Below are 142,328 nucleotides of genomic sequence, written 5' to 3'. Positions count from 1 at the left end.
CCCCAACTCTTTCAGTCTGTGCTCACAGCAGAGCTGCTGCAGCCCTCTGATCAACCCAGTGGCCCAGGAGATGAACCAAAGTCTCCCTGGCTCCCATTTGGTCCAGGGCTGATACTGCCCACATGGCAAAGTGGCAACCATTGAAGAGACTTTGCCATGGCAGTGGTTTGCTTCATTTAGCAGTGCAGTGTGGGACACATTGAGGATATTTTCCTACTGGCAGATGTTGTCTCAGATGGACTTTGGCACCTTCCCTCAGGTGGCCACCACTGTTCAAGCAGCTATATGCTGTGATTCCTCAGGGACCACTTTTTCCACTCTCCCCAGCTCTCAGAGCCCTGTGCTGTGCAGAAGCACCCTTGGCACAGCTCAGCTCCTGCTTTGCTCATGGTTCTGCCCCGCACTCATTGGGAGCTTCCCTTGTGTCTGGGGCTGCAGGTTAGGATTGATTCTCCTCTCCTTTCTGGAATATGCTGAAAGAACCTGCTGAAACTGTGGTCAGGCAGGCACCCCTTATGAAGAGAGCATCTTCCTTCTCTGGATCCTAGACTGGCAGCTTTTAGTAGTGCCAGGGAGCTGAGGTTTTTGTGCTTCATCATCTGTCAACCTTTGGTGCTCCATGAAAATCCAGAGCTTGACCTTAGGACATCCCAGTCAATAGTGATATATGCTTGGGTTGCATGACACAGACAGCAGCCAGAATAGCACAAAGCTCTGAAGCATATTTACCTAGCAGGAACTGGGGGGCACCAAGCAGCTCTTCTCATGGTTTGTTTTCTGCTCCTAGACAGGGAACAACTGGAGAGAGTCCAGTGGAGGCTAGGAAGATGCTGAGGGGCCTGGAGCATCTCTGTGAGGAAGAAAGGTTGAGAGCCCTGGGGCAGCTTAGCCTGGAGAAGAGCAGCCTGAGAGGGGATCTGCTCAATGCTGAGCGATAGCTATAGGGCAGGGAGCAAGGAGATGGGACCAGACTCCCTTCAGTGGTGCCCAGTGACAGGACAAGGAGAAATGGACACAAAGTAGAACCTAGAAGGTTCCATCTGAATGTGGGGGAAAATGTCATTGCTGTGAGGATGCTAAGGCCTGGACCAGGCTGCCCAGAGAGGTTGTGGAGTCTCCTTCTCTGGAGAGAGTCCAAACCCACCTGGACATTGTGATTCTGGGTGAGCTGCTGTTTGTGACCCTCTCTCCTTGAGCAAGGAGGTTGGACTGTGACCAGTTCTGGGCTCCTCAGTTCAGGAGAGGTGCTGAGGTAATGGAAGGTGTCCAGAGAAGGGCAACAAAGCTGGGGAGGGGCCTGGAGCACAGCCCTGTGAGGAGAGGCTGAGGGAGCTGGGGGTGTGCAGCCTGCAGCAGAGGAGGCTCAGGGCAGAGCTCATTGCTGGCTGCAGCTGCCTGCAGGGAGGCTGTAGCCAGCTGGGGTTGGGCTCTGCTGCCAGGCAAGCAGCAACAGAACAAGGGGACACAGCCTCAAGCTGTGCCAGGGCAGGTCTAGGCAGGATGTTGTTAGGAAGTTGTTTTCAGAGAGAGTGATTGGCATTGGAATGGGCTGCCCAGGGAGGTGGTGGAGTGGCTGTGCCTGGAGGTGTTGAAGCCAAGCCTGGCTGGGGCACTTAGTGCCATGGTCTGGTTGCTTGGGCAGGGCTGGGTGCTAGGTTGGGCTGGCTGAGCTTGGAGCTCTCTTCCAACCTGCTTGATTCTATGACTCTCCAACTAGATGATCCTTTCCAACCTCTGCCATCCTGGGGTGCTGGGATTCTGTGTCGATCCCAAACGAACTCTATCTGTGCGAATCCAGCAACCCCATTTGTGTTGCCTGACCTTTAGCAAGTCAACTCATTAAGTGCTATAAATAACTACTCTTAACATGCAGGCAGTGTACAAGCAGCTCATGTCACAATTAAGGGACAATCACAGCCTAATTTCCCACTGATAATTCCTCAGATATTTGAATTAACAGAAGCCTGCCTTTGCATATCCCCTCCAGAGGGAAGCAACCTCCCTGGAAAGAAGTACTCTGGTTTGCAAAGTGCATTAGTCAGTGGCTGGGCACAGTCACCCTCGCAGGAAATTATGCTAAGAGGTGTGGGAGATTTCATTTTCCTCAAGAGAAATGTGAGTGCAGCAGACACAGAACAGTCCAAACGAGTTGCACTGCCCTGAATAAGTGACTGAAGGATCCCTTCAAATAAATCATGCTGTGTTGGGGTGGGGGGGGTTGGAAGGGGAAATGAGGCAAGTTAAAATCAGATCTAGCTGCATCTTAGCCTTCCATAAATAAACTGCACTCAGTGTTTAGCTGGAATCTGTATGCATTGTGCTGCACCCAGGGTGCACAAGGGCTTGCTGCCACTGCCACAAGGAGCACCTCAAGTAGCTGGGGTGTAGCTCAACATCTCATTTAGGACAGCAGAGTGGCAGAGAAGCAGCATGGCTGAGGAGCCCAGGCACAAGCTGTGGCATCAGCCACGGGGTGGAGAAGGTGCCCACCCATCACACTGTGAGGCCAACCACAACATGTGGGATCATGGAATCATCAAGGTTGGAATAGGCCTCCAAGATCATGGATTCATAGATTCATAGATTCACCCAGGTTGGAAGAGAGCTCCAAGCTCAGCCAGCCCAACCTAGCACCCAGCCCTGGCCAATCAACCAGACCATGGCACTAAGTGCCCCAGCCAGGCTTGGCTTCAACACCTCCAGGCACAGCAACTCCACCACCTCCCTGGGCAGCCCATTCCAATGCCAATCACTCTCTCTCACAACAACTTCCTAACAACATCCAGCCTAGACCTGCCCTGGCACAGCTTGAGACTGTGTCCCCTTGTTCTGTTGCTGCTTGCCTGGCAGCAGAGCCCAACCCCACCTGGCTACAACCTCCCTTCAGGGAGCTGCAGACAGCAATGAGCTCTGCCCTGAGCCTCCTCTTCTGCAGGCTGCACACCCCCAGCTCCCTCAGCCTCTCCTCACAGGGCTGTGCTCCAGGACCCTCCCCAGCCTTGATGCCCTTCTCTCAACACCTTCCAGCACCTCAACATCTCTCTTGAATTGAGGAGCCCTGAACTGGACACAGCACTCAAGGTGTGGCTTGGCCAGTGTGGAGCACAGGGGCAGAATAAGGGAGTTGTGCTCCATGACCTCTGCAGGTCACTTCCAGCCACTGGCATTCTGTGATTGTGAGCTCAAGGGAGTTGTGCTCCATGATCTCTGCAGGTCATTTCCAGTCCCTGGCATTCTGGGACTCTGTGAGCTCAACTGTGGAGTATTTCAGTCCTGGTTATGTGATGCCCTTGCCAAAATGCCTGGTTCTTTGGAGGTTTGGGTGACACCTGACACCACCAAGATGTGCTTTAAGCCATGGTTGTACTGGGAGGGGCATAGGAATGTTCTCCTGCCCATGAAGCATGCCATTAGCTGAAAAAGCCATGAGGAAGCCTCTCTTGAATGAAGCCTGTGCCCTGGCTGGTAAATCTTTAATATGCATTTCTGCAGCTCCTCACAACACTCAGCAAGCTCAGATCCTCTTTGACAGAGCAGACATTGCCATGAAGTATTTATAGCAGCTGAGCAGCATCACCACGTTCCTGGGGGTTCTGGTGCACAAATGCTGTCTTCAAAGCAGTGGCTTTGTCCCAGGGGCCTGCAGGAGTCTGCTCCAAGTCCTCAGGCTCCCACCCTTACACTAGAAGCAGTAAAGGGATGAAAGGATAAGCTGGCAGTGCAATTCAGCTGGCTTTTGCAGTGGAGGACACCTGTGCCTGTGAGAGTCACTGTGTCAATCCTGACTGTTCTGTACCACGGCACTAGTGACGAGCCAGGAGGAGAACTGAGTGCTGGGGAGGGAGGGAGGGAGGAGAAAAGAGCAAACCTGATAACCCTCTCCTGTCTTTGAGTCACTGCCAGTCCTCTGGGCACGTTCCCAATGCATGTTCCAATGGGGTGTGAGCACAGTTGGTCTTCCAGGGACAGGGATCCTGCAGGAAGGCTGCAGAGAGGCTTCTCAGAAGGGTGTCTGGAGACAGCACCAAGAGGGAGTGGTTTGAAGCTGAGGGAGAGCAGGGTCAGACTGGAGCTGAGGAAGAAGTTCTTCAGTAGGAGGGTGGTGGAACAGGCTGCCCAGGGAGGCTGTGGCTGCCTCCCCCCTGGAGGTGTTGCAGGCCAGGCTGGATGAGTCTAGAGCAGCTGAGTCTAGTTGAGAGGAGTCCCTGCCCAGGGCAGGGAGGTTGGAGGAGATGATGTCTGAGACCACTTCCAACCTGAGCCATTCTGTGATTCTATGGCCACTTGTCAAAAGCCACTGCACACCACCAGGGACAGCCTTCTACTGCATGGCTGTTTCCTCCACAGCTGCCTTCTTCTCCCTGGGCCAGCCCTGTCTCAGTGAGAGGAGAGTTAGCCTGTGCAATCATGGAACTCTTGCACGGTTTGGGGGGAAGGGACCTTTCAAGGGCATCCAGTCCAACCCCCCTGCAGCCAGCAGGGACATTTGCAATTCCAGCAGGTTGCTCAGAGCCCCACACAACCTGACCTACAATGGTTCCAGGGATGGAGCATCTACCACCTCTTGGAACAGTCTCTCACCACCCTCAGCTGAAAAAAATTCTTCCTTCTGTCCAGTCTAAAGCTCCTTTCATTTAATTCAAGTCCATCACTCCTTGTGCTGTCACAACAAGCCCTGCTGAAAGGTCTGTCCCCATCCTTCTTGTAAGCCTCTAAGTTCTGAGAGGCCACAAGAAGGTCTCCCTAGAGCCTTCTCTTCTCCAGGCTGAACAACTCCAACTCTCTCAGCCTGTCCTCACAGCAGAGGGGACTGCTTTTTGTGTCCTCCTCTGGCCCTGCTCTAACAGGTCCATGTCTCCCCAGTGCTGAGGACTCCAGAGCTGGCCCCAGCACTGCAGGTGGGTTCTCACCAGAGGCAAGTGATGTTTTCAAACCTCATCTCCATTTGTTCAGGACACCTTTCACACTTGCAAACACAGGTTTCAGAGTGGAAATGCGACCAAAAATACTGCCCCAACTCCTGTTTTCATGGCTGGTTTGTTCTTCAAAGTGTTTTATCTAAGATTTTCAATGACCTTGGGTGAAGCCTCACAACCCTCCAAAGCTGCTGGGAGGGTTTTACCTGGGATTCACTGAATCACAGGAGGTTAAAAGGACCACAATAATCAATAGCAGGACTGGTTCCTCTATTGATTCCTTCTCTGAGGGCATCAAACAGCCTTGAGGGAACAACCACAAGCTGGGACCAGACATTCAAGCTGGATTGGTTTTCATTGGGATGACTCATGAGCCACTCAGCCTTGAAGCTGCCTGCTTTGGTTCACTCTCTGGGCACCCCAATATTTGGGATAATTAACTTTCTCATTAGCAGGCTTAGAAAGGCAGGAGAGAGACAAGATTTGCCAGTGGAATGGGCTGCCCAGGGAGGTGGTGGAGTTGCTGTGCCTGGAGGTGTTGAAGCCAAGCCTGGCTGGGGCACTTAGTGCCATGGTCTGGTTGGTTGGCCAGGGCTGGGTGCTAGGTTGGGCTGGATGAGCTTGGAGGTCTCTTCCAACCTGGCTGATTCTATGATTCTATGATCTTAAGGTTGATTTGATTGCCTTTCACCTGGTGGGAAAAGTCCTACTGGTTGGAGGATGGGACCTTTAGAGAGATTTGTGGAGGAGTAGACCTGCTCCTTTATGCCAGAGGCTTGGTGGTAACCAAGTCCTGTTTTGGACCCTTCTAATGCCGTAAGTACTTCAAGTGTCTGAGCTATCAGCTCTGTTTGCTGTAAGCTTAGGAGCTGCAGGGGTACAATCAGGTAGTCTGAAACTATCTAAGAGGACATTGTGGAGAGGCTGCTGCTGGCCTCTTCTCACAGGTAGTTGAACACAGGACAAGGGGGAATGGCCTCAAGCTGAGGCTGGGGAGGTTTAGATTGGACATTAGGAAAAAGGTTTTTCACAGAGAGAGTGGTCAGGGACTGGAAAGAGCTGCCCAGGGGGGTGGTGGAGTCACCCACCCTGGGTGTGTTTAGGGATGGTTTGGATGTGGTGCTTAGGACTATGGTTTAAGATGAATCTTGTAGAGCAGGGTTCAAGGTTGGACTTGGTGATCCTGAGGGGCTTTGGCAGCCTGCATGTTGCTGTGATTCTGTTTTCACCTGAATTCAGTTGCAAAGGGACCCTAAACAGATCAAGCAATGTGTCCTGTAAGCTGCTGCAGGTGCCTCCCTTCTGGGGCCGCCCCAGAGAGGCTCAGAGTGACAACTGCAGCTCTGTTAGACCTCTGCATTGCTCTTGTTCATGCACACCACTAACGATTTCTATAGGATCTTGCTACAGCTTTCCTTCTGCTCAAAGATACTTTAATAGAGCTTAATAGAGAAATGCATTCTGAATGCTCACTGACTCATGGAGTGCAGCTGTGCTAGCTCTGAAGGCGAGAATGTCAAACGTGGAAGGAGTCCCAGCCATCACTTAACACATGACAGAAGGAGAGGCAGTAAAGCATCTGGGGCTTCCTCTAGCAGGAGAAAGTTTTTCATGGAGAGGCTGCTCAGGCACTGGAATGAGCTGCCCAGGGAGGTGGTGGAGTCAGCCACCCTGGCTGTGTTTAAGGGTGGTTTGGATATGGGGCTTAGGGCTATGAATCTTGTAAAGCAGGGTTCTAGGTTGGACTTGGGGCTTTGCCACCCTGCCTGTTGCTGTGATTCTGTGCTTTGCTGCCATTTAAGTTGTTGCTTTACCTGTGGCAGGAAGATGAAAAGCTATCCACTGGGAAAGCCTCTGCCTGAGCACCTGTGTTTTGTACATCACTTGATACCTTTCATCTTAAATGACTCCAGTAAATGTGGCCTGCTGCTCAGTCCAGCACCAGAAATGCTCCTGAGGAGCTCTCAGTGCAAGACAAATCAGCAGGTTTCAGGGATATGACTCTTAATGCTTGCCAGAGATGATTAAAACCTCACAAGTGATCATTGCAGCTCACTAATCACCAATTCAGTCGTGTTCCCATTGCCTGCTTGAGAAGCTTCCCCCTTCAGACCCTTAAAGAACACAGAGGGAACTTGGAGGAGACATTTGCTGTGATGGATGGGATGCAGCCACCTATAAAAGCAAAGGATATGGGAAAACAGGAGCAATATCTCTGAGTTTCTCTGAGGTTTATGGGCAGCAGAAGACTCAGCTGCTGTCGTTGGTGAAATACACTGCCTGGAGGAAAAGATTTCCATTACCAGTTACATGGGCAGGGAAGGAGATAAAGAATTGGTCCTTTGCACAATGTGCAGCAGAGGTAATTAATTGGGGATCGATTCAGGACTAATCTAATTCCTTTTAAATTTGCAGTGATAACACCATGATGGATGGGATGGAGAAGGAGGAATTCCAGCCTGGCTGGGCAGGAAATCAGCTCTGTGTGAGGAAGCAGCCAGGTTGCCCTGAGACTTCACCAGGTGTTTCCAAACATGAGTAACACAGAATCATAGAATCAGGCAGGTTGGAAGAGAGCTTCAAGCCCAGCCAGCCCAACCTAGCACCCAGCCCTGGCCAACCAACCAGACCATGGCACTAAGTGCCCCAGCCAGGCTTGGCTTCAACACCTCCAGCCACAGCGACTGCACCACCTCCCTGGGCAGCCCATTCCAGTGCCAATCACTCTGCCAACAACTTCCTCCTAACATCCAGCCTAGACCTCCCCTGGTACAGCTTGAGACTGTGTCCCCTTGTTCTGTTGCTGCTTGCCTGGCAGCAGAGCCCAACCCCACCTGGCTACAGCCTCCCTGCAGGGAGCTGCAGACAGCAATGAGCTCTGCCCTGAGCCTCCTCTTCTGCAGGCTGCACACCCCCAGCTCCTTCAGCCTCTCCTCACAGGGCTCTGCTCCAGGCCCCTCCCCAGCCTTGCTGCCCTTCTCTGGACACCTTCCAGCACCTCAACACCTCTCTTGAATTGAGGAGCCCAGAACTGGACACAGCACTCCAGGGGTGGCCTGAGCAGTGCTGAGCACAGGGGCAGAAGAACCTCCCTTGTCCTGCTGCCCACACTGCTCCTGAGCCAGCCCAGGATGCCATTGGCTCTGCTGCCCACCTGGGCACTGCTGCCTCAGCTTCAGCTACTCTCTACCAGCACCCCCAGCTCCCTCTCTGCCTGGCTGCTCTCAGCCACTCTGTCCCCAGCCTGTAGTGCTGCTTGGGGTTGTTGTGGGCAAAGTGCAGAACCCTGCACTTGGCCTTGTTCAGTCTCATCCCCTTGGCCTCTGCCCACCCATGCAGCCTGGCCAGGTCCCTCTGCAGGGCTCTCCTACCCTCCAACAGCTCCACAGCTGCTCCTAGCTTGGTGTCATCTGCAAACTCACCAATGCTGTAGCTGATCTGCACAGGCAGCATGGAGCAGGTCTCCATTGCAGATCCTTTTAAGGGCTTTTCTCTAACAGACAGGAAATAAATCTTGCTTTCAGAGTTGGAATATTGCTGTTGGACTTCCCTGGCAGGGATGAAGTTGGATCTCCATGCCTACTCCTGCAAAAATAACTCATGCAAAACCTACCAGAAATAATGTGGGATGAATCACAGAATCACAGGATGATTTGGCTTGGAAGAGACCTTTAAAGGTCATTGAGTTTCCCTCATTCTTGTTGCAGCATCCCCAGTCGAAATGTTTCCAGGCTTGCTATTTCAACATCACAGAATCGTAGGCTAGGTTGGGTGGGAAGGGACCTTTAAAGCACATCCAGTTCAGCCCCCCTGCAGTCAGCAGGGACATCTGCAACTACAGCAGGCTGCTCAGAGCCCCAGACACTTGACTGGACAGGGACAGGGCACCTACCACCTGCCTGGGCAACCTTGCCAGGGTCTCACCATACTCAGTGTCAAAAATGCCTTCCTTCTACCTAGGCTGCAACTGCCTCTTTCAGTTTAAGCCCACCAGCCCTTGTCTTGTCACAACAGGTCCTGACAAAGATCTGTCCCCAGCTTTCTTACAGGCCCCTTTAGAAATCATAGAATCATAGAATCAAGCAGGTTGGAAGAGAGCTCCAAGCTCAGCCAGGCCAACCTAGCACCCAGCCCTGGCCAAGCAACCAGACCATGGCACTAAGTGCCCCAGCCAGGCTTGGCTTCAACACCTCCAGGCACAGAGACTCCACCACCTCCCTGGGCAGCCCATTCCAATGCCAATCACTCTCTCTGCCAACAACTTCCTCCTAAGGAAGTCATACTGAGGGTGATGTTTTGTGCACCTGTAAGCAGAGGCCCTTCCCTCTCCATCTGGGCTCTGGAGCCCCTGGCAGTATGGATGCTCTGGGGCCCTGGCAGTATGGATGCTCTGGGGGCCCTGGCAGTATGGATGCTCTGGGGGCCCTGGCAGTATGGATGCTCTGGGGCCCTGGCAGTATGGATGCTCTGGGGGCCCTGGCAGTATGGATGCTCTGGGGGCCCTGGCAGTATGGATGCTCTGGGGGCCCTGGCAGTATGGATGCTCTGGGGGCCCTGGCAGTATGGATGCTCTGGGGCCCTGGCAGTATGGATGCTCTGGGGGCCCTGGCAGTATGGATGCTCTGGGGGCCCTGGCAGTATGGATGCTCTGGGGCCCTGGCAGTATGGATGCTCTGGAGCCCCTGGCAGTATGGATGCTCTGGGGCCCTGGCAGTATGGATGCTCTGGGGGCCCTGGCAGTATGGATGCTCTGGCAGCAGCACTGCAGTGAGCAGCCACGGAGGGCTGGGGCTGCAGCCTCCTGCTGGGTCCTCCTGCAGCACAACTATTTAAAGCATGGCAACAGCAATTATTCAGAATCCACCTCTACAGACCACGTTTTTTCTTTCCCTCCCTCCATCTCTGCATTTTTCCCTGTCAATCCAGCTGATGTTGTTATGTCACCAGACCATCCTCTCCCTTCTCATAATCCTCATGAAAAAGTCACTGCCAGCTACTACTGCTCTTTCAGCACAGCATTCCTGACTGCTGTCAGGGTAAGAATGACTTCAGGGGATTACTGCTGTGTGCCTGCACTTTCAATCTCTCTTTCCTTCTTGGCATGCACTTTGTTAACCCTGAGCTCCTCCAACTGGGAATTCCCCAGTTAACTGTGCTCCTCGCTTTTCCCAAGCCACCCACAGCCACAGCTTCACCAGCCTGCAGCCTCTCCTTTCATAGAATCACAGAATCAAGCAGGGTGGAAGAGAGCTCCAAGCTCAGCCAGCCCAACCTAGCACCCAGCCCTGGCCAACCAACCAGACTATGGCACTAAGTGCCCCAGACAGGCTTTGCTGGAGCAGGGATGGGAACTCCACCACCTCCCTGGGCAGCCCATTCCAATGCCAATCACTCTCTCTGACAACAACTTCCTCCTAACACCCAGCCTAGACCTCCCCCACCACCACTTCAGACTGTGTCCCCTTCTTCTGTTGCTGCTTGCCTGGCAGAAGAGCTCAACCCCACCTGGCTACAGCCTCCCTTCAGGTAGTTGTAGGCAGCAATGAGCTCTGCCCTGAGCCTCCTCTTCTCCAGGCTGCACACCCCCAGCTAAACCCACGCTAATACCCACGCCAGAGCCCACTGTGTCCCCAGAAACTCAAGTGGCAGAGGAGCTCCCCTGCCAATGGTGCAAACAGCAGCCAGCAGCAGTGTGTTGGCAGGCCAGGGGCTCATGGCTCATCTCCAGGACCAGGCTGGATGTGTGGATCTGCACAAGTGCTTGAACCCTGGGGGTGGAAAGCAGCTTAAACCCAGGAAATAGCCTCCCACTGCAGAACTGACAGCTTTTGAGGTGCTGTTATGAAAGAAAAAGCCTTTCTAAGACTGGAACAGGCTTCCCAGAGAGGTTGTGGAGTCTCCTCTGGAGACATTCCAAACCCACTTGGGTGTCATTCTGGGCAGCCTGCTGGGGGTGCCCCAGCTTCAGCAGGGGGGTTGGAGTGCATGATCTCCAAAGGCCCCTTCCAACCTCACCATGCTGGGATTCTGGGAAGCATTTCAGTGAAACCCCTTCTGGATACCTATGATGATGGTGGCAAAAGGAATTCTGACTCATGTTGTGCCTGGCTGTTATTTCCTCTTTGCATCCAGCTGTTTGTTACAGCTCTGTGCATCAGCCTGCAGACGCTGATGGCTGTGAGCATGGAGCTGAGGTTTTACCAGGGCTCAGGGCTGTGATGTATGGTTAAAGGGGGAAAAAACCTTTAAAAAATTAATTTATTGCCAAGTCTTCAGACAAACACATTAAGATAAGAGATCAGCTCCTGCCTGCCTGGCACAGTGGTGCTGGCAGTGGAGTCTGCTGCTGTGCTATGTAAGCAAAAAGGCTCTTCCAGTCCTGGAGAGTGTTTCTGCATTTGGATGTGAAAATCATAGAATCATACAATCAAGTAGGGTGGAAGAGAGCTCCAAGCTCAGCCAGCCCAACCTAGCACCCAGCCCTGGCCAATCAACCAGACCATGGCACTAAGTGCCCCAGCCAGGCTTGGCTTCAACACCTCCAGTCACAGAGACTCCACCACCTCCCTGGGCAGCCCATTCCAATGCCAATCACTCTCTCTGCCAGTAACTCCCTCCTAACATCCAGCCTAGACCTCTCCTGGCACAGCTTCACACTGTGTCCCCTTGTTCTGTTGCTGCTTGCCTGGCAGCAGAGCCCAACCCCCACCCCAATAATTTCCACACTGCACCCACCTAAACTGTGCCCAATATTTTTTGGTGAGTACAGAAGTGGTTTGCAGCTATAGGTAATAAAAATGCTTCAGGCAGATCTAAGTGCCTCTCTCCAGAGCTAACTGCCTCTCTCCAGAGACAACCAAGTCATTACAAGCCTCTAACTTGATAGATTCTAATTTTCATTAGTTTTTTATTTAAAGGGAGGGGAGAAGAAAAGCCAAGCACAGACTGCGGCACGCAGCACAGAGGCACAGCAGCGGCGCAGGAGGAAAGGACCCAGGAAAGCCTGGCTGAAAGAAGAGATCAGTGTCATGTTGCAGCACAGCTTCCCTCCTGAGTCTTCCCAAATCTCTGCTCGGAATTCTGAGTGTCAGGGAGACACTGCAGCTGTGAGCAGTGCTGGGCAGAAGGGGCTGGTGTGAGCAGACATCGCACAGGTGGGTAGGTTACTCGTCTCACCTGAGCCCACGACCCTTTACCCTCTCCCTGGTGAAGTGATTGGAAGCATTGATGATGTCTGTGCTTCATCTTGAGAGGCTTTGAGCCCTTTGCACAGGGTCACAGGATCCCACTATGGTGGGGGTTGGGAGGGACCTCTGTAGATCATCTTCCAGTACAACACATCCCTGCTCTGACAGGGACACCCACATCTGCTTGCCCAGGACCACAGTGTCCAGGCACCTTTGGAATCTCCAAAGGAGGAGACTCCACAGCCTCTCTGGACCCCCTGCAACAGGGCTCTGCCACCCTCACAGGAAAGATTTCCCTTATATTCAGATGGAATTTCCTGGGATCCAAACTGTCTGATATCCCTTGTCTTGTTGCTAGGTGCTACTGAAAAGAGTCTGGTCCCATCTTCTTGCCCTTTAGCTATTGATCAGCCCTGAGCAGATCCCCTCTCAGGCTGCTCCTCTCCAGGCTAAACAGCCTCAGGGCTCCCAGCCTTTCCTTCTCACAGAGCTTTTCCAGGCCCCACAGCATCTTTGTAGCCTCCCCTGGACTTTCTGGTACTTCCCTGTCTCTCTTAGAATCATAGAATCAACCAGGTTGGAAGAGACCTCCAAGCTCAGACAGCCCAACCTAGCACCCAGCCTTGGCCAACCTACCAGACCATGGCACTAAGTGCCCCAGCCAGGCTTGGCTTCAACACCTCCAGGGGCAGTGACTCCACCACCTCCCTGGGCAGCCCATTCCAATGCCAATCACTCTCTCTGACAACAACTTCCTCCTAACATCCAGCCTAGACCTGCCCTGGCACAGCTTGAGGCTGTGTCCCCTTCTTCTGTTGCTGCTTGCCTGGCAGAAGAGACCAACCCCAGCTGGCTACAGCCTCCCTTCAGGGAGTTGTAGCCCAGAGCTGGGCACTCCTGGTGGTGTGGAAGGCATGGCACTGATTTGCTTCAGCCTCCTGTGCCATTTGAGCTCTCCTGAACATGGCACAGTCCGTGATGGTCTTCCCTGGGTGCTCTACAGCCCTGCACCCTTCCTGGCAGCCTCTGCTGCTGCCTGCCTCACCTAACAGCTCTTCTCCTTCCCTGCTAGCATTCATTTGTGTTTTCTCAGTGAGGTCCTGGGCAGTGCAGCAAGATGAGCTTTGCCTGGGCAAGTATGAAGAGGGTGTAAGGGACTCCCCGGCTGTTTGCCCAATACAAGTGACTCTGGGACCTGGGTTTCTTGGTGAGGGATGAATGAAATGATTCTCTAGTAAAATGAAGACTCTTAGTAGCAAGAGGATTCTTTTGCACACCTTGACTTGGCCTCTAACCTCATTTGAGGGACTGCAGTGGGCTCCTTTGATGGGAAGTATCACAGAAGGGCTCAGGTTGGAAGGGTCATCAGAGGAAAGTTCAAGAGAGACAAGGAGCTACTGGGAAGCTACAGAGGTGATAAGAGGACTGCAACACCACTCTGAGGAAGAAAGGTGGTCAGATGTGACCTCACCAGGGCAGAGCAGAGGGCCAGAGGAACCTCTCTCAACCTGTTGGCCACAGGCACCTCAGGAGGCTTTTTTGGCCACTAGAGCACATTGCTGGCTCGTGGTGAACTTATCCAGGAGCACTCCCAGGTCTCTCTCTGCAGAGCCACTTCCCAGCAGGTCAATCCCTCACCTGTACTGGATGTCCACATAACAGCTCTGAATGCATCTTCCTGGCTGAGCTCTGCAGTGGTGGTGGTAGTGGAAATGCTACCAGTCCTTTAGCCACAGAGTTGCCAATTGGCCTCTTTGGCAATTGGTGCCCCAAAATGAGGAGGTCACTGCACACTGTGATTCCCCAGGGCTACCTGCAGCAGGGTCACAGGCTCACAGGGTGTCAGGGGTTGGAAGGGACCCAAAGAAATCATTGAGTCCAACCCCCCTGCCAGAGTAGGACCAGACAATGCTGTGGGTGACCCTGCTCTAGCAGGGGGATGGGAGTAGGTGTCCAGAAGATGCTTCCATCCTGAGCCACGCTGGGATCCTGTGCAAGATGCATACAAAGAAAGCAAAAGCAGCTACATTTCAGCTATCAAAACATGCTGAGAGATGCCAATCTGTGGATCCTTCAGTCTAACATCATCTGAGTGAGGCTGGCACAGGCACTGTCTGCTCAGTGTGGCAGGTCTGCAGGGTGATGCTGCAGGCTGTACTCCAGAGCCAGGACTTCAGCCTCATCAGAACATGCAGCATTCCTGCAAGCTATCCACTCCATCCCCAGCTCCTTCCTCTTCTCTGGCACATTTTGGCCTCCAAAATGCATCCTCAGACCTGCTCCCATTTCACAGGCTCACAGGATGTCAGGGGTTGGAAGGGACACAAAGGGATCCTCCAGTCCAACCCCCCTGCCAGAGCAGGACCACACAATCTAGCTCAGGGCACACAGCAACACATCCAGACAGGTCTGGAAAGGCTCCAGAGAAGGAGACTCCACAGCCTCTCTGGGCAGCCTGTGCCAGGGCTCTGGGACCCTTCCAGTCAAGAAGTTCCCCCTTGTGTTGAGCTGGAGCCTCCTGTGCTGCAGCTTCCACCCATGGCAGCAAAACCAAGCTGAACTTTCAGCTCTGCCAAACGTTTGCTTGGGTTGGTGTTTGGGTTCCTCCCCCTCTCCCCTCAAGCTTCTATTTTGACCCAATGTCTGGAATGTTTTACAATCAGTGTGAAGCTTTCCAATGGTGAATATTTCAACATCTATGAATCTTTAATGCCCCACTGCTCAGCTCAGGCTGGGGAAATGTGGATATTGTCATGGAGCAACCACACAGCTCTCATGAAAGCAATGTTATGTGATGTACCAGCACAGTAATGAGCTTAAATTTGTCTCAGGACTGGCTGCATGCTTCCAATCAATTTAGTTTTGTATAAATGCAAAAATGTTCCCCTTGGGAATGTGCCTGATAGCAAATTTACTTTTTCTTCCCCCTCCCAGCGCCTATGGAGCACTCTAAAGGGATCAGAAGTGATCCAGAGCAGCATGCATATGGATGTTTTTGCTGCACAGCCTATTAAAATGTTCCCAGTCTCAAGTATTCTTGGCTAAACAAGTGAAAAGGTTTTAATACCCTCAGCACAAAGTGATGGGAGGGGGGGGGAGGAATGGGGCTCATCCTGGTTTGGAGCAGTGACCTGGGTTGAGCTCAGGCACAATCAGGCATCAGTGCTCAGACACAAGCATCTCAGACGCCTGCTGCATGCTAATGAGCATCATTAATTAATAATAAGCAGCAACATTTAATTAGTGCAACCATTACTATTCATAAAAACACTTAATTACACTGAAGTTTGGTGGAAATGAGCTGCTTTGGGGTGAAGTTGAGTGGGAAGCTCAGCTCCTGCCTGTGTGCTGGCTCGTGGCCATCAGCAAAGCCAGAGGTGGGCTTTTGCCTTGGGTGCCTCCACTCCTGGGGGGCATGAGGCACTGGCATCTCTTTGAGTTGGGTTTTGGGCACTCTGCTTCCTCTTCATTGTGTCCACAGGAGGTTATCAAACAATCCCAGAACCCCAGCACCATCAGGGTTGGAAGGGACCTGGAATGAGCTGGTTTGGGGTGAAGTCAAGTGGGAAGCTCAGCTCATGGCTGTGCACTGGTTCGTGGCCATCAGCAAAGCCAGAGATGGGCTTTTGCCTTGGGTGCCTCCACTCCTGGGGGTCATAAGGCACTGGCATCTCTTTGAGTTGGGTTTTGGGCACTCTGCTTCCTCTTGCCCACAGGAGGCTAGAAAAGAATCCCAGAATCCCAGCACTGTCAGGGTTGGAAGGGACTTTGGTGGATCATCTGGTCCAGCCCCATTGCTCAAGCAGGATGTGATGGTTTGGGAGTTACCCACCCCCCACTCTTATGAACTCACCCAGACCAGGCTCAGCTGGCTGGAGGCTAAGGAATGAAGCTTTATATTCACAGCCTAGCATGATAGACAAGCAGAGAGTTACAGTATACAGCTACACACAGCAATGGACAAGCTAAAGGTAATGCAGAAACACAGCAGCCCTCCCAGCAGTCAGAGTCTCCAGGAGGGGCACCCAACCACCCTTCCACCTTCTTTCCACCCCTCTACCTTATCCCAGAGCCTGCCTCACATGCATGGTGAGTTTGAAGGTTTAGCAGGGGGACTTAAAGCAGAATTAGGTGTGTAACACAGCCAAAGCCCAGGGAGAAAAGCACAGACACTGAATCTGACAGATAGAGACTCTGACACTGCAAGCCTGGTGGAGGTGTGGCTTAAGCCTTCATCTCCTCCAGCATCCCTTGCCCACACAGTCACTCCCCATCCCTCAACTCAGGAGGTGTCTAAGTGAAGGATTTGCATCTTTCTGGAGAGCTCCATCTGCTGTGGCTGCTGCAGGAGGAGCATGTGTGAACCCACACGTAAATAATACCTTGTGTCGCCACCGGTGCAGACATTAGTCCTTGGTACCCACGCAGCAGATGGGCTGGAGGAGTCTCATCAGCATCCTTGGTGCTGCCAAGCAGCTAAGTGGCTGCATGTGTTGTCACTACTCAGGAGAGTAATGTTGGGACACGGCATGTTGCTGGCTGGAGGAGTGATGAAGTGCTTGAATGGCAGTGAAATCACAGCTCGTGCTTTATCCCCGCTTGCATCAGTTGATGCAGGATGGGAGTCCAGGATGGATCCCACCAGGAACCAGTGCTTGAGTTTTCCTTCACCACCTGCCTCTGAACTGCCTCCTCCAAACTCAGACAGGACAGACCACAAGAGTGAAGACTATCTTACAGCTTTGCCAGTGTTAGATGTGCTCAGGAAGCTTCCACAACATTAGTTTTTTACCAGCCAGTCAAACCTTTGAGGCTTCAGCTGTTGGCTACAACTACCTGAAGGGAGGTGGGGTTGGGCTCTGCTGCCAGGCAAGCAGCAACACAACAAGGGGACACAGTCTCAAGCTGTGCCAGGGGAAGTCTAGGCTGGATGTGAGGAGGAAGTTGTTGGCAGAGAGAGTGATTGGCATTGGAATGGGCTGCCCAGGGAGGTGGTGGAGTGGCTGTGGCTGGAGGTGTTGAAGCCAAGCCTGGCTGGGGCACTTAGTGCCATGGTCTGGTTGACTGGCCAGGGCTGGGTGCTAGGTTGGGCTGTCTGAGCTTGGAGGTCTCTTCCAACCTGGGTGATTCTGTGATTTGAGGGAACAGCCTTAAGTTGTGTCAGCAGAGGTTTGGGTTGGATATCACTGACAGAGTGGCTAAGCCCCAGCACTGCTGCCCAGGGCCAGGGTGGCATCACCATCCCTGGAAGCTCCTGTGTGGCACCTGGGGGCACGATTCAGTGGGGGACTGACCAGTGTTAGGTTAACAGCCAGACTTGATGATCTTGGAAGTCTTTTCCAACCTTGTTGATTCTATGATTCCATAAAGCCTCCTCCACTCTCAAGGCTGCATCCAGCTGCCCAAATGAACTCCCCTGGAAGCAGACCTGTCCTTTCCTCACTGCCTCTGCTGCCTCGTAAGCCTCCCAGCCATGAAAACGGATCCCAAATGTCTGGGTTTGTAACCAGCTCCTATTCTGCAAGTTGGAAACCTTTAGTGGCACCTCTTTTCTTCCTGCAACTTTGTGCTTCTGCTTTGGCTCATCAGGAACGTTTGAGGCTTCATTTAGCACGATTCTGTGGCTGCTGTATGGGCGAGCAGCACGCTGCTCTCCCCTGCTCGCATCTGCCACCGCAACAAAAAGCTGATGGCTCTGCACCTGGCACTGCTTCCCAACCAGCTGAAATGGAGCTCGGCTCCACAGCCTCTGAACAAAGTGCAGGCAATGAGTCAGTATGGAAATGAGCTCGGTTGTTGTTAACTCCATTATGGGACAGCAGAAGGGAGCGGGCAGGCTGCTCCGAGCCTCCTGCCACCGCTTCCTCAGCAGCTCCGAGACAAAAGGAGGAAATGCTGCCTTTCTCTGCTGCCCCTGGCACTGCTGCACATCTGCCCTGGGCGCCAGTCACAGCTTTGGAACTTGAACTGGGCACGGTCTGATCGCAGGGTAAAGAGAACAAAAAGAGAGGAGGCGTCTCCAGCCCTTCCAAGGGCCCTTCCCACCCAAACCATTCCATGCTTCCACGGCTCTGTGCTGTTCCACTCATCTATTCAGAAGTGGAAGCCTGATGAGAAGGGCACCTTCCAGATGCACAGAGTAAGTTTCTGCCTAAGCACGTGGACAGGCTGAGGGAGCTGAGGTTGTTCAGCCTGGAGAAGAGAAGGCTCCAGGCAGACCCAACAGCAGCCTGCCAGTACCTGAAGGGGCTACAAGAAGGTTGCAGAGGGGCTGGTTGCAAAGGCCTGCAAGGACAGGACAAGAGGCAAAGGTTTGAAATGAGAGAAGAGCAGATTTAGATTGGATGATAGGAGCAAGGTCTGCACCATGAGGGTAGTGGAACACTGGAACAGGTTGCCCAGGGAGATAGTTGAGACCCCATCCCTGGAGCTATTCAAGGTCAGGCTGGACAAGGCTCTGAGCAACCTGCTCTAGTGGAGGATGTCCCTGCTGAGTGTAGGGGGGTTGGACTGGGTGACCTTGAAAGGTCTCTTCCCACCCATTCTAGTCTAAGATTCTGTGATACTGAAACAGAACATCTGGAAGCATTTCAGCTGAGGATGCAGGGACAAGAACCAGGGACACTTTAAAAGCCTACAGACACTGCAGCAGCAAACTCCACAGCCTCCCTGGACATGTTCAAGGTCAGGTTGGAGGAGACCTTGAGCGACCTGTTTTAGTGAAGAACTTCCTCCTAACATCCAGCCTAGACCTCCTCTGGCACAGCTTGAGACTGTGTCCCCTTGTTCTGTTGCTGCTTGCCTGGCAGCAGAGCCCAACCCCACCTGGCTACAGCCTCCCTGCAGGTAGCTGCAGACAGCAATGAGCTCTGCCCTGAGCCTCCTCTGCTGCAGGCTGCACACCCCCAGCTCCCTCAGCCTCTCCTCACAGTGCTCTGCTCCAGGCCCCTCCCCAGCCTTGCTGCCCTTCTCCAAACACCTTCCAGCATCTCAACATCTCTCTTGAATTGAGGAGCCCAGAACTGGACACAGCACTCAAGGGGTGGCCTGAGCAGTGCTGAGTGCAGGATCACCCAGTTCCACCCCACCTGCCATGGGCAGGGACACTTCACTCTAGATCAAGTTGGACAGAGGCACCTCCAGCCTGGCCTTAAACACTGCCAGGGATGGAGCATGCACCACCTCCCTGGGCAACCTGCTCACCACCCTCATGCTGCAGAACTTCTTCCTAGCATCCAGTCTGAATCTACCTATTCCTAGCTTTGCTCCACTTGCTCCAAATTCACTCTGAAGTGTATCTGTTACAATCAAGTTCAGCTCGACCCCTTAGCTTTTTTGGCAGGGGTTGTGTACAGTCATAGAATGGTTTAGGTTGGAAGGGACCTGAAGGATCATCCAGTCCCAGCCTCCCACCACAGGCAGGGACACCTCCCACTAGAACAGGTCGCCCAAGGCTCCATCCAGCCTGGTTCTGAACACCTCCAGGGAGGTTGTGGATGCACATATCCCTGGCCCTCCCCTCACAGGGAGCAAGCCAGCAACAAAAGGCAGGTTTCTTTTGTGTTTTGGCACAGGTGCTGAGGTGCAGACCCAGCAGAGCTACCACTGCAGCCTGGGAGCAGCGCAGGTTGAGGGTGTGCCCACAGCTGGGGGGGCACAGCCATAGGCTGCTTCAGAATGCCTGCGTGGAGCTGCAGCCCACGCACAGGCTGCAGTCAGTGTGGGGCACTCAGGGTCTGCTGCGTGGGTGAGGCAGCAGGGCCTGTACCCACTGGAGAGGGACAGGCTGCCCCATCACCCGCCGCAGCACCCTCCTCTTCCTCCCCGCGGGCAGGGCACGCAGGTATGAGTCAGGATGAATCAATTCCTGCTGGCAGCCAGGGACAGCTTGCTCTGATCCTAAGCAGGCTGGCAGCTGGCTGGGGAGGACAGACGGGCTGAGGAGCAGCTCTCCCACATCACAGCTCTCTGCCACATCACAGCTCTCTCTCTGCCACGTGGGCAGCACCATGAGGACAGGCAGCAGCCACGGGCAGCCCTCGCTGCGTGTTTGCTCTCTGAAAGAATCACAGGACCAAGCAGGTGGGAACAGACCTCCAAGCTCATAGAATCATAGATGCATAGATTCAGGCAGGTGGGAAGAGAGCTCCAAGCTCAGCCAGGCCAACTTAGCACCCAGCCCTGGCCAATCAACCAGACCATGGCACTAAGTGCCCCAGACAGGCTTGGCTTTAACACCTCCAGGGACAGTGACTCCACCACCTCCCTGGGCAGCCCATTCCAATGCCAATCACTCTCTCTGACAACAACTTCCTCCTCACATCCAGCCTAGACCTGCCCTGGCACAGCTTGAGACTGTGTCCCCTTGTTCTGCTGCTGCTTGCCTGGCAGCAGAGCCCAACCCCAGCTGGCTACAGGCTACAATGTCAGATAGACATTTAATCAATGTCTGCAAATCTCTGAGGGCTGGGGGTCAGGAGGGGGGGACAGGCTCTGCTCACTGCTCCCTGGGATAGGACAAGCAGCAATGGATGGAAGCTGCAGCACAGGAGGTTCCAGCTCAGCACAAGGGGGAACTTCTTGACTGGAAGGGTCCCAGAACACTGGCACAGGCTGCTCAGAGAGGCTGTGGAGTCTCCTTCTCTGGAGCCTTTCCAGACCTGTCTGGATGTGTTGCTGTGTGCCCTGAGCTAGATTGTGTGGTCCTGCTCTGGCAGGGGGGTTGGACTGGAGGATCCCTTTGGGTCCCTTTCAACCCCTGACATCCTGTGCTCCTGTGATTGCCACCATGCCTATGTTACACCACAGCCACTGTCCCATCCCTGCCTGTGACTCACTCCTCTCAGCACATCAGTGATGCAGATTGCTGGTGACAATATCAAACTGTCCTCTGGATGTGCCTTGAAGCCTCAGAGATAGCAGTTAAGGACCAAATCATCCCTGGAGATGTTATTATCTACTTGCCTCATCATCAGAGGCTAATGTGAGATCCTGGCAGACTGGGAGGTGCATCAGTCCCTTCCTTTCAGGAGTGGCTTGATGGCAGAGTTGTGAGCACAATGAATTGTCACAAACCCCTTTCCTCTCTCTCTCCTATCATGAGCACTTTGTCCTCTTGGCTGAGAACAGACCATAAATCAGCCTCAGTGAAGAACTTCTTCAGGTCTCTGCTTGGGAAAACAAAAAGCTTTGTGCAAACAAGGCTTCAGGCTCTGGTAAACAGGAATTTCCAGTCTGAGCTGCCTGGCCTGGTGCTGCCTGATGGTCTGACCCAGCCTGAGCCAAGTAGGGCAGCCCAGCACTGTGATGGTGCAAGCAGCTGGTCCTGCTTGGCTTCTGCACGTCCCTGCCACTGCACTGACCTGTGCAAATCTCACCTGGGATTTACTCCCATGGTTTTGCAAAGAAGCAGAAGGACTGAAACAGGTTGTTAGCAGCCTTGTGGTGCTGCCTGTGGGAGCAGCCTCCTTGCTAGCAGCAGCAACAGCCTACAAGACCCAAATATGGACTTTTACACATACATGTTATAGAGTCATAGAGTCACCCAGGTTGGAAGAGAACTCCAAGCTCAGCCAGCCCAACCTAGCACCCAGCCCTGGCCAGTCAACCAGACCATGGCACTAAGTGCCCCAGCCAGGCTTGGCTTCAACACCTCCAGCCACAGCCACTCCACCACCTCCCTGGGCAGCCCATTCCAATGCCAATCACTCTCTCTGACAACAACTTCCTCCTAACATCCAGCCTAGACCTGCCCTGGCACAGCTTGAGACTGTGTCCCCTTGTTCTGTTGCTGCTTGCCTGGCAGCAGAGCCCAACCCCACCTGGCTACAGCCTCCCTGTAGGGAGCTGCAGCCAGCAATGAGCTCTGCCCTGAGCCTCCTCTGCTGCAGGCTGCACACCCCCAGCTCCCTCAGCCTCTCCTCACAGGGCTCTGCTCCAGGACCCTCCCCAGCCTTGATGCCCTTCTCTGGACACCTTCCAGCACCTCAACATCTCTCTTGAATGGAGGAGCTCAGAACTGGACACAGCACTCAAGGTGTGGCCTGAGCAGTGCTGAGCACAGGGGCAGAAGAACCTCCCTTGTCCTGCTGCCCACACTGCTCCTGAGCCAGCCCAGGATGCCATTGGCTCTGCTGCCCACCTGGGCATGTTCCTATGTGAGATGTGGACTGAGGAACTTCCAAAGGAGTCACAGAATCACAGACCTCTGGAGATCATCCAATCCAACCCCCCCTGCTACAGCAGGGGCACCCACAGCAGCTTGCCCAGGATCACAATGTCCAGGCCGGTTTGGATTCTCTCCAGAGAGAGATTCCTCTGCCCTCTCTGGGCAGCCTGTTCCAGAGCTCTGGCACCCTCACAGGAAAGAAGTTTTTCCTCATCTCCAGATGGAACCTTATGCTTGTGCCTGTTGTCCCTTGTCCTGTTGCTGGGCACCACTGAAAAGAGTCTGCCCCCATCCTCTCCCTCCTACCCTTTAGATGCTGGTTAACATTGAGAAAGTCCTCTCTCAGGCTGCTCTTCTCCAGGCTAAACAGCCCCAGGGCCCTCAGCCTCTCACAGAACCACAGAATTAAGCAGCTTGGAAAAGACCTCCAAGATCATCAAGTCCAACCTATCACCTAACACCTTCTAATTAACTAAATCCACTTTTCTCCTCAGAAAGAAGCTCCAGGCCCCTCAGCATCTTTGTAGCCTTCCCTGGCCTCTCTCCAGCAGTTCTCTGACTCTCTCAAACTGGGGAGCCCAGAACTGGACACAATAGTCCAGAGGTGGCAGCCTCAGTTAGGGCAGAATAGAGGGGGGGAGGAGGAGAACCTCCCTTGAACTGCTGACTTAACGCCCCCCAGGAGACCCTTTGCCTTCTTGGCCACAAGAGCACGTTGCTGGCTCGTGGTTACTGCCCTCAGCATGAGAGAGAAACCTCTGGGCAGCCCACTCCCCGTTGGCACAAGACTTGAGAGCTTCACCCTAAACCGACACTAAGCCTCGCTCTAAGTCGAGGACTTGCTTCTACTGCTTGCAATTAGCTGGTGCCAAAGCCCCTCCGAGACAGGGCAGGGGACGAAGCAGATGTGCTGTGCTCCTGAGTGATCTGTTTGAAAGAGTCCAGCTCCACGCTGCCGGCAGAGGAGCTGCGGAGGGCACTGCTCTGCGCTCGCCATTCCCCTATGCCTGGGGGAAATGCTGCTCAGCGCAGCGCTGCCAGGGCTGCAGCAACGCACCCGTGGAGACTCCCACGAGGAGGCAGTGTTGGAGAGAGGATAGGATGGAACAGCATACAGTAGAACAGAATGGAATCAGCCAGGTTGGAAGAGACCTCCAGGCTCAGCCAGACCTCCAACCTAGCACCCAGCCCTGGCCAACCTACCAGACCATGGCACTAAGTGCCCCAGCCAGGCTTGGCTTCAACACCTCCAGGCACAGTGACTCCATCACCTCCCTGGGCAGCCCATTCCAATGCCAATCACTCTCTCTGACAACAACTTCCTCCTAACATCCAGCCTAGACCTGCCCTGGCCCCACTTGAGACTGTGTCCCCTTCTTCTATTGCTGCTTGCCTGGCAGAAGAGCCCAACCCCACCTGGCTACAGCCTCCCTGCAGGGAGTTGCAGACAGCAATGAGCTCTGCCCTGAGCCTCCTCTGCTGCAGGCTGCACACCCCCAGCTCCCTCAGCCTCTCCTCACAGGGCTGTGCTCCAGGCCCTCACCAGCTTCATTGCCCTTCTCTGGACACTTTCCAGCACCTCAACATCTCTCTTGAATTGTCTTTGAAAGTCTCCAGAGCAGGAAATTCCACAACCCCTCTGGGCAGCCTGCTCCAGGGCTCTGTCACCCTCACAGTAAAGAAGTTTCTCTTCGTGTTGAGGTGGAGCCTCCTGTGGTCCAACTTACATCCATTATCTCTTGTCCTATTACCAGGTGCCACTGAAAAGAGCCTGGCACCTTCCTCTCCACACCCACCCCTCAGATATTCATAGACATTAATCAGACTCCCTCCCAGCCTTCTCTTCTCCAGACTAAACACCCTCAGCTCTCTTCACAGGAGAGATGTTCAAGTCCCTTAATCACCCTCACAGCTCCTACTCCCTTAACTTCCCACTCATCCTCACCACACAAACCAGGGCTGTGTTCCTGTTAGTTCTGTATGCAAGGCAGGGCTGCTGCTGCTGCCAGGGCAGGAGCCACTGCTCAGGGACCTTTGCCTCCACGCCAGGCTGCTGTGCTCCCTGCAGACCGCTGTCAGCACGCCCTGGCCCCAAGCACAGAGGGCACCGCGGGGCTTTCTCTCCTGTGCTTTGTGGATAATCATTGACCGAGCAGCTCAACCAGTTCTGCAGGGCTGCTGGCGCTGGCCGCTGCCCGGCGACCCAAGCCAGGGCTCCAGCTCTGCTCTTCATTTGCTACCTGCTGCAAAGAGAAAACTCCAGAGGTTCTGCAGGAATTGTTTTATTGACACTCAAGACTGAGACAAAAATAAACCTAAGGGTGGCCAAAGCAGCTGGGGCCCAACCCCAGACACTGCCCAAACACAGAAAGGGACTTTCCACGAAGAGCTCCTGAGAAACCTAACCAGCCCCTAACGGCAGAGGTTTGGGGACGTCCAGGCAGGATTGTGGGGACCAGAGAAAAGGGATACAGCAAGATTGCAGCAGGAGTGTGGCATTGGCTGGGTTAGCAGGGTGAAGAAAGAGCCCATCTCCTGCAGCCTCCCAAAAAACTGCCTCAGTTCCCTGATGGGAGAGCCACTCAGGACACTCAGCCACCCAGCCCCCGCCTGACAGCCTGCGTGCAAACCAGCAGCGATGAAAGTGCCACAGTCATGCACCTGGGAAACACCTAGGAAGAAGACAGTGGAGAAAGTAGAGAGAATACAGGTTCAGACATTGTGAAGGAGCCTTCGAGCTGCTCCAGGGTGGCACTGAGACATCAGCTGCCCTTGCACACAACAATAAACATGCCAAAAGCTTCAGTGGGTTTTTTTTCTCCTCTCCTTAGTGTTAGAAGTGCTCTTCCTCGCAGGGTACTGGAGTGCTCTGGGTGCTGGAGTGCTCTGGGTTCTTGTCTTGCAATGCAAATGTGGTCCCCAAGCTGCCACACAAGGTATGCATGGTCCTTGTGCCACCACACAAGGCGTCTGTGGTCCCCACACTGCCATGCGAGGTGTGTACAGTACCTGCATCACTGCACAAGGTGAGCACGGTCCTTGAGCCCTTGTGCAAGGTTTGTGCAGCCCCCGTGCTGCCGTGTGAGGTCTGCACAGTCCTTCAGCCATGGTGCAAGGTGTGCACAGTCCTTGCACCATCATACAATGTTTGCATGGTCCTTGAGCCCTCGTTCAAGTTATGTGCAGCCCCCATGCTGCCGTGTGAGGTCTGCACAGTCCTTCAGCCGTGGAGCAAGGTGTGCATAGTCCCTGCACCATCATATTGTGTGCATGGTCCTTGAGCCATCATACAAGGGATGTGCAGCCCCCATGCTGCCGTGTGAGGTCTGCACGGTCCTTCAGCCATGGTGCAAGGTGTGCGTGGGCCCTGCACCACCACACAAGAAGGCAGCAGCAGCCTCTTATGACACCATCCCGCAACGGCAGCCGCCTCTTGTCGCACCACTACAAGACAGCAGCCGCCTCTCATGGCACCGTCACACGACAGCAGCCGCCTCTCGTGGCACCATTTCTGCGTGGCCGTGGGGCAATCCGCCCGGAAGGCTCCTGGCAGCGCCCGGGCTCAGCGGAGGGTCTCGCCGAGGCAGGGCAGGCAGGCGCAGCAGGCGCAGAGGCTGAGCAGAGCGGTCAGCAGGGCGGAGAGCCGCGACGGGCGCTGGTACTTGATGGCTTTCTTCACCTCGCCGCCGCTCTGGGCGATGTAGTCGAGGGTGCGCAGGACGTGGTGCTCCACGCTGTCGGCGGCGCCGTGCTGCTCAGCCTGCAGCCCCTCCAGCTGCAGGAACAGCCCATGCAGCTCCACCATCTGCATTTCCAGCTCCAGCAGCTGCCGCTGGCGCATCTCGGCCAAGGCCAGGTGCCGCTTGGCCTTGAGATCCTCCAGGTCTCGGCCCACGATGCGGGGTGCCTCGGGGCTGTCAGCCAGTCGGTCCACGTCCTTGGTGCCCAGGTTGACGCCCGCCAGCTCCGCCTGCCTCTCGATCTGCTCCTTCAGCCTCTGCCGGTAGCGGTTCTCCCGGGCGTAGTGGCGGGCGAGGATGGCGTGGTACCGGCGCAGCAGCAGCCACAGCTGGGTCTGGCGGATACGGGGGCTCGCCTGCCCCGGTGCCCGCTCCGGTGCCAGCGGCAGGGCCCCCAGCTGGGGCTGCAGAGCCATGGCCTCCCGCGCGAAGGTGGCTCTGGCAGCACCGAGCCCCATCTTCTCCCGGGAGATGCTGTCCTCGGAGGTGCAGCACAGAACTTTCTGCTGCCTCCTGTCAATGCCCTCAGAGAGCTGCTCCAGGCGGTCCAGCGCCTGCCAGAGCTTGGCCGCCTCCTGCAGCGCCTGGCTGACGGGGTTGGCATCGTCGCCAGCCAAGGCTGGGTTGTCGAAGCACATGGGATCCTCATGCAAGCCCCCTTCGGCTGCGGCTCGCTGCCGCAGCTCTGCCAGCCGGTCCCTCATGCTCGGCACCAGCCGCCGGCACCCTCCGCGGGACGGGTGACACATGAGGGAGGGGAGGCACGAAGCTGCAGCGCCCTGCGTCAGCGGGAAGCTCTTAAAACCTCCTGTCCCGGTGCCCGAGCAAATATTGATGGAGGAGGGCAGGTTGTCCTGCGTCAGCTGCCGGGCTGGACCCCGCCGCCCCGAGCCACCGGCGGGGAGGAGAAAGGGGTTCTGGAGAGGCAGAACGGGACGAAGGCAGCCTGGGCGGGAGGGCTGCCAGCACCGCCGGCGTCACGGGAGAGGCTCCTCAGGCTCCAGCTCTGGCCCTCCCCCTCCTGGAACAAAGGGCTTTTATTCACCGAGAAACAAGAAGCCCACAGGTCTGGGCTGCCAGGGGTGTGCCCGCTCCGCACTCCCGCAGCCCCCCCGCCCCACGGTGCTACTGCCATCCTGCGCCCCAAAAGCGCCTTCAGGCAGCCCCGAAGGAAGACGAAGTGTGCAAGCATACACTGCAGTCTACCCCAGACCTCAGAATGTGCCTCAGAAAGCAGGTGCTGATAAGGATCGAACAACCGAAGGGCAAATCACCCTGTACCTGCTTTGAACTGAAATGGTGAGAGGCGAAGCTTGGCTTCCCCAACCCTGGCAAGGCTCCGAGAGCCGGACAGTGCCCCAGAGCTGCTAACAGCACCTGCAATGCCCTGCGGATGTGAACCATCACATGAGAAGCTGACCAGAGGATGGAAGAGAGTGCTTTGGGGTGTTCCAGGCTGGAAATGAACGTTGAGATGCCAGAGCTGACCTGCACATGAGGGCAAAGGAACATTTGAGCCCACACACTGCTGAAAGGCAGCAAACCCACAGCTTCAGCCCAAAACATCTGCAAAACTTAAGCAGAGTTGTGCAAAATGCATTTCACAGAGTCACAGACTGCAAGGGGTTAGAAGGTACCCTCCAAGGTCATCTTGTCCAACCCCACTGCAGTCAGCAGGGACACCTCCAGCTAGATCAGGTAGCTCAGGGCTCCATCAAGTCTGACCTTGAATGACTCCAGGGATGGGGCCTCCAGCACATGCCAGGGCAACCTGCTGCAGTATTTCGCCACCCTGGCTGTGCAGAACGTGTTCTCTACCACACCAGTGTGTCACATCATGTAGTTTAGAACACGTTTTGCCACCTGTGACCTCAGTGCAGGAGGCTTCTGCACCTGGTATCACCTACCAAGTGGGGAACAGACACCAATCACCTGCTGTCGGTGGGAGTGAGGGCAAAGGGTGGCTTGGCAGAGGGAAGCAGCTCTGAAGAGTGCCATTCCTTCTAATTCCACCCACTGGATGTACTTAGCAGGGGGAGCTCCAGCACTCGTGCAGCACAGGTTTCATTTTGTTCTCCAGCAGCAGCAAGGCCAAGAGAAGAAAAAGAAAAGCTTTTCTTTTCCTGGGGCCTGGAATCCGAAAGGAATTTCCACGTGATTCCGTTTGAATCGGTGCAATGAAATGAAAGATCAAGGGATTAAAGAGGGGCAAAGCCAAGGTACTCCGTTGTGAGAGCAAGACAGGGTGGGACAGGCTTGAGGGAGGGCTGAATGGCTCCGGAGCCCAAGGAGGAGACAGCTGGCTCTGAAGTATTAAACTGCCTGCACCTGGTGGGACACAAAGGCTTTGGAGACTTCGTGTGGCATAGTCCCCAACCCCTCCCTGCCTGCATCTGGAGCATCACAGGGTCAGCCTCATCGAGCTCTGCCATTTGCCTGTGGCCAGCATCATAGAATCATAGAATCAAGCAGGTTGGAAGAGACCTCCAAGCTCAGCCAGTCCAACCTAGCACCCAGCCCTGGCCAAGCAACCAGACCATGGCACTAAGTGCCTCATCCAGGCTTTGTTGAGCACCTCCAGGCACAGCGACTACATCACCTCCCAGCCCATTCCAATGCCAATCACTCTCTCTGACAACAACTTCCTCCTAACAACCAGCCTGAACCTGCTCTGACACAACTTGAGGCTGTGTCCCCTTGTTCTGTTGCTGCTTGCCTGGCAGCCTGCAGCCTCCCTTCAGGGAGTTGTAGGCAGCAATGAGCTCTGCCCTGAGCCTCCTCTGCTGCAGGCTGCACACCCCCAGCTCCCTCAGCCTCTCCTCACAGGGCTGTGCTCCAGGCCCCTCCCCAGCCTTGATGCCCTTCTCTGGACACCTTCCAGCACCTCAACATCTCTCTCGAATAGAGGAGCCCAGAACTGGACACAGCACTCAAGGTGTGGCCTGAGCAGTGTTGAGTACAGGGACAGAAGAACCTCCCTTGTCCTGCTGCCCACGCTGCTCCTGATATTGGCCCCTGGCCAAACTCAAGACCTTGAGCCCCAAGGGGCCCAGGCTGGCCACCAGGCCAAGGAGCTTGCAGCCAAGCCTGGCACCAGCCATGCCCGGCTGCAGGTGCTGCTTACGCAGGAAAAGCCCTGTTTAAACAACATTATCACTGCCGTTTGACTACAGGGCAAGAACAGGCAGGACAGAAAGGAGCAGTTTTGTGTTTCACATTAAATATCCCTTAAAAATAGGGAGGACTTACCTCCTTGAGCCAAGTCTCATCACCTGAACTGACCTGTGTCCCTTGGTGGGACAGGAATCTTCTCCTTCTCCTGCTCCTCACCCACTCCGGTACTGCTTGAGGAGGCTCTGCACAGATCTATCCTCCCAGAAAGCAATTCCATGTAGTTTCCCCAGAAATCACAGAATGGCTCAGGTTGGAAGTGACCTCAGAGATCATCTCCTCCAATCTCCCCCTGCCATGGGTAGGGAAACCTCAACTTAACAGCTCAAAGCCTGGTTTGGAACAGCCCCAGGGAGGAGGCATCCAGTCTCTCTGGGCAGCCTGTTCCAGAGTCTCATCAAGCTTGTACCGAAGAATTCTGCCTAAGATGCAGTCTAACCCTGCTCTCCCTCAGCTTCAAACCATTCCTCCTGGAAACAGCTCCAGATACCCTCATGAAAGTCCCTCTGTAGCCTTTCTGTAGGATACCTTCAGGTACTGGAAGGCAGCTCTAAGGTCCCCCTGGAGTCTTCTCTTCCTGGGCTGAATGAAAATCGTATTTTGGAGCCAGGCTGTGTGCTCATCTGGGTTCCAGATCTTAGTGATTCCTTGCCCTTGAGGACCTCCATTACTGTCCTGAGATCTGCAGAGTTTATCCTAAAGTTTCCACGTCTACTTTAGGAAAGTTTTCCTTCCTAGGAATCACAGAATCATAGAATCAGGCAGGGTTGGAAGGGACCACAAGGAGCAGCCAGTTCCAACCTCCCCTGCCATGCTCAGGGACACCCTACCCTAGAGCAGGCTGCACACAGCCTCAGCCAGCCTGGCCTTAAACACCTCCAGCCATGGGGCCTCAACCACCTCCCTGGGCAACCCATTCCAGCCTCTCACCACTCTCATGCTCAACAACTTCCTCCTCACCTCCAGCCTCACTCTCCCCACCTCCAGCTTCACTCCATTCCCCCCAATCCTGGCACTCCCTGACAGCATAAAGTCCCTCCCCAGCTTTTTTGTAGCCCTCTTCAGACATTGGAAGGCCACAAGAAGGTCACCTGGGAGCCTCCTCTTCTGCAGCCTGCACAGCCCCAACTCTTTCAGTCTGTGCTCACAGCAGAGCTGCTGCAGCCCTCTGAGCATCCTCCTGGCCCTGCTCTGGACACTCTCCAGCATCTCCACATCCCTCCTGTAACAGAGGCTCCAGAACTGGATGCAGTGCTCCAGGTGGGGTCTACTTCTTCTAAATACAGATTTAACTTGTGTTGAATCCCAAAAAAGTTATTTCCTTCTTACACTGCAAACTCCATTTGACATCTTTTTTGCCCTCTGAACCTCTACACCATGTAGTAAGCAATGCAAAAGCAAAGGAAGAGTTTTAGTTTTCTTTTTTTTTTCCTTTTTTGATTATTTTTTTTTTATTATTAAGACAATCCCACAGCTGAAAAATGAAACATCCTAGATTACAGAAGTGACTTCCAAAAAAAAATAACAACCCCAACAACAACAACAACAACAACAACTAAAACCAACCAAAAAAAAAAAAAACAAACCAACCCCAAACCCTCTAGGAAAAAAAAACAACAAAACAACAAACAATAAAACAAAACAGAACTTTACAAATTTACATTTGTACAATACAAAAAACCAAAAACCAAACAAACCCTTAACAGCTCATTGCATATAAATATTACATTTGGTCTGCCCACGAGTGGCATCAAAAATCCCTGAAGCATTTTCATTTAAAGGGACCTGAGATTAGCAGATGTGAAGATATGGGCATAAATATCACCTGGGAAAAGAAAGAAGCCCAAACCAAGATTAGAATTAAAACTTGATATAGAAAAGTCCACAGAAAGCCTAATAGCTTTGTGCATTTGCTTTTTGTTGGGGGGGTTGTGTGTGGAGGGTGTGGGGAGGAGTAGCTTGAAATCAGCCAGGAAGCGAACCGTAAGTGAGCCCAAACGGCCTGAATGTCATCGCTGCGACGGAGGGCTGCTGTAAGTGGCTGCTGGAGGAATGAAGAGCCTCTGGTAGGACTTCTACAGGCCAGGGGAAAAAAAAAAGCATCATCAGGTGTTGATTTCTGAAGATGTCCCAGCAGGCAGCACTCTCTGAGGAGGCATTTTAGGAAGAGAAACGGCGGCTTTTGGGTTGGTCTGCCCAAGAGGGGTGCAGCTGCGGGGCAGAGGTTGCGGCACCAACCTCCTCCTGCTAACGCTCTGGCCCGTGGCTCCCCCACAACAGCTCCTCACGGACCCCAAGCTCAGGAAGAGCCATGGCCTTGCCAGTTCAAAAGCCAAACCCCAAGAAGCTGCTCTGAATTGTCCATGGGTTTCAAGATTCTCCAAGCACTGCCACATTTGCCCACTCTGAAATGTGGCTGTGAAGTTGCCCAGCGGCAGCATCAACCCAACACAGCGCTGAGCTGCTCAGCTTTCCTCTGAACTCTCACAAACACATACCAGGTACCCACATCCATGCACATCAACTCATTTAAGCACCATTTTGACAACACTTGAGAGAGTCAATTAAGGCTGTGACAGCAGTTCCACTGGAAATCAAATTTGTCAGTGACAGCAATTCCACTGGAAATCGAATTTGTCAGGGATTCGTAGCACAGTTAAGAGTTTGCTGTGGGGCTGAACATGACATAGTAAAAATGTACAAGCTTCCAACAGGTCTTTGAGTTTCTAATACTAAGAGGAAAAAAAAAGAGAGAGAGAAAAAGACCATTCTGAGTTGAATTCTGCAGGCTGTTATTTACTGTACAGGAAGGAGTTTGCTTTTTGCTGCGTGTAAGCCTCGGGCACGCTAACGTTCGGAAGTGATCTAGCACACATGCGTGGTGAGCTTCTAGAATGCAGACTGCAAAGAGGACAAGGGCAGCTCCCTACCACACCAAGCACAGATTCGTCCTGGGCTTTGCTAAACTGCTCCTCTGCAGGCTAGCAGGGCAAGAATTGGGGTTCTAGGAAACTCTGCCTGATGGCTTGGAAGGATCACAATCAAGAAACGTAAATGCACACTGAAAACAACCCCACTGAACTCAGGACACAGAGCAAGGGTAGCAGGAGAGTCCATGGCAGGGCAGGCAAGACATCCTTAGGCATACAGCTGTTCACTTCTCCCTGCCACTCACTGCTCAGATGACACTCATCAAGCTCTTGGAAGAAATCAGTGATTTCAACTTGTTTTCTTGCATTAACACCGCTTGTCAGAAAGACTCCAGACACCCAGGAGCTGCCTTTCCAAAGGCTCAACAAGGTTCATCTCACTTCTGGCAGTCAAGAGAGCCTCCAAAGAGTGTCAAAACCAACCTGCAGCAGTTGCTGCTTCCACAGGTTTTAGAGTGCTCAAAAGACTCTCTTAATGATGCCACTGGTGGCAGCTCTTTGCAGCGCTCTCTGTCTCCACAGCCTTTCTGCTGCGGTGCAGAAGCAGCCAAGGTGTTTGCTTAAGAAAACATCCACGGAAAATGAAAACACACAAAAGGACACAACACTGTCAGCAGCCAAAAACCCCTCCACAAATCGTCTCATGATTCTGTTTAAATGCAGGGTGGGGTTGGCTGGGATGGGAGGGGAGAGTGGTGGCTTCAGCTGAGAGAAAGAACTGATGAGAAAGCTGATGGAGAAAGAAGTGGGAAGAAGAGAGAGAGAAAGCAGTGATCAAACTGCTCAGACCCATCAAGCACCAACAGAAAGGGTTTTTTGGGTTATTTAGAAGAGAAAGATGAGGCTGGAAGTGCAGGACTCCTGCAGGGGTTACATCAACTGTGAGCCACACAGCAAGGGGGAAAATAGGAATCATTCAGCAGAGATGTGTTAAGAGGACAGGGGGTTGAACCAAGTGAGGTTTTAGGTAGCACAGTCCTGCTGCTGGCTTCCCCATGGGATCCAGAAGCATTTTCATGTGGGCTACGGGTGGCCACTGAAGTTCAGAGCAGCCAAGAAGCCAGCCCTCAAACTGCCTTCATTGCCATTAAATCTGGGAATGGTCCTAGTCAAGAAAAGAAGGCAGATCTACAAAAAAAAGGACAGCCTTGGGGGGGGGGGAAATGGCATAGAAACAATGAAATCTTAATCTAGCCAAACCAGAATTCACCCAGGTGTCTTCAGCTCCCCAAAGAGCAGCCTAAAGAACTCCAGGGGCAATAAAGAGAGCACAGCAAAGAGAAAACCAAAAGGTGAGAGAGAAAATAAAGAGCATGCAAAGACTGGGCTGAACCGAAACAGCAGCAGAATAAGCTTTGTCATTCAGGCCCTGCCTGGGAAGAACTGGGAGCAGAGGCAGCAGATTTGTAGGCAGCAGAAGTCAGAGAACAAAGCTGCACACCAGACCCTCAGCCCTATCTCTGCAGAGGATGACGAGTGAGGGGCTGGCTAAACAACCAGGACACTGGCTCTTGTTTTAGCAGGTGTCTCTGGATGCCCTCAAGTTGCCCTGGCAAGTGATGAGGGCTCACACAAGACTGTACAACTAGAGACAGCATCAATACCACAGAGCAGCCCCGAGCCTGCCTGCAGCCTTGCTAGCCTTCAGGAGTCTGACTCAGACCTTCAAACTCTTGTTTTAAGCAGAGTTTTGGAGCTAACTGAAAGCAGAAGGAGAGGGGCTGTGGTCCTGACTGCCACACATCAGGCAGTACAGCCAGCCAGAAGCTTGAGACGCTGGCTGAGCAGCCAGGGTTTGGCTTAGGGAGTAACATGGTGCAAGGGTTACATCATTTCACTGCTTCTGCTGCACCTCATGGGTCAATACTGAGCTTTCTGCAACCAGAAGTGGCTCCTGCAGGGATCTGGATTTTGACAAGTGTCCAAGTTACTGGGAAATCATGATTCCATGGAAGGAGGCTATGAGAAATCAGCTCCCTGACTTGAGAGAAAGAACCCAGCTACAAAACCGAGTCGAAATAACATCTTTAAACCCAGGTTATTTCTTTCATGCTTAGAAAAGGTTCTCATGCACAAAAAAAAAGGGTTGGCTTTTTTTTTTAATCTTCATTTTTTGTGTGTTTTGTTTGTTTTTGTGTCTTTTTTTTTACACTAAGCAACAGTCCTGTTGTTCTAGCACACCCTGCTGTTAACCAGGTATCACATCTGACTAATACTTACGCCGCAGCAAAGTGATGCTTCGCTGTTATCTTCACAGTACTTCATTACATAGAAAAGATACATTGAAAGAACATATTTAATATCACTCTAGTTGCTGCTAAAAATACACAAACTTGGGTGGGGGGGGAGAAAAAAAAACCACCAGGAGAAAACAAAACCAGAAGGGATTTCTCTGGAATCCAAATCCACGCCCTTCCTCTCTTCCCAACCCCCTTAGACAAAATAAATAGGTGGATTTTCAGCCAGTCCAAAATCTAGGAGAAGCCTTTTTCTTTCTGCTTGCATTTCAAGGTTTGCAGGCTTTAGAAGAGAAATAGTATTACATCAGCTGAAGGGGACTGATCTAAAGAGGATGATTCTGGCTATGAACTGAGGTGTACATGCTATTCCTGCTTACCATATGTAGAAGGATCAGTGAAAGAAAGAATACATTGCTCATAAATATATAGGGGTGTGTGTGTGTATATATATATATATACAGATACACGAGAGAGATGACAGGACAGCTGTTTCTATTTTAAAACCCGACACAGAACTAGGAGAACCTCTGAATTCTATCCCCCCCCCAACACAAATACAGCTGAATCAGACCTAGAAGAGCCTCTGCTCTTCTTTTCTCTCCCATCCAAACACAACTGAATCAGGAGAGCCTCTGCACTTCTTCCCCCGCCCCCAACACAAACACAACTGAATCAGAACTAGGAGAGCCTCTGCACTTCTTCTCCCCCAACACAAACACAACTGAATCAGAACTAGGAGAGCCTCTGCACTTCTTCCCCCCACAACACAAACAGAACCGAATCAGAACCAGGAGAGCCTCTGCACTTCTTTCCCCTCCAACGCAAACAGAACCGAATCAGAACCAGGAGAGCCTCTGCACTTCTTTCCCCTCCAACGCAAACAGAACTGAATCAGATCTGGAAGAGCCTCTGCTCTTCCTTTCTCTCACCCCCATCCACACACAACTGAATCAGAACTAAGCCTCTGCACTTCTTCCCTCCCCCAAAACAAACACAAACGAATCAGAACTAGGAGAGCATCTGCACTTCTTCCACACACACAAACAGAACTGAATCAAAACTAGGAAAGCTTCTGCTCTTCTTTTGCCCCCATCCAAACACAACTGAATCAGAACTAGGAGAGGCTTTGCACTTCTTGCTCCCCCCCAACATAAACAGAACTGAATCAGAACCAGGAGAGCCTCTGCGCTTCTTGCTCCCCCCCAACATAAACAGAACTGAATCAGAACTAGGAGAGCCTCTGTGCTTCTTTTCTCTCGCCCCCATCCAAACACAACTGAATCAGAACTAGGAGAGCCCCTGCTCTTCTTTCCCCTCCCCCCAACGCAAACAGAGCCGAATCAGCTCTAGGAGAGCCTCTGCACTCCTCTCCCCTGCATCCAAACACAACTGAATCAGAACTAGGAGAGCCTCTGCACTCCTCTCCCCTGCATCCAAACACAACTGAATCAGAACTAGGAGAGCCTCTGCACTCCTCTCCCCTGCATCCAAACACAACTGAATCAGAACTAGGAGAGCCTCTGCACTCCTCTCCCCTGCATCCAAACACAACTGAATCAAGTCCAGAAACAAATCACACCTGATTCAAAACGTCCCTTCAAAACATGAAAAGGCTGATGTTTTATTTTTTGTACTGTACCATAAAGTCACATTAATGCTCTGAGCAATTTGGGATAAACTCTCCTCCAGCACAAAACTAAACCTCTGTGTTTTATTCAAGTCATTTTGCATCTAACTAGGATTTTTTTTTTCATTTTATTGTATATATATATATATATATATATTTTAAGAAAGAGAGATAAAATAGCTACTGCTTCATATAGAAAGTCCAAAAAATTAAATTCCTTCTGCATCTGAGAATATCCACGGGTCACTCTCTGCTGCCTGAGGGTTTCCAGAGTTATTGACCAAGCTGTGCACAGAACAACTGCAAGGATATTGAGTGAAAGGTTAATAAAACCCAAAAGAAAAACTCCACCAGAGCTTTCAAGTCTCTTTTAGTTTGTTCTCTCCCTAAGAACTCAACTCTCTTAACCAAGCCAGAACTGTCAGATTGCTTCAGACAACGGAAGAGGATTAAGTCCCAGCTACATTCCAGCCTGACCCTAGGCAGTAAGAGGCTGCTCACCTCCAGCTCAAACATCTGCTGCTGGTCACCAAGGGGCAACACCGCAAAGGTGCTGATACACTCTACCATCACTACCAACATCACTCCTGCTTTCAAGTCAGAGTTTTGAGGGAGAGCAAGAGTACAGTGCAACATGAATTCTCTTCTGGAAGCTTAAAACGCCAGAGTCTGTCTGGAGGATGAGCACAGGAGCTTATCTGTGCTGCCAGCCCCCAGAGGTACCCAAACTTCATCCCGCTCCCTCAGTGCCCTCCAGGAGCAAATCAAACCGATCACAGATCTGCACTGAGCAAGAAAGGTGTGGGAGGCAGCAGAGTGCCTACCTGCTGACAACCTTCTGCTTCTGAAAACTCTGAGAATTACTGAGACTTGTTCTCATTGGGGCAACACAATGAAGATATTTCACTCTACAACTCCACAAGCAATTCCAGCCCTCTACGCCCCTTTCTTGCCTCTTCATCACCAGGTGCTGAACAACAGCATCTATTTTCTTTTCCATTTCCAGTAGTTGTAAATAGAGGTAGCTGAGCTACAATTTAAACAGCAACAACAACAAAATAAAATCACCTTATGCTTTGAAGAGGAGGAGGAACCTTTCAAATGCTGAAGTCACCCCTTAGCTGCACAATCTCTATTAACACTATAAAAATAGGAGAGGACCAAAAAGAAAACAAACAAACCAAAAAGGAAGGAAAAAAAAAAGAAAATAGATGCAAGTTAACTTTTGCATTTGGCACCTTTTTTTGTCTAGATATCCGTTAACTTCTCAAGTATTCTCTTTTAATAAAGTTAATGCACACATAGGACACACCACATCGAAGGTTTGCTACATATTTACAAGGCACCAACCCTTTGTCACTCTGTACATGAAGAAAGAACCCATAGAAAGCACGCCAGGACCCCTCCCTCCCCCCCCCCCCCCCCCCACCCCCCCCCACCCCCCACTGAACTGTCAGTATAGACATCAGCTCAGCACAACTCATCAACGTTTGGCCTGGGAAGATTAAAATAATCCAGATCCTTCTTACAAGATAGAAACTGTAAACATTTTTTAGCTGCCTTTAGGATTGGTGTATTGTGCAAAAAGTTATTCATTATTACTGTGTATAAGGATTTTTATGGCAGAAACCACATAAAAACTCTGTAAGAAGGTGCTAGTTCTATACAATACAAACCCAAAACACAAAAGAAAGGAGGGAGAGAAGTCAGAATGGGTGGCTGGAAAGCATCATGTTCTCAGCTAGAAGCTGGAAGCCTCTCGGATGGGATGAACTGGTAGTGTGTGTGTGTGGGGGGGGGGTGGGTTGGGGAGAGAAAGGGGAGGAGGGAAGAATTTCTGTAATTTAAGGCCTAATGACTAAGGCTTGTTCTGACCAATGAAGTGTGGCAATCCAAAGCTCCAAAACAAATGCAAAACTGACATCATGGAAAAGCACCACTGTGAAAGGTGAGTGGAGTCCCCGCAGCAACGACTTGCTTGGTAGATTGTTTGGGTTTCTGTTTTTGTTTCTTTTTTTTTTTGTCTTTTTACTTTTTTTTTTTTTTTCTGGTAAAATCCCTGCAGTAAAAGGCCATTTGAAGTTCTAAAAAGTCTTCCAAAAGTTTGGTTGGTTTTGTGTTTTGCTTTTTTTTTTCCCCCCACCTGTCAATAATTCCATCCCATCAGATGGCTGACCCTGGCTTTCTCTGTCATTTTCCTCACCCTGCCTGACCTGGAAGTACCAAGGTTCAAAGGATCCTCGGTGTGCACGAAGTTGTCGTTGTCGGAGTCGTCGTTGTACAGGACGGTTCTCCTGCCCTCGTTCCTGGTTTTGATCCGGGGGGGCCTGCTGAACCTCCCCCCGAACATGTTCTCCCCAAACTGCCCTCCAAACAGGGTCTCGAACTCGTCGTCCGCAATCCGGGCGCGCTTCGCTCTGGTGGCTCCTCGGGAAGCTCCTCTGCCTCCTCGGCCTCTTCTTCCTCCCCTGCCGCCACCTCGTCCCCTGCCGCAGCCTCTTCCGCCTCTACCGCCTCTTCCTCCTCGACTCCACCTCCCCCACCGCCCCCATCTCCCTCTCCTCCCTGTTCCTCTGCCCTGCCAGTTCCGCTTCCCGCCGGCGATTTTCCTCTTGATCTTCCTCTTGGGCTTTTTGGACTGCACAACCTTGCTGTAGTCGTGGTCGCCGTCGATGTAATCCTGATCCGTCCGCGACGTCGACTCCGAGTCCGAGTCGGAGCCGCTCCTGCTCTCAGAACTGGAACTGGACCCCGACTCCCCGCTTTCCGACGAAGACAAACCAGATTTCTCCTTCAATTCTCTCTTCTTCTTCTCCTCCTCCTCTTCCTCCACCTCCTCCAGACGCTCATCCTCCTCTGATGCGCTCAGCAGCTTCCTCTTGACTCCCGCCCGCGGTTCTCTGCCATCACCGTTTGTGAGCGGTCCCTCGGGAGAGTGATCTAAGCGAACACAAAACAAACCCTATCGGTTATCAGCGCTCATGCCCCAGCCAAGGAGGATACAAGAAGTGGGATTTGCCTCATCTGCCTTTGAGCTGTGCTCTGGAAATGGTCCAGCTCTGCGCTGCTCGCCACAGATGACCTTTATGTGCTGTGGAGACAAAGAGGTGCTCGAAAGGAAAGTTTATCAGACAAAGCAAACACAGAGCACCTAGTCTGGAAGCAGGCACCGCAGACTCTGCTGACTCTCTGTTCAGTGAAGCTCCAGGCTGACTGGGTGAGACACAAACAGCTAACCTTTAGCTAAAATGAGTCCTGCCCGGGGTGCAGATAGGCAAAAGACTCCTTCTACACACAAAAAGAGCACTTTGCAAGCAGTATTTGTTCCCCATCAGATGTATGTTCTCAGAAGGCTCACTGCAGGGAACACAATTCCAAGGCAATAGCCTATGAAGATTGCTGAGCACCTTAACTGAAATGCAGAAAGGATCCCACTGGCCTGGGACCCAAAATACTCAGAGTGATGAATCTGACAAGGAAGATTAAACATCTTCTTTAACACGGGAGATGAAAAGCTCAGCTGCAACACTGATGCAGGACAGAAAGGCTTCGGGGCTTCAGCCAAGGCTCACTCATCACCCACCTCAGTGCAAAGTCTGGTTCCCAGTACATCCCTGTCCCAGAGACAGTTTCAAACAGTATTTCCCCTCTAATCACAACCAATCAGTCACGATTATGGCTAAAACATTTACAACTTTAACCCTTGGTTTCAACTTGAGGATTTGTTGGGTTTGTAACTCCTAAAGGAAGTGTAATTCTCAAGATGTTTAAGAGTAATCAAACTTTTCTAGCTGGAGGAATCTTAAAGGACCTCAGGTGCACACCACACCTCAGAGAGGAGACCAGAGAACTGGAAGAAGAAAGGGAAATTCAGCTCTTTAACGTGGTTTGGAAACATGGCATAACTCTAGACTCAGCTAACACCACCATAAGCATCAGAACAGAAGCAGCATCTTCCCTGCCTAGTGAACCCAGCCACACAAAGCCCAGGATACTGATTACTTCTCACCTTGTTTCACTGGTGTGGATTTGCTCCGGACTGGCCTGCTTTTCCCTGGATCCATAGGATTTCCACTTCTGCTCTGTGCATTTGAGCCTGAGGAAGATGGCTGACCTTCCAGCTCTTCACCAGCTGCTGAGCCTACAGCTTCTTCTGCTGTGTCTGAAACTATAGACAGGACACCACTAATGTGACAGAAATGTGTATCCTCTGTTTATAGGGTTGCAATGCAAAGCTGTTTGGGGAGGTTTTCTATCATCTGAGTTAGCCCAGGTCAGGAGGTTGATCTCCCTGAGCTGCCTCTGCAGTCATGAAGATACAGATTGCTCCATGGTGTCATGCTAAGGAAGCTTAATGCCTTTGCAAGGGCTGTATCAGAGAAGCCCACGGCCAGGGAACTCAGGCTCCTCTCACTAGGCTAATTCTCACCTAGGACAGACCTAGGTTCCCTATTCTCTGACCCTCCCCGAGGGCCAAGTTCAGTATAACCCAACCCACAGACAATTATTTCCATGACCTTGCTGCTTGCCCTCTCAGCAGGAGGCTTTTGCATGTGTCTCATGAACATAAAAGTCAATCTGCCCACACCAGTTGCTGCAGGAGAAAGGATGCACTTAGAAAAATATTCCTCACCATGAGATGAAACTGAAGAACTAGTCCTAGTCAAAGGCAGTGAGGTATTCTGGTTGGGTTTGGGTTGAATCTTCATTTGCTTCTGTTTCCCTTTTGGGCTGAAGACACAAAATATCCCAAAGAGATAAAACTGTTAGTACCAAAAGACTCAAATCCAATTTGCTTTGCAACAGGCCTCGTTTCTTGCAGCCAATGCACACCACGAGTGAGCTCCTTCTCCCACTGCTGGCACGTGGAAATGGTTACAGTAGTGTTCTGTTTGCTAAGTGGATAGGAGCTTGCAAGAACAAGATTTTCTCTCACCTTTCAAAACAAACACTATCATTAGAGGAGAATCAGAGGAGGATTGTGGAATCTTTTCAGAGACCATTAAAGCTCATCTAGTACACCCCCCCCTGCACTCAACAGAGAGATCTTCAACTAGAGCAAGTTGCTCAGAGCCCTAAACAAACTGGGATGGTTAGAGGGATGAGGTATCTACCACCTCTGTGGGCAACCTGGGCCAGGGGCTCAACATTCTCAGTGGAGAAAATGTCTTGCTTCTACCTAGTCTAAATGTCCCTCTTTTAGTTTCAAACCATCAGCCCTTGTCCTGTCACAGCAGGCCTTGCTAAAAAAATCTATCCCCAGATCTTTCTTACAGGCCTCTTTTTAAGTACTGAAAGGCCACAAGAAGGTCTCCATGAAGCCTTCTCTTCTCCAGGCTGAACAAGTCTCTCAGCCTAGCCTCAGAGTAGAAGGGATCCAGGATCTGGATCACTGATGTGGCCTCCTCTGGACCTGCTGTTCTGAGGACTCCAGAGCTGGACCCAGCACTGCAGCTGGGGTCTCAGCAGAGCAGAACAGAGCAGAGCAGAGCAGGAAAATCCCCTCCCTTAACTAAGATAACACCTGATGCAGAAGTCAGAAAGCCATCACACAGCACTTCTTTTCAACAATTACTAAACTAAGGCAAACATACTAAACTAAGGCCTTCCATTTTATAGAGTCACAGAATGGTTTAGGTTGGAAGGGACCTCCAAGCCCATCCAGTTCCAACCTCCAGCCATAGGCAGAGACACGTCCCACTAGAACAGGTTGCTCAAGGCCTCATCCAACCTGGCTTAGAGCACCTCCATGGAGGGAGCATCCACAACCTCCCTGGATAGCCCACTTCCTCCAGAGGGACAACTTCTCACCATGTGGTCTTTCACTGTCAGAACTGTGCACAAACTCCAAACTGTGCACGGAATTGAAGCTCCTGATTTTATCACCCCGAAGAGCAATGGCATCAGGAAATGAATCACAGAATCACAGAATCAACCAGGCTGGAAGAGACCTCCAAGCTCATCCAGTCCAACCTAGCACCCAGCCCTGGCCAAGCAACCAGACCATGGCACTAAGTGCCCCAGCCAGGCTTGGCTTCAACACCTCCAAGCATGGCGACTCCACCACCTCCCTGGGCAGCCCATTCCAATGCCAATCACTCTCTCTGACAACAACTTCCTCCTCACATCCAGCCTAGACCTGCCCTGCCACAACTTCACACTGTGTCCCCTTGTTCTGTTGCTGCTTGCCTGGCAGAAGAGCCCAACCCCACCTGGCTACAGCCTCCCTTCAGGGAGTTGTAGCCAGCAACGAACTCTGCCCTGAGCCTCCTCTGCTGCAGGCTGCACACCCCCAGCTCCCTCAGCCTCTCCTCACAGGGCTGTGCTCCAGGCCCCTCCCCAGCCTTGCTGCCCTTCTCTCAACACCTTCCAGTACCGCAACATCTCTCCTGAATTGAGGGACCCAGAACTGTACATGGTACTCTGACTGCTTCTTCACCAAGAGCTGCCTACCCCTGTGAGCTGCAGTGGCAGCAGCAGCAGCTGTCACTCCGTTACCTGGATGCTCTGCTAGTTGAGGGTGAGCTGCTACTGCTTCGTAGTCGCTTTCGGTACCGTGGCCTCCTCCTCTTGGGACACTGCATGGCTGACTTGTACTCAGAGATGATATCTTTCATGTGGTTTTCAAATAAGGCAGACAGTCGAAGGGTCATGCTGTAAATCTGGAGTGAGAAAGCAGGGGGGCACTCGTTAGGAGCTGAACAAGCAGGAGATCACTGACGCCAAATGTAAATCAATCACAGAGATGCCCCAGATTTTTGTAGCACAAAGGGATTGTTCCTGGTGACATTCAACTAGGAGATTCTTGCCTTCCGTGGTACCTTTCTGCTCCTGCAAGAGGAAGTGCTCTCAGAAAAGGGTTTCATTCCTTGTAGTACAAAGTATTGACAGAGTTAAAGGAGAATGGATACAGAGATTACTGGAATACTGCCTGCTTTTTTAACCTCCACAAAGCACAGAGCCACACCGTAAGACAACCCCAAGTCCCAAAGGAAAAACAACTGAACTTTGCTGCTCACTCACCTTTTGTTTTTCCTTTAATACCTTTCTGACAACTCCTCACACCAACCCCACAAAGCTGCACGCAGAAGCCAACTAAAATATCCTCATTCCTATGTCAAATGCCAGATGTCAAAACCCTTAAACCATTTTGCTGACCCCTTTCTGGGCCTTGCCTCTGTGCAGCCTCACCCACAAATTCACTCACAGCTCTTTCTCTCTATTGCAGACTGTTTACTTCTGTTCCTGATCTCACCTTGGACATGTTTGAGTTACAAGAAATAATAGTTCAAACTCAGCACAAATACAGTGAAGTTTTCAATTCCTTCCTCATACCCACATCATCCTGCTGCTGAAAATCACATAACCACAGAGAAGAGAAGAGAAGAGAAGAGAAGAGAAGAGAAGAGAAGAGAAGAGAAGAGAAGAGAAGAGAAGAGAAGAGAAGAGAAGAGAAGAAGAAAAAGAAGAGAAGGAGAAGAGGAAGAAGAAGAGAAGGAGAAGAGAAGGAGAGAAGAAGAGGAGAGAAGAAAAGCAGGAGAGAAGGAGAAGGAGAGAAGAAGAGGAGAGAAGGAGAAAAGCAGGAGAGAAGGAGAAGGAGAGAAGGAGAAGAGAAGGTAAGAAGAAGGAGAGAAGGAGAAGGGAAGGAGAAAAGAAGGAGAGGAGGAGAAGGTTCCAGGCAGACCTAACAGCAGCCTGCCAGTACCTGAAGGGAGCTACAAGAAAGTTGCAGAGGGACTGTTTGCAAAGGCCTGCAGGGACAGGGCAAGAGGCAAAGGTTTGAAATGAGAGAAGAGCAGATTTAAGTTGGATGTTAGGAACAAGTTCTGCACCATGAGGGTAGTGGAACACTGCAACAGATTGCCCAAGGATGTAGCTGAGACCCCATCCCTGGAGCTATTCAAGGTCAGGCTGGACAAGGCTCTGAGCAACTGGCTCTAGAGGAGGATGTCCTTGCTGAGTGCATGAGGGTTAGACTGGATGACCTTTGGAGGTCCCTTCCAACCCAAACCATTCTGATTGTAAAGTGGTGTTACCATCATCTTATACTCTGACTTCCTCACATTTCTTTCATTTTGGAGATAAAATCTCTTTGATACAGTAACTTAATTTTAACCCAGACCCTTTTATTTCAGTACTGTCCCTTTCTTTAGCTTTGGTATGTAGAGCCCTACCCTTCTTGCCTCCATTCAGGATGTTACAAGCAAAGATGGTAAAGGGGCTGGAAAACCTCAGGATGTTGGCATTTGGCAGCAGATGAAGGTGCCATGGCAGAAGGCCCAGCTGTGTGCCCCAGCCCTCCAGCAGGGATCACCTCACTGAGGCACTTCAGAGTCTTTAAGCAAATGGATATTGATGGGCCACTCTATTAAAGTAATTTGGGAGCTGACTCACAAGCTGCTCAGTTATTAATGCACAGGGAAGTTCCCAGGGGTGGCAGCAGTAAATAACTCACTAAGATTCCTGTTTTCCTTGCAATCCTCCACTTATTTCCTTCATACAATGGTTTAGATGGGAAAAGACCTTTAGGATTATTGAGTCCAGCCATTAACCCAGCACTGCCAAGCACACCACTAACCCATGTCCCTCACTACCACATCTATGCAGCCTTTTAAACCCTCCCAGAGATAGAGACCCCATCATTGCCCTGGGCAGCCTATTACAGGGCTTGACAACCTTCTTGGATAAGAAATTATTCCAAATATCCAATCTAAACCTCTCCTGGAACAACTTGAGGCCATTTCTTCTTGTCCTATCACTTGTTATTTGGGGGAAGAGACCAACTGCTGCCTGGGTCTCCATTCAGGGAGTTGTAGAGAGCAAGAAGGTTTCCCCTGAGCCTTCTTCTCTGCAGACTGAACAGCCCCAGGTCCCTCAGCCTTTCCTCAGAAGACTTAAGCTCTAGACTCTTAGCCAGCTTTGTTGCCCTTCTCTGGACATGCTCCAGCACTTCAATATCCTTCTCGTAGTGAGAACTGAACCCAGCACTCGAGGTCATAGAATCATATCATCAAAGAATCAAGCAGGTTGGAAGAGGCCTCCAAGCTCATCCAGTCCAACCTAGCACCCAGCCCTGGCCAATCAACATAGAATCAAGCAGGTTGGAAGAGACCTCCAAGCTCAGCCAGTCCAACCTAGCACCCAGCCCTGGCCAATCAACATAGAATCAAGCAGGTTGGAAGAGACCTCCAAGCTCAGCCAGCCCAACCTAGCACCCAGCCCTGCCCAACCAACCAGACCATGGCACTAAGTGCCCCAGCCAGGCTTGGCTTCAACACCTCCAGGCACAGCCACTCCACCACCTCCCTGGGCAGCCCATTCCAATGCCAATCACTCTCTCTGACAACAACTTCCTCCTAACATCCAGCCTAGACCTCCCCTGGCACAGCTTCAGACTGTGTCCCCTTGTTCTGCTGCTGCTTGCCTGGCAGAAGAGACCAACCCCACCTAGCTACAGACTCCCTCAGGTAGTTGCAGACAGCAATGAGCTCTGCCCTGAGCCTCCTCTTCTCTGGGCTGTTGCTGGCTGCCTGGCAGAAGAGACTGACCCCCACTCAGCTACAACTTCCCTGCAGACAGCAGCGTGTGGCCTCACCAGCACTCAGTACAAGCAGACAATCACTCCTCTAGCCCTGCTGGCTGAAATCACGTCCAGGTTTCCATGGCCAGTCATACATTTAGCAGCTGTTTTACCCAGCTCACAGGAAATTACCTCCATTCTAACATTTTGGTCTCCCCTTTCCACCTTGCCATATCCCATTTAGGGCTCTATTTTTTTTTCTAAGCAGATTTCTCTTCCAGCAGGCAGCAAAAAGCAAGCTTAGCACCTGAGAACAAAGGCAACACTCTGTGAAAGGTTTCCCAGGGATACTAAGTCAACTAGAAAAAAATTAACTATCCTAATGCTCTTCTCCTCCAGTAATAGAAATATTGCACAACACTTGCATTAGCAGGAGATTTACTAAAGATCCTTATCTGCAGATATGCAGCTATCAGGCTGATAATTTATTCCTGGAAACGAGGCTATTGAAAGTAGGAAAGCAACTGGCAAACAGTTTTCTGCTGCAAATACTCAACATCTAACCACACCACTTCTCAGAAGTTCACAAAGCTCAGGTGACAACAAAACCCAGAAGTGATCTGTGTCAGCAGAACTCAGCAAATTTTTTAACCACTGTCCCAGAATGGACATCTATTACTTGTTTTTATTGCTGCTTCTTTTCCTTTCCACAATGTAGAGCTTTGCTCTTCAGCTGCAGACCTTATTTCAGACACTGTGGTCAGGCAGGGCCAGAGGTTTTGGAAAGAATCATAGAATCAACCAGGTTGGAAGAGACCTCCAAGCTCAGCCAGCCCAACCTAGCACCCAGCCCTAGCCAATCAACCAGACCATGGCACTAAGTGCCCCAGCCAGGCTTGGCTTCAACACCTCCAGGCACAGCCACTCCACCACCTCCCTGGGCAGCCCATTCCAATGCCAATCACTCTCTCTGCCAGGAACTTCCTCCTCACATCCAGCCTATACTTCCCCTGGCACAACTTAAGACTGTGTCCCCTTGTTCTGTTGCTGGTTTTCTGGGAGAAGAGACCAACCCCAGCTGGCTACAGCCTCCCTTCAGGTAGTTGTAGCCAGCAATGAGGTCACCCCTGAGCCTCCTCTTCTCCAGGCTAAACAACCCCAGCTCCCTCAGCCCCTCCTCATAGGCTCTGTGTCCCAGGCCCTTCACCAGCTTCATCGCCCTTCTCTGGACACCTTCCAGCACCTCAACATCTCTCTTGAATTGAGGGGCTCAGAAAGCATTAAAATTGTGCTACTCACTCGAGACTTTTTATTAGGAGTGTAAGCTTTAGAGTTGCAGAATATTAAACGGATATCTTTGTAGAATTCCAAGGGACTGGTGTAGTTTCCTGCTTCCAAGGTTTCTTTCACAGTGCTGAAGTCCATAGGAGTGTCTACAATGTCTCGGTAATCCTGTAGCAACACACAAGAAAACAAAGGCTGCCAAAGCCTACAGCAATAAACCCACCAAAGTCTGCAGCCATCTCCAGCCCTGACTCAGAGCAGAGCTGATTCTCTTCAGGGATTTCACTTCCCAGCTCAGTCTCTTCTCAGTGCTGGCACTTTCTGCAGCTCAGGGCATGTTTTCACAGTGGCTGCTCCTAGCAGTGATGCTGCTGATGGTTGGAGTCAGTACCAAAGGCTGGGGTGCAGACCAAGGTCACTGCTAAATCCTCTGTGCCAAATTGGAGTGCAGTAAGTAAAAAGTGGCACTCTGCAGGGTGGAGCTGACAGTTCAGGTGACCCTAAAGTGACCAACGAGGGATTCCATCCCATGTATGGCATAGTCAGATAAAGCTGAGGGATCACCAGGGTCAAACCTCTTCTTCAGTGGCCTATGCTTGCGGAGGACTCTGCCTGTTCTGCCCTAGATTCTGATCCATGAGGTCCTGAATCCAGTACCAGAACTTAGTTTCTGAATCTGGTTGCCTTCTGCTGCCAAATCCACTCTGGGACTTCCCTGGTGCTTGCCACAGCATCAGTGGTGACAGTGATGTCACTGCCATCAGGGGTTGGGTCTGGTATTGGTTTGTGTCTATTTCATGACATCAAAGGTGGTTTGGTTTCCCAGCCCATCAGTCTCTCTCTCCATTCCCCTTGTCCTCCCTTTGGGAAGGCAGAGGGGTTCACACAGTCTGTCACTTCTCTACTGGCCAGCCCAGCCCTAATCCTTGACAGTCTACACTAGTGGCCCCCAAGTAATCATTTCTACTTGAGATAGCTAAGGTGTGAGCACATCAGTGCCCAGAACGTGCTGCTTTCCAGCTCTCAAAGGCAGACCTTTGAAACACACCAGGTGTGGACGTTTTGCCAAGAGATGGCTTCTCAAACATTGAATCTAGAAGCTGTACTTACAGGATAGGAGAAGAGATCAACTGGCTGTCTAAAAGGCTCAGAGTCCTCTCTTTCATAAATCAGGTTTAACAGCTGCTTGCATTGCTCTTTCCAAGCATCAGGACTTGCTTTCAAGGGCTGCCTTTTGATTCGGCGTCTGACCTGCAGGCAAGCACAAGCACTTCAGAATTTTACACTCACATTTTCCCCTTCAAGTTGCTACTAATCTAGCAGCATTCTGCTTTAAAGCAAATTTCCACCATCACAGTAAGGTGTAGCTGATGGCACAAGATGCAGATTGAAGAACAGGCCATGAAAGGTCTGTAGTAGTTCAGATCCAGCCTTGCTATTTTTATCAGCTTTCATCCAAATCTGACTGAAAATTGACTCTGTTCCAGGTATCTTTCAACTCAAATAAAAAAAGATTATTGAGGAATTAAGTTTTCTTCCACAGTAACTTCCTCAGTCTGCCACTTACAGCTGTAACTGAATTCATAGAATCTTAGCATCACAGAATGCTTTTGATTGGAAGGGACCAAAACCACCCTGCAGTCAGCAAGGACATTTTCAACTGAAGCAGGTTGCTCAGAGCCTCAAACATCCTGACCTGGAATGCGTTACCCAGGGATGAGGCTTTACCACCTATCTAGACAGCCTGGGCCAGTGTCTCACCACCCTCAGTGGAAAAAAGTCTTCATTCTATCTAGTTAAAATCTCCCTCTTTTAGTTTAAAGCCATTGCCTCTTGTCCACTCACAACAGGCCCTGCTAAAAACCATGCCCCCAGCTTTCTTAGAGGCTCCTGTAGGAACTGAATGGCCACAAGAAGGTCTCCCTGGAGCCTTCTCTTCTCCATGCCGAACAGCCCCAGTCTGTTCTTAGAGCAGAGGGGTTCCAGACCTCACATCACTGCTGTGGCCTCCTCTAGCCAATAGGTCCTTATGCTGAAGACTCCAGAGCTGGACTCAGCGCTGCAGGTGAGGCCTGAGCAGAGCAGAAGGGCAGAATCCCCTGCCTCCACCTGCTGCCCACACTGCTGGGGAAGCAGAGCACAGGTTACCAGATTACATCTAGCTTCTTATCCTCTCATGCTCTTATCCTACATGCTAGGAAAAAGTTTAACCATACAATCACAGAATGCTAGGGGCTGGAAAGGATCTCCTGAGATCAAGTCCACTTAGGGCAGGTCACACGGGAATGCATCCAGGTGAGTTTTAGAGATCTCTAGAGAAGGAGACTGCACAACCATCCCGGACTTAAAGCAATGTTTTCATGCCTGATCTATCCCAGAGCAAGCAGAAATGTTCTACTCACTCTTCTTTTGCCAGAGGAAGTTCCCGGAGCGTCCGAATCCACATCGACTTCTGCCACCTAAAGGCAAAGGTGATGGTTACACAGCATGCCAGCCAGCAGCAAGCAGTTCTACACTGCTCAAGCAGATCAAAACCAGCCAGCAGCAAGCAGTTTTACCCTGCTCAAATGCAACGAGTGGTTCAAGCAAAACAGAAACCAGTTTCACACTAGAATTTAAGGTAACTTATACGAAGTGGGTAAGCTGTTTCCTCTCTTTTCCAAGTTTGCTCCCACAAAAATTACATATAAGCAGAGGTGAACTATGAATGTCTGCTTCTCAGTCCTTAAGATTCAGCTAAGTCCCAGTCTTGCAGAGTTCAAGCAGCTGCACTGAATTCAGGTCCCAGGCAACACCCTTCTTACATCAGATGTATGTTATATTCTTTCCTGAATCTGGATTGATAAAAACTCCTTTGGACACAGGTTTCTCCCAGGAATGAAAAATAACTCATGGTACAACTGAGAGGAGATGGCACAGAACTACGGAAGAAAACCAGCTCTGCTGCCTTGCTGTGGCAGTAGGAGAGCTGCAATTCAGTCTGCCCAGCCAGAGGGACAACAGCCCCAGTTCATACTTCCTTCATTTCCCAACAAAACACCAGGTACTGAGAGAAGATTAATGACAGGTAGCTCCAAGAATCACTGTTATTTACCTAAGAGAGTTTACTCATAGAATTGTTTAGGTTGGAAGACACCTTAAAGGTCATCCAGTTCCAACCCCCTGGCCATGGGCAGGGACACTTTCTACTAGCCCAGGTTGTGCCTCATCCAACCTGGCCTTAAACACTTCCAGGGAGGAGACATCCACAGTCTCCCTGGGCAAACTGTTCCAGTGTCTATCACCCTCACTGGAAAAAGAAAAATTCCTAATCTCCAGTGTAAATCTCCCTTCCTCAAGCTTCAACCCATTCCCTCTCAACCTATTACTACAAGCCCTTGTAAAAACTCCTCTCCCAGCTTTATTGCCCTAGGAGAGCAACATCAATGACCTAAAAAGGCCCAACTGAAAAACTCAGTGTCCATAGAGCAAAAACTCAAACAATTTTTGCCCCATATTTCTTCCAAGTGCTGAATTCAAAGAGGTGAGAAGTTCTGACACTCAGACTCGCTGGTCTTACCTCCTCTTCTTCATCAGTACTGCTGAGATCTTCTGCTTTCACTTTGTTATAGATTTCTAATATATCAGTACAGCTCTGATCCCTGTAAGGGCGACAACAGAAGCCAAAATCCATAACCAAAGATCTCAGAAGATGCAGGTGTGAGGGGGGAGGCAGCAGTGAGTGAAGGGGGTGAGGCAGCAGAGAGGTGGGGGAGGCAGCAGTGAGTGAGGGGTGTAAGGCAGTGGTGACACGGGTGAGGCAGCAGTGAGGCAGCAGTGAGTGAGGAGTGTGAGGCAGCAGTGAAGGGGATGAGGCAGTGGTGAGGCAGCAGTGAGTGAGGAGTGTGAGGCAGCAGTGAGGGGGATGAGGCAGTGGTGAAGGGTGTAAGGCAGCAGTGAGGGGTGCAAGGCAGCGGTGAGGGGGGTGAGGCAGCAGTGAGGGGTCCAAGGCAGCAGTGAGGGGTGTAAGGCAGCAGTGAGGGGTCCAAGGCAGCAGTGAGGGGTGTAAGGCAGCAGTGAGGGGGGTGAGGCAGCAGTGAGGGGTGCAAGGCAGCAGTGAGGGGGGTGAGGCAGCGGCAAGGCAGCAGTGAGGGGGTGAGGCAGTGGTGAGGGGGATGAGGCAGCAGTGAGGGGTGCAAGGCAGCAGTGAGGGGATGAGGCAGCAGTGAGGGGTGCAAGGCAGCAGTGAGGGGGTGAGGCAGCAGTGAGTGAGGGGTGCAAGGCAGCAGTGAGGGGGGTGAGGCAGCAGCGAGGCAGCAGCGAGGGGGCGAGGCAGCAGCGTGCGTACCCAATGAAGCGCAGCAGGACGTCGGTGACGACTTTGGCTGCTTTGACTATTGGGCTGTCAGGCTCGTTGAAGGTCCTGGCATTATGCTCAATATAGCGTACCTCCCACATCAGGGCAGAGATCCTCCTGCAGGCAAGAAGGAAAGGGGATGGAGAGGAAGAGCTACATGAATTTCCTTCTGAGCTCAGTAAAAAGCCCCAAACAACAAATCAGGCAATTCAGCCTGGGGAGAGAGAGGTTGTTATAGACCAAGGGAAGTTGTCAGTGCCCATGTCCTGCTGACTGCCCCAATGTGCCAGGCTGCAACAGCATTGTGGAAAGGTCATAGAATGGTTTGGGTTGGAAGTGACATCCAAAGGTTATCTATCCCAACCCTCCTGCAGTCAGCAGGGACACCTTCCACTAGATCAGGTTGCTCAGAGCCTTATCGAGCCTGACACTGAATAGCAACAAGGCTGAGGCCTCGACTACCTCCCTGGGCAATCTGCTGCAGTGTTGCCCCAGCCTCCTGGTGCAGAAATTGTTCCTAATATCCAATCTCAGTCTGCTTCTCTCTCATTTCAAACCACTGCCCTCATCCTGTCCCTGCAGACCTTTGCAAACAGTCCCTCTGCAGCCTTCTTGTAGCCCCTTTTAGGTATTGGCAGGCTGCTATTAGGTCTCCCTGGAACCTTCTCCAGACTGAACAACCACAGCTCCCTCAGCCTGTCCTTGTAGCAGAGGTGTTTCTGATCAGGAATGAATGGAATGAAAAGAGGAAACAAACCAGAAGATGACTACTGACTGCTCCCACTCAGAGAAAGCCTTAGAGACAAAGTGGTCCTCAGAGAGAAAAGAGCAGGGCGTTATTTGTCCTGAATTCGTCTGGAAAAATGGAGATTTCCACTTTCCCACACTATTTAGCCCACTTCTGGTGACTGAAATGCAAGGAAAGAGTCTGGTCCAAAGGCAGCAGAGGTACAGAAGAACCTGTGTGCTCTGCCTACAACACACCCAGAGGGTATGGGTCTGCATGGTAAACATAAAGGATGCTCCAGGTCCAGCTATAACAGCTTTTGCCTAAACTATGTGGCCAAGAGAGATTATTCTTCAGGAAAAGACTCATTTTCATAGAATCACAGAATCAACAAGGCTGGAAGAGACCTCCAAGCTCATCCAGTCCAACCTAGCACTCAGCCCTGGCCAATCAACCAGACCATGGCACTAAGTGCTCCAGCCAGGCTTTGCTTCAACACCTCCAGGCATAGCCACCCCACCCACCTCCCTGGGCAGCCCATTCCAATGCCAATCACTCTCTCTGACAACAACTTCCTCCTAACATCCAGCCTAGACCTCCCCTGGCACAGCTTCACACTGTGTCCCCTTCTTCTGTTGCTGCTTGCCTGGCAGAAGAGCCCAACCCCAGCTGGCTACAGCCTCCCTTTCTGTATCTGACCTTCTGCTGTTGGCTCACAGAAGAAATGAAGTGGTGTTACACAGTATTCAGCTGAACAGTTTGTCCTCAATGGAGCTACAGCAAACACAGATCACAACCAAATAAAAACTGACCTATAAAACCTGTTTTCAAGTCTCCTCCTGATGGTGGTGAGGTCAGTTGGGTAAGCAACAACAGTGCAATACATGGGATAGGCACTAAGGTCCACTGGAACAGCAAAGGGATTAGAAATGTCTGAAAGACAAAAGATCAGAATAATTCAGATACTTCAGAAGACATCACAGGGGAAGTTGTAACATCATCAGATTCCTTAGAATGGTTTCTGGGTCCTCTTTCTAGCAATTCAGCAGCAGCAATGCAGATCTACAGGTGGTGATGTCATTACCCAAAGGGGAGGATTCTTCTTCTTCCTCTTCTTGTACCATCTGATAACTACTCTTGAAGAAGCACTTATTGTTTAAGCACCACCTCTGAGGTCTGCACACCAACAGCCAGCTGTACTGCTCACAAGCAGCATGGCATCTTCACTTACAACAGGAATACTACAGCCATCATCTAAGACCACAGAGGGGTCCTGGATATAAATAGAGGATAGAATTTGAATCACAGCCTTCTATTAAACAGTGACAAATGAGTTCTGAGGTGGTGGTTGGTGAGGATTTGCTAGTTGGGTTTTTTTTGAGGGGTCTAATTCAATGTTGTGCTGCTCATATTAGGGTATGACCCACTGAGAATCAGAGAATGGTTTAGGTTGGAAGGGACATCAAGGATCATCCACTTCCAATCCCCTGCCATAGGCAGGGACACTTCCCACTAGAACGGGTTGCTCAAGGCCTCATCCAATCTGGCCTTGAACACCTCCCTGGGCAACCTGTGCCAGTGTCTCACCACCCTCACTGCAAACAACTCTTTCCTAACACCTTGTTTGAATCTCCCCTCTGCCAGTTTAAACCCATTACCCCTTGTCTTGTCATTACAAGACCTTGTCAATAGTCCCTCCCCAGCCTTCCTGTAAGTGACCTTCAGACACTGGAAGGCCACTCCAAGGTCTCCTGGAAGCCTTCTCTTCTCCAGGCTGCAGAGCCCCAACTCTTGTAGCCTGTCCTCATAGCAGAGCTGCTGCAGCCCTCTGAGCACCATTAACTGGAAAGGAGGAGAGGCAAGCACCAAAAAAAGGGGATTATTAGGCTCACTTCAATGATTCAGTTGAGCCCATTTCAGACACTCCACATCAACTCCCACCACTTCATCCTCTCTGCTCCTCAGCCACATGCCACCACACCCAATGCTCTCGACCCTCCCACCTTTCCTCTGCTAACATACCTAGGGAAAGGAGTTGCTCGATCCCGCGGATGACTCGTTCACATTCTTCATCTCTGGAATGGGCTCCCCATTCCCCTTCCTGGGGTTTGTAGAGAAGAGCTGTCAGCTCATCTGGAGTCACTGGAACTCCAGCACCAACCTCCTCTGGGTAAGCAGCTAAAGATAAAGAATTCAAACCCAGTTAAGCTTTAGCAGTGGTATAAACCTGCTTACTTTGCATGTGGCCATGACTGCAGTGCACTTACTTCCTTCTGGAATTGGTTCCATGTCCCACGGACTCATTCTCTCTCTTTCATTATTGTCCCAGCTATTAAAAAAGCACATTCAGATGTGTTTTGAGCTGAATATAACAATACACCTTTACCAGCCTTAAAACACAAAGGCCCTGCCTGTCAGAAGCAAGATGAGTCGCCAGCTACATCCCTAGTCCTTGTTTTCCTCTTGTGTCTCCCTCTACATTCATTGCACTGCTCTTTACACCAAAACTCCTACTTGGAGAACCACAGAATTGTTTTGGTTGGACAGGACCTTTAAGATCACTGAGCCTAACCATTTTCTAACTCTATCAAGTCTAGGGCTAACCCATGTCCCTCAGCACCACATCTCTCTGTCTTTTAAACACCTGCAGGGATGGAGATTCAATCACTTCCCTGGGCAGCCTCTTTCAGTGTGAGAACCCTTTTTGGCAAAGAAGTTTCTTCTAATATCCAATCTAGACCTCCTCTGATGCAACTTGAGGCTATTTCATCTTACAGTTGTCAGGGAGAACAGACTAACACCCAGCTGGCTCCAGCCTCCTTTCAGGGACTTGTGGAGAGCAAGGAGGTCTCCCCTCAGCGTCCTCTTCTCCAGACTAAACAACGCCAGGTCCCTCCAGCCCCTCCTCACAAGACTTGTACTCCAGATCCTTCACCTTCTCTGGACACAGCCAGTGCCTCAACGTCTTTCTTGTAGTGAGGGCCCCAAACCTGCATCCAGTACTTGAGGTGTGGCCTCACCAGTGCCAAGTACAGAGGGACAATCCCTGCCCTCGTCTTGCTGGCCACACTGTTGCTGATCCAAGCCAGGATGCTGTTGGGTTTCTTGGCCACTTGGACACATACTGGCTCCTATCCATCTGCCTGTTGACTAACATCATCCAGACCTTTGTTTGCTGGGCAGCTTTCCAGCCACTCTTCCCCAAGGCTGGAGCATTCATGAGTTTCTTGTGCAGGACCCAGCACTTGGCCTTGTTGAACCTCATCCCACTGGCCTTATCCACTTGACTCCCTCTGCAGACCTTTCCTGCCTTTAAGCAGATCAATACTTCCACCCAACTTTATGTCATCTGCAAACTTAGTGAGGGTGCCTCAATCCCCTCATCCAGATCACTGATAAAAGTATTTAGGAGTAAGTTCATCATTTGATAAAGAAAAATCAAGTGTCTGATTATGTATTTAAGTGGAAAAAAAGTTCTGGAGGTCTGCATTTAAGCTGCATGTGAATATCCAGGAGACCCAGAGGCTATCAACTCATGTGATACCCTAAAGCCATGTCAATACTTACTGAACACAGTAGCACTGGAAGGAACTATCAGGATATTCTGCCTGGAAAGGCTGCTGACTCTCCACAGTTCCAAACCACCAAGCATCATCTATTATACTGCGAAATCTATCCCCTGGGAGGCAAAGAACAATCAGCAAAAGAACAAGATAAAGAATTGTTAAACACTTCTCTTTGGAAAAACAACTTCATCTTTCAACAGCAAAGCATTGCAGCTCTTGTATTTTGCACTGTAGGAATCAAACCCTTCCCCTAAAGGGAGAACTTGCACACCTCCACCTCTAGCAATTAGCCACAGCTCCCTCCATGCCTTGAATCACACCATCACAGTAGATCCTGCTGCTTTCATAGGCCCCACACCAATTTCTCTGATTTTGGGTGGGGTTTTTTTGCATCAGGAATTGCAGCAAACATCAAACAGAACACCTTGAGTACTGTAACATCATGTGTGATGCAATCCTTTATGTCATGTAACAGAGAGGCTGTGTCTGATTAAACAGTGCAGAAATAGTGCAAAACACATAGAAGTGATTAAAAAAGTAGTCACCTATTTGCCAGTTCCTTTCTTTGGCTTCATTATAAAACTGATGCAGCACAAGGAAGTCAATAACATCTGGCATATCATGGTACCTGCATGAAACAGACAAAGAACACTGCTTCTGGCACCTAGAAACATGGCTCCACAGGTACATCACAGACAATTTCATGCATTTGGTTCTCAGGTCCAGCATAATAATTGATCATCAGGTCTTGCAAGAGAAACTAAGAGCAAGGGTAAGAAAAATCTCTTGCAGAATGACATCAGTGTCCAGTCCTGGTGTCCCCAGCATAAGAAGGACATAGAACTGTTGGAGGGAGTCCAGAGGAAGGCCATGAGAATGATCCAAGGGTTGGAACAATTCTGCTGTGAGGACAGGTTGAGCTAGTGGGAGCTGTTCAGCCTGGAGAAGACTCCAGGGGGACCTTACAGCTGCCTTCCAATACCTGAGAGGAGCCTACAGGAAGGCTGCAGAGGGATTTCTCATAAGGGTTTCTAGAGATAGGACAAGGGGAAATGGTTTGAAGCTGAGAGAGAGCAGGGTTAAACTGGATCTTCAGAAGAAGTTCTTCAGTATGAGGGTGGTGATGCTCAGAGGCTGCCCAGAGTGGTTGTGGATGCCTCCTTTAGGGAGGGTGTTTAGGGCCAGGCTGGATGAAGCCTTGAGCAGCTGACTGTAGTTGAGAGGTATCTCTGCCCATGGCAGGGGGTTGGAGCAGATGATCTCTGAGGTCCCTTCTAACCTGAACCATTCCATGATTCTATGACTTCAGTTACTTACTTAATAGAAAATGATTCTCCAGTCATTTTGCCTGTGATTGGATCTAGGAATGCAAGCTTCAAACAGCAGAGTGTAGGAGGCCCAACTTCATATTTAATTCCTACAGTCTTCACAAATTCTTGTTCCTGTTTATCAACCAGCATGGAACAGCATTATTTGCACTTGCTAGCAACAAAGTCATCCACATTAGAGTACCAAACATGTTAATAAAAGTCAAACAGTTGTACACTTTACTGCCCACATAATTTGGACCATGTTCTCTTTTCTAAATACTAAAACCTTAAAAAGAAAAAGCAAACACAAAAAGAGGTAAGATGCTCACTCTGCTGGAAGATTTATGAACAAGATACCCCCAAATTACTTAATTTCTACAAGAAGATTCTAAGGACATACCCACTCTGCTGTGAACCACACTGATGGCACCAAAGGTGCTACCTGACCAAAGCCAGGGGCTCTCATCCTTGTGTAGCAACACACAGTGGGAATGAAAGGAATTTCTTCCTCTCAATGAGGAAACACAACAATAGGTTTTATGTTCATGTCCTGGCAAACATCAGCTGGTGGTAAGATGCCTAACCTAAGTGGAATGCTATTTCCTTTTCCTCAAACTGATGAGGTCTTTGAAAACTACAGCTGGAATCACTGAATATCTAGGACTAGGAATTGGGAAGTGCCACTTCCTTTACCTCAAACTGATGATGTCTTTGAAAATGGGAATCTTCAGTTGGAATCACTCAATATCTAGGACTAGGAACTGGCTGCTTTTCCAGCAGAGTGATTATTGTTGTTACTAAAGCCACTGGCATATACCTACACAAATCTTAGCACATATAAGTGCCCCTCTCCACAAGGAATCTGAGTGAGGCAGAAATAAATCCAGCACCACTGTGCATTCAGTATTAAGGGCCTCAGTGGTTCAAAGTAACAGGGTAAGAAAAAAATGTAAACCTAAGCAACCCATAACACTTTTACTTGGTAAAAATATGGTGCAGAACAGTCTTGACCTTCTAAGAATTTAAGACCATACACAATTAGCTGCTTAACTAGATGCACTCACTGCTCTCCAGAACCTGGGCATCTATTTAAGTGTGAGACCTCATCTTGAGTGTTCAGGATTGGGCTCCCCAGTTTAAGAGGGACAGGGATCTGCTGGAGAGGGTTCAGAGGAGGGCTAGGAGGATGATGAGGGGACTGGAGCACTGCCTGGTGAGGAGAGGCTGAGGGACCTGGGGCTGCTTAGACCGGAGAGGATAAGACTGAGAGGGGATTTAATCAATGTTCATAAACACTTGAGGGCTGGGGGCCAGGAGCAGGGGACAGGCTCTGCTCACTGCTCCCTGGGATAGGACAAGCAGCAATGGATGGAAGCTGCAGCACAGGAGGTTCCAGCTCAACACAAAAGGGCATTTCTTTCCTGTAAGGGTCCCAGAGCACTGGCAGAACCTCCCCAGAGAGGTTGTGGAGTCTCCTGCTCTGGAGACTTTCCAGGCCTGTCTGGATGTGTTCCTGTGTGATTTGTGCCAGATTGTGTGGTCTTGCTCTGGCAGGGGTTTTGGACTCGATGATCTCCTTGGCTCCCTTACAATCCCTAGCATCCTGTGAGCTGATGATCATGACATGTTACTTCTTACCAAAGCATAAAAAACAGTGACCAGAACCTAGATGCTCAGGTCATGGTAGGATGTTGACAGCTTTTGAGTGGTGGATTGCAAAGGAACTAGTGTTAAAATAGCAGCCATAAAACAGTTTGAATTGAAAGAGATGCCTGAGAATCATCGAGTCTGAAGTCCTGCTTATGGCCCAGCTAACATCAAAGTACTCAGAGCTTGGCTTCTTGAGCTTTGAGAAGTCCTCAAGGTGCTCTGAGCAGCACTTCCAGTGCTTAACCACTCTCACTTGACTTTTTTAATTGAATTTTCACCATCTTTTTCTTAACTATCAGGCAAGAATGCCTCAGATCCTTTAGTTTCTGGCCTCCTATGCTGAGGAACTGAACAATTGTGATGATTGAGTTGATGGAAAACACCAATTTCAGCATCTTCAATATCAGTTTTCACACTAACATTTTCAGGTCTTGCTTTCTCCATATTTTCTCCAATCCAACACTAGAGAGACATTCAGCTCTTTTGAAGTGTCAGACTTACCCTGAGTTCCATTTTGTTCCATGGTTGTTTCTGCATGTTAATACTGTAGATTTTTGCCTTCCTCACCGCCCGTACATAAGCTTCATGGCCTTGCCTAAAGTAAATGATCTTCAAAGAAAATGAGAACCATGAGAAAGAAAATATTTTACTGACAGCTCTTTTCCTGTTTGATCCAAAAATTCCTATGAACACAGGCCTCATCCATTTCAGAACATACTGCACACTGCTTCAGAGCATTCTGCACACTGCTTTATCTCATCATAAAGCACTCCTCCTTAAAGAGATTTGTAATCAGCCCCCAAGGTAGTACCTGCTGCAAGCTTTCAAACTTGGGATCATTGAGGAGTGGGCAGGTTTGTCTGAAGATGCACAGCCAAGCCTTCCTGCTACTCTTAAGTTACAGGAGAGACTGAGGGAGTTTGGGCTGTTCAGTATGGAGAGAAGAAGGCTCCCAGGTGACTTTACTGTAGCCTTGCAGCATCTTAAGGGGGAGCAAGAAAGCTGGGTAGGGACTTTTTAGGCTGACAGGTAATGATAGGACTGAGGGGAATGGAACCAAGCTAGAAATGGGTTCATTCATTTAGGAGGAAGCTCTTCACAGGGAGAGTGATTTCCCATTGGAATGGGCTGCCCAGGGAGGTGGTGGAGTCACCATCCCTTGAGGTCTTCAAGAAAAGACTGGATGAGGCACTCGGTGTCATGGTCTGGATGACTGGCTAGGGCTGGGGGATAGGTTGGACTGGATGAGCTTGGAGGTCTCTTCCAACCTGGTTGATTCTATGATTCAGACTGGATGTTAGGAAGAGGTTGCCCAGGGAGGTGGTTGAAGCTCCACCCCTGGAAATGTTTAACGCCAGGCTGGATGAGGCTCTTGACAGCCTGATCTAGTGTGAGGTGTCCCTGGGCAAGGCAGTGGGGGGTGGAACTGGCTGATCCTTGTGGTGCCTTCCAGCCCTGACTGATTGTATGATATATTCAAAGACAGACATGGATCAGCAACCTGTAAACAACTGATTGCCTGAAAATACAAAAAGGTATCAAAAGTGAGCCTATCTTGAGTATGAGTCACATAAACTATGCTAAACACAAGAGTCCTGCCCAAAACAAGCTCATCAGCTTAGGGGGGAATGACAGGGTTGCTGCCCCCATTACCTCATCACCCATCTGCGGGACAAAAGGCGAGCGGCGGGGGATGGTATCCAGGATCCACTGTGGAGCAAGCCACTCCTCACTGGGCTCCCCTTCCATGGAAGGCAGCCCACTGGGCTTCTGAAATAGATGACAGCACGTTTAGAATGCAGGCTGTAACTATGATGGCAGAACATGGGAAAATCTCATACAGCACTTTCTAGCAATAAGACAAGGGGCAATGGTTTGAACCTGAGGGTGCAGTTCTGCAGCCCCCAACACGAGAAGGACATGGAACTGTTGAAGCCAGTCCAGAGGAGGCCACAAAGATGCTCATAGGACTGCATCAGCTCTGCTGTGAGGACAGGCTGAGAGAGTTGAGGCTCTGCAGACTGGAGAAGAGAAGGCTTGGAGGAGACCTTGGAGTGGCCTTTCAGTATCTGATGGGGGGCTACAGGAAGGCTGAGGAGGGACTATTGACAAGGTCTTGTAATGACAGAATGAGGAGGAATGGGCTTGAACTGGCAGAGGGGAGATTGAAAGTAGATGTTAGGAAGAAGTTGTTTGCAGTGAGGGTGGTGAGACACTGGCACAGGTTGCCAGTGATCTTCAATCACACTGGGTGCTTCTGTTCTCCACACACTCCCTGGAGGTGTTCAAGGCCAGGTTGGATGAGGCCTTGAGTGACCTGTTCTAGTGGGAGGTGTCCTTGTCTATGGCAAGGAGTTGGAACTGGCTGAGCTTTGAGGTCCCTTCCAACCTAAACCATTATAGAATGGTTTATGTGATTATGTGAGAGCAGGGTTAGACTGGATCCGAGGACATTCTTCAGTATGAGGGTGGTGAGACTCTGGAACAGGCTGCCCCAGGGGTGTTGAAGGTTAGGCTGGATGAGGCCTTGAGCAGCTGAGTCTAATTGAGAGGTGTCCCTGCCCATGGTGGGGAGGTTGGATTAGACTATCTCTAAGGTTCCTTCCAGCCTAAGGCATTCTAGGATTCTAGATATCAAGGCACAACAAATGCTGCAATGTCAACCTTGGCAAACCTCAACTAAACAGCAGGGAGTAAGAGATGTTCATTAGAAACAGAAGATGAAAACATTCCTTGCATTTCTTTACAAATATTCTAAACATCTCCTTTAAAAAATAACCCAAACCCACAACTTGGAAAAAGCAATCTGACAATGCAGATACAACACAGAGTGTTGTGAACCTGCAACACAACCAGCCTGGACTAAATCCAACCTGTAAAGAGCTTGGACTTGGAAGAGAACACACCACCTGCAACACAACTACCTGCATGGAACCTGAAAGTACATCTAAGTCACACAGCAGCAAAACAAAGACCACAATTACTCTAGGTTGGGACAACAATTACTCAAGGTTGAGGCCACATCCTTGGAGCCCCCAGAGCTGACTCTGCATGACCCTGGGCAGCTTGATGCAGTTGGAGGTGTCCCTGATGCCTGCAGAGGGCTTGGGCAAGATGACCTTTAGAGGTCTCTTCCAACCCAATGCAATCTGTGGATCTGGAACCACAATTCCTGTATTTATCCCTAGGTTTTTTCTGGAACCACAATTCCTGTATTTATCCCTAGGTTCTTTTTCACTGCATACTTCTTAGTGAAACACTTTGCTTTGAAAACAACCACTCCCCCCAAAAATGTACATTCATGAGGATAAAAAGGCAGTAAAGAAGTACAGTGAAAAAAGGCACTACAAAAAATGAAAGCTGCTGACCTTTTTTCTAGGTTGTTTAAGTTTCCTTCGTTTTGGCTCCAGTCCTTTGGTTCCCTTCATATTTTCATCTTCAGAACTACTACAGATTTTGCGAGCTGCTTGCCTGGTTTGTCTCTTTGGAGGCTGCAGATTGATTCCAGCATCTGCTGTCCAGTCTGAATATTCACTTGATGAATCACTGGAGTGATCATAAAAAGTTGTAAGAAAGAACAGCAGCTCAGTTTTCACACACTAGAGTGAAAGGTCCATATATTCAACCTGCCCTTTCTTCTGCTTATGTGGAACAGATGTCAAGATCAGCAGAAAATTCCATTCTCCTGTGAGTTTAAAGTATATTAATGTGTGTGTTTAAGGAGATTATTTTATCAGTTGTAAACTCATGCTGGACCTAGGCTGATAGCTATTTTCATACTAATTACCTCACTGATCCTTAGACTTTGTAAGAAGTGACTGCACAAACTGCACCAAAACTCAGAGCACTCTTCTAAAAATACAGCTCTGAGTTGTTTCATATGCAGGAAACACACAGAGAGTATTTGTATGAGCTAATCTATTCACCAACGACCTGGATAAAGGCACAGAGGGCACTGTCAGCAAGTTTGCTGCTGCCACCAAGCTGGGAGGAGTGGCTGACACCCCTCAGGCTGGGCACCTGGACAGGCTGGAGAGCTGGGCAGGGAGAAAATGAACAAAATCCAACAGGGACAAAAGCAGAGTCTTGCATCTGGGAAAGGAGAACCTCAAGGACCAGCAGAGGTGGGAGACTGGCCTGTTGGAGAACAGCTCTGGGGAAAAGTCTGTGAGAGTCCTGGTGGGCAACAGGATGACCATAAGCCAGCAATGTGTCCTTGTGGCCAAAAAGGCCAAGGGCATCCTGGGGTGCATTAGAAGGGCTGTGGTCAGTAGGTCAAGAGAGGTTCTCCTTCCTTTTTACTCTGCCCTGGGAAGGCTGCATCTGAAATATTGTATCCAGTTCTGGGTCTCTCAGTTCCCAGCTCAGTTCCCTCTCAGCTCCCAGAAGGACTTCAGGAACTGCTTTAAAGAGTCCAGCACAGAGCCACAAAGGTGCTGAAGGGAGTGGAACATCTCCTTTGTGAGCAAAGGCTGAGGGAGCTGGGGCTTGGAGCTTGGGAAAGAGGAGTCTGAGGGGTGACCTCATGCCTGCTGGTAAAGATGTGCATGACAGTGTCAGAAGGACAGATCCAGGCCCTGCTCAGGGATATCCAATGACAGGACAAGGGGGAGCTGGTGCAAGCTGGAGCAGAGGAGGTTCCATGGGAACAGAAACAAAAACTTTGTGAGGGTGGCAGAGGCCTGGAGCAGGCTGCCCAGAGAGGTTGTGGAGTCTCCTTCTCTGGACAGATTCCAAACCTGTCTGGACATTGCAGTCCTGGGTAACCTGCTGTGGGTGACCCTGCTTTAGCAGAAGAGTAGGACTAGATGATCTCTGGAGGTCGCTTTCAACTCCCACCATGCTGGGATTCTGTGATACCTGGAACTGCTTTCACTCTGCCAGGCTGCCACGGGATCATCCATAGATGCATCACTTGTGCCAACAGTCTCATCCTCCTGGATTAGGTGGGAAAAACAGAAAGGTTTCACTTTGGGGCCATGTTTCAAAAGTCTCACATTTGTTTGCAAGATGACTTGACTCATCTGAGGAAAGCTTTGTATTTAAGGACTGGGTTAGCTTTAAATAAGTTTGTACCTTAATTATTCTAGAAGGATATGTGATTTTTTTTAATGGTGTCAGAACTACAGAGAGGTTTTATTTCTTTGTTCAATAAACTTCAGTGCCAAGTGGGCAGCTTTTTAGCTGCTCTGTACATCCAGTGCATTTAACAAGTGGCAATGTTCAGTGTCTTTTTACTTGGCATGCTTCCTTCCCAGCTCTGTTTAACCTGGGATATTTTAAGCTCTCCCCTTGCTGGGATCAGTGATTAATACCAATCCTCCAACTCCTCCAAGAGCAGCCTACAGCCCAAATCAAAGTGCTGAGTATGACCCAGAACACACATGCAAGAGGAAATCCCAAAATAGCAGGTGGTTTAACACAACCCAGTTAAATTTGCTTCAGAATGTTTCCCATTTCCAAAAATACCCAACCTGGTTTTAGTTAGTTTTGCACACTGTACTGCCATTGAGGGAAAGGAGCCTCTGCTCCCCAAGATCAACACACCACAGTCAACACCACACATTCAACAGCCTCAATGAGCTGAGTGTTCCTACACAGAGAGCCTTAAGGGTAAGGATTAGGGTTCCCTGTTTGTGAACAGGGAATCTATTTGTGCTGGTTTGAGGCTAATTGCAGCATCTTAATGAGAGAAATTAGATCATTGGCTGTGAAAAGAAAATAAGAGTGATGTCTATACCACCCATTTGTTCTACTGAGACATAGAAAGACAAGAAACAATAACAGTCAGTCTCTGGCTGCTGCTGCCTGCTTCACACTATCTCTGCCTGAACTTGGGTAACACAACCTTGGCTCAGGCATAGACAGTGTCACCAGTAAGTTTGCAGATGACACCAAGTTAGGTGGCAGTGTTGATTCAAATGAGGGTAGAGAGGCTCTTTAAAGGGACTTATATAGGCTAGACCAAAAGGCCAACATTAATGGGATGAGTTTCAAGAAGGTCAAATGTCAGGTCCTGCACTTGGGTCACAACAACCCCAAGCAATGCTACAGGCTTGGGGCAGTGTGGCTGGAGAGCTGTCTGGCAGAAAGGGATCTGGGGGCTCTAATAGACAGGAGCTGAATATGAGCCAGCAGTGTGCCCAGGCAGCCAAGAAGGCCAATGGCATCCTAGCTTGAGTTAAAAATGCTGTGTCCAGCAGAAGCAGGGAGGTGATTGTCTCCTTGGACTTGGCTCTGGTGAGGTCACACCTCAAGTGCTGTGTTCAGTCTTGGGCACTGCAATACAGGAGCGATGTGGAGGTGCTGGAGTAGGTCCAGAGGAGGGCAATGATGCTGGGGAAGGGCCTGGAGAGTAAATCTGATGAGGAGCAACTGAGGGAGCTAGGGAAGGTTACTTTTAAAAAGAGGAGGCTGAGGGCAGACCTCATTGCTGTCTACAGCTACCTGAAGGGACACTGTGGAGATGCTACTGCTGGGCTCTTCTCATAGGTAGGTGGAGTCAGAACAAGGGGGAATGGCCTCAAGCCAAGGTTCAGATTGGACATTAGGAAAAACGTTTTTCACAAAGAGAGTGATCAGGGACTGGAATGAGCTGCCCAGGGAGGTGGTGGAGTCACCCACCCTGGATGTGTTTAAGGGCAGTTTGGATGTGGTGCTTGGGGCTGTGGTTTAAGGTGAATCTTGCAGAGCAGGGCTCTAGGTTGGACTTGGTGATCCTGAGGGGCTTTGCCAACCTGCATGTTGCTGTGATTCTGTGATTCTGAACTAATCATTTCCTTCTTCTAACCTCTTGCTAGCTTTTCAGAGCTCTCCCTGCACGTATGGGGGATCCTGAGACAAGGGAAGGGGGCGACAAGAAGGTGGGAGGTTGGTGGGGATCCTCTCTTGGGCAGTCTGGCTGTTTGGGAAGGGGTTTTGTATTTCTGTATCACTTTTAACTAGTACATAATTGTAAATATCTATATATTACATATATGTACAGACTCATAGAATGGTTCAGGTTGGAAGAGACCTCAAAGCTCATCCAGTTCCAACCCCTCACCACAGGCAGGGACACCTCCCACTAGAACAGGTGGCTCCTATGTGCTTGTAAATTGCGCCACGCTGTAACTACAGCTTCATTCCTTAACTTCCATCCGACTGAGTTAGTCTGGTGAACTCCTGGCCGTGTGGGGAGGGGGAGTAACTCCCAAAGCTGCACACTACTGGAAGGGTTGTTTGCTGTATCAGACCTCTGAGGAGCTGTCTGATTCCTCCCGGCTGCGTGCGGCTTGAGCGGCTCCCTGCTGGCTGTGCTCGATGGTGGAGCGCGTCTGGTAGGCGTGCTGGCGTTTGCGCTGGTTCCTTCTCAGAGACCTCCCGCTCCCTGGCTGGTAATCGTTCTTGTAGCACAGGAGGGACAGAAAGGACAAGGTTAGAGATTTAATCATGAGCTACACAGTTCACAGTTGCCTCGTTGAGGTGAGTGCTGTGTCCCAGGGTATGGATAGTAGGTCAAGAGAGGTTCTCCTGCCTCGCTTCTCTGCCCTGGTGAGGCCGCATCCAGAGTACTGTGTCCAGTTTTGGGCCCCTCAGTTCAAGAGGGACATAGAACTGCTGGAGAGAGTCCAGCACAGAGCTACAAAGATGCTGAAGGCAATGCTACATCTCTGTTAGGAGGAGAGCCTGAGGGAGCTGGAGCTGTGCAGCTGGGAGCAGACTGAGAGGTGACCTCAGCAGTGTTTATAAATATGTGCAGGGTGAGTGCCAGGAGGCTGCAGCCAAGCTCTGCTGTGAGGACAAGGGGCAATGGGTGAAAGTTGAGGCATAGGAAGTTTCATGTAAACATGAGGAGGAATCTTTTCCCTGTGAGGGTGACAGAACCATGGAACAGGCTGCCAGGGGGGTTGTGGAGTCTCCCTCTCTGGAGATATCCCAAACCTGTCTGGATGTGTTTCTGTGATCTGGTCTAGGAAGTCCTGCTCTGGCAGGGCAGTTGGACCGGATGATCTTTGGAGGTCCCTTCCAGCCCCTGCCATTCTGTGACTGGGTGATTTTGTGACTCTGGAATTCAAAAGGATAAGGTTCTTCTACCCACTCGTGGTCTGCTTCAGTGCATGTGCAGGTGTGGGGCTTGGCAGAGTATCAATTTTACTCTTTGAAGTAAGAGCCTGAGAAAGGAAGTTATGGAGTTTCTGGAGAAGATAAAAGCACCTCTACTATTTCTCCTAGTTTCCACAAGTCAAACTGAACACCCACTGTGGCTCCACTTTTCATTTCCCAGCCTCTTTCCACTACTGCAGCCTTAGGGAAAGCGATCTACCATTGCTATCTGCATATTAGACTACAGAGACAGACAAATCAGTTGCAGGCGAACAGAGAGACAGAGAAACATCACTACTAATCTTCTCAATCACTTAACCAAATGGTGTCTGGGGGCTTTGTTGGTCTTTTTTCCAGCTACTGCTCAGAACTGCCCCATAGTCAGGTTGTCTCTGGGAGTGCACTGACTCACCCGTTGCAAGGTGTGGGATGGCTTCCTCTTCTTTTCAACTGTGTATAAACTGATTTCAATTTCACCTTTGGCAGCTCGACATTCTTCCTGCACCCTAATTATACACAGGAAACATCCATTTCATTCAATAAATCATGAAATAACTTGACAGCCTCATTAGCAGACACATTCAAATGCTTTAGGTTCCTTTGCTCTAAGAAAACGGTGCACAGGTCCTCCTAGATGCATCCACATAAACTTCACTCCTGGGAGGCACAAGCTAAGGAAGTAAATGTTAGCTGAGCATGCATAATTATTTTTAAGTAAACTGAAAGGTATCAAAATAAGGGTTTTAATTACGTTTCAGGGAAATGTGGTATTTGAACTTCTGAGAAAAGGCTCAGTTGTGAAGAGAAGGAATTACTGTGCTCAGCTACCCAGTGGAGGCTGCCGCTGTAACCCCAGTACAAATTGCAAACAGGCACACAAAAAAAGGCCAAGATGTTGGTGGAAAAAATCCTTTTTAGAACTCAGCAGAGGTGTATGGAAGTTCATAACTTAGCTTCTTACTTGCTGATGCCTGGAGGAAGCTCGTTCACCACGACCCTCCTGCTCCATGCCATGAGATCTCTCTCAGTTGCCATCTGACTGCGGGGAGCGTTGTTGTGCATCTGCCGGACCCCTTCAATCTGGCCGCTTCTCCGGAGACCAACGTTGGGTGGGGATGAAAGATCCAGACCTGGACTTCGAAGAGCTAAGGAAGAAAAAAGATTTCTTTTTCCTTACTTGCTTCTATAAACCACCAATGAAATCCAGAATTTAAAGCTTAAGGACTGCAAGGAGATTCTTTTCTGGTGATAAACAAACCCAATTCTGTGCTCCACCTTTAACATTTTTGGGCTGCAGGAGATGTGTAAAGCTACAGTGACATCACTGTGCCTTGCTGTGTATGAGGCCAGCAAAGAACATAACCCATGAGTAAAGTTTTAAAGGCCCTTAAGGCCACATCTGGAGTACTGTGTCCAGTTCTGGGCTCCTCAGTTCAAGAGAGACAAGGAACTACTGGAGAGCCTCCAAACGAAGGCCATAAAGATGCTGCGGGGCCTGGAGCATCTCTCTGATGAGGCAAGGCTGAGAGCCCTAAGGCTGTTGAGTCTGGAAGAGAGCAACTGAGAGGGGACCTGCTCAATGCCTATCAATGTCCTAAAGGATGGGGGGCAAGAGGATTTGGCCAGACTCTTTCAAGTGGTGCCCAGTGCCAGGATGAGGGGCAATAGGCAGAGTGGAACACAGGAGGCTGTGGAGACTCCTTTTCTGGAGAGATTCCAAACCTGCCTGAACATTCCAAACCTGGGCAACCTGCTGTGGGTGACCCTGCTTTAGCAGGGGGTTGGACTTGATGATTTCTAGAAGTCTCTTCCAACCCCCACCAGGCTGGGCTTCTGTGGCTTTCAGATCAAACTCTTGTCAACTGTTAAAAGGCTCTGAAATCAAAAATCTTAAACTCCATAGAACAAAAAAAAGATGAGGCTGACATCTGAAATAATAACCTGTTGCAAGGCTTAAGGTTTCTGTACCTCCACTTCCTCTGTGTTTTATAATACTTATCTATTGTGCCAAGGGCACTGCTCCTACTCAGGAGGTAGCACAAACAAAATGGTGCCACATGGTCAGGAGAAAACACACTTTGGGACACTAGATGAGACCAACCAGGCTGACTTGGCAGTGTTAGGTTAGTGACTGGACTCAATGACCTTGGAGGCCTTTTCCAACCTTAATGAATCAGAATCACTGCCAGCATTGCCTTTATGTATCTCATCATTTGGGAATGCATCAACAGAATCCCCAGACGATTAACTAAGGTTAACTGCATGAATACTTTGCATTCACAGCTGTGTAAACCTACATTACACAAGAACCCCACTACTTAAATATGAGTTTTTCCTACATACTCTGATCAACCCACACAAATGGGCAGCTGATGCAGCCAAGTGCAAGTTCTGCAAGGTAACTAAACTTTGTACCACTCATGTCTGGCAGTTCCCTTTCATACAAAGACAGGGATATGGCAATGAAATGGACAACCAGGATTTCACAACAGAAAAGAAAGAAAAGACTTCTTGTGAGCTGAAGCTGGCCTTTAGGCCACATTCTTGTCAATATCACTTTATATCAAAGCAGAAGTGTGTTTTCAGCCTTTTTCATCAACATTTTTTCCCCAATCCTTCCTGAATTCCAAGACAAGCAACTTCAAATCTAGCAATCCTAATGAGCTTTACCAGGAAATCTAATTCAAACATGTGCCATCAGTCATTTAACCCAGAACTAATTGATTAGCAGATGTAAATCTTTCAGGAGCTGGGGATGACTTGCAGCACAAGCCAACAGCATCTGCTCCCTCACATCAGCTGCACTCCATCAGCTGCTTCAGTCAGCTGTTCACATCTGAGTGAGCTGGCTTTCAATTTTTAATCAGTTTGTGGATGAAAAATGAAATCACAGTAGCAGAACACTTACCCAGAGAATTATCTCAGGTTTTCTAAGGAAACACTAAGACAGAGCAGACATTTATTTTCTAAACACTGATGCTCAGCCTTAGCATTTGCAGTGCAACAGGAAGCCATTAGGCTGTCACAATGCTGTATTCCACTGACATTTTCCAATTCTATCCTGTTACACTGAGGTTTGTTTCTCAGGAAAGGTTTGTAACAGCAGTAATTACAGTCTAAGGGTTGGAGTTAATGAGATACAGCCCAGTTGCAGTACTGTGCGCCCTCAGCTACACCTTCAGCTCTTAATTCCTCTGCTAGCCTTTGCTGAATGTCCAACTGCTCCACAGAGGTCAACAAAGTGTGTAAGAACGAGAGAGAAAAACATGCTGAGGTGCTGGAAGGTGTCCAAAGAAGGGCAGCAAGGCTGGTGAAGGGCCTGGAGCACAGCCCTGTGAGGAGAGGCTGAGGGAGCTGGGGGTGTGCAGCCTGCAGAAGAGGAGGCTCAGGGCAGAGCTCATTGCTGTCTACAACTACCTGAAGGGAGGTTGTAGCCAGGTGGGGGTTGGTCTCTTCTGCCAGGGACCCAGCAACAGAAGAAGGGGACACAGTCTCAAGTTGTGCCGGGGGAAGTATAGGCTGGATGTTAGGAGGAAGTTGTTGGCAGAGAGAGTGATTGGCATTGGAATGGGCTGCCCAGGGAGGTGGTGGAGTCACCATGCCTGGAAGTGTTCAAGAAAAGACTGGATGAGGCACTTGGTGCCATGGTCTAGTCGACTGCATAGGGCTGGGTGCTAGGTTGGACTGGATGATCTCGGAGGTCTCTTCCAGCCTGGCTGATTCTATGATTCTATCCTCAAAGACAGCCTCAGAACTTAGCCAACACATTGTTATTAGTACCTCACTGTGCATTTTTACCTAAAGGGACACTTACCTCCGTTAACAGAGTGGGATCTATTGAGAGGAGGGTTTGGAAGAGTTTCTCCCTCATTAATTAGTCTCAGGTCTTGCTCCCTCTGCAGCTCTCGGATCATTCCATCGAGGATACTCTCATCCTGGTCATTAGTTTGCTGCCCGATGACTTGTTCGACTACTTCGCCATCACCTTGACAAGAAGATAGTCACAACCACTCATAAAATGATTCTCTTTCACAACCACTCATAAAATGATTCCTTTTCAATTAATGCTTCCAACTGTGCACCATTATCTGTCTGCTCTGGAGGACACCCCGTCACCAGCAAGCTTTCTGCTTGCATCTCATAAATGGAGGCAAAGTTTGAAAAAGGAGTTAAAATAAAAGCCTAAAACTGCAGATCACAAACAGAATATAAACACAGACCCTTGGACCCTGGGGGGTCTGGGGTGGTGAAAAGCTCAACATGAGCTGGCAGTGTGCACACAGCCCAGACAGCAACCCTGTGCTGCTGCTCAGTACCATGCAGGACATGCATTATGCAGGAGTTTTGGCCAGCATACCATTAGCTACATATCCCAGCTGAGGAATAAGCTGTTCATCCTTGCAATTTTCCCTCCCTGGTACCAGCCTCTGGAATCTCGTGGGATGAGGATTTCCATCGACATCCACCAAGAATGGAGGAGGCATAAGATGTGGAGCCTGTTGAGTCTGCTCATCCAACACGTAGTTGTTGGCGTCGCGGATCAGCGGTCGGTAGTCCGTGTGGAAGAACATCTGATCTGGAATCTGCAAGGAAAGCCATTTGGTGAAGAAAGCAATGGCCATTTGGAGTGGCCTCCATCCCCACAAACCACACCTCCCACCCTGGGCATCACCAGAAGAGATCTTATGACACAGAACAGATCTCTACCACAAATGATGCAAACATACAGTAGAAGATGTCAGCAGAGGTGAAGAGACAGAAGTTCATGGCTTCGGTCCTGTCTAGAGATTCTCTTGCCTAAACCTTCTTGATTTTTCCCCTTGACTCAGCTCTTATGAAACTCCACCACCAATACTGCATCTAGGTCTGGTGTCCCCAGCAGGAGGAGGACACAGCTGCTGGATCGAGTCCAGGGGTGGGCCACAAAGATGATTCAAGGGCTGGAACAAATTTCCCATGACAACAGGCTGAGGGAGTTGGGGTTGTGGAGTCTGGAGAGGGGGACCTCAGAGTTGCTTTCCAGTAGCGGGAGGGGTCCTACAGGAAGGCTCCAGAGGGACTTCTCATAAGGGTGTCTAGAGACAGGACAAGGGGGAATGGTTTGAAGCTGAGGAAGAATAGGTTTAGACTGGATCTTAGGGAGAAGTTCTTCAGTACAAGCATGGTGAGACTCTGGAGCAGGGTGCTCAGGGTGGTTGTGGATGCCTCCTCCTTGGAGGTGTCTAAGGCCAGGTTGGATGTGGCCTTGGGCAGTCAAGTCTAGTTGAGAGGTGTTCCTGTCCATGGAAGGGAGGTTGGAGTAGGTGATCCCTAAGGTCACTTCCAACCTAAGCCATTCTATGACTCTACGAAACAGCAACTGCTACTGAGCCAGCAGCAGGGTGAGGGAATGACCTGTAACACAGCTACCTCTGAGACAAAACCAAGGCAAGACACAGAAGAGTTTAAAATCCATTGGACTCACCTTTTCATAATATTTATTGCATCCAAAACCAAACAGCAGCAGATGTCCATGGGAGTCTGTGCAGGCAAAATGCTGCCCATCTGGTGAGAACTTGCAGTCAAAAACAGCTCCATGGCCTTGGCCCTCGATCTGTGTACAAGCACAGAGTATTCTCTTCACTGCAAGAGCTTTACACAAGTTTCACCGGGGCTCAACCAAGGATTTCCCTCTAATTCTGTGTAATTTCTCATCTTGCTCCAGACTGATTTACATGTACCATATTTACCACTTCATTATTAAAGCTTCACTGAAGAACAAAATAAAACCTGGCATTTTTATTTCGTCCTGAAACTTTAATCTGTGTTGTGAAATAACTCCCTAGAAGTCTACATTTTATGTTAATGGCAGACAGGGCAAGCTTGCACCAAAGATCTCAGACATATTGGCTCTGTAGGAGCAGGTTTCCCAGCCCTATGTGCCAGAAGGCCAGCTTAGGTCCTGGAGCAGCACAGCTGCCTTGGCTCAGCACTGCAGCCAAACCAACAAACCTGGCACTGGGCACCTTAAGATAAATGTGGCAATTAAGATAAACATGGCACAGAGCCAACCATGCCATTCCCCAGCCCACAGCACTCTCTTACAGCACACAGCCCAACTGCTTTTTGTTGCTCTGCCTTGGGAGTCACTACAATCCTTTTGGCAAAGGAAGTTTGGCAAGAGTCCTGCACCTGGGGAGGAATAACCCCCTGCACTAGTACAGGTTAGGGATTGACCTGCTGGAAAGCAGCTCCATAGAGAAGGACCTGGGAGTGCTGATGGACAAGTCCACCATCAGCAAGCAATGTGCACTCATGGCCAAGGCGGCAAAGGGTCTCCTGGGCTGCATTAAGAAGAGCCTGACCAGAGGTCAAGAGAAGTTCTCCTCCCCTTATACTCTGACCTTGTGAGACCACATCTGGAGTACTTGGTCCAGTTCTGGGCTCTCCAGTTTAGGAAAGACAAGGAACTATGGGAGAGAGTCCAGCAGAGGCTACAAAGGTGCTGAGGGGACTGGAGAGGCTGAAATGAAAGGGGATCTGCTCAATGCTTAACAACAGCTGAGGAGTGGAGGGCAAGAGGATTGGGCCAGACTCCTCTTGGTAGTATCCAGTGGCAACATCAGGGGCAGTGAGCACAAACTGGAGCACAGGAGGTTCCATCTGAACATGAACAAAACTCCTTTCCTGCCAGGGTGCTCGAAACCCAGCTCAGGCTGCCCAGAGAGAAAGGTTGTGGAGACTCCTCCTCTGAAGAGATTCCAAACCTGCCTGGACATTGCAATCCTGAGCAGCTTGCTGTGGGTAACCCTATTCTAGCAGGAGGGTTAAACTGGATGATCTCCAGAGGTCTCTGATGGGATTCGATGGTATAACCATGCCCATACAGAGTAATAAGATTCAGAGGTAAGAGACCCCATTGTGCTAGTTTGAAGCTAGCTGGGATAGCTGAGAGGAATGAGATGATAGGCTGTGAAAAGCAAACAGTGGTGATGTCTGCTGCACGCATAGACTTGCTGAGATGGATAAAAAGAAGAACACAAACACAAGTAACAGAGTTGCTCTCTGGCTGCATGTACTTCTCTCCTCTAACCTGCTGTCTGTTTAACTAGTCTGTCTGCTTCCTAACCCCCCTGGCCAATGCTCCAAACTCACCTTGCATGTGAGGCAAAGTCTGCGATAAGGTAGAGGGGTGGAAGGGTGGTTGGGAGCCCCTCCTGGGGACTCTGGTTTCTGGGAGGGCTGCTGTGTGTCTGTATTACTTTTAATCTCATCTTTTTCTGTCTATAGCTGTAGATATTGTAGCTATCTGCTTGTATATTGTGCTAAGCTGTAAATAAAAAGCTTCATTCCAATCTCCAGCTCAGCTGAGTCCAGTCTGGGTGATTTCATAAGAGTGGGAGGGCAGGGAACACCCATGAAAGACTTGCTGCTGCACTTAGGATGTGCAGACCCAGACTTAGTGAAGAGTGTGGGGTTTTCTTTCTGATGTGCAGAGGTTTCCCCTTAATCCTGTTGCCACACTGGCCACAGCAAGCATACAATGAAATCTGCTTTTGCCTCACCATCAAGCCCCCAGGCCCTCCCCTGGTCGTTCTTACCATGTTGAAGTAGTTGCGAATTTTGGTTCCTTTGTCTATGTCCCAGACAAAGATATTCCCATCGTGGCCTGCTGAGAGGACAATCCTCTGGTCGAATGGATGAGCCTCCAGAACGAAAACTTCATCATCATGGCCCTGCAACGAAAGCAGGGGAGGGGAAAAAGCAGCAGTTCTCCATGGAGTACCTCCAAACGTGCTAGGATTTGGCGTGAGGGTAACTCAGCTCAGGCAGTCACCCACCACAGGGCAGTGGGACACTCAACAGGGAGGCAGTTGAGGCCCCATGCCTGGAGATATTCAAGGTAGTTGTCCCATAGCTGGAGATATTCAAGGTAAGGCTTCACAGAGCTCTGGGCAACCTGTTCTAGTAGAGGATGCCTCTGCTTGCTGCAGAAGGGGTTGGATTGCACAACCTTTAGAGGTTCAATCCAGAACATTTCAGGATTCAGTGAACTTCCTGGATCTGAAGCTAGAACTGCACTTAGTCAGTTCTTCTGTCAGAGGCTTGGAACTGTCATTACCCACTCTGTGTGTGCCTCGGACTGCAGCTCAGCAGAGGTGGGATGGAGAGTGATAGGGAAAAAAGGAATCAGCAGCAAGGAACAGCTGCAACCCTGTAAACTGGTGGCCTTTCAAAGGGCTCCTCAGCCAGCACACCAGGGTTCAGCAGCATTTTGGTCCTTAGCTCCTTTCCCTGTGATACAGACCACAGACAAGCCAGGAGGCACACTTCAGGACAAAACACTTCTCCTCAAAGGGAATGATGATGCAGTTTAGCCTCAGATCAACTTCAGAACTGAACTATAAGCATTTGAGATGATTTTACTCACAGATAAGCTATGCAGAAGCTGCCCCGTGGATGAGTTCCACACTTTGAGAAGGAAATTGTTGACTGCAGTGATGACAGTGGCATCATATCTGTCCCAGGCCACCATAGTAACCTTCAGTTTAGTCACCTTGTCCTCCCCAGATGCTACATTGTTTCTAAAGAAATCGATAATTTAAAGAAGAAATGGAGCAGTAACTACACATGGAAACATTTAGCAGTGCTAATTCAGTATGAAATTAGGGAGAGCATGGCTGCCACCGCTGTGGCTTCTGGCTAAAGCAGGAGAATGCAAGAGAGTGAAAGCAGAGGCAGGAGAATGAAGGATGGGGAAATCAGACAAAGAAAATATTCAGTGCCACTAAGATTGATTGAGTTTTACTTCATTAAATAAAACAAATTTCTCTTCTGTTCTTGAGTGATCATCCTCATCTACCCCAATCCTTTCTATTCAGCTCTATTAATTTCTTTTCCTCCAAGACATTTTTCAATATGAGTAAACTCTCTAATAACCAAGAACCTTCTAAATAAACCCAGATCCTACTTTGTCAGATAACATTAAATATGGAACCACAGACCTGCTGGAGCGGGTCCAGAGGGCCATGAAAATGAGCAGGGGGCTGGAACAGGCTGAGAGAGCTGAAGTTGTTCAGCCTGGAGAAGGCTCCAGGGAGACCTAGCAGCAGCCTGCCAGTACCTGAATGGGGCTACAAGAAGGCTGCAGAGGGACTGTTTGCAAAGGCCTGCAGAGACAGGACAAGGGGCAATGGATCGAAATGAGAGAAGAGCAGATTTAGATTGGATGTCAGGAACAAGTTCTGCAACACTGGAACAGGTTGCTCAGGGAGGTAGCTGAGGCCCCATCCCTGGAGACATTCGAGGTCAAGCTCAACAGGGCTCTGGGCAACCTGCTCTAGTGGAGGATGCCCCTGTTGAGTGCAGAGGCAGAGGTTGGACTGGATGACCTTTGGCGGTCCCTTTCAATTCAAACCATTCCATGACTCTATGATTGCACTGAATTTCTCCACCTCTGCTTTTTCTTACTGTGCACATTCAATTAAGAGGCCACTGACAGAAGTCCCTTTAGGATCTCAAAAAGAAAAGCTTGAAATCCAAATTGAACCTGAGAACCAAATCACTTTTTCCTTGTAAACTGCAGGAGAAATACAATCTTAGATGTGCTGGATATAAATATGAGCACAGCAGCATATGATCTGTGAGCTATTACTAAAACCTTTTCCATCCTTTCTTCATATGTAAAATACTAAATAGCCCCCAGTGATTAGAGAAGGGAACTGCCAATGTCTTACTGTTTTCTTTTGAGGGTTCATTAACCATGTAACTTAACAGACAGAGCCATGGAATTTCAAAACATAAAAAGCAGGAACTCAAATTTACCCAAAATAGAAGTAAATGGTTAGTATTCAGTACCAAAATGCTAAGCAATGCTTAGCAGCAGCTAAAGGGCAGGTCCCAAGAGGATGGGACCAGATTCTTTTCAGTGGTACCCAGTGACAGCACAAGGAGCAAAGAGCACAAACTCCAACACAAGAAGTTCCACCTAAACATAAGGAAAACAATCTTTTCCTGTGAGGCTGCCAGAGTACTGGACCAAGCTGCTCAGTGGGCTGGGGGAGTCTCCTTCTCTGGAGAGATTCCAAACCCACCTGGATAGGATCCTGGGCAACCCTGCTTTAGCAGTGGTGTTGGACTATGTGATCCCCAGAGGTCACTTCAAACCCCCACCACGCTAGGATTGAGTGTGTGATCTTGTGAGTTCTGTTTCTGTTTCACTTACCCTGTCATTTTAGTAGCCATATCCAGGACCACACTCTTCCAGTCTTGCTGATGATAATGCCATATCCTTGCTGTTCCATCTCTGCTTCCACTGACAAATCTTAAGCTAAAAAGAAAAGAAAGAACAAAGAAGCAAGCATGAGATTCTGAATAAGCCTAAGGCACCACTGCTTTTGGTTTAAAACCCACAAGCCCATCTTAGGATTCTACTTTATTGCTATTCAGTAGCTTTGCTGCAGAGTTTTCTTGTCTTTGTTGTTGTTGTTGCTGGAAGGGGCCTCATAGATCATCACTCCAACCTTCCTGCCATGGGACTCAGCTGCTCAAGGCCTCACATTTCTCTTCTGTTCTTGAGTGATCATCCTGATCTACTCCAATTCTTGCTATGCAGTTCTATTAATTTCTGCCATGGGACTCAGTTGCTCAAGGCCTCATCCACCCTGGCTTTAAACACTCCCATGGAGGAGGCATCCACAACCTCCCTGGGCAGCCTATTCCAGAGTCGCACCACCCTCCTGCTGAAGAACTTCTTCCCTGATCCAGTCTAACCCTGCTCTCCCTAAGCTTCAAAGCACTGCCCCTTGTCCTGTCTCCAGACACCCTTATGAGAAGTCCCTCTGCAGCCTTCCTGTAGGATCCCTTCAGGTACTGAAGGCAGCTCTAAGGTGCATGCTAGAGTCTTCTCCAGGCTGAACAACCCCAGCTCCCTCAGCTTATCCTCACAGCAGAGGTATTTCAGCCCTTTGATGGGTTTTGTGGCCCTCCTCTGGACTGGCTGCAGCTGGTCTGCATCTTTCTTATGCTGGGAACAGCAGAACTGGAGGCAGTGTTGGAGGTGGGGTCTCAGCAGAGTGGAGAACCTCTTCCCTCATCCTATAGCTATGTAATTATGATAATTGTGAATGGAAATAAACATCCTTAACAGCAGCATGGGCCTGCTAATTCCTGTGGCAAGAGCATTTAGGAGCTTGGCAGAGGATTGCCATTCACCTTAAGAAGGGTCACTACAAGCAGTAACTTTTCTGTTTCTCTGCAACAAAGAAGCAGACGTACACAAGCACACACAGAGCTGGAAACGCAGACTGGTGTCTAACTCCTCCTCTCACTCTGTGTATGCCCACTGGTGGGTGTGTTTAACAACCCATAAAACAGCCACAAACCACTTGCACAGGAAACAGGCAGCTCCAAACCACTGGTGAGCCAACAGCACACCCAGCACAGGAGCTAAAATGTATTTAATTAATTCCCCCCCCACCCCAGCACTTACTCTTTACATTGTTTGTGTGTCTCTGGTCTAAAGAATGTAATTAAAGGACAGTGAGGTTACAATTTTCCTATCAGATACTGCAGGGGACAAAAGAGTTTCTACCCCACCACATTAATTACATTTGGCTACAGCTAGCAGATGGCCTTGGCCTGACTTCAATGTCGTAATTCATACAAGCCTCACATTCCCTTTTCAATGACATCAGCAAATCTCTTGAGCTGTGGATGGTGGCTGCAAAGCTGCATGCCAGGAGTCTAACATAAATTATAATGCATTAACTCAGGGGGAGGGTGCAGACAGAGAAGGGAAATACCCAAGTTGAAGACAAGTAGGTAGCCCCGGCTGGGAAGCTGAGCATGAATGTCTCCACTATTAAATCCCCCCCTTGTTTAAAACAATCAAGCATCCAGCAAATGCACTGAAGCACAGCATCAGGCTTTGGCTGTCACTGAAACCATTTGTGATGAGACTTTCTGAAGAAGCTCCCCTGAACTCATTCATTTTGCCAGGACAGGCAACATCTTTAAAAGCAGATGCCATTTATACACTGCCTTGCTGTGAAAAGGCAAGCCTGGGCCATTTGATTTAAGTCATTCTTTCACCTTTGCAGCTTCTCTGATCTGAATGTTGTCATCATGGTGCTTGTGACATTTATTTTTACTTCTTTGTACAGAAATGAAAAGGAAGTTATTACTTCTCCATTAAAGGCATCTTTATAGTCAGTGAAAATTACATGCTACCTGATCTAATACCCGCAGGGAGAAACTCTTCTCCCACACCTTTGGAAGCAACTCTTAGGACAATGTTAGCACAAGGGGATGCAGGGGCTGGAGCACCTCTGCTGTGAGGTGCTGAGGGTGTTCAGCCTGGAGAAGAGAAGACTCTGGGGGGACCTTAGAGCTGCCTTTCAATATCTGAGAGGAGCCTACAGGAAGGCTGCAGAGGGACTTTTCATAAGGGTGTCTGGAGACAGGGCAAGGGGGGATGGTTTGAAGCTGAGGGAGAGCAGGGTGAGACTGGATCTGAGCAAGAAGTTCTTCAGTAGGAGGGTGGTGAGACTCTGGAATAGGCTGCTCGGGGAGACTGTGGATGCCTTCTCCCTGGAGGTATTCAGGGCCAGGCTGGGAGAGGCCTTGAGCAGCTGAGCTGAGAGGTGTCCCTGCCCATGGCAAGGGGGTTGGAGGAGATGATCTTTGAGGTTCCATCCAACCTGAGCCATTCTATGATTCCATGACACAACACCACCAGTGCCTTCCCCCACCACTTCACACAAGTATCTGAGAGTACAGGTGCAGAGCCACTTTTGCTGGAAGGCTCCTACTTGCCCACATCCCTTAAGCCTTGTGCCAAGCACAATAAGGAACAGGAGCAAAAGCTGCCAAAAGCCCAGGCAGGTTCTGATGTTGATCACTGAGCAAAGCCTGCCACGTCACCCTCCAGCACAGCCAGGCTGCAGCAGCTGGACACACATGCACCTTTAGACATTCCATCATGAGCACCCTGACCCAGCACAGCTCTAAAAATGGAAAGCTCTGTGGGTTGCAATGGTTGGCTTCATAAATTTTAAAGGCACAAGATTACTGTTATCATCTAAACTAATTAACTGGAAACTCATACACTGGCCTAGAAATGCACATATTTGCCAGCTGTGCTGTCAGAGACAACCACAGCACTGCAGATAATAAAGGAGACAAATGAAGTGATCATCAAGACCCAAAAGTCTTATGATTGTGCCTCTGTAATTGGTTCTAAACAAGTGGCAGCAACCATGGACTGAGAGGTCAAGAGTATCATGAAATGGTTTGGGTTGGAAGGGAGCAGTCAGCAAGGACACCTGCAACTAGATCAGGTCGTTCAGAAGCTCATCCAACCTCCTTCACATACCACCAGCATGGGGCTTCTATCACCTCTCTGGGTAACCTGGGCCAGTGTCTCAACCTCCCTCAGCACAAAAAATATCCTCTTCTCTGGTCTGAATTTCTCCTATTTTAGCTTAAAACCATCACCCCTTCTCCTAACACAGAAGGCCCTGCCTCACTCTTCTCACAGGTCCTTCTCAAGTACTGAAAAGCCACAATGAAGTCTCCCACCATGAGAGAGTGTGTGTAGAGTAATTGCCCCATATACTGAGGTCCAGCAGCTGGTGAAAGTAAGCCTTGTGGTTCACCATTAGTCACACAAAGGAACACAAAACCTCAAAGCCTTTGCTGCAGGAAATGTTGAGATCAGCCCATTTAATATCACCCTTGATGATGTTAAGCTGCCTCCATGCACTGGTGACTCAGTAAAGACTAAAGATAGTAGGCTGCAAGGAGACACCACAAAACTACTACATAAAACATCCAATTCCTTGTGAAAAGCTCCGAGTGAGGGCCCCAAAACTGAACCAAATACACACCAGTGCTGAGTACAGGGAGACAATTAGCTCAAGACCCAGCAACAAAACAAGACCAAACCCAAACAAACAAAACCTCCCGACCCTCCCTCCCTCCCCAGCAAAGCAAAACGAGTTACAGAATGTTTTTGTTCTTAGAGCAGAGCACAGCAAGTCCAAGTTCAGGGATATGACACACATCTTGCAACGTACTTTAAACAATTTGTCTGAGATTAATCAGAGTCCTTTTGGGCCTTGCTGCACCAGAATTGCTCTGAGAAGTTCTTTGGAAAATTAAATACCATACTTCTGATGTCAAAATCCCAGCACAGCCACTCACCTGTCACCATTGTTACAGAACTGGACTGCAACCACTTTGTCCTGAATAGCAGGGAGGTAAAAGAGAAACAGCAATAGTAGTAAATGGTTAAACACTTTGTAAGCTGAAACACTCATCCAAAAAGATCTTAATGGTGAGCTTCTGTTTAGCAATTTGCATCTTCCCAACACCTCCTACAATGTATTATCATACAAATTGAAGAACAGAAAAGTCACATTTGAAGTGAAAAGTTCCCCAGACATATTGTACTAAAAGCTGAAACAGAAAAGTACAGAGAGGCTCAGACACTGAATGATTTCTGACTCAGTTTCTCTGACACTTTGGCATTCAGGAAGAAAAAGCTGCAGCAGCTCTGTTCTTACCTGAGCTTGGTGTCACAGGACCACACACACCCCAGGCTAAGCTCTGCCTGGGAAAACCTGCACCTTTCAGACCCAACAGAGGTAGGAGTAAGGAACCCCAGGAGCTCCCAAAGCCTGGTAGTGCAGCACTCCATAAGATGGAGAAGAAGAACTTAACCAAACAATTGATTCCAGTCGGTTTGCTGGTTTTAGACCCAACCATTAAAGCACACAAAAATATTTCATCCCCCAAAAATGCAGCCCTTGGCTTTATTTCCACTATTAAATTGTTGAGAAGCAAATGGTATGGTTCAGAGGTGTGGTTTTGCCTTTCTTTATTTTCCTAAATACTTGTGTTGGCTGCATGCATTCACTGTCAGCTCCCACTGACTGGTTATCAGTCTCTAACCCCTGATAACCAACTGGGGATGGCTGCTAGGGGCAGGCTGACAGCAGTCCGTGGAATTATGAGCAGCAGGCTTTCAAAAATTAAAGGAATTACAGCCTCTTCCAAACCTGAACTGCTCTGAGCAGGATACTTGTTAGACTTGTTGGCTTGGAGCTCTGAGACTTAAATGGGAGAGCCACAACTCCCACTGAAGCTCAGTGAATCGATTTAGACCTCCACATGAATCCATAAAACATTGTTAAGGTGGGCAGCCAGGCTATTAAGGTTCAGAGACAAATGCTCCAAGCTCCACACAAGTGACAGCCCTGCCAGGGTTGCTACAAGCTCGCCTGTCTGAGGGGTTGATTACCATGCAGATAATAAACAATGCAATCATCCTCAGGAACAACTAAGAGGTGAAGAAAGATTTGATATTGGTTTAACTTTATGGGCTTGCATTCAAACAGAGAGATTTAATGGTTTTAATAAAAGCTATCAAGACTCAAACTGGAGAAGTGATGTTGAAAGCCATCATCTATGGAGTTAAAATGAAAACCCTTCTGTATTACCTGAGTAAGGAAGCTTTTAAGCATCCTTTATGTTCTAAATGAAATCAGCATCATGAGCCAAAGTTTGACTGCACACTCCAAACCCAGAATTACTTTGGTTTTTCTTCTTAGGGGGATTTGTGGCCACGGCTAAAGTTAAACACTCAACACTAAATTTCAGAGGAAGAATGACACTGTGCATGAAAACTGTTTCAATCCCTCATTCCAACACAGACTTCCTTCAAGAATATGAGCAAATCATCAAGTCCCTCAGTTTTCCTTAGGGGATAAAATACATAAACCATATTTTTGCACACATCTCCTGCCTCTGAGGAGTACAAAAATAAACATACCACACATTTTCAGGCAGTTAAATACCGCAGAGTTGAGAGCCAGCTCAACTCCAAACACAGAAAATAAGTCAAACAGGATGTACAAAACCCCAAGCTGCTGAAATTAAGGTAGAGAAGGGATGAAATTTGTTTTCTGCTTTGTCTCTTACCGTATGAGATTCTAACTCAGCCATTTTCTCTGGAGATTCTGAGCCCAGGTAATAAATTCTTATCACGTGGTCAGTACTACCTGTTGCAATGAACATGCCACCTAAGAGAGACAGTGTTTTCTGTGAGAAGAAAAGCCAGCCAAGGAACGACTCCATTTAATTACTGTTTTCTTCTCAGAGCAGTAAAGCAGAGTTTTAAACAGAACATTTCAATGCAGATTAAAACACACATTCAGAACGGAGCAGTTAACTCTGCCAGCTTCTGCTCTGAGCTCTATTTTCTCAGACTGTATCAGCACAGCTATGTGCTCTACAACCTATTCCAGCTGCAAACCCTTCTGACCAAAGGGATATTGCAAGTTGCAACATTCATCCAACAGAATGTTCAGCTTTCCTTTGGCAATTACCACGGTGCTCTCCAACAGCCTATCTGGGAAAGCAGATGGGGAAGAACTTCCTATTCTCACTGTAAATATCAAGGGAAAGTATTGCAGTACACCTAAAATACACAAGAAGGGCATGAAACTAATGGAGCAGGAGGGCCATGAAGATGATCAGAGGATGATCACTCTCTCTTCACAGAGAGAGTGATTGGCATTGGAATGGGCTGCCCAGGGAGGTTGTGGAGTTGCCACCCCTGAAGGTGTTGAAGCAAAGCCTGTCTGGGGCACTTAGTGCCATGGTCTGGTTGATTGGCCAGGGCTGGGTGCTAGGTTGGACTGGATGATCTTGGAGGTCTCTTCCAAACTGCTTGATTCTATGATTCTAGGGCTGGAGCATCTCTCCTATAAAAACAGCCTGAGAGAGTCGGGAGTTGGGGTTGTTCAGCCTGGAAAAGAGGAAGCTCCAGAGAGACTTTAGAGCAGCCTTCCAGTGTTTGAAAGGAGCCTACAGAAGAGCTGGAAAGGGACATTTTACAAAGGCAGGTAGTGGGATAATGTCTTCAAACTGGAAGACACTCAATTTAGATTAGACATCAGGAAGAAATTCTTCCCCATGAGGGTGTTGAGGCACTGGAACAGCTTTCTCAGAGAAGTTCTGGAGGCTCCAACCCTGGAAGTGTTCAAAGCTAGGTTGTATGGGGCCTTAAGCAACCTGGTCTAGCAAGACATAGCCCTGCCCATGGTAGGAGGGGTTGGAATGAAATGACTACAGCATACATACCAGAGCTGAATGATGAACAAGATATCTGAACACCAGGCCTAGACCTCTCTGCAAATTTCACAGGGCGATCCCTATGTGGAAAAAACAACATTTTCACTTTCCATTACTTTATTCCAACATTAGTCAACAAAAATAGTGCTCTGGAGCTCATCAGGCTAAGGTCAATGCACCCACCCTAAACGCTGCTGTTTCAGAATCCTCATCTAAGTTTGCTAGAACTTATCTTTCATTGGAGCAATTTTCTTCCTTGGTTGAGTAAGATCACCATCATTTTCTGAACTGAAAAGCCTATTTAACTTATTTAGCATGATTATTAAAATCTAGTAAGATAGATTTTATTATTAATATAATTAAACCATATAAATAATTATATATATTATATAAATAATATATAGCATGAGATATTATATCAACAATTTAGTTATATTAATAATTAGATGTAATTTAATTACATTAATAATGATTGCTGTCATATAGTATAGAATTCTGCATTACATATAATATATATTTTGCCTATAATGTATATATAATAATATATAACATTTAATTATATTAATAATGCTTGCATATATATACATATATATAATTAAAATAGCATTTACTATTAAGCATGAATTTGATGCCATCTACATGTGTGTGTTCTGTTAAAAGCAAAGAAATTCTTCTGCCTGTAAATTTTGGGCAAAGGTTTAGTCCTTAACATGAGTTCTTCCTCAACACTGTCCTTGAAAAACATGAAATCCAGGAAAGAACAGTCCTGATCTCTGCTTCCCCTCTGCACTGGAATTCCATGAGCTCCCCAACACACCTGGGTGAGCGCTGCCTGCCCCACACACTCAAACATGGGAGAACATAGCCTGTGTTCCTTGAGAAAGGACAGGTCCTCATTTAGTTATCTCAGTGGTGTTCTCCACGCTAAACCTCAAAACAAATCTGTCCTCTGTCACAGATAATTAGAATTATCTAAACAGGCTTACTTAAATTTCATGGTGTTCGCATGCCACTGCCAGAAACAGATTGTTCCATCAGCACCAGTAGAAGTGAGGTATCTCGTTGTCCCTTTCCTTGCTGGAGAGAACTAAAAATAAAGTTCTAAGTTAAACAAGCTGATTTCTTTCTGCCCTTACATGCTGGAGACTTGTAAATGGCTGTGGACAAGAATCTTTCTCTCAAACACAGTAGGTTTCTCCCTGGGAGGACAGAGAGCAGCATCAGGGGGAGCAAGGACATTGAGATGCTTGAGCGTGTCCAGAGAAGGGCAACGAGGCTGGGGAGAGGCCTTGAGCACAGCCCTACGAGGAGAGGCTGAGGGAGCTGGGATTGGTTAGCCTGAAGAAGAGGAGGCTCAGGGGAGACCTTATTGCTGTCTACAACTACCTGAAGGGTGGTTGTGGCCAGGAGGAGGTTGCTCTCTTCTCTCAGGTGGCCAGCACCAGAACGAGAGGACACAGCCTCAAGCTGTGCCAGGGGAGATTTAGGCTGGAGGTGAGGAGAAAGTTCTTCCCTGAGAGAGTCATTGGATACTGGAATGGGCTGCCCGGGGAGGTGGTGGAGTCGCCGTCCCTGGAGCTGTTCAAGGCAGGATTGGACGTGGCACTTGGTGCCATGGTCTAGCCTTGAGCTCTGTGATAAAGGATTGGACTCGATCTATGAGGTCTCTTCCAACCTTGATGATACTGTGAAAACCAAGTTGAGGGACAGAAAACACCTTTTGGCTAGCAAGTTTTCGTCTCCAGCACCCAAAGTAAATTGGAGAATGAACCAAGCCTAGACTATTTCAGTGGGTGAGAAGATGAGGAAATGCTTCTTTCTAGGTTAGAACTGGATCAAACACCCTAAGAGACAAAAATAATTCCTGCATCTAAGCCCAATGAAGACTCACAACACAGCAGAAGCCTTGCTGTCTCTTTCTGAGATTAGATTAGACTGGATCTTAGGAGCAGGCTCTTTACTATAAGGGTGGTGGAACACTGGAATAGGTTGTCCAGGGAGATGGCTGAAATATCCAAGGTGAGGCTCAAGAGGGCTCTGGGCATCATGACCTGCTCACTGAAGAGGGGGTTGGACTAGATGACCTTCGTAGGTGTCTTCTAACCCAGACCATCGTATGTGATTCTATGATTCTTGAACCTCTCCTCTGCCTTTCCAAGGAGCAGGAGCAGGAAATGTTTTCATTCTAAAGTCTCTCATTTTAATTTCACAACTGCAGCAAGCCTTTAATCCTCTGGCTACCTGGTATTTGATTAAGGGATCGAGTACTGTTCCTTCTAAAAGCCATAACTGATTAATTTCTTAATTAACCAAAGTTTTACAAACATTTGTGAGTAACAAAGACTATGCAAAACACACAACCAGGTTGTAAGACGTTGCCAAAATGGTCATCTTAAAAGAACTTGCAGTGTAGCTGAAATCAGATAGAATTTGGCTAATAGGGGGGAAATGAGAGTCCCCAGGACTTCTGGCATGTTGGAGATGACTGTGATGAACCAAAGGCAGTCAGCCTCCAGGAGAGGGATTCTGAGCCAGACATTCCCACTCGTTCTCTCCTCTATGTGCACAACCTGCCAAACTGCAGAGATTATCTTTTTCATCCTGGAATTTTGTTTTGCTGGAGGTTTCTGCCTGGCAATTGTGGTTTTGGAAGGCACATAAACAGCAAACTGCTCCTCATTACTGACTGTGCCACTGCTAGAGAGCTGACTGCTGGCAGTTTAGTCTTTTTTTTTCCTGCTCCACTGTTGCTCCCTGGATTGCAACTGGAATTGCATGGGCACGAGCAGAGATACTCTGCAAACACTTCTCTACCATCTGCTGCTGCAGCACCTACACAGGCTACAACACCCAGACCACAGAATCATTGAACGGTCTGGGTTGGAAGCGACCTCCAAAGGTCATCTAGTCCAAACTCTGAAAACCAGAGCAGCTCCTCCCCATATGGCTAAGATTGAGAGGAAATGAGAAATGTGGAGTGAGGAATTTTAACTGACAGTATTCTTCTGGAAAATAAATGTTATCTATTAACACAGGACTGTGCAAGGGCTACCACCAAAGGTGCTGGCCTTGTGCCCCTGGCTCAGCTAGTCAATCTGATGGTCTTGGTGACCACGCATTTGCTAGATCTCAAGAGAGCAGCAAAGAGACTACTACATAGTCAAAGGTAGCTGGAAGAAGCAGGAGCATTCCCTCAGGTAGTAGCTGGCCTCTGACAGGAGAGAACTGTCAGGAAACAGCACCCTTCAACCGGGGCACATCTACACCCCCAGAGATCAAAAGACATTTTACCTCTGATTGCTAATCCATAGCTCTCCTTATCACTCGAATTCAAGGGCTTAGGAAGAGAAAGGTTAAAAAGCCAAAGCAAAAGCATGTTGTTTTTTTACCTGTATGGAAGTAATGGAAGCTGAATGGCCCTGCAGCACTGCCACTGGGGCACAGGTCCGCAGACACCAGACTCGGACGACTTTGTCGCAGCTGCCCGCAGCCAGCAGCGTGTTCTCGTAGTTCACAGCCATGTCAGAGATCTCAGCCGAGTGTCCTCGCAGCGTCGACAGCAGGCGCCCGTCATCTGTAGCCCAGATTTTGACCAAACAGTCATCTGACCCCTAGTGCCACACAAAAAACGTCCAAAGGTGACAGAGAATCAGTTTGCTGGGAGCAAAAGGTGTGCATGTGCGCCACAGACAAGCGTCTACATCATCAGCATGGCAGCAACCTGCCAGAGAAACAATCTTTGGGGGGGGTGCCACAAAGGCACGACCATTGGAGGCTGGGAAGCATCTTGTGAGGTCAGGGATTCAGGTATCTGCAGAACAGGAGCCTTGTGTTTCATATTCACATATTTACATAAATGACTTCATTCATGTTTATCAATATGTGCAGGGTGAGTGCCAGGAAGCTGGAGCCAGGCTCTGCTCGGTGATGCCCAGAGACAGGATGAGGGGCAATGGGTGGAAGTTAAGGCAGAGGAAGTTTCATGTAAACACAAGGAGGAATTTTTCCCCTGTGAGGGTGACAGAGCACTGGCACAGGCTGCCCAAGGAGGTTGTGGAGACTCCCTCTCTGGAGATCTTTAAGACCCATCTGGACGCGTTCTGGTGTGATCTGCTCTGGATGATCCTGCTCTGGCAGGAGGGCTGGACCAGGTCACTTCCAGCCCCTGACATTCTATGATTCTGTGATTTCATACTAAAATATGATTAGTGCTGCTCATACAGCTCCTCTTGGTGCACAGTTCAGTTATAATTAAGGTAAACTGAAGCAGACAAAGCACTTAATTACCTACTAGCAAAAGGCATTTATTTGTGTAGGCCACATCAAGTCAGCAGTACAATCAGAGTGATCCTACAACTTAAGCTCTAAGGAAAAAAGAGCATTTAGGCATCTGAGGCATCTCAAGAACCTCCTGGAGCTGTGAGGCAGCTGCACAACAAGGTTCAATTTCTGTTAAGAGAACGCTGGGACCACTCAAAGACAGAGACTGTGCTGCCAAAATGCTGCATCAGTGAGATTCAAGCTCGGCACAGGACACAACTCAAAACATATCCAATTCATATCATTGTAAAATACTTCAACCTATAGTAGCAGCTACATAATTTCATCCTCAATCTCAATGCTGATAAGAATTTTTGGACCTTTCCACTCTTCAGTTACCACAAAGACTACTCCTAGTAACTAGGGCTGCCACTCTGTATTCAGGAGCCTAACACAATAAAACTAACTGCAACATCAACACTGTTTGAGTTGAAATGACATTGTATTAACTGCAGCTATATTCAAACTCAAATCACTTCCAGTTCTTCATACAAAAAGACTGGATGAGGCACTTGGTGCCATGGTCTAGTTGACTGCATAGGGCTGGGTGCTAGGTTGGACTGGATGATCTTGGAGGTCTCTTCCAATCTGGTTGATTCTATGATATGATTCTATACTAACTGCAGGGGAGAAAGATTTCTTTCTGGTGTAAACATAAATGGAAGGGTCCTCACTATAACCCAGAGTAATTATTACTAAGAACACTGCTATGTGATCAATATATAATGAGGGGGGAAGCTACCAAGGACACAAAAAGACAGGTAACCTGTTTCTGAAGTCTTTAGTGACAAGAGAAAAAGGCAGTACAGGGGTCAATATTAACAGAAGGTGCATTCTTAGTTTGAAAGAATGTGTTCAGTTTTAAAGCTGCACAAGGAAAAGGACCACAGGAATGTGTGGTAACACAGCCTGGAGAAAAACTTCCACCAACATTCATATCAATTTACTTTCTAGAAAGCAAATCTAGTAGGGAACTAAACTGCAGATGAAGCAATGAGATTTTCTCTTCACCGTGGAGCTGTTAGGGAAGTGCCAGGCAAGGCTTGCCAGCATTTCCAAAGTTACCAAAGGTAAAATGCAGTTTGAAAGGAAGTGCCAAGATTCACCCAGCAAGAAGCATCCAAATGAACTCCAAATCCAACAATGCTGCAGGTGCCACTCAGGAAGAAAGATGATGAAAGAAAGAAAATCAAGCAGGTGTTTTCAAGTGAGGTTTGCAAGCTCTGGACTGGCACAAGGCTGCTGTAAAAGGTGGGGAAAGCAGAGAGCTGCTGAAGTTTCAGTCTGCTGGAGCTGTGAGCGATTTGAAAATACCAAGTGCAAATTAGCAGAGAAAGAGAAGAGTTCTCCATACATTTCCAGATTTTAATTCCCTTCTTTTTCTGGAAGCTGTGTCTGGTGCTCAATCAGTGACTATCAGTGACTAAAGGCAACGATGCTGGGGAGAGGCCTTGAGCACAAGCCCTACGAGGAGAGGCTGAGGGAGCTGGGATTGGTTAGCCTGGAGAAGAGGAGGCTCAGGGGTGACCTTATTGCTGTCTACAACTACCTGAAGGGTGGTTGTGGCCAGGAGGAGGTTGCTCTCTTCTCTCAGGTGGCCAGTGCCAGAACGAGAGGACACAGCCTCAAGCTACGCCAGGGGAGATTTAGGCTGGAGGTGAGGAGAAAGTTCTTCACTGAGAGAGTCATTGGACACTGGAATGGGCTGCCCGGGGAGGTGGTGGAGTCGCCGTCCCTGGAGCTGTTCAAGGCAGGATTGGACGTGGCACTTGGTGCCATGGTCTAGCCTTGAGCTCTGTGGTAAAGGGTTGGACTTGATGATCTATGAGGTCTCTTCCAACCTTGGTGACACTGTGATACTAAGATGTTGGTGTAGGACTCAAGAGAGAGAGAAAAATCAAAGCAAGCAAATGCACCTTCCAAGAAAAGTCCCATTTTTATGTAAACTTACTGTAAAAATCCTTCTCCCGCTGCGATCGAAGGCTATACAATAAACAGATGAGAGATGGCCCAAAATCCTCTTATGCATCTTCATGTGTTGGTAGGTGGATGTTGGGAACAAGTGGCTGAAACGTCCACATCCAGTTAATTGCCTGGCAGAGATTATATTTACTGGGAGACAAAAAAAGTAAAACAAGAAGAAAATGAAGCCAGGAAATTTTGTCTGGGACTTGAAAGAGACAAATATTAAATCAAGTATAGTGCTTGGTAACAGCTTTATTATCACAATACATGAATCTGAGCCTCTTCCAACTTACCAAATCATTCTGTGTAGTCTTGCAAATAAGAAAGTTCACTCCTGATGTTACCTTTCAATACCTACCACACTACACCTGCCCACTAGACAGAATTGGAAGTAAAACAAAGACTTCTCATCACAATGACAAGTTATTCCAAGTGCTGAGTTCATCAGCAGGCAACAGATATGCTTATGGGGATCCAATCATAGAATCTCACAGAATGTATTTGGCTGGAAGAGACCTTCAAGCTCATCCAGTCCAAACTTCAACCTAGCACTGAAGGGTCAACACTAAACCATCTCCCTAAGCGCCAGGTCTACAGGCTGCTTGAACACCCCCAGGGACAGTGACTCCAGCACTGCCCTGAGCAGACCATTCCAGTGTTTGAGAATCCTCTCAGTGAAGAAATATTTCCCAGCATCCAGCCTGAACCTCCCCTGCAGCAGTTGGAACCATCACCTCCCTGAGGAGTCTCTTCCAGTGTTTGAGAACCCTTCCAGTGAAGAAGTATTTCCTAATATTCGTTTTAACCTGTCCTGGTGCAGCTAGGAACCATCACCTCCCTGTGGAATCACTTCCAGATTTTGAGAGCCCTTTCAGTGGAGAAGTTTCTTCTAATATCCAACCTAAACCTTCCCCCTGGTGCAACATTTCCTCTTGTCCTATTGTTTATTACTATGGGAAGAGACCAACACCCACCTGGCTACCATCTCCTTTCAGGGAGTTGTAGCAAGCAAGAAGGCCTCCCCTCAGCCTCCTTTTCTCCAGGCTGAATGACCCCAATTCCTTCACTTGCTCCTCACAAGACCTATTCTCCAGACCCTTCATCAGCTGCTTTGCCCTTCTCTGGACCTGCTCCAATACCTCAATGTTTTTCTCGGGGGGAGGGCCCCAAAACTGAATCCAGTATTCAAGGTATGGCCACACAACGCTGAGAACCAGGAGACAACCACTTCCCTGGCTGTGCTGTGCTGTCACACTGCTGCTGCTCCAGGCCAGGATGCTGTTGGCCTTCCCAGCCACCTGACCACACTGCTGGCTCATGTTCAACACCCAGAGGTCTTTACTTCACATGACTTCCATATTTGACTTTCTAATTTGGAGTACTTCTTTCAAGATCCCACATTGCTAATTTGGTGGATTCCTTATGATCACAGGCTCCCAGATGAAACCCCTTACTGTGCCTCCTGCACACTTAGCTAGGCAGAGCTCCACAGGAGCAGCATGAAGCTCTTTAGAGCCTTCCAAACGTTTAGTTTAAAAGTGCAGTGAACAACTTGACCTATTTTCTTCATTGTCTCATCATATCATGGTCTACCTACACAAAGATTATGGAATATGTTAAAGAAGCCTACAAAGCCAAGACTTTAGTAAAGCCTTTGATGCCATCTCTCACAGCATTCTCCTCAAGAACCTTCTGGCCCATGGCATAGCCAAGTGGACCCTTTGCTGGACTCAAAACTGGCTGGAGGCTGGGCTCAAGAATTTGTGATAAAGGGAGTTAAATTCCAACTGTCCCCCAGGGCTGTGCTGGGGACAATTCTGCTCAATCTCTTGATTAATGATTTGAGTGAAAGGATCAAGGGCACCACCAGCAAGGCTGCAGATGACACTAAACTGAGGGTCAGTGTGGATCTGCTCAAGGGGAGGAAGGCTCTGCAGAGAGATCTGGACAGGTCCAATCAATAGGCTGAGGTCAGCACAATGAGGTTCAACAAGGTCCTGCACTTTGGTCACAACAACGCCAAGCAATGCCACAGGCTTGGGGCAGAGTAGCTGGAAAGCAGCATGGTGCAAAAGGATCTGGGAGTGCTGGTTGACAACAGGACAACCAGGAGCCAGCAGCATGCCCAGCTGGCCAAGAAGGCCAACAGCACCCTGGCCTGCATCAAACTCAGTGTGTCCAGCAGGAGTAGGGCAGTGATGGTGCCCCTGTACTTGGCACTGGTGAGGCCACACCTTGAGTACTGGGTTCAGTTCTGGAGGTGCTGGTGAGTGTCCAGAGTGTGCACAAGGAGGATGGGAAGTGGTTTGGAGGGCTTCATAGAAGTACAGACTGAAGGAGCTGGAGTTGTTTAGTCTGGAGAAGAGAAGGCTACCTGAAAAGAGGTTGGAGTGAGGTTGGTGTTGGTCTCTTCTCCCAAGTAACCAAGAGGAAATGGGCTTAAGTTGTGCCAAGGGAGGTTTAAATTGGACATTAGGAAAAACTTCTTTACTGAGAGAGTGGTGAGGCATTGGAACAGGCTGCCCAGAGGGGTGGTAGAGTTGCCATCCCTGAAGGTGTTCAAGAAGCTGCAGATGTGGTACTTCAGCAGATGATTTAGTGCTTGTGGTAGCTGGGTTACAGTGGGACCTGATAATCTGAAAGGTCTTTTCCAACCTTAGTGATTCTGTGATTCTCAAGGGTTGCTATCCCATAATACATTTGGGTAAAAGTAGGAGATTGAAGTATTAATATGCAGCAGGGTGATAAATGGGCAAGGAAAAGAAATTGTTTCCAGCTTTGCATACACGTGCTTTGCTTGATGCTCTGAAATCAGGGCTGGTTTTAATCACTCAATGCAACTGTAACACTTTGTACCAGGAGAAAAAAAAGGATTGCAAAGGTGTAGATGCTTGCAGAAGTCATCAGGCTCCCAGTGTGACCTCATCTTCAGTCACTATTCATTTCTCATGTAAAAGCACACACTCAGCAGCACTAACAAAAAGCAAAACACACTAAAGCAAATTAATTTACTATCTGCCTACTACTCACTTGATATCTGATACTATACAGGAACTGCTAAATGAAACTGGCTCCTCCAGCAAAGGAAAAAAATTCATCTGTAACTCCTTTTCCCCACAAGAATCCCACAGTGAGAAATGCTGCACAAAGGCAGCAGCAGGTTTGCCTCCACATGATTTTATTTACCATTTGTCAGCATAAAAGATAAGTTCTTACAATATCACAGATCCCTTTCCCCCACATTGTGGCCACTGTCATACCAACATAGAGATGTACCCATTGGGTAATAAGCTACTTAGAGAATCTCAGCCTGGTAAGGATGGAAGGGATTTCTGGGGAACAGCTAGTCCAAGACCACTGCTAAAGCAGGGTCACCCACAGCAGGTTGCCCAGGATCACAATGTCCACACAGGTTTGGATTCTCTCCAGAGAGAGATTCCTCTGCTCTCTCTGGGCAGCCTCTAAGGCCCTCAGGGCAAAGCATTTTCTCCTCATGTTTGGACAGAAGCTACTGGGTTGCAGTTTGTGCCCATTGCCCCTTGTCCTGTTGCTGGACACCAATGAAAACAGTCTGGCTTCTGGCCCTCCACCCTTTAGCATTGATCAGATCCCCTCTGTCCCCTCTTCTCCAGGCTAAACAGCCCCAGGGCTTTCAGCCTTTCCTCCTCAGAGATGCTCCAGGCCTCTCAACATTTTTTTAGCCTCCAGTGGACTCTGCTGTGCCTTTCCATGGTTCAATCATTTAAACACATGCTGACAGTGTATCTGCCTTTAAACAATTTCAAATGGCTTTGAACAGGGGGTTGGAAGGGACCTTTGGAGATCATCTAGCCCAACCCTCCCATATATTCCCAGTAATCCCAACACTTTCTGTGTACTACAGTGCTCCCACATAATCCTCCTGAAGATCTGCCAGTGCTCTTTGTTGTAAATCCAGGAATAAAGTATGAAAAGGTAACAAATAGTCAGGCATCTAACTCACACCACCTAACTTTAAGAGTCAAGCCCCAGACTTGCACTGAGCTCAGCTTCAGAGGATGTAAAAATGACTTCACTTCTTCCTGTCTATTTCTCTGTTTGCACAATGGGGACAAGACTCCTCCATCTGCCATGGAGAATCAAAAACTAAAAAGCACAGATTATGAAATTTTCCTGCCTTGAGTTAGATTCTGTTCAGGGATTTCACTTCCCAGCTCAGTCTCTTCTCAGTGCTGGCACTTTCTGCAGCTCAGGGCATGTTTTCACAGTGGCTGCTCCTAGCAGTGATGCTGCTGATGGTTACAGTCAGTACCAAGGGCTGGGGTGCAGACCAAGGTCGCTGCTAAACCCTGTCTAGTGTGTTGGGGTGCAGAGTAAAAGGCTGCTCCTGCAGGGAGGAGCAGGTGGTTCAGGTGACCCTTAAGGGACCAACAAGGGATTCCATGACGTCACATTCAGTACAAAGCTGTGGGATCACCAGGGTCAAACCTCGCCTCTTCAGTGCCCAAGGAGGACTCTTGTCTGTTGTGACCTTGGTCCAGAGCCATGAGGTCCTGAATCTAGTCCCACAGTCCAGATCCTAAATCTTGTTCCCATCTGCTGCTGAGTCCAGTCTGGGCCCCCTGCAGCAACATGAGTGAGGACAGTGATGTAACTGCCATCGGGAGGGTTGTATCTACTTGTCTCTAGGTATTACCATTATTATCACCAACATCATCAAGTCGTTGTAGTTTTCTTTTCCAACTCATAAGCCTTTGTCCTTTATTCTCTTGCTTTTCCCCTTGGGAAGGGAGTTAATAGAAAGTGTCTGTCAGCTGTTTAGCATCCAGCCCGCCCTAACCCTTGAGAGAACCAATCCCAAGTTGCAGAAAATCACAGAATCCTCAATCCTGCCATAAGAAGTATCACCTTTAGCAAAGCAACAGCATCTTGTGACCCAAAGTAGCAAGCACTCAACCTACCTGATCCTCATGCAAAACCGTTTAGGGAATAGCAAAAAAACCCTACTCTATACACACAAAGCTGTGATTGAGATTTTGGTCTCCCCACACTATATAAACTGCAAAGGGATTGCAAGGTAAAACCATTCCACTAAACAAAAACATCCCCAGCTCCAGGGCTCCTGGTGGAGGACTAATACACAGTATCTAAGGACAAAAACCCCTGCCAAGTTTGCTTTCTTCAGCACAGCAAAGTTACTGTGCTCCTAAGGCCTAAATGCACAAAAATGACACAATTCTTGAACAGAATCAGGAGCACAGAACTTTGGTTCGGGGCGACTATGCCGTTAGCTGCTGCGCTTCGTGCCGCACTGGGGCTAGCTGCAGACGAAGTCTGTCCCTCACTCCGCCTCGCCAGGAAAAGCTTCCAGAGCTGCACTCCTAGGGCACGTCAAGAGGGAGCGCGGCCAGGCTCCCGGCAAGGAACGGCAGCACGGCCAGGCTCCCGGCAAGGAACGGCAGCACGGCCAGGCTCCCGGCAAGGAACGGCAGCGCGGCCAGCCCGCCCGGCAAGGAACGGCAGCACGGCCAGCCCGCCCGGCGAGGAGCGGCAGCGCGGCGAGGAACGGCAGCGCGGCGAGGAGCGGCAGCGCGGCGAGGAACGGCAGCGCGGCGAGGAGCGGCAGCGCGGCGAGGAGCGGCAGCGCGGCGAGGAGCGGCAGCCCGGCGAGGAACGGCAGCCCGGCCAACCAGCCCGGCGAGGAACGGCAGCCCGGCGAGGAGCGGCAGCCCGGCCAACCAGCCCGGCGAGGAACGGCAGCGCGGCGAGCAACGGCAGCACGGCCACCCCGCCCGGCGAGGAACGGCAGCCCGGCGAGGAACGGCAGCCCGGCGAGGAGCGGCAGCCCGGCCAACCAGCCCGGCGAGGAACGGCAGCGCGGCCAGCCCGCCTGGCGAGGAGCGGCAGCCCGGCAAGGAACGGCAGCCCGGCCAACCAGCCCGGCGAGGAACGGCAGCCCGGCGAGGAACGGCAGCCCGGCGAGGAACGGCAGCCCGGCGAGGAACGGCAGCCCGGCGAGGAACGGCAGCCCGGCGAGGAACGGCAGCGCGGCCAGCCCGCCCGGCGAGGAAAAGGAGCTCGTCCTGGCTGCCCGGCAAGGGACGGCAGCGCGGCCAGGCCGCTTCTCTTTTGCAGGCTGCGCAGCCCCGGTTCTTTCAGCCTGTCTTCATAGGAGAGCTTCTCCAGCCCTCGGATCATCTTTTTGGCCCTCCAGTGGACAGGGAATGGCTGTGTGGCCACGAAGCCAGCTAGGACCAGTAAAAGCACCAAAAGGACAAAGTGTTCCAAATTTCATAGCTGCTGACCACATGGAACTCATTTACAGCAGAGAAACACCATCAGTTTCTAACCTCAGCAGAGCCCTGCCATTTGGCAGGCCTAAGGTAGTTGGATCACCTTGACTGTAAATTTCCATCCAGCTGAACTGGTTCCCCGAGACTATGCCATGGACCTTCTGGTTTCAAATTTTCACTAACAACATTACCAAGATAAAGATTTTCACATTCAGGTTAGCACGGCTCCAGCCACCAGCAACAGAAGGAAAAGCAGCTTCTTTCTATCTGCTTTCTGTCTCCTGTGTAAAAAGAAAGCAGTTCAGACTGCTGTAAAATGTGCTAAGAAATGGTTAAGAATCACAGAACTGTAGAATGGCTCAGGTTGGAAGGGACCTTAGAGATCATCTGCTCCAACCTCCCTGCCATGGGCAGGGACTCCTCTCAACTAGACTCAGCTCAAGTGCCCTTGTCCACCTTGAGCACCTCCAGGGAGAAGGCATCCACAACCTCCCTGGGCAGCCTATTCCAGAGTCTTACCACCCTCCTACTGAAGAACTTCTTGCTCAGATCCAGTTTAACCCTGCTCTCTCTCAGCTTCAAACCATTCCCCCTTGTCCTGTCTCCAGACACCCTTATGGAAAGTCCCTCTGTAGCCTTCCTGTAGGATCCCTTCAGGTATTGAAGGTGGCTCTAAGGTCTCTTTGGGGTCTTCTTCAGGCTGAACACCCCCAGCTCCCTCAGCCCATCCTCATAGCAGAGGTGCTCTCACACCATCCTCACTGCCTTTGCCATGTCATCCTGTCAGCAGCAGAAAGCCAGGACAGCATTTCCCTTCCCCTCCTCCCCCAGCCGATCACCACACATCTCCAAGACTGAACAGCCAAACTACATTCCTGAGAACAACTTCCACAGGTCAGCACTTTGTTGGAGACTCTCCCAGCCAGAAGATTCCCAGATCTGCAAGAACACTCTGGGAAAAGGCAGCATTGATTTTTTTGCTCAAATTTGTCTGTGCACAGCCCCTTTATTTTGGAGTAAAGATCGCAAAGTTCCATCCCAAGCAGCTGAAAAGGCAACCACTGCAGCTAGGGAGACTCCTCCAGCTGGGAGGGCAATCCCACTCTCACTGCAGACAACACTGACAGTGGCAGCTCAAATCTTTATCAGTGGAAGGGAAGTGATCTAAGAACACCTGTGGCTGGTAGCTGTAGGCAGAACCAGTCTGCACAGGCAATGACACAATCATTTCATCTCACTCTTGAACACACTATTATGGGTGTCTGCTACTTCAGCCCATCTCCCTCAGCATGTAATTCCAGAAAACTCCAAATCTAAGTCAGCACAGCACAGGAAGGCACAATTTAATCTAAATACTGAAGAGGTTGAGCATACTTCATCAACTTGCACTTTGAAACAAGACACAGCATAGCACCTGTGGCTGTTGCTGCTCATCAGGTAAAAAAGGATCCAGTTTGCCAGTTCAGAAGAGTTCTGTGACTTCCACCTCAGCAATCACAACAGGGAATCCTGACCCCAGACTTCTCTCTCCTACACAGCTTCAGTATAGTCAAGTTTATACAATCTTCATACACTTTCCTCCCTATTTGATGTATCTACACCAAGGAGGACTAGATTTTGTCAGACATTAATTTCCGGCTCTAAAAGACCCATTTCCATTATCACACCTTTGCATTTCTTCCAAAACCAATTCTCAAGAAAACACCAAACCCAAATCATTTTGTTGTCTATGTCACTGTCTTCAAGCTAGCAGCACAGACATTTGTCATAATGACATGACAAATTCATAGTCATAGAATAGTTTGGGTTGGAAGGGACCTGAAAGGTCATCTATGACCACCCCTGGGTGATCTGCTCCCGTGTCTCACCACCTTCACTTCAAATGCTGAAGTCCAAGCTGCCAGTTCATTAATATTACACATATTTGGTCTGATTCTCCTGTTAGGAAAGAGCTGATCCAAGAGGCCTTATAGAAATACACCTATAGAAGTTGAGTACATTCAGGCTGTTTGCAATGCATCAGCTCAAGGCCACAGAATTATAGAATCAAGCAGGCTGCAAGAGACCTCCAAGCTCATCCACTCCAACCTAGCACCCAGCCCTACCCAATCAACCAGACCATGGCACTAAGTGCCCCAGACAGGTTTGGCTTGAACACCTTCAGGGATGGCAACTCCAGCACCTCCCTGGGCAGCCCATTCCAATGCCAATCACTCTCTCTGACAACAACTTCCTCCTAACATCCAGCCTAGACCTGCCCTGGCACAACTTGAGACTGTGTCTCCTCGTTCTGTTGCTGCTTGCCTGGGAGAAGAGCCCAACCCCAGCTGGCTACAGCCTCCCTGCAGGTTATTGTATACAGCAATGAGGTCACCCCTGAGCCTCCTCTTCTCCCAGCTAAACAACTCCAGCTCCCTCAGCCTCTCCTCACAGGGCTGTGCTCCAGGCCCCTCAGGACCAGCCTAAAAGAATGAAGACACAGATTTGCACAGAAGTAGTCATTATATATACATATATAAAAAATATCAGGAACTGGAAATAGTTTTGATATATGTAAATGGTTTTCCTTTTTGAATGTCCTCAGTATGACTCAAGTTATCTGAGAAAAGCAGAAGTAAAGAATCACAGAATGGTTTGGGTTGGAAGGGACCTCCAAAGGTCATGTAGTCCAACCTCCTCAGCAGTCAACAAGGACATCTTCAACTAGATCAGGTTGCTCAGAGCCCCATCCAATCTGACCTGCAATGTTTCCAGGGATGTGACCTTTACCATCCCTCTGGGCAACCTGGGACAGTGTCCCACCACCTTCAGTGTAAAAACATTCTTACATATAGCCTAAATCTCCCCTCATTTAATTTAAAACCATCACCCCTTGTCCTGTCACAACAGGCCACGCTCAGAGGTCTGTCCCCATCTTTCCTGCAGGCCCCTTAAAGTACTGAAAGGCCATTGGAAGGTCCCCCTGGAATCTTCTCCAGGCTGAATAACCCCAACTCTCTCAGCCTGGCTCAGAGCAGAAGGCTTCCAGGCTTTCCATCATTTCTGGGGCCCTCTCTGACCCTGTCCCAATGGCTCCATGTCTCTGCTGAGAACTCCGGAGCTGGTTCCAGCCCTGCAGGTGGGTTCTCAGCAGAGTGCTGCAGAGGAGCAGGATCCTCCACCTGCTGCTCACACTGCTGGGGATGCAGCCCAGGACACAAGTAGCCTTCCAGGCTATTAGAGAACTTGTGTCCAGCTTTTCACCCACCAGCACCTCCCAGGCCTTCTCTGCAGCACTAATGCAACAGAGACACTCCTTTTCCACACAGAAGATCCACATTTCACTTGGTTATTCCATCACACTGCTGTCAACCCACCTGAGGGCTTATGCAAAGCACCCTGTCAATTTCAACCACAAACAGCCCAGGCTTTGTCACTTGGTGTCTGACAAAGATTAATTTTTCAGTAATGAGAAAGTGCAGAAGCACATGGTGGAAAAGAGAAGAGTGTCATCATCCTCCTCCTCACGTGATGGATTTCTTAACCAACCAGGCAGATCTCTACATTTGCACAAACACATGGTAAAAACAGATAAAATACCCTAACAAAAACCAAACCAGGACCCAGGAGGACTTATATTTATGCCCACAAGCACTGAATTTGTTTGCTATAAAAGCAGTTAATAAAAAGTTCAGACCATACAAGGAAAATACTTTCCAACTTAAGCAAAACAAGCTTAAGCTCTTTGATGATTTGCAAGCTGAAGGCCTCCATAGATCTGAGTTTTATACGACTTCTTTATCTGCATGGACAACTGAAACTGAAGTAACACAAATGTTGGTCTGCTGATTATTTCCTTTTTGGAGAAGGATGTTGCAAGCAGTCTGGTTTCTGTCATCATCAAACTCAAATGAATTCTTGAGGCCAAAAAAAAAAAGCTCCCTGAGAGCCAGGGGCTTTGTTCTGGTCAGATTCCTGCAGGAAAAGACTGTCTCCATGGCCTTGTGACTGTGCCCATTCTATCTTATAAGCATCTTTCAAGGCCCTCACAACAAGATGGTGCTGGAGAGTCCAGAGCAGGGAAATAAATATCATGAAAGGTGTGGAGAACAGGTCTGGTGAAGAGCAGCTGAAGGAACTGGGGTTAAGTCTGGAGAGCAGGAGCCTGAGGGGAGACCTTCTCATTTTCTAGAGCTCAATGAAAGGGGGTTGTAGTGAGTGAGGTACTGGCCTCTTCTCCTTCACAAGTCATAGGATGAGAGGAAGTGGCCACAAGTTGCGCCAGGGGAGGTTTAGGTTGGATTATCAGAAGAAAATTCTTCACTGAAAGGGTTCTCAAACACTGGAACAGGCTCCCTAGAGGTGGTTGAATCCTCGTCTCCAGGGGTGTTTAAAAGACACAGAGATGTGGTGCTGAGGGACAGGGCTCAGCCCCAGATTTGGTAATGTTAGAGAATGGTTGGACTTGATGACTTTGAAAGCCTTTTCCAACCACATAGAGATGTATCACAACAAAAAGCACTCCAGCATGCTGCCCTCTAAACAGGAAAGCTTTTCCACGTGGCCACAATATTTTAAGCTGTGTATACACAGTTTGGAGGATGCAAGCTTGAATAATACAAAAAGGGTTCTTCTGTTGTCAGTGAGAAACCTTTTTTAGCCTGATGCCTGATGATATGTCCCAAAAGCCATCAGCACAACCCCACGGCAGTGTTTCAATCAAGTTGAAACAGTAATAAAACCAGAAAGGAAACAAACCACCTCAGCTGTGTGCCAAAACTCACCCACATTTGGTGGCTTCCCATAGTTTACAGGTAGTTCTGGAGGTCGGCCTCTGTGCAGGGCTGCAAACGCAGATCCTTTCCATAGCGTATGTCTGAAGTCTGTACCAGCAAGAAGATTAACAGCAGGTTACTGAAACAGTCAAACCAAGTCCAACTGATTTAGTCTTCTCTTCCCAGCAGCCCAAAGTAAGATTTGTCTTTTTAAATAGTTTGTCAGAGTTTTAAGACTTCAAAGAGTTGCTGCTCTGTTTTTTAGCTCCTAAGCAATACGGCTGTAAATGTGTTCAGCTTTAGGTTTTGCTTCCTTTGGCTGAGTGATGGAAAGAAAGTGATGGAAAGAAAAAGAGGATTTAAAAAGTGGGTGCACTTTGTATGGAAACAAGGCCAAACTTGGGTACTTTTTTAGTCCCAACACATAGAAGCCCTCTCTTTATGAGCTGTACACACATACATGCACACGTTTTCTCCCTCAAAGTGAGAGAGGTGAGATGATTTTTTTTGCTTCAATTAAATCTGTTTTCCTGCAATTGGTGGCAACATGCCCTCCTTTCAGATTCTCCTTTGCACCCCACCCCCCCAAAAAACACATTGTTTTGCCTTTTTTTTTTAATGCAGACTGTTCTCTTTAAAGAGTCTCCAGCTATCTGCTGCCAACTGGCTTCAGTGAGCCTTCTCTCTAGAACAATAGTGATTTTTCTGAGACTGTTCAGAGTGCCTCAGAAATTAGACCTGGATTTCTTCCATTTCTGGCCATCTGGAAAGAAGAGAAATGAGCTTCCATGATGAATAAGGACTGAAACAGAAGCACAGTGCCACAGATTGGTGGGTCTGCATATCACCCTTTAGAACTCCGAATACGAGGTGCACAAGCTTATGTGACTCCAAGAGACTTCTGAAAGCAGCTTCTGTTGAAACTCAAACTGCATCACAGAGTTTTACAATGATGCACATTAAAAATAGCACTCAAGACTTCCCAAAATAGAGGGAAATAGTTCTGAAATACTAATGGTAACTGGAAACTTCATCCTGCTGCACAACTAGAAAGAACAAAGCTCTACACATGTCAACCCTGAAGAAGGCCTGGTATTACTGAGTGTTATTTACACACTAAGTAGCACAATGTCACAGCACCTTCCTCTGAAGGTGAAAAACCACCACCATAAATCTAGCAGAAATGTCTTTGCAGTAAATTTACCACGTGGCTTAGGAAGCAGTACATCTTTCAGTGGTTAATCTAGCCTCTGTTTCCTAATTTGCCCAAGAAACTTCTGTTTCCCTGCACAAAAACTGTTTATCTTCTTTATATGTTGTGCTGTTTTCTTCTGAGATGAATGCTGAGTGTGAAATGAAGTACTGTTTCTCTGCAGACTTCCTTGAGAACCTGAAATTCCTCACCCAATTACAGGCAAAACAAGGTTCAGCCCCAAAACTCGGTGTAAGGAGTGATGGTTGCCAATGGCATATCCCTCCAGGTGACGCCCAGTGCATCAGCAGAATACTACAGGCCCAGCTAGCATCAGAGACTGACTTCACAGGATGTGGTAAATTAAATGCTCAGGTGCCACAGAAACAGGAAGGTCCTGCTCTCCCATCCCTGCTCCTCTCTCCTGTCACCTCCAGCACTCCCATCCCTTCTGTGAGCTAATTTAATTCGCTGCGACGGCAATAACAAATTTTGCAACATATTAGCTCTCTGAATCAGCACATCACAGGATCAAATAAGTACTGGCTCTGACAGGGAAGAAGTGGCAGGGACACGGAGTGAGGAGGGAAGGGAGGAACCACTCTCTTCAATAGCAGATGGCTCTCAGATCTAGTTAGTTCCAACACAAAACTGTGCTCTCGGGATCATTATCTCAAGCAGAGCAGGTTTTCAAAAGGAACAGGACTGGTGCTTTACTCATGAAAGGCACAGAGGCTTGTGTTCACATTAACTTTTAAGCAAGGACAAGGAGGAATTATCACAGAAGAATCACTCTTGCCTCCTCCCATCCTCTAAATGCTGCCCCAAATCCCACCCTGCCCTTCAAGCTGCCTGCACAGCCAGGGAATCAAATAATGGAACAAATGTAATGAGTTAGCCTGAAAAATAGCCCAGCAAAATATATTAACTGCTGGGTTATTCTAGAGGCAGGCAGGTGTAAATGAAAGAATGGCTGCATTTCAGATGGATCAAATCTCTAATGCAGCTCATCACATCATTTACACAAACACCAAAGTGCCGGGGAGGGGAGGCAGAGGAAGTAAGTAACACATTCAGGCAAGTGTAGGCAAGAACTGCTTAAAATGGTATTTTCAACCAAAGAAACGTGTGCACCAGAGCTAGCAATGACTGCATGCCAGCAAGGCTGCAACCAGAATGCTGATAAGCACAGGAGATGACCCAGAGCTCATGCAAACACACAGAGATAGCACAATATTGAAACAAAAAGGGGTCTGATCACCAAAAGCACATTCAATCAGAGATCTGTTGAGAATCTTACCTTTTGCTGCCCTCAGCAGAGACTGGCGGCCAACACCTAGCAAAGTCTGAACCCCGAGGACACTCTGTGGGATCTCCTTGTCCAAAAGGGGTCCAAGTCTCTCACAGATCCTAAGGAGATAATCTGGAGGGATGTGTGCATTGACAGCCACCTAAACACAGAAAGAACACGGATGTTTGGACATGCTTTGATTCTTGCCTCTACTGCTGTTTCTTTCTTTGGTTTGCATTCCAGTGTTAAAGTAACTCAAATCAGGCCTAAGACCCCTGAGCCCCCTCTCAGAAGACAGTTTGGCTATAACTAATTTTAAAGTGACCTGGAGTGTTGAAAAAGTCAGACCAGAAATTCCAGGTGGTCATAGCTTCAGTTGTGCTTTGGGGTATCCCTTACCACACCAACAAACTCAAAGTCCTGTAACTCAGAGCTCCCACTGCAGCACCCTGATCAAACATAAGTATTGCCTGGAGACTTTTTAAAGCTGTTCTTACCCTTCAGAGCATTCTTTTTACACACAGCATTTCTTGCTTAGCTGAAAACCCCTTGCCAGACACTACTTTTCCTGTAAGGAGCACATGAGCTACAGCTTAAGAACCTGAAACTCATCCTAAAAGCAATCTTTAGTTTACTGTTCTTAGCCACTGGGAACAAGGATCTTTAAGGGCCACATGTGTAGGCTCTGCTTCTGTTTTTTCATCTCAAAAAAAACTTCTCTTTCCCCACTTTAGACAAGAGCTTTTCCAACAGTCTGTTCAAACAGCAAACAATTTGTAGCTGATGGCCCAGAATGTCCTGCACTTGCCTGACTTCTACTACATCTGCTGAGGGAGTGGAAGCACAAACTCCACATCAGAGCTTATTTAGCTCCTTCACCACAGGATATGCAACTACATCCATCTCCTTTTTAAAGATTAACAGTAGCAGGTCACTCAGCTCTTACATACCTGTGATTGCTGAGGGGAAAAAAAGGCCCAGCTTATTAGAATTATTTAAAACTTTTGTTTCTGTTGCAGTGTTATGAAGAAATAAGTAGTCACAAACCAGGTTCTTTGTTTCACCAAGCCATAAACTAATGGCAAATAATACTAACGCTGACCTGAAAGGGCTAGAGCAGTGCTCACTGTGAAGGAATAACAACAGGCACATGCCTGCACACACCCCTCTCTCCTGAATGTCCACTTCAAATGTGTCCAGTCACAGATCAATATTGGTGACAGTGCCAGGGCAGCTCCCCCACTGGGAGCTAGATTGATTCCCCAGCCTGGATAAAGCCACAGTCAAGCTTCCCCTTGCACAGCAGAGGGAAGAAACCACTTCAGCTCCCCTGGCTAGGAACACCGACAGAAGAAAGAAAAGATTTTCTGCCAGGGAAAGCAAAGTTGTGATTCAGAGAAGCATCAGAGCTGGTGGAAAGCAAGCTACAGAACCACTTCATCATCATCATCATCTTCATCATCATCCCACCTCCCAAGACCCCAGGGATATGGCCAGCTCCTGCCCTAGCACACGTATCAGGCAGGAGGAGAAGGTGAGCACTTGACTCAGACCTGCTGCCAAAATGGTGTTGGCAGAAGTGTGTCATCAAAGAGATGAGTGCATGTCATTGGGAAAGCATCCATTTGAATTGGGCAACTGCAGCAGTGCTATGGGGCTCTCCACACTGACTCATGGCTTGTATAATCCAGTGACCTGCACTACCAACAGGAACAGCACCAGCCCACAGACAGGATTTGAACCAAAGAAAAACCACACCAGGAAAGGCTTTTCTAATGTCATGTAGGAATCAGCTAACTGAACCCAACCAAAAACTCCTCCAATCTGACTGGAATCTTCAGAAAGGCCACAGGCTGCTCCACACACCCTTTCAGTCACTGCATGTTACAGATGTGGCTCTGGCATTTGATGGAAGCAGAAGAACCTGATCTCTGCAGGAAAGGTAAACCTGCTGATTGCATCAACCTGATCCCACTCCATGATTTTTCATCCTGTGAGGAACAATCCTATGAATGCTCTCGTGCACTAAAAATGTTTGCTTTCTTTTTCCCTCCCAAATCATAGCATTCCAACACTGGTACCTTCCCAGCTGTACAGCCAGTAAAGTGTCTCTCTTCCATTGTAAATTGCATGATACAACAGAACTCAAAATGAGATCAAAGGATTATCTGAACTTTTGTATTTGCCTATTGTTCTTACTCATTCCTGAAACAGAACCATAGATATTTTTTGGGGTTGGAAGAGACCTTTAAGATCGAGTCCAACCATTATTTAACTCCAGCAAGCCTGGTGCTAATACTACAAAAGTCTTTGTGCTACCAACTATGTAATTACCCTGTACTATCATCCCATGTATGTAGAGGACCTAAAAGGATCTGCAACTAAGGCAGAAGCTGTACTTTAATAACATATATTTTTTCCCTAATAATTAATATCATGTTCCTCAGTCAACCACTGCCAATTGTAGTTCTAGCAATTTATCAAGCTCAGGATTAAAAGATTAAGAAGAGCAACCAACCTAGAAGCTGTGAAATTTTACTTCTAGGGTAGGGGGAAAGCCCAGACCGTGCCACAGTCTCTGGAAATAGAACATTTCTCTGCAAGTCCAATCCATTCTCCTAGGGCAATGCAGCACAAACACTCCCTTCTCACTCAGGAGCACGCTGTTTTGGAAGCACTGCTGCTATCCTGTGTTTAGAGAGAGGTGCTGAATTAAGCCTGGCAGCAAATCCTCCTGTGGACACGGAGCTCAAGTTACTGGGCAGGCAATGCTGATTAACTCTCCTCACAAACGGAAAGGGACTTTGCAGCTTAAAGAGCTGCAGATTAAGTCACAGGTTCATAAAGAATAGCAAGGAAATTGACCATCAGCACATACACGCAGAGGAAGGACAGATGTGCTTGGCTCCTGCAGCACAGGCCTGGTGGTCACTTGCCCAGGACACCCAGCTAGCAGCTCAGGGTACCAGGCAGCTGTTGGTCAGTGCCCAGACCAGAAGAGCTGACAAATCCACCATGGAGCCAGAGATAAATCAGCGAGCTGATGAAGCATCCAGATTTTAATGCAGATTTTTATTAGGCTTTAAACTTCTCTAAGTGACATTTAACACGGAGCATATTGCACAGACCAAGCCTGTAGCAAAGTGACCATTTGCTTTATTAACAGAGGCTTTCCTCGCCAGATTTACCACCTGCAATCAGAACAGGCAGTAAGACAGAAGAAAGGCTCTACCACACTTCTCTGCACATTTTCATGTTTCAACAAGTCAGAACAGCCCAAATTAAGTGGCCCTTACTCTGAATATTATCGCTGTTGTTATTACCAAACAGTTCTGTAGGGAGGCAGCAACAGCAGCAAATTCTCCTGGAGATTTTGTTCCATAATAACTTCCAGATAAAATGCTTAAACCACAGCTCAGAGCAAACTAAGCAATTCTATTGCCAGGTTTCCTAAACAACTTGAAACAAAAATCCTTCCTTTCACCTGTCTGAGATAGCTGTGAATGGATTTCAAGTATACATCCAAAATATGAAGCTGCAAGCATACAGGTGAGAAAAAAGTCTCCCAAGTCAGATTTGCCTTAAAGAAAGGATGGAAAGAGGCAAAACTTTGAATCAGTTAGAGCCACATCTCTTAGTATATGTTAACCCAAGCCCCACACAGCCAAATTAAACAAGGGCAAAGATATTATCACCTCCTCAAACGCATTAGGAATAGAAAACATCTTAGAAAATCATCACAAAGTTAGAAAAAATTACTGACAAACAATAGAGGCCAAAACATGCTTAAGCACAGCTTTTAAAAGAGCATGTTAAAGTAATGCAGAAGAGCTGAAAATGTGCTGAGAGCAAGTTCTGCACCCTGGGATAAAGTTTTGCTGCCTTAAGATGGGAAAGACTCTATAACGGTTAAAATGTGAGAGCACAAGAATGCCACAGCAGAGTTCTCTGACACAGTTACCACGCAGGTCTTACAGGTCTAAAAACCTCCAAAAATTGGTAAAGTGAATTCATCCTGTTTAAAAATCCCTCTACATACACAGCCACGAGTGAACATCCCCACAGCCTGGACTGCTTGAACCAGCACACAAATAAGTTGCTACGGTGATAAGCAGCTGCAAGAAAGAACTATTAGTGAAGTCTCATCAGGGCTAGGAGAAAGTCCTATCCCTAAACACAGGTTTAATCTCAAAGACTGCCAAGCAAAAGGTCTTCACTGGCCAGCTAAGACCACAGACAAAGAGCTTGGTGAGCCCTCAAACAAACTCGCTCCCAAGGCAGCACTGCTGACAATTCCTCCTCCAAGGAAGGTTTCAATAAACAGGAAACAAACAGAGAGGAAAAAGCCTTTTTGTGATTACTGCCCCTAAGATGTCTGTCCTGCCAGGGATGGGAACCAGATAGCTCTGGACTTGTCTCTTTTGGATGGCAAGACCAGGCAGACGTTGCTTTGAAGCACAGCCTAAATGTGACACAAGAGCTGCGTGACAGAAGCAATGCAGGCAGTGAGGCAGACCTCTGAAGGGCTCCTTCATGCCCGGTCCCCTGTGGCAGGCAAGCAGCTGTGCAGCAGCAGCACATTTCTAGCCTCTAAGCAGCCATACAACACTTCTCTCATTTGCCAAAATAACAATCAATTAGCAATCCATTGACAACTGTATCGAAAAGCAGCAGAGGAGACCAAGAGGACCAAGGCAGCTGAACAAGCAGGAAATGACTCAAATCTCAGCAAAAGGAAGCTCAGACACTGGACTTGCAGAAGATGTCAACGGTATGCAAATGCACATGGATGTAAAAAGCCATTATCCACTTCACTTCCCCAGAGAGAAGGGGTTGGAGCTACCCCGCTACCAGATGACATTTTCCTGAGGTGACAAAACTGTGACACCTCTCCACTGCTAATGCTGGGATTGGCAATAGCTATAAATAGCAGCACCTCAGACTCCAGCGAGTTTTAAATCGATGCAGATGGGCAAGGCAGAAACTCAAAGCCAAATCCCCTAAGCTGTTCCATACAGCACAGACATTTACAGATGCAGACTCTCTGCCCAACAATAGCTGTTTTTCTTCTTCTGCCTGAAATTAGACTTCTCTTCAGCACAGGACAGGCTAAGCCAGGAGAGACAGCCCATCAAAAAGTTCCTGAAAATCAGACCAGAGCCAGTCATCTTCACCAGGAATAAACAAAGATAATTTCAAACAGCAGTCCAAGAGAGACTGCTCTAATAAAATGAGTTGCTTCAACTTGACTGGCCTGTGCAACAGCTGCCTCCACGTTGAACTGCTGTAGTTCATTTAAAATAGGAGCACTAATTGCATGCGAGTTGGATGTGCTTCAGGTTCAGCCTACAGAAGGCTGTGAGGGGACCTTATTGTGGCCTTTCATTATTTCAAGGGGCCTGTAAGAAAGATGGGGACAGCCTTTTAGCAGGGCCTGTTGTGACAGGACAAGGGCCGATGGTCTAAAACTAAAAGAAGGAGATTTAGAAGGGTGAAATTTTTAATGCCGAGGGTGGTGAGACACTGTCTCAGGTTGCCCAGGGAGGTGGTAGAAGCCCCATGCCTGGAAACATTCCAGGTCAGGTTGGATGGGGATCTGAGCAACCTGATCTAGTTGAAGATGTCCCTGATCACGGCAGGAGAGGCTGGACTAGAGTAACTTTAAAGGTCCCTTCCAAACCGAGCATTCTGTGATTCTATGACTCATAAGGAACACAGGGACCCTTTGCTTTACGTTTTGTGTCTCAAGCCCACCAGCAGTCAATAACGCCATAAAACCTCCTCTGGAGTACACTTGGAGGATTACGTTGATAGGCAGCCACATGTTGCACCCAACAAGCACTCTGAAGTGGAAATCAGCAGAAAAGACAAAGGAAACACAAATGCACCTAAGCTAGTATTTATTCTCTGCATGGTTTTGCTTGCCAAGTATGATTCTTGTTAGTCTGTCTTCAGTTACTCTTCTACTGTGAATAAGAGGCATTTAAAGTAAAATCTTAAATTAAAAACGAATCTCAACAGTTTTCAGATCTTGAGTGAAAAGCTTGAGTGAAGTGGAAGCAAACATCCCCTAGACAAAAGTCACTTTGTAGGTGATTATTTCCAGCATAATTTTCAACGGCAAGGGCACTGCTGCATCTTCTGAAAATGCCTACTCTAACCCCAGCAGCCAAACTGAGAACAGAAAACAAAGCTGAAACCTCACTAATACTTTGCTCGATATTCCTTTGGCAAATCTGACAAACAAAACCAAATAAATAAATAAATTCAGCCTTCTCTGGGCTTGCAACCTCTCCTTAGGCTCAATTATCTCAGACCTGCCTGACCAGCAGAGCTGCAGCACTAGGCAGGGATGGGAACCGGATTTGGGGTTCTGTCTGGAAGTGTTCACGAAGGAGGAAGGGCTAGGGGGAAAAAAAAACCCAACCAAAAAATAAAACCCCAATCAACAACTGTATCTCAAATTGCCAGCTTCTATCATTTGGTTTTGGTTCATTATGTGAAGATAATTAAAACGAAGGCCAGAGTTACTTGTGCTTGTCACAACCCTGGCTTTGTTCTAAACAAGACATTCAGGCATCCAGCTGGCCCTGATGTCGAGTGGTTGAAGTTAATCTACAATCGTATGCAACCAAAGGTCCAAATTCCAAATACTTCAGACCCTAGGCAATGAGAGGGGAAAAAAAAAAAAGCCTTTCTTCAACATCCTCAGCAGTGAAAGCTTCAGTCTGAGGACTAACAGAGGGGAAAACTCAGTTCATCCTATCTGGCACTGACCTGCCTCACTGTAGAGATTTACAGTCCTGTTCTCATTGTAAATAGTGATAAACAGTTAAACAATCTGGGATAAAGAAGCAGTCTCAAAGGAGTGATTGGTGTTGACTAGTTTGAGACAGAGAAAGAAAGCCTATGCTTAATTCTGATAATTTTATACAAGGAAAAACAACATCTCATTAATTCCAAACTTTGTTTTGCAATGGTTTGCCTCCTGTTTCTGAAATTGCAAAGCAAAGGACAATGCTGTCTAATACCAACAAAAAAAAAGGCTATGAGGCTCTGCTATTCATGCCCCATAGAATGAAAGGGGGAAAATGTACACTTTTACTGGAGTTTTGGGGGTTATTTTATGTCTGAAACCAGATTTCACACTGCCACTGTTAATATTCCTCTCCAGTACCTGGTGTAGTCACAAACTAGACCTGAAACAGGCTATAGTTAGATTTCAGGCTCTCTGACAGACTGTACAGCATTAAAATTTACTGAGCGCAGTACTTAGTCTGTTCCCTCAATATACACTCCCAGAATTATCCACGAGAGCTATAATGAAGCCTAACGTTCATCCTAAATTCTTAATCCGTGTTGGAAAGGGAAAGCCAGCAGGTACATCTCATCTCCTCTCTGCATCTGAGCCGCTAAAATATTGCTAAAGTGGAAAACTAACTCTTGAGCAACCAACCAACTGGTTTGAGCAACACTCACATCAGGATTCCATGTCACCGTGGTGGCACTGTGCTAGCTGGGAGAGGCAAGGACATACTTTCAACTCCCCCCAGGTAAGGAGACAGCGATGGTCACACGCATCCAAGTATATCAAGATTCTAAAAGCTATGAGTGAATTTGCAGCACTCCAACTGCAAAGTGCTACATCAGCGCCGTACATGACTACCGGGGAAGGAAATCAAGGCCATTTGCACCCTTCGGAAACAAGCCAAAATGACTTTTCAGTGTCGATGCTTTCGCAGGGAGGCCAGGATGAACACACATCCCACGGCTGCGAAGGGAGAACCTCCATCCCCACGCAGCAGGCCCTCCTCGGCAGCACGGAGGGAAGCTGACCTTCCTCAATGAGAGCTATTCGTATGCTTTTGATCTGGCAAAAGTAGCTACCCCGTGTATTTCACGGCGTTTAATAGTTTCAATGTTATGTTTCCTAAAACACCCCAAAAACGGTTAAAAAAGAAAACGGGGAAAATCTAACCTCCCGTTCTGGCACTAAAGCAAGCCCAGCCTTTCAGCACAGGCTGCAGCCGCAGGCCAGCAATCCCTGAACCAGCCCAGCAGCTCTGCCCGGCGACGGGCCCGGCGGCACGTCGGCCTGTAATCCCCCACCTCCAGAGCCGCCCGGCCGCCCCCCGCCGCCGGCCCACGGCAGGAACCCGCTGCCGGCGGCCTCTCCTCCAGCCCACGGGGGCCGGCGGACCGCTGGGGTTTAGCCACGCTGCCGCTTCCCCACGGCGGGGCGGGGAGGAAGCCGAGGTCCGATCAGCCCCTCTCGGCGGCAGCCCCGGTAGGGGAGTGTCCGTCAGTCCGCCGCCCCGTGGGTCTGAGGGGGCACAGCGGCAGCTGCCGCCCGGTTGCCACAAGCCGGCCAAAGCGTCCCGGGCGGGGGAGGCCCAGCAGGCCGCGGGGAAAGCGCTCTGGCCCTGGCGGAGAAGCGGCTGCCGGTGAGAGGCTGGCAGGGCGGCGGGGGGGCAGTAAGGGGGGGATCGGCACCCTGCGCCCCCCGCCCCAGCCTGCCCTCCTTGCCAGCTCCTCCGCGGCGCCGCAGCCAATCAACTGCAGCCTTTCATCGCCTCCCGCCGCTCCGCAGCTTGCAAGCCGCGACGCCATTCGCCGGGCCGGGCCCCGGTACGTGCCCTCAGATAACCCTCCCGGCCCCACAATAGCACGTCGCAGTCAGTCAGCACCAAGCAGCCCCCGCCGCCACCCCGGTGTGTGGGTCCCTGTCCCGGGCCCGGCCGCGCTTCCCCTTCCCCCTCTTCCGCACTCCTTGCGGCCCGGCGACAGCCGCGGCCTCGGCGGGGCGCAGCCCGCAGCCCCGTGAGGGAGATCGGGGCGGGGGTGGGAAGGGAGCGGCGGCCGAGGCGGCGGGGGGGAACTTGTCGGGGAAGTCGGGGAGTAAAACTTGGCTCACCAGGTCCTCGAAGCTGCGGCGATGCTCCTTGCCCTGCCAGTCCAAGCGCCGGGGGATCAGCTGCGGGAGGGAGCCGGGGAGTGGGGAGGAGAGACGGGGACGGCCGTCAGACCCCGGCCAGCCCCGCGCCGAGCGACTTCTCCCCGGTCGAGCGTGGGGAGCCCCCGCCGGTGCCAGCCCGCCCCGGGGAGGAGCCCCTCCGCCACTAACCCCCGGACACGCCACCCGCAGCGAGGGGCACCCGCGCCTCCCGCGGGGTCTCCCGGAGCCCCGGGAGGAGATGGGCTGGGTTAGATCAGGCAGGGCAATCCCCGACACCCCCCTCCCCGTCCCGAGGGCTTCCCTCGTCCTGCCGGGACAGGCGCCTTACCTGGTGCTCCTCCAGTTCCTCCACCAGCACCTGGGGACAGACGGACACACAGACACACACACAAAGGACGTGAGTCCGGCGCCCGCAGCGCAGCGGCTCCCCCACCCGCCGTCCTCCTGTCCCGTCCCGTCTCCGCCCGCCTTGGCCCGGCCGGAGCCCCCGGCTCCCCGCTCACCTGGGCGGATTTCTTGCAGGGTCCGGACTGCAGGAACCGGGCGATCAGGTAGTAGAGCTCTGCGGAGGGGCAGGGAGGAAAAGAGAAGGGGACACGGTTACAGCGAAGCGGAGGGGAGAGGGCGGGGGTGGCCGGCGGGGCGGAGGGCAGCCCCCGCCGGCAGCGATACCCACCGGCTTCGAGCTGGGTCGGGGCGGCCGCCGTCGCCATCCTCCTCAGGAGGCCCGAGGGGGAGGGGAGGTGGCAGATCGCGCCCCGGGGAGACGCCGCTCCTACTGCGGCCGAGCCCCCATGGGGAAGCCCAGCTGGCCGTGCGCGGCGCTGGCCCCGGTGCGGCTCTCGCCCGGGCTCATCGCATCGCCGTTCGCCCCATAGATATTCCGGCCCGAGCAGGCAGCAGCGGAGCGGGGTGCAGGACGCGCCGCCCGCCGCACGGGGGCGGTGCGCGGCTTCAGCAGAGGGGGAAGCGGCGCCGGGAGGCGCGGGGAGGGGACGAGGCGGAAGTGCTGGGCCGGAAGGGCGGGGCGGTGACGCAGGAGGGGCGGGGCGCAGCGGGCACTTCCGCCTGTGCTGGAGCCGGGTGGCGCAGGCGGCGGCCGCGCCGCGTCTGGCTTCCGCCGTCCCCGCCGGGCAGGCTGCCACGGGGACGGGAGCAGGGGAGCCTGGCTGCCCGCAGGCCTGCCGCCTCGCCCCGCCTCTCTGCATCTGCGTCCGAGCTGCGGCGCCTGCACACGGCCGCTTGCCCTGCTGGGAGATGGAGAGCCGCAGCGGAGCGGGAAAGGATTGTTTAAAATAAAGCAGAGGGGCTCAGGGACCTTTAGCTTCTCGTCACACAGGTGGGGGAACAGAGCCTGTGTGGGTTCCATGGAGGGGGACACACGAGAGGGGGGTGTGGGTGGAAGGCTGAGGCAGCTGACAGCCCTCCCTGGCACCTATTAAGAAGGGCCTAGTCACAGGAAGAGGCCTGAGGAAGCATGTGGGTGTGAAAGAGCTGTGTGGTCTGCTGCTGGAGTAGTGGGTACTGAAGGTCCATTTGTCTGACATAACGACCCCAGCTCCCTCAGCCACACACAAGAATTGTACTGGAATCCTTTCACCAGTTCTCATAGAATCAACCAGGTTGGAAGAGAGCTCCAAGCTGATCCAGTCCAACATAGCACCCAGCCCTGTCCAGTCAACCAGACCATGGCACTAAGTGCCTCATCCAGTCTGTTTTGAACACTTCCAGGGAGGCGACTCCACCACCTCCCTGGGCAGCCCATTCCAATGCCAATCACTCTCACTGACAACAACTTCTTCCTAACATCCAGCCTAGACCTCCCCTGGCACAACTTGAGTCTGTGTCCCCTTGTTCTGCTGCTGCTTGCCTGGCAGAAGAGCCCAACCCCACCTGGCTACAGCCTCTTTGTTGCCCTTCTCTTGACTTGCACCAGCATCGCAGTGTCCTAGTGAGGGGCCCAAGACTGAACCCAGCATTCAGGGTGCAGCCTCCCCAATGCCTGGTACAGGGAATCAGTTGCTTCCCTGGTTTTACTGGCCAGGATGCTACTGACCTTTGGCCATCCCCAAGCCTTTCTCTACTGGACAGTTTCCAGCCACTCTTGAGTCTGGACTGTCGAAGGGGCTTGTGACTCAGATGCAGGATTGAGCACTTGGCCTTACTAAATTTTGTACAGTCAGCTTCAGCCCATCAGTCCTCCCTGTGTAGGTCACCTGTATTGACCTACCTACCCCTTTGTACAGCTGTGGAAGTTGTCTATATTTGGTGGCAGGAGCTTGAGTTAACTGGCTGCTGTGCAGACCTCATTTCTTCATCGACCTCTAAAGTTCTCAAGCTGTTAGTGAGAGTTTAAGAAATAAACCACTCACCGTGCTAGCTCTTGGAATCTTTGGAAGGCAGGCTCATTGATCAGCTCATCACTATCAGGCAGAAGGTGCCACCTGGCCAGGCTGCAAGCCCTCAGTTCTAGTGGCACTGTGATAGTAACACCTCTCCCACCTTTCCAGCAATACACTGAGCCTCCGAGGTTACAGCAGGGCTGCTTGCTGCGAGAGAGGCAGCGCAAAGCTGCAGTTCCCAGAATAAACTGCCGGCTAGGGAAAGAGCCTGCCGGTGTTCCCTGTCCTCTGAGGTAGTGTTTCTCCCACCTGTCTTCGGAACTGAGAATTGCAAGCTCATCTTTTCGTACGTGATGGGAATGCAAAGGGGAAACCGGGGATGATGTTTTGTAACGTGCCCTAAAAGTCCCCATCAGTCATTCTGTGCTAGATAGAACTCTGTGCCAGGAGGAGACGCAGCACTGTAAACACCCTCCCTGCTGTGTCCTAGTGCCAACTGTTACCCAATGTGTTTCTTCATCAGCAGGACTGGTTTCCTCAGCACATTTTGGGCAGTGAATCACTGTAGCTCTCATGATTTGCTTTTATTTGATCTTGAGGGTGGCAGGACCCTGGGGTTTTTACCGTAAGGGTGGTGGAAGACTGCCAGAGTTTGCCCAGGGAGATAACTTCACAGAGTGTCAGGGGCTGGAAGTGACCTTGAAAGATCAGCTAGTCCAACCCCCCCTGCCAGAGCAGGATCTCCTATACCAGATCACAGAGGAACACATCCAAGTGGATGGGGCCTCATCTCTGGAGGGATTTAAGGTGAGGCTCAACAAGGCTTTGAGCAACCTGCTCTAGTTGAGGATGCCCCTGCTGACTGCAGGGGGGTTGGACTAGATGACATTGGGAGGTGCCTTCCAACCCAGACCATTCTGTCATTCTGTGATTCTATGAACGTGAAGCTGCAGCACCACCATAGGCAGGTTTGTTCTTTTAGGGCCTCTGGAGGTGATGGCAACTTCTACAGGAACTAAAATGAGGCTGAAAATGCTTCTCAGATGAACTCACCTGTCCCTTGCCATGTTCTTCCCACACCATCCCTACTGGAAACCTTGCCACCTGCTCTCTGTCTCATAAACAAAGAACCTTGCAGCTCAATGCTCAGAAGTGCTCCAGAAGACCAAGAAGGCAAGACATTGAGGTGCTGAAGTGTGCCCAGGTGAAGGGCCTAGAGCACAGGACTTCTGGGGAGCAGCTGAGGAAACAGGGCTTCTTTAGCCTGGAGCAAAGGAGGATGTGGGAGACCCTCTCTCTACAGCCACTTGGAAGGTTGGAGCAAGGTGGGAGATGGTCTCTTCTCTCTAGTAACAAGTGATGGGAAGAAGAAATGGCCTCAGGTTGCACTGATAGGAGTTTAGGTTGGGTATTGGAATCCTTTACTGAAAGGGTTCTTAAACACTGGAACGGGGTCCCCAGGAAGGTGGTTACCAGACATAGAGATGTGCTTAGCCCCAGACTTGGTAGAGTTAGTTAATGGTTGGACTCAATGACAAAGGTCTTTTCCAACCAAAACAATTCTATGACTCTGTGTTGTGCCCTCCTCACAGCTGAGCTGGATTCTCACAGCAGATGGCAAGAAGCAGGTTAGTAACCATCCAGCTCTTTGGTGTGTGTGTGGCAGGGCACAAGTACACAGCCACAGCACCCTGCACTCAGGCTGAACACAAGCAGAGCCTTAGTCATGCCCGAGGCAGCCGTTGTGTAACTCTTCCCTTGGCCAGGCTCCACCATCGCCATCCTGGCTGAGTTTTGCTGCTCTGCAGTGACTCCCAAGCCTCTTCCCCTGCCGCTGGTTCCCTGGCACCTCAGCTTCCTACCATTAACATCTTCCCAGTTGCTTCATTATTCCCTAAGGCTGCTGTGAGGACCGTGATGGATACCTGTTCCCACTTCTCCCAGTGTTTCCCCGTGGGGACTCATCTGTCTGGTGAGTAATGCCGGTCCTCAAGCATAGCTCACATTCCCTAGGAGCTCACTCCACAGCACGCTGCAGCTCCATGACTCATCTCCTTCTGGGTCCTTTGCATCCAAGAGGCAGCACGCTGGGGGCTGATAGTAAATCTCCAAGGGAAAGCAAGACTTTGTGGTTGGGCTTATTCATCTTGCTCCAAAGCAGAGCTCTGTTATTTAAATGCCAACAGAAGCGGTGGCAGCGAGCAGTGAAGAACATATTCACTGGCATGGTGATCTCCACTGCCAAAAGCAGAGGTGTAGAGAAGAAGAAGTGCTTTTAGGAAGCTAGAAATGCTTTGAGGAAGCTGGATTCTGAGTTTCATTCCATACTGCTCTTTAAAAATAAATAAGTAAATGGAAAGCTTTTAAATGATGTAGCATTAAGAAGTGGTGATGTTCAAACACCCATCACTTCCACCCAGTTGGTGTGATAGAAACCTCCCAGCACTTCACAGTGAGCCATTTTACAGCTTTTTTGCCTCTTTCTGGCTCACTCAGAGCTTCACTAATGCTTGGAGTCAAGGCACCTTCGTACCACCATCGCTGTGAGATTCCCAGATGGTGCTGGGTTGGAAGAGACCCTCAAAAGTCACCTTGGCCAACCCCCCTGCTGCTGTCATCAGGGACCTCCAACTAGAGCAGGCTACACAGGGCTGCATTGAGTCTGGTATTGAACATCTCCAGGGGCAGGGCACCAAGCACCTTCCCGGGCAACCTGTTACAGTATTTCACCACTCTGATTGTAAAGAACTTCATGCTGATGTCCAATCTAAATCTCCCCATCTCCAGTTCCAAACCACTGCCCCTCATCCTGTCACCTCAAGCCCTTCTAAGCAGTCCCTCCCCAGCCTTCCTTCAGGTCCCCTTCAGGTGTTGAAATTTAGCTCAAAGGTCTCTCCAGAGCCTTCTCCCCTCCAGGCTGAACAGCTCAATTCTTCCAGGCTGTCTTCACAGGAGAGGTGCTCCAGTCCTCTGATCACCTTTGCGACCTCCTCTGGACCCGCTCCAGCAGGTCAAGTCGCTCAAATCCTCACCCAGCCTGACCTGGGTGGGCTCATCCACCACCTCTCTGGACAGCCTGAAGCACTGTTGGGTGTCCTACGAGATGCGCTCCAGATGGGTTTTTTTGCTGCCCGAAGGACCGAGTTGCCTTCGGCTGCCTGCATCGCGCTCCTCTCTCCGCTAGGTGGCGCCCGGGGGCCGCCTGCAGCGCTATCCCGCAGCGGAGGCTCTCCGGGAGCAGCCCGAGCGCTGCGCTCCTTTGTTCCTGGCTCCTGTTGTGTAATAGTTAGCTAAGTTGGCAAATTCCTCCTTCCACCTGATGTAAATACGCTGCTGCTTCCTTTTAGGGCTCAGCAGATGCCTTCATTAGAGCCTAACCCGCCGCCTGCCTCGGCTGCTCTCTGCTCCGCCGCGGACCCGTCCATGGCTGATGCTCCTTACGGCAGCCATTAACCGGCGCTAGCTGTCGATGGGCTGCGTAGGGCGCTGCTGCCGCAGCAGGGGGAAGCTTCCCCTTTGCCTAGCTTTCAGACACCTTCTTTTGCTCCGCACGCCGCCTAAACCTTCATCTGCCTCTCTTGTTTTACTCTAGCCGTGCAAGATGTCAGCTGCGGACGAGCTGCGCAGGTGGCGCTGGACAGCAGCGGTCTGCCCGGCTCGGAGCTCGGCAAGCAGAAGGAGCAGGTAAATGATGTCAGCATCCCAGGATGGGTTCCAGCAGCTCTGGATTCCGGCGTCACACCTGGCACTGCTTGCAGCCCAGAGGTTTTGCGAGCAGGGGATTGGCAGTCAGTTGTAAGTGGCCAGGTAGGGTTTTGTTGTTGTTGGGATCACAACTGCAGACAGCTGCACCCCTCTCTAAGGGCCTGATCCTGACTCTGTCCCCACTAACCCCCTGGATGAGACTGAGGTCACATCCCCAACCTTTTCCAGCCACCTGGCATAGCTCTTTCCATGGGATGGCCACAGCTGCTGCCCAGCTTGGGCAGGGGGGGTGGTGTTTACCATGGGCACCAAGGGGCTCTCACCCCAGAAATACCACCCAGGCTAATCCAACAACTTCACATCCTACTCATTTGTTTTAATTAACCTTTTGATGTCCCAGTTGTGGTTTGGGATATTTTTTTTTTAGGGCCCAATCCTGCATTATTTTTTTTTTGCTTCTGAAGGTGCCCTGGAGGTTTACACAGTGGCACAGTGGCCAGCTGCAACTGGGAATTTTCCACCTCCCTCCCTCCCTCCCTGCAGGGCTCAGCATGCAGATTTTAGTGGAGCTCCTTCAGCTCAGTGTGTCAGTTGAACAGAATTATGCCCAGGTGTATCCCATACCCTTTCTCTCTCTAGTTGTGAGGATTTGTATGTTTGGATTCTTTGTCAGCATCACAAAAACGTGAGCCACACTTGTGAAGGAGCCTGAAGGGTTTGCAAGAGGTTTAGAAGTGGTCCTTTTATCCAAATAAAAGCATTTCAAAGCAGTTTGAGGTGAGGTTTGTATTTGTTGGTATCCATACCATGGAGGCATTAAGCTCATTAATACTTTTTTTTTTTTAATGGTCTTATTAAAAATAGCAATTAAATATGAATCAGTGAGGTGATGGATTAGGAAAGTGGCTTGTGGAAGTTTGCCCACAGGAGTGTGAGTTTATACAGAAGGCAGATGCCAGCCTGGGCTGCATCAAAAGCATCGTGGCCAGCAGGTTGAGAGAGGTGATTCTGCTGCTCTGCTCTGGTGAGACCTCACCTGTGGTGCTGTGCCAAGCTCTGGGGGCCCCAACACAAGAGAGACGTGGACCTGATGGAGCTGGTCCAAAGGAGGGCCACGAAGATGGTCAGAGGGCTGGAACAGCTCTGCTGTGAAGACTGGCTGAAAGAATAGGGGCTGGAGAAGAGAAGGCTCTGGGGAGACTTTAGAGCAGCTCCATGTCTCTTTTATACTGGGGGCACCAGAACTGGTCACAGTACTCCAGGTGGGGCCTCATGACACCCCTCACAAGCCAAGCCATCCTCCTGCTCTTTATGTACCTCTGCCATATGCTCTTCCAGACACCTCTGCCCATTAAGAAAGCCCTACTGTATTGAACCCCACCGTGTGATTTTTGCAGATCCATTACTCCCTTGGCAGGTATTTTTCCACCTTTCCTGGGTCCCCACCCTGCAAGGAGAGGGCTGGGAGCCATGGGCACAGCACAGGCTGGTAACAATGCCTGTTTGTGTTTGCTCTCCCTGTCCTCCCCGAGCATTCCTCACGGTCTGTTTGCCCTCCCACTGCCTCTGAGCACCGCGGGCAGCTCTCTCAAAATGTCAGCACAGTGATGCCAAGATGTCCTCAGCCAGCAGGAGTAGGTCACAGCCCCTGCCTGAGTGTGTGCAGCCATTTGCATGATTTTGCATCCATCCAAGTTCAGTTTTGTTTGCCAATCTGGGCCTGGAATCCCACAGAAGGGGTTCCAAAGCAGGACTAAGGAGTGGCACAGCTTCACATCTGAGCACTTTCCTTGGAACTCTCAAAATGCTGTCCCACACAGGGGGGTTTGTTCCTGTTATTTTTGTTTCCTCAGTTGAAAGCCTCTTGTAGTGATTTTCAGTACAGGAAGACTTCTCTATCTTGTCTCTCATAAAGAAAATGCTTTCATAGAGACATCAAATGGTTTTGGTTGGAAGGAACCTCAAAAGGGCATCTAGTTCAAGCCTGTCTGTGGTCAGCAGGGACATCTTCAACTGCAGCAGGTTGCTCAGAGCCACAGACAACCTGAACTGGAATGCTTCCAGGGATGTGGCATCTGCTGCCTCTGTGGGCAACCTGAGCCAGGGTCTCACCACGTTCAGCATAAGAAATGTCTGCCTTCCATCTAGTCTAAGTCTTCCTCTTACTTTGAAGCCATCACCTCTTGTTCTGCCACAACAGAAGTCTGTCCCCAGCTTTCTTGCAGGCCCTTTTAATTACTGAAAGACCACAAGAAGGTCTGGAGCCTTCTCTTCTCCAGGCTGAACAACTCCCAACTCTCTCAGCCTGTCCTCACAGCAGAGGGCTTTCAGTCCTTGTGTCATTCAAACTGTGTCCTTTTCTGTCCCTGCTCCAGCAGGTCGCTCTCTCTGCTGTGCTGAGGACTCCAGAGCTGGCCCCAGCACTGCAGGTGAGGTCTCAGCAGAGTGGAGCAGAGGGGCAGAATCCCCTCCCTCAGCCTGCTGCCCATGCTGCTGGGGATGCAGCCCAGGACACAGTTGGCTTCTGAGCTGTGAGTGCACATTGCCAGTTCATTGCTCCAGCCTTTTGCTCACCAGTACCCTCAAGGCCTTCTCCACAGGGCTGCTCTCTATCCCTTCATCCCCCAACATGGAAACTTCCATAAAGTCCTCTGTGGTGAACAGTCACCCACACATTTCATATGGTTCACAGAATCACACAATCAACCAGGTTGGAAGGATCCATTGAGTCCAACCTGTCACCTAACCCTTCTAACTAACCAGACCATGGCACCGAATGCCTCATCCAGCCTCCTCTTAAACACCTCCAAGGATGGGGACTCCACCACCTCCCTGGGCAGCCCATTCCAGTGCCAATCACTCTCTCTGCGAAGAACTTCCTCCTAACACCCAGCCTAAACCTCCTTAGGCACAACTTGAGGCCATGCCCTCTTGTTCTGTCACTTGGTGGCTGCATACCTCCATCATTTGTTGCACATCCACATTCCCCTGTAGCCTTCCAGCTTCTTATCTTTGGCAAAGGTCTTCCTCTGATATCCTCAGTTCAGTTTTCAGAATCACCCCTTTTTTTTTGGGGGGGGGGGGGGGAGTTGGAGGAGTTTAACTTGTTAGGGCTTCAGATCCAGCCTGTTGGAACATGTTTGGAGATGACTTACATTCCTGGAAAGCTTTTCATAATAGAAGGCCTACTTTAACTTAATCTCTGGTGAAGTGTTTCTCAGCACCTGCAAGTGCTTGGCTTTTTGGCTCTTTCCTTTCTTTTACACCTCTAAAGGAGCTTTTCTTTAGAGCTGGTGAGGTCTCCTGAGTTCAGTGTGGCTGATGGAAAGCAGCACACGAGGCAAACGGATCTGCTGCTGGAGCTCTGAAGGCAAATGGTGGCCGTGAAGACAGAATTCTGTCAGCAGTCTTTAGAGCTGCTGAGGTGTTTCATTCTTATTGCTGCATTATGAGATAAAGGGGGGAAAGCAATTGCACAGAGTGCAGAGGTGGGAAGAAAACACAGCCTGATGATTCCCCACATCCTCCATGAAGTCTACAAGGCAATTTCCTGTTGAGGAACCTCTTCTCTCCTTGTGTCTTCTGATGTCTTTCTGGACACCTTCCTGTCTTCTGTTTCTGTGGCAGAAACAGAAATCTCAGCCTCTGGGTTCATTTTTCCTCTCTTTGGCCCTTTCTCCTGTTTTGACATCTTAGCTTGCTGCCAGTAAGACCAAACCATAGAACTGTTTAGGTTGAGAAAGACTTTAACATGCTTCAGACCTTGACCTTTCTTCCAAACCCTTCCTCCCATCTTGTCTTTGTTGCTTGTTGACTACACCAGGCCTGTGTGCTCTTGTATTTGTGGGTGTTGTCTTCATGATGACTCTTTCTGAGATGCTTCTAGATCAGCAAAGGAACATTTCCCTGGGAGACCCTGCACCAGAACATTGACTAATCCCAGTGAGAGTGATGCTGCTCTCTTGGCTCAGGATTTTATTCTGCAGCAGGTTTGGGCAAACATCAGAGGAGTGCTGGGAGCTGAGCACCAGCAGAGCAATTTAAGAACAGAGGCACTTGAGAGGCTTCAGTAGAAACACAGAATCACAGAATTGCTTTGGTTGGGAGACACTCTTAAGGTCACTGAATCCAGCTGTTAACCCAGCACTGCCAGGGCACATGGCTTTGAAACTCTTTCAGGGATAGACTCCACTGTTTCTCTGGGCAGCCTGTGCAAAGGCTCAACATCTCTTTAGGGGAAGAAATTGTTCCTCATGTCCAACCTAAACTTCTCCTGGCACAACTGGAGGCTGTGTCTGCAACTACCTGAAGGGAGGCTGTAGCCAGCTGGGGTTGGGCTCTGCTGCCAGGCAAGCAGCAACAGAACAAGGGGACACAATCTCAAGCTGTGCCAGGGCAGGTCTAGGCTGGATGTTAGGAGGAAGTTGTTGGCAGAGAGAGTGATTGGCATTGGAATGGGCTGCCCAGGGAGGTGGTGGAGTCACTGTGCCTGGAGGTGTTGAAGCAAAGCCTGGCTGGGGCACTTAGTGCCATGGTCTGGTTGGTTGTCTAGGGCTGGGTGCTAGGTTGGACTGGCTGAGCTTGGAGGTCTCTTCCAACCAGGTTGATTCTATGATTCTGTGATCATGCAGATCAGAACATGAGGTTGCAGAAAGCCACAGACTCATAGAACCATAGAATTACAGAATCATAGAACCATAGGACCATTGAACCATAGAATTATAGACTCATAAAACCATAGAATTATAGAACCATAGAATCATAGAATTATAGAATCATAGAACCATAGAATCATAGAGCCATAGAACCATAGAATTATAGAATCATAGAATTATAGAATCATAGAATCACAGAATCATGGAACCATAGAATCATAGAACCATGGAATCATAGAACCATAGAATCATAGACCCATAGAATTATAGATCCATAGAATCATAGACCCATAGAATCATAGAACCATAGAACCATAGAATCATAGAACCATAGAATCATAGAACCATAGAACCATGGAATTATAGACCCATGGAATCATAGAACCATGGAATCATAGACCCATGGAATCATAGAACCATAGAATCATAGAACCATGGAATCATAGAACCATAGAATCATAGACCCATAGAATTATAGATCCATAGAATCATAGAACCATAGAATCATAGAACCATAGAACCATAGAATCATAGAACCATAGAATCATAGGACCATAGAACCATGGAATCATAGAACCATGGAATCATAGAACCATGGAATCATAGACCCATGGAATCATAGAACCATAGAATCATAGAACCATGGAATCATAGAACCAGAGAATCATAGAACCATGGAATCATAGAACCAGAAACTCATAGAACCATAGAATTATAGAGCCACAGAATCATAGAACCATAGAATCACTCAGGGTTGGAAGGGACTACTAAGATTGTCTAGTTCCAACCATCAGGTTTGTCGCTCTGTGTGTGGTTGTTTTTTTGGTGGTGGTGGTGGTGGTGGTTTTGTTGTTTTTCCCTTTAAAAAAAGACAAAAATAAGGAAAACCAATGACATACACCCCCCACACACACACCTTTACAGCTGCTGTGCTCGAGCTGTGCCAGGCAGCAAGCACTCACACTCCCCACTGCATCTAGGACCCAGCACCCATGTCAGAAGGTGTTTGGGGCTAACACGTGGCACACCCTGCCTGCTTTAATGAAGTGAATCATAGCCAAAAGGAAGAATTGCCAATTTAAATGCAAGTATTTTATCATCTTAATGCTACAGCCTGTTTAGCTATGCAGTGTGTGAATGGATGACACTAAATACTCGTTCCCAGTGCATTCCCAGGCCCTGCTGCACTGAGGTGACCCCCAGTAACAGCCCCTCGCCAGGGAATCCCTTTGCTTTGCCTTAATGGCATTACAGACCCTTGGGTTTAAAGTCTTTAGCATGGTTCTCTCAGTGGTAAATTAAATGCATTAGGCTGGGGGTACAGACAGGAGGCACCTGTGCAGCAGCAGCAAATAGGATTTACAGAGATTTTAAGCCCTCTGGGGGCAAACAGGGGTTTGTTCTTGCCCACATCAGAGCTGAGGACACTGAGCACCATGGCACCACAGCCAGATGAGTGCTGTTAATAAGTGCTGATTAGTAAAGCCACTGGGTTGTCTTTAACCTTCTCAAAGGCTTATTGCAGGGGCTGGGGAGAAAGGATAAGAAATGAGGCGAGGAGTCATTTTTGGGTCCAAGTGTTGCCCCTGTCCAAGCCATCCAAGGATACCACCCAGTGACAGGACAAGAGGAAACAACCTCAGGTGCACCAGGAGAGGTTTAGGTTGGACATTGGGGAAAATTTCTTCCCTGAAAGGGTTGTCTCTTCCAACCTGGTTGATTTTATGATTCAAGTCCTGGAACAGGCTGCCCAGGGCAGAGGTGGAATCTCCATCTCTGGAGTGGTTTAAAAGCTGTGTAGATGTGATGCTGCTGGACATGGGTTAGTGGTAACCTGGGTTGATGGACTTGATGACCTTGGAGATCTTTTCCAAGCTAAGCAGCTCTGTGATTCTATGCTTGTGTCCTCGCCTGATGCAGCTCTTCCCTCTGACTGTCTGGGTTCCCCTGTGTCCCCCCCCTCCCCGTGCTGTAGCAGAGAGCAGTGATGCTCCATCATGCAGATAGGAGCTGAAGTTTCAAGGCACTGTGGTGGGAAGCTGCTGCCTAGGAAGGGGCTTGGGATGCTGACCATTTGTGACAGGTCTAGCCTGAAAGAAAACCAAAGCAGCAGTGGTTCCAAACCTGAGTGATATTACTATGGCAACAAAATAACTTACCTTAACATAAAAATGTGCACTGGAAAGCAACTTCACCTTCTCAGGGAGCAGGGAAAAGAAAGCTCTTGTGTTTCTTAATTTTTGTTGGCCTTCCTGAACTCTTGACCTGTTCCCAGATGCTGATGCACATATTCAATTAAAGGGGGGAAAAATCGATTTCATAGGGTTGTGGAATGGTTGGAGTGGGAAGGGACCTTTAAAGGTCACCTAGTCCAGCTCTGCTGCAGTCAGCAGGGACATCTTCAACTGCAGCAAGTGGCTCAGACTCCCAAACAACCTGACCTGCAATGTTACCAGGGATGAGGCAGCTGCCACCTCTCTGGGTGACCTGGGACAGGGTCTCACCACACTCAGCACGAAAATATTGTTCCTTCTTGTGATGGTTTGGGTGCTGCCTGCCCACCCACACTTCAGGAAATCACCCAGACTAGACTCAGCCAGCTGGAAGTTAAGGAATGAAGCTTTTATAGTCACAGCTTAGCACAATAGACAAGCAGAGAGTTACAATAGCTACAGCTATAGACAGCAATAGACAAGTTAAAGGTGATGCAGAAACACAGCAGCCCTCCCAGAAACCAGTGCCCAGGAGTGGCTCCCAACCACCCTTCCACCTTCTTTCCTCCTCTCTGCCTTACCCCAGAGCCTGCCTTATGTGCCAGGTGAGTTTGGAGGATTGGCAAGGGGGGGTTAGAAGCAGAATGGTTAGTTGGGTTACGCAGGCAGAGCAGCAGAAGCCCAGGGAGAAAACACAGACACTGACTCCAACAGGTAGAGACTTCTCTGCCTCAGTCATGTTTGTGTCCTTCCTTTTGCACATCTCAGCAAGCCTCTGAGTGCAGCAGACATCAGCATTGTTTGCTTTTCATAGCCTATCAGCCTGGAGAAGAGGAGGCTCCCAGGTGACCTTCTTGTGGCCTTCCAATGTCTGAAGAGGGCTACAAAAAAGCTGGGGAGGGACTTTATGCTGTCAGGGAGTGCCAGGAGTAGGGGGAATGGAGCAAAGCTGGAGGTGGGGAGAGTGAGGCTGGAGGTGAGGAGGAAGTTGTTGAGCAGGAGAGTGGTGAGAGGCTGGAATGGGTTGCCCAGGGAGGTGGTTGAGGCCCCATGGCTGGAGGTGTTTGAGGCCAGGCTGGGTGAGGCTGTGTGCAGCCTGCTCTAGGGTAGGGTGTCCCTGGGCATGGCAGGGGGTTGGAACTGGCTGCTCCTTGTGGTCCCTTCCAACCCTGACTGATTCTGTCATCTCATTTCTCTCATTAAAACATTCCAGTTGGCCTCAAACCAGCACACTTCTCCCTACTCTAAATCTCCCCTCATTTACTTTACCACCATCACCCCTTGTTCTGTCACGACAGGCCCTGATAGAAGGTCTGTCCCCATCTTTCTCACAGGCCCCTTTAATTACTGAAAGGCCATCAGAAGGTCTCTCTGGAGCCTTCTCTTCTCCAGGCTGAACAACCCCAACTGTCTCAGCCTGTCCTCACAGCAGAGGGGTTCCAGCCCTCCAATTTCTCTCAGCAGTGAAATGAAACTGATCACCCCCAGATTTCCAGTGCCTGTAGCTATGAAGCTCCCCAGGAGATGCCACCAGTGCTATGAGCTGGCTGACTTTGGAGCCTCTGGTGCCTGAGCTGCCCTTTAGCTCTATGTTACGTGGTGAGTGTGGTCCCACCTTGGCTCAGAGCAGAGCCAAGCACTCCTGAAGCAGCAAAGTGTGTCCTCATGAGTGCCTTCCAGTAAAGCACTAGGAGCATGTTTCTGTAGGAGGTGCTTAATGGCCTGGGCTCACTGCTCTATGATTAACAACAATCTTGGATTGTTTAACAAACATCCTCCTGCACATTACAGTCCCAGGGCAGTTTTGTCCTCCTTGTATAAGGAAGGAAAAGGAGCCAGCAGCTTGGCATCTCAGGGCACTTTATGCCCATTACCAGCCTGCAGCTCCCAGCACTGTCATGTGCGGCGTGAACCTTAAACTGTGCTTGAAATCTGGACTTAAATCCCCTTTGTTCCCTGAATTAGTGCAGTGGTGCCCACCAGCCTGCCTGCCCCGTGCCTTTTTTAGTGGAGAGGGGGGGGGGATTTTTCAGGAAGAGAAAGTGCCCACTCATCTGACATAATCTCCTGAGACCCCCCACGCCAGTAACTGAAACCAATCAGGGCTACTAAGAGCATCGCTAGGGAGCAGATGTTGGCTGCTTTGGGGAGAGCAAGGAGCTGCCACTGGCTCCCCTCTCCCACACCAGGCTGCTGCCCTTCAGCTCTGTCTTTATTCCCTTATACTAAAGTCACAAATGCCCTCAAAGGCAGAAGTTAAATTGTACTTGCAGGAAAACCTGAGAGGTGCTGGTAAGTAGAAGGGACTCTGACTGATGTGAGATGCAGAGTGTTAATATCTGAAGCTCAAAGCAATGAGTGAGGGCTAATTATTGCTACATATTTTTCATGGGCATAGTGTTAATCTCTTGTAACCAGTCCCAAAAGCCATTTCCATGCTTCTTCCCTTCAGCCAGGGATGGTTTGGCATCATTCCCACATTAAACAGGAGCAACGGGTGGAAATTCAGTGGTTTACCTGGGAATGCCAAACTCTCCCAGGTTCTTCCCATCCCAAGAGATGTTGAGGTACTGGAAGGTGTCCAGAGAAGGGCAACAAAGCTGGTGAGGGGCCTGGAGCACAGCCCTGTGAGGAGAGGCTGAGGGAGCTGGGGGTGTGCAGCCTGCAGAAGAGGAGGCTCAGGGCAGAGCTCATTGCTGTCTACAACTACCTGAAGGGAGGTTGTAGCCAGGTGGGGTTGGGCTCTGCTGCCAGGCAAGCAGCAACAGAATGAGGGGACACAGTCTCAAGCTGTGCCAGGGCAGGTCTAGGCTGGATGTTAGGAGGAAGTTGTTGGCAGAGAGAGCATTGGAATGGGCTGCCCAGGGAGGTGGTGGGGTGGCTATGCCTGGAGGTATTGAAGCCAAGCCTGGCTGGGGCACTTAGTGCCATGGTCTGGTTGGTTGGCCAGTGCTGGGTGCTAGGTTGGACTGGATGAGCCTGGAGCTCTCTTCCAACCTGCTTGATTCTATGATTCTATGTTCATCCTGGCTGAGCTGGGACCATGGTGGTTTAGCCACAGCGCTGCTGGTGAGATGTTCCCAGGCTGTCTCATAATCCTGGCTGCTTTTTAAAGTGCACCTAATAACCTTCAAGGCATCATTATGGTTGGTAAAGACCTCTAAGATCATCAAGTCCAACCTTCCAGCTTTGACCATCTCTGTGTCAGTGAAACCTTGATGGGAAATGTGCTGCTGTGCAAGGCTGAACTGAATCACAGAATGGCAGGGGCTGGAAAGGACCTCAAAGTCTCACCCAGGCCAACCCCTCTGCCAGAGCAGGATCATCTAGAGCAGATCACACAGGAACATACCTGAGTGGGTTTGGAATATCTCCAGAGAGGGAGACTCCACAACCCCCCTGGGCAGCCTGTTCCAGTGCTCTGTCACCCTCACAGAGGAAAATCCTTCCTCAGGTTCACGGGGAACCTCCTGTGCCTCAACTCACACCCCCTGCCCCTTGTCCTGAGGGAGGAGGTCCTGCCTGTGTCCTTGGCACGCAGTCCAGACCCTGCCTCCCTCGTTTCCATCGTTATTTCCTTCCAGTGCCACATTTTCTGTCACTTTATGCAGCCCGTGGTCTTTTGGGGACAGGGAGGAGCAGCTGCTGTGGACTCCCAGCCTGAGCCGAGCCCCAAGTGCTTGCCCAGCACTGATCTGCTGGGTCCATCTCCGTCTCCGTCGGGCACCTGGCGCAGCCCTGCGCACACGCTCCGCCCCTGCGCATCCCTGCAAGCGCTCACCAAGGAGAAGTAATCGCTTGCCTTACCGGCAGGTTTAATGACTCTGTGCTCCAGAGCTAACCAGGAGCCTGGTCCACCCGCAGGTCGGGGCTGCAGCCCTCCCTGCCGCCCTGTGCCACCTGCCATTGCCATGGCACTGCTTTGCTGTTGACGCCTGGCTGGCTGTGCTGGGTGCCTGGGGCAGTGGGTGCGTGGGGCAGTGGGGCTGCTTTGCCCCCTTCTATGGCTCTGGAAAAGAAATCATAAGGGGCGGGGGGGGGGGGAACCCAACAAACAACAAAACCCCCAGCCCCCAGCCCCCAGAGTGGTTCACGCTGCCGTGCGCTGCCCTTGCCCTTCCCGCTTCCAAAGCCTTTCAGCCTCCAGGTTTCCAGCAGCTGGGAGGAAAGTTGTCCTGAAAGAAAGAAGCACCAATCAGCCTGATTTCTGAAACAACCTCTCTCCTCCCCCCCGCCCCCCTTAAACGCCACACAGGCAGCTGCAGAGAATTGCTCTTCCAAAGAGATGATGTAATTGGGCTCCGTCAGCCACTGCTGCCATGAATCAAAGCCTGGACCCTACAATCGCCCAAGCTTTTGATGAAGCTCCTGAGGTTGGTGGTGCAAGTGGTTGTCAACAGGAGCTTCAGCTGCTGGTTTTGTCATGCAGATCTTGAGCGCAGCCAGCCCCAGAGCTGAAGGCTGGAACCAGGCAATAGCCTGGCCCTGCTGAGAGAGAGAGGGGAGCTGGGCTGGGGAGCAGCCAGTGGAGCAGCAGGGAGGCTGTGCTGGGGCATCACATAGGGCTCTCAGCATCCACCACATGACCTGCAACCACCTGACACTGTTTTAAAAGAGATGGGTTACAGGTACTAGCCAAGAAGGCAAACACATCTCCTGGGGAACATCAGGATGAGTGTGGCTGGCAGGTCACAGAATCACAGGATCACAGAACCCTGCAGGTTGGCAAAGACCCTCAGGGTCACCAAATCCAACCTAGAACCCTGCTCTACAAGATTCACCTCAAACCACCCTTAAACACAGCAACAGAACAAGGGGACACAGTGTGAAGTTGTGCCAGGGGAGGTCTAGGCTGGGTGATAGAAGGAAGTTGTTGTCAGAGAGAGTGATTGGCATTGGAACGGGCTGCCCAGGGAGGTGGTGGAGTCACCATCCCTGGAGATGTTGAAGCCAAGCCTGTCTGGAGCACTTAGTGCCATGGTCTGGTTGGTTGGCCAGGGCTGGGTGCTAGGTTGGGCTGGCTGAGCTTGGAGCTCTCTTCCAACCTGCTTGATTCTGTGATTCTGTGATCTCCCAGACCTCAGCACAGGTCTTCCCACGCTGTTGAACCAGCTTTTTGTGCCTCCTGCAGCTTGTGCCCCAGGATGGCACCGACTACATCAGCAGGCATCACTCATCTGCCCTGAGTTCAGCAGCAGGCTCCCAGCTGGCAGCCAGGGGAGTTATGAAAGCAAGCTGGAGGTTTTGTTCTGGCTCTTGGGAGCTGCCAGCCCCAGGACTCCCAGTGCTCGCTGCTCTGGGTTTCATTAGGCTGCTGCAGGACCTTGCTCTGGTGGTATTTCAGCACAGATCGTTTCCAGCCTGCTTTGTGTAAGATCAGGCTCTTGGTGGTGCAAGAGCAGCCATTAATCACAGCTCTGAGCTCCCCACTGCCAGGCTCTGCATCTCCAGTTCCCCCCACATGCAGGGTGTCCACACTGCTCACTGGGGACACAGACAGAGGCTGCTTCCTTGGAAAGTGGGACAAAGTTGACTCCCAAGATCAAAGGACAGCTTGACAAGCTGGAGCAGGAGCAGGGGAGACCACAAAGTGATCCAAGGGCTGGAATCCCTCCGCTGTGAGGACAGGCTGAGAGAGTTTGGGTTCTTCAGCTCAATAAGAGGAGGCTCTGGGAAGATCTTCTGGTGGTCTTTCAGTATTTAAAGGGGACTGTGAGAAAGATGGGGACAGAGTTTTGGGCAGGGGCTGTTGTGACAGGTCAGGGGATGATGGGTTTAGGTGATAGGTTGGAATCAACGACCTCTGAAGTCCTTTCCAACCTAATTAATTCTGTGATTCTGTAAGAGAGATTTAGACTAGGTAGAAGGAAGGAATTTTTGATGCTGAGCGTAGTGAGACACTGTCCTGGGTTGCCCAGAGAGGTGGTGGATGCCACATCCCAGGAACCATTCCAGGAGAGGTTGTCTGGGGCTCTGAGCAACCTGCTTTAGCTGCAGACATCCCTGCTGACTGCAGGGGTGTGGACTGGATGAGCTTTCGAGGTCCCTTCCTATCCAAAGGGTGCCATGATTCCATGGTCCTGTGACTCTTAGCTTGCACCTGCAATTCATTTAAGGCCAGGTTAGGGCTCTCTAAAATAAACAGTGAAAGGTGAGCTGCAGTCTCTGCTTTGCATGGCTCTGACCCTGTTTTCATGTCAGATAGCCAAATTTCCCGTGACACATGAGGCAGCAGGGGTGGACATGCAGGAGATCTTTCTGCAACAGCCTTTTCTCATAACTGCTTCTCTTTCTGCTCCTGGATGGTCTCTTTGTTGAAGAAGTTCATTGTGTAAATGCTGGCAGCTAAATGTGAGCTGTGTGTAATAAACCTAAATCAGTACTACAATGGCTGTGTTATAAGGCACAGCTCTGCAGGCAGAGCCCTGGGGATGGTCCTATCTGATGGAGGAACCTCTGCTAGATGCCCTCACCTTCATGTCCACCTGGAGCTCTGCAAACTGCTGTTTCTTTCCCTCCAGGCTCACTACCTCAGTGAGCAGGATGTGCCATGTGAAACAAGAGCACCTCCTCACATCTTACCTACCACAGGACTGCCACCAGGCACCGTTCCTGGGCAGCAGGGAAGCGTGGGCATGGCACCAGGCACCCACAGGTTCTGCTGCATGCTGAGGGAGAGCCTGGCTGCCTGCCCAGACCTTGGCCCCTGCTCCCTGCCACTGGCGCCAGCTCAGCCCAAGATTCTGCACCACAGAGGCTGCAGGGCAGGCAGGGAGGAGCAGCCCAGAGGAGCTCTGCTGTCTGCTCCTGCTCACAGTGCCCTCACCCCTGGAGCTGTGCTGCCTGCTGCTGCTCACAGTGCCCTCACCCCTGGAGCTGTGCTGCCTGCTGCTGCTCACAGTGCCCTCACCCCTGGAGCTCTGCTGCCTGCTCCTGCTCACAGTGCCCTCACCCCTGGAGCTCTGCTGCCTGCTCCTGCTCACAGTGCCCTCACCCCTGGAGCTCTGCTGCCTGCTCCTGCTCACAGTGCCCTCACCCCTGGAGCTCTGCTGCCTGCTCCTGCTCACAGTGCCCTCACCTCTGGAGCTCTGCTGCCTGCTCCTGCTCACAGTGCCCTCACCCCTGGAGCTGTGCTCCTGCTCACAGTGCCCTCACCCCTGGAGCTGTGCTACCTGCTCCTGCTCACAGTGCCCTCACCCCTGGAGCTCTGCTGCCTGCTCCTGCTCACAGTGCCCTCACCCCTGGAGCTGTGCTACCTGCTCCTGCTCACAGTGCCCTCACCCCTGGAGCTGTGCTACCTGCTCCTGCTCACAGTGCCCTCACCCCTGGAGCTCTGCTGCCTGCTCCTGCTCACAGTGCCCTCACCCCTGGAGCTGTGCTACCTGCTGCTGCTCACAGTGCCCTCACCCCTGGAGCTGTGCTGCCTGCTGCTGCTCACAGTGCCCTCACCCCTGGAGCTCTGCTGCCTGCTCCTGCTCACAGTGCCCTCACCCCTGGAGCTCTGCTGCCTGCTCCTGCTCACAGTGCCCTCACCCCTGGAGCTCTGCTGCCTGCTCCTGCTCACAGTGCCCTCACCCCTAGAGCTCTGCTGCCTGCTCCTGCTCACAGTGCCCTCACCCCTGGAGCCAGCTGGTGAAGCTCCAACTCTCAGGGTCCTCCCTGCTGATCCCGCCGTGTTTGCAGTGCAGTGCACAATGCTCAGACATGACCACCACCTAGAGGCAAGAGCACTAAATGAAGCTGCAAAGATTTATAGCCCAAGTGGGCCAAAAGAGGGGCTTGGAAATGCTGCCTGAGCCCAAATCGAGCCGCAGCCAGTTGGGTGTCTGGCCCCACCTTCCTCCGCCCCAGCGGTGGCCCTCACCTCACCTGCAGCCTGTGCAAGAGCAGCCTGTGGCAGCACCCAGCCGAGCTGTCAGCTGGGGAATGCCTTTAGGGAAGCAGCTCTGCAAAGAGCAGCAGAAGGCAGAGCTCTGCTCCTCCTGTGCATCCTCCTCTGCGTGAGGGGGGCTGAGGAGGAGCCATGATCCAGCTGCAGTGGAGAAGGATTCCTGGGCTCATGCTGGAGAGGGCACGGAGACAGCAGCTGCTTTCCTTGGCTGGAGCTGCTGAGCAGCCAAGGGCCAGCAGCACAGGGCTGGGCAGGGACACCCCTGGCAGCTCTGCAGGCTGCAGCACCTCAGGCACCTGCACACCAGAGCCGCTGCTGCCTGCCTGTCCCCACCAACAGCCACACACCTGTGCAGGGTGACAGTGGGGAAAGTTGCTCTCTTTCTCAGGTGCCAGGAGGGTGGCCAGAGGGGCTCAGACCAAAGGTGTGTCCAAGCTTCTATCCCCTTGCTTCCAGCTCCAGCCAGAGGTCAGAGGGTAGGGCAGAGCCAGAGGATGGCTCCAGGTCCTCTCTCACCCTCCCATGGTTTGTGACACTGTTTATCATCCTGCACTGGGGACACATCTTTGTGTTCCCTGAACCCATGGAGTCATCTTCCATGACTGCACCTAATCACCTGCTAATCCATTAATATTTTGAGAGCTTACCTGGGGAAAAGGTGAAGGGGAGAAGAGCACATCTCTGGTTGCCAGAGGGAGAGCCCAGAAGATGACAGTGAGCTTGAAAGGGCTCTGTGAAGGGGAGGGGAGGAGAGGGAAGGGGAAGGAACAGAAAAAAGAGAAGTGAAGTTATTTAAGTAGGAAAATACCTTTAAGATCATTAAGTCCAACCATTAACCCAGCCCTGCCAGGTCACCCCTCAAGCCTGTCTCTAAGCATCATGTCTGCACACCTCTCAAACCAAACAGAATAGGAGCAAAGTGGTGTTTGGGTGCATCGTGTTTGGCTTGCACCTGCCTCTTGGTGATTCCATTTGGTGACTCGCTCTGGGCTTTGTCTTCCATCACAAGAGCCCTGGACCCCTGCTCACTTTGCCAGCCCCACGACTCTCTGCATCTCCCTCCTGTTCTCCCCTGTCAGTTCTTGGCACGACAAAAGGGGTAATTGGTTCAATTGTTGCTCGTACAATGGGGTAAGGCTCTGCCCTCCAACGGGTAGTGACACTTGTTAATTAGTTTAATTACTCTGCGGGCAGTTCTCCAGGTATAGAGGAGGACCCCAGCGGCCAGAGGAGCTGTGCTACCTGCTCCTGCTGACAGTGCCCTCACCCCTGGGCACAGGCACAACCATGGGGCAGAGGAGTCAGTGTTTGGCCCAGGGAGCTGCGTTGGTGCAGCCGCTCTGGAACAGCGCAGGAGGGGAAGCAGGAGCAGGGAGAGCTCAGCCCAGGACTGCAAATTGCTGTTTGCAGCACGGGAAGATTTATGGGAGGTGGCCTTAGGGGAAGCAAATCCTGCAGGATTTTCCTGGTGAAGGCTTGGAGAGGCCACTGCAGGCTTCCCTTCCCCAGCTGAGGTGATGCTTCCTGTGCCAGACAGAGCAGTGACTTGGTGATGCCATGGCTGGCCCCTCTGTGAGGGGAGACATCCAACCGAGTAAACTTCAGCCCACACTGGAGCCCGAGGCTCAGTCCTAGGCTTAGTGACAGCCTCCCTCTAACTACAGGTTAACTCCCTCTAACTACTTACAGCACAGGAGGGTCCAGCTCAACACAGGGGGAGCTCCTTGACTGGAAGGGTCCCAGAGCACTGGCACAGGCTGCCCAGAGAGGCTGTGGAGTGTCCTTCTGTGGAGCCTTTCCAGGCCTGTCTGGATGTGTTGCTGTGTGCCCTGAGCTAGATTGCATGGTCCTGCTCTGACAGGAGGGCTGGACTGGATGACCTCTTTGTATCCCTTCCAACCCCTGACGTCCTGTGAGCCTGTGACAGGTCCTGAGCCTCAGGGAGTGGTGTCCCTGTATCAGTAAAACAAAACCAAAGCTCATTTGTGGTCTTGCTGAGCAGCATCTGCCAGCACCCTCCTGGCCAGGAAGAACCCCAAGAGCTGCCACAATCTAAACCTTCTCCCCACGTTTCTTTTATCTTACTGGGGAGAAAACAAACAGAAGAGAAGCAGAAAGCTTTGTGGCTAAGATGCCTCACATCTGGTTTCAGGTCCAAGAATTGTACTTCCACCTCCCCCCCGCCCCCGAATCGTTAATGCTAACCAAACAAAACCCCGGCGACGTTTCTGGCTCTGGGCTCTCAGATGACTTTCAGGCAGCTCTGACTGAATTCCAGCCCCGTGCTGCCCTTCATCCCCAACACACCTCACTTGAGCAGGAGTGGGGCACCACCAAGGGGCAAACCGAAAGGCTGTGTCCCAGGGCTGCGTGTGGGCATCAGCCCCGCTGGTTCCCACAGCTGGGGATGCTGACACGGGCTGGCAGAGGCAGTCTGGACCACTCCAGTCTTAGGTTTCAGTGCAGCATTTTTGCCTCTGTTAAATTTCTGCTTCCTCCCCCCTTTTTGTTTTGTCAGGTCTGGAGGCGTTTAAGGTGTGTCCAGTTGTATTCCTGTGCCTTTGAAAGCTTCCTGGTGTCAGTTTGGTTTCCACTCCTTCAGAAAGAGAACTTTGTGATCCTGCTCCTTTTCTATCTCTACTTCATTCCACTGCTTCCAGGTGTGAGGTCAGCCTGGAGTTCACGCTGCTGCCTTTGGGCATCACTTAGATTTTTCCATCTGACATGCTTGGAGCAGTTTCCTTGCTGGTGGCACAGGAAGGCAGCGATTTCATCCTTCCCAGATCCCCTTCCAGCAGCCCCTCACTGTCCTCTCCCAGCAGCACTGGCAGAGGGAGCTAAGCTGGGTAAGTCGAAGGGTGTGGAAGCAGCACATTGCTCCTCTCCCCATCCCTATCTTGAGTCACCCCAAGACCAGTAGTCATCATGCTTTTCCAGTAGGGAATGAAGGTCAAATGAGACAACAGTGACTTCTGGCACCCACTTCTCATGAAGTTCAAGCAGACCAAGTGCAAGATCCTGCACCTGGGTTGAGGCAATCCCAAGCACCAATATAGGCTGGGCAGTGAGCAGCCCTAAGGAGAGGGACTTGGGGGTGCTGGTGGGTGAGAAGCTCAGTCTGAGCTGTCAGTGAGCTCTGGCAGCCCAGAGAGCAACCAGAGCCTGGGCTGCAGCAAGAGCAGTGAGGGCAGCAGGGAGAGGGAAGTGATCCTGCCCCTCTGCTCTGCACTGCTGAGACCCCACCTGGAGTGCTGCATCCAGGTCTGGAGCCCCTGGGGCAAGAGGGCTATGGAGGTGCTGGGAGGTGTCCAGAGAAGGGCTACGAGGGTGAGCAGAGGGCTGGAGCTGCTCTGCTCTGAGGAGAGACTGAGGGATTTGGGGCTGTGCAGTCTGCAGAGGAGAAGGCTCCAAAGTGACCTTCTTGTGGCCTTGCAGTATCTTAAGGGGGCTGCAAGAAAGCTGGGGAGGGACTTTTTAAGCCATCAGGGAGTGACAGGACTGGGGGGGATGGAACAAAGCTGGAAATGGGTAGGTTCAGACTGGATGTGAGGAAGAAGTTGTTCAGCATGAGGGTGGTGAGAGCCTGGAATGGGCTGCTCAGGGAGGTGATGGAAGCCTCATCCCTGGAGATGTTTAAGGCCAGGCTGGGTGAGACTCTGGGAAGCCTGCTCTAGTGTGAGGTGTCCCTGCCCATGGCAGGGGGGTGGATAATCCTTGTGGTCCCTTCTGACCCTGACTGACTCTGATTCTGTGATTCTCCAAGGGCTCGTGACCTGCTCCCCTCTCTCTGGGGCACTGGGAGGGTCTCTGGCCAGCAGCCACGCTGACATTGTTCTCCCCAAAGGAGGGAAGCTCCTCAAAAGCCATGCAGCAGCAGGGCCCAAGGGGTGTTCTCTGCTCTCTGGAGCCTGGCCAGGGCATCAGGTTTCAGAGAAGGGGCTCCAACACCAGCTGCACAGGGAAGGAACATCACCACTGGGGCAGTCAGAAAGAGGAGCCACCCCTTTCTATTTAAGGGACTTAATTTGCCTTCTGTGTCATCAGATTAATGCCAGTGTAACTCCATCAGCTACCAGGCAAGTTGCTCTTGACCTGGAAGCCAGACCCACCAGGGGCTTTCTGTGCTGTCACCAGTCAAGGGAGCAAAGGTGGATGTAGGGTGGACCTACAGATGCCTTCCTTGTATGTGGGTTGGGGATGTGGGGAGAGATTTGTTTTCCTTTCCCCCATTTTCACATTCAATTTCCCCTTTTGTTTTTAAATCCCAAGGACCTCGCTGTGATTTTCATCACAGTGCTGGTGGCAGCCTTGCCTTTTCTCTCCTTGCTTTTTCTCTCCTTGCCTTTTCTCTCCTTGCCCTCCTCTCCAGCACACTGCCAGTGCTGCACACCAGGATAAGCCTAGAGGTCTGCTTCAAACTTCCCATTCCCAGGCAGTGAGCAGTGCTCTTCCTAGCCTTCTGTTGTTCTGACACAGCAATAAGCAAATTCTCACTCAAGGTCTGCTGAAGATCTTGTCAGACCATGAGTTATGAGCAGGCTTGGTAGTGTTAGGTTAATGCTAGGACTCAGTGGTCTTAAAGGTCACAGTTGTGTGTTCTGATTCTCTGTAGGATGTAAGGACTTTAATGATTCCCAGGGATCCTGCTCAGCAGTGAACAGCACTGGATGGGGTCACTTTCTGCTTGTGAAATGACAATGAATGCCTAAGCCATTATGCCCAGCAGTGTTGCCTCCATTCACCGAGCCAACAGCTGTGTCTGTGTGTTGTTCAGGAGCTAAACGGGCATCCCACCATTGCCACTTGTTGACAACCTCACTTTAAAGCTCTTCCTCTAGCTAAAAATGTCCTTATGCCACCTCAGAACTACCACTGTCTTTAGACTTGTGAATCTGTTTGCCACCTTGCATCTCCTAAGCTCTGTAACCTTGGGAGGTCACCCCTGGAGTACTGGCACTGCTTCTGGGCTCCCCAGTTCAAGGGACAGACAACTACTGGAGAGAGTCCAGGGGAGGCTGCAGAGATGCTGAGTGGTCTGGAGCATCTCTGTGAGGAGGAGATGCTGAGAGCCCTGGAGCTGTTTAGCCTGGGGAAGAGCAGCCTGAGAGGTGATCTGCTCAATGCTGGTCAGTATCTAAAGGGCAGGGGGCAAGAGGATGGGGTCAGCCTCTTGTCAGTGTCCAGCGTGCCACAGTGGGTACTGAGAACCAAACTCCCTCAGCCAGTGCTGCCTGCCTGGCAATCCATCAGCGTTCCACACGCAGCAGCAGGACAGGCAAACAGACACTGCCTGCACTCAGGCCAGCCAGCCAAGGCTGCTACTGCTTCATATACTCCCAACTCAGTCTGAAAGCAGCTTTAGAACCCAACTGACTTGTCAATGAAGTTTTGTCCCTTCACAGGTTCACAGGCTCACAGGTTGTCAGGGGTTGGAAGGGACACGAATAGATCATCCAGTCCAACCCCCCTGCCAGAGCAGGACCACACAATCTAGCTCAGGTCACACAGCAACACATCCAGACAGGCCTGGAAAGGCTCCAGAGAAGGAGACTCCACAACCTCTCTGGGCAGCCTGTGCCAGTGCTCTGGGACCCTTACAGTCAAAAAGTTCCCCCTTGTGCTGAGCTGGAACCTCCTGTGCTGCAGCTTCCATCCATTGCTGCTTGTCCTATTGCAGGGAGCAGTGAGCAGAGCCTGTCCCCCCATCCTGACCCCCAGCCCTCAGATAGTTACAGACATTTATCAGATCCCCTCTCAGTCTTCTCTTCTCCAGACTAAGCAGCCCCAGGTCCCTCAGCCTCTCCTCACCAGGCAGTGCTCCAGTGCCCTTGTAGCCCTCTGCTGCACCCTCTCCAGCAGATCCCTGTCCCTCTTAAACCGGGGAGCCCAAAACTGAACCCAGTTTTCAAAATCTCTGCTTTCTGGACAACCAGAAGGTAAGCAAAGTGTCTGAGCTTAGCCTTTGATTTTGTGTCCAGACATCAGGAGCAAGCAGAGGAGAGGATTTGGCAGGAGGCAGGGCAAGCTGCTGGGTTGTGCAACTCGCTCAATAGCCCATTGCTCAGAGAAGTTATGAGCTTGGGCAAGGAGGTTGTGCCTGAAAAGTTCTTAAGCAATTTTCTGTGCTTATTGGAAGCAGGAATCTGATTCTAACAATAGTTACAGAATTAAGAACAACTCTCACCCTGGCACTAGAAGAAGAAGAAGAAATAAACAAAGCCAAGCACTCAATTGTATGCTTCTGTAGAACAACCTCTGTATTAAAATGGAGAGTCATGACTTGACCTCAGCCAGTGTAGGATGGGCTGATTAGACCTTGGCATGGGGATGAGCCCTTTGCTAAAGAAGAAAGCATCAACCACACTCAGAGTGTCTGCTGTTAGTTAAAGAACAGCTCTTGAAATGCCCAGGGGCTGGGGGATAAAGCCAGAGCAAAATGGCACAGTGGTCCCAGCTGCATTTGCTGCTTTAAGCCCCTTGGGAGAAACTCCTGGAGGGGGGAACATGTAGGTGTAAAAGCAGTACCAGTGCCTAGCAATGTCTGAAGGGTAGGGGTTGAGAGGATGAGGCTGGACTCTCCTCCTGAGAGGAGGCTGTAGCCAGGTGGGGTTAGGCTCTTCTGCCAGGCAACCAGAAACAGAACAGGAGGGCACAGGCTCAAGCTGTGCCAGGGGAGGTCTAGGCTGGATGTTAGGAAAAAGTTCTTAGAAAGAGTGATTATTGGAATGGGCTGCCCAGGGAGGTGGTGGAGTTGCCATCCCTGGAGGTGTTTAAAAAGAGGCTGGATGAGGCACTTAGTGCCATGGTCTGGTTGACTGGCTAGGGCTGGGTGCTAGGTTGGACTAGATGAGCTTGGAGGTCTCTTCCAACCTGCTTGATTCTATGGTTCTATGATTCATTGGACATCGCTGAGCAGAGCCTGGCCTGGCCTCCTGACACTGCCCTGCACATCTTTATCAATGTGAAGCTCCAGAGCCTCAGCTCCCTCAGCTTGGACTCGCAGGCAGGTGTTCCACTGCCTTCAGCACCTCTGTGGCTCTGCATTGGACTCTTTGAAGCAGCTCCCTGAGGTCCTGCTGCAACTGAGGGGCTCAGATCTGCACAGAACATTCCATAGGCAGCCTCCCCAGGGCCTCTCCCCCACTGCTAAGGAGAATCTAGCTCAGCTAACCCTGATGCTTTTATAGAGCAGCTCTACAGAAGGAAAGTGGTGCAGCAGGAAGAAAAATCCCCCCCTGCTTTGGGCCCTGAAATTAAATCCACATTAAACATCATCCAGTAGCCAGTGCCCTGGGGCACTGATCCTGGCACAGACATTTAATACAAGATGCTGTGCACCGAGATGCTGAGTTAGGGTTTGGGCAGGAGCTAAAATATGCAAGCTCTCAGGAACTGCACATTTCTGGGCTGCAAAACAATTTAATGCAAAAAGATAAGGTTTCTGCATTGCAGACATTTTCCTTCTTATTAAACCTATCATGCATTTGGTCACCAATATGAAGAGACTTTAAAGAAAAGGCTTTGAGAGAAAGATTGGAAGTCTCCTTGAAAAAGTCACAGGGAATAGCTGCAGCAACCCAAAGTGAGGCTGGGTGAAAACCACTACTATCACCCCTCATTTAGCTGCTGCCTGCTCTAGCTTGTCCTTTCCCAGAAGAGTGAGGCTAGCACTGATGGGAAGCACTTCTGCACACACATGTTGTCATGAGAAGCTAAGCCAGCACAAGGAAACATTCTGGGAGCAGGACCTGCTTAAAGAAGAAAACTGTACATAAATTGGTTATGGAAGTGATGTGCTTTAACCAGGGCCACAAACACCCTTACAGCTAAGCTGGTTTATAGTGGGAAGGTTTGAGGCAAACGTGGTGGTCTCCAAGCTCCTGCAGTGCTAAGGTAGAAGTCTCCTCTGAATCATCAATTACTAGGCACATTTATAATAACATCTCCAGTGCTTAATTAAGGACACTGCTGAGTCTCCCAGCTTTAATTCTGTTTACAAGGTCAGCTCCACTTGACTGCTGCTGAAACTCCCAGCTCATGTCCTCTGCAGTCACCCATCCTCATTTCAGCTGCTATGGGGCTGGTCTGCCAAGTCCTTTGTCAGGAAGAGTGATACCAGCAGGACCAGGGATGTGATTATCTCCCTGTACTGGGCACTGGGGAGGCTGCCCTTTGAGTACTGTTTGGCTTGGGGGCCCTCACTCTAAGGACATTGAGGGGCTGAAGAGGGTCTTGAGACAGGCAACAAAGCTGGCAAAGGGTCTGGGGAACAGGTCTGGGGTGAGGAGCAGCTGAGAGAACTGGGGTTAGTCTGCAGAAAAGGAGACTGAGGGGAGACCTCACTCTGCAACTCCCTGAGAGGAGACTGGAGCAAGGTGGGTGTTGGGCTCTTTTCCCCAGTAATAAGTGACAAGATGAGAGGAAATGGCCTCAAGTTGCATCAGGGGAGCTTTGGGTTGGTTAGATGCTGAAAGGGTTCTCAAACCCTGCATCAGGCTCTCCAGGAAGGTGGCTGATTCCCCATCCCTGGAGGTGTTGAATCATAAAATCCAACAGGTTGGAAGAGACCTCCAAGCTCATCCACTCCAACCTAGCACCCAGCCCTAGCCAGTCAACCAGACCATGGCACTAAGTGCCTCATCCAAAACCTGGGAGAGCTCTTCAGGAGGGTGGCTCATTCCCCATCCCTGGAGGTGTTGAGCTGAAAGGGTTCTCAAACCCTGGAACAGCTCTCCAGGAAGGTGGTTCATTCCCCATCCCTGGAGGTGTTTAAAATTTGGAGGTAGAGATTTGGTGCTGAGGAACATGGCTTAACCCAGATAATGGCTGGGCTCAATCTTAAAAGGCCTTTTTCAACCAAGCCAAGGCTACGACTCTGTGATGTCATTTTTGTGCAGACAACTGAAGAGGGCAGGGAGTCAAGGCCTGTTCACAGTATCACAGTATCATCAAGGTTGGAAGAGACCTCATAGATCATCAAGTCCAACCCTTTACCACAGAGCTCAAGGCCAGACCATGGCACCAAGTGCCACGTCCAACCCTGAACAGCTCCAGGGACGGCGACTCCACCACCTCCCCGGGCAGCCCATTCCAGTGTCCAATGACTCTCTCAGGGAAGAACTTTCTCCTCACCTCCAGCCTAAATTTCCCCTGGCGCAGCCTGAGGCTGTGTCCTCTCGTTCTGGTGCTGGCCACCT

At 50.0% G+C, this 142,328-nt stretch overlaps 2 protein-coding genes across 2 annotated transcripts; both read right to left on the bottom strand.

Annotated features, from left to right (window-relative positions):
- Positions 1-24,500: 24,500 nt before the first annotated feature.
- Positions 24,501-26,715, bottom strand: LOC135183653 (syntaxin-1A-like). Its single transcript, XM_064158862.1, has one exon. The coding sequence runs from the start codon at positions 26,713-26,715 to the stop codon at positions 25,834-25,836; it is 882 nt and encodes a 293-aa protein (XP_064014932.1). The 3' UTR covers positions 24,501-25,833.
- An 11,259-nt stretch (positions 26,716-37,974) lies between these two features.
- Positions 37,975-113,249, bottom strand: BRWD3 (bromodomain and WD repeat domain containing 3). Its single transcript, XM_064158979.1, has 40 exons — positions 113,002-113,249; positions 112,829-112,887; positions 112,654-112,683; positions 112,284-112,343; positions 103,379-103,529; positions 100,896-100,994; positions 89,847-90,007; positions 86,965-87,186; positions 84,562-84,662; positions 83,585-83,655; positions 82,421-82,521; positions 80,642-80,682; positions 76,662-76,766; positions 74,868-75,021; positions 74,038-74,172; positions 71,922-72,050; positions 70,815-71,040; positions 70,272-70,442; positions 67,419-67,602; positions 66,870-66,963; positions 65,608-65,757; positions 63,233-63,309; positions 61,741-61,918; positions 60,026-60,142; positions 58,874-58,981; positions 56,730-56,854; positions 55,958-56,040; positions 55,414-55,525; positions 54,114-54,175; positions 53,869-54,024; positions 52,659-52,779; positions 51,111-51,236; positions 50,343-50,424; positions 49,186-49,242; positions 47,894-48,034; positions 46,799-46,951; positions 42,478-42,641; positions 40,613-40,710; positions 39,989-40,147; positions 37,975-38,919 (listed from the first exon to the last, which is right to left on the bottom strand). Exons 1-40 carry the CDS (start codon positions 113,036-113,038, stop codon positions 38,126-38,128), a joined length of 5,394 nt encoding a protein of 1,797 aa, XP_064015049.1. The 5' UTR covers positions 113,039-113,249; the 3' UTR covers positions 37,975-38,125.
- Between the last annotated feature and the right edge of the window lie 29,079 nt (positions 113,250-142,328).

Source organism: Pogoniulus pusillus, chromosome 19, assembly GCF_015220805.1.
Source record: "Pogoniulus pusillus isolate bPogPus1 chromosome 19, bPogPus1.pri, whole genome shotgun sequence".
Lineage (NCBI taxonomy): Eukaryota > Metazoa > Chordata > Aves > Piciformes > Lybiidae > Pogoniulus > Pogoniulus pusillus.
Note: the sequence above shows the minus strand (reverse complement) of the source record. Positions and strands in the feature narration are given on the sequence as shown.

Excerpts from the sequence above, each read along its gene's own strand:
- BRWD3 (XM_064158979.1), bottom strand. The coding sequence starts at position 113,038 with ATGGCGACGGCGGCCGCCCCGACCCAGCTCGAAGCCG. Across the intron at positions 83,656-84,561 it reads GCGAACACCATGAAATTTAA|GGATCGCCCTGTGAAATTTG; the intron begins GTAAGCCTGTTT and ends TTTTCCACATAG. Across the intron at positions 56,041-56,729 it reads GGAGAATCATTTTCTATTAA|GTACCATGATATGCCAGATG; the intron begins GTAAGTAACTGA and ends TGTTTCATGCAG.
- LOC135183653 (XM_064158862.1), bottom strand. The coding sequence starts at position 26,715 with ATGAGGGACCGGCTGGCAGAGCTGCGGCAGCGAGCCGCAGCCGAAGGG.